At 41.6% G+C, this 143,369-nt stretch overlaps 1 protein-coding gene across 1 annotated transcript; it reads left to right on the plus strand.

The window, feature by feature from the left end:
• Positions 1-28,023: 28,023 nt before the first annotated feature.
• On the plus strand, positions 28,024-117,275 carry PRMT8 (protein arginine methyltransferase 8). Its single transcript, XM_086465086.1, has 10 exons — positions 28,024-28,098; positions 71,274-71,459; positions 78,769-78,924; positions 82,746-82,809; positions 87,464-87,606; positions 87,989-88,076; positions 91,525-91,640; positions 98,412-98,562; positions 115,260-115,381; positions 117,192-117,275. The coding sequence occupies exons 1-10, from the start codon at positions 28,024-28,026 to the stop codon at positions 117,273-117,275; spliced, it is 1,185 nt and encodes a 394-aa protein (XP_086321212.1).
• Positions 117,276-143,369: the final 26,094 nt, after the last annotated feature.

The raw sequence follows: 143,369 nt of genomic DNA on the forward strand, positions 1-143,369 counted from the left end.
CAAAAAGCAAGTTAGATGTGACATTCTGTAACTTTTTAAGATCATTAGTTATGCATGATTATGTAACTTTGTGTTAATTAATGAGTGTATAAGACCAAATGCCTAAGAATTTCAAAATAGAATTGTTTCATGAAAGATGTAGATAGTACATATTTTCTGAGTGGGATCATTGTCACAGCACTTGGATTAGGTGGTTTTACTTCTGGATATCAATAGGTTAACATCTTTCTAGCACTTCTTATTCCTAGATATTAAAGAGTGTCCTTAAAGCAGAAGATTCTTGACTCCTAAATCCAAAATTTTATTAACCATGGGCCAGAAATTTTGGTGCATCTCAAAAAGAAATTTTAAAAGATAATGGCTTCAGAATACCTAAATGCGTCAAAATTGAATCTGCAAAAAAGAAATAATAACAAAAAACAAAACCCCCAAATATGTGGAAGAGACTCTTCTAATGAAGATAACATCAGAGGCTTCTCAGTAGAAAGCGTTCTTCAGTTACACAGTTGCTTACTTCTTGATGATACTTTCACATTCCTAACAGAACTAGAGGAACCATAAAAAGAAAAAATTCAGTCCTTAGCCTCATTTTCTTTCCTGTCCTCATGCTCATATCAAACAAGCATATGAAAGTAATCCTGACACCTGATGCATTACAAAAGAAAAAATAACTGACAAACAAACTAGGAATTCTGAATGCCAAGATAAAATCTATAGCTCATATGTGTAATGCAGTGTACAAAAAGGACTGCCATACAAAGCCAATTATTATCCCAACACATTTATTGTAAGTACAGAGAATGGGAATGGAGAGGAACTGAAAAGAAGGCTATGTGCCTTTAATTAAAAAAAATACATTTTAGTGTGTTGCAAAGCAATACTGAATAACTGTTACAAAAGAAGCCACAATGAACAAAATTCTTCTGCTAGATTTTCCCTAGTGAGAGAAACTTTACAAAGCAGGTGTCAAAAAAGCATAGGAGGCTTTGTATATCCAATTAATTGTGCCCCCTAATTATTAGACTCCCTCAGAACTCTTGGCAAGTAAAGCAAAAGCATGCTTATATCAAAATCAGCTGGCTGTTTTAAGTGGATTTAGGACTTGGTCATTTAATGGCCTGTCAGCTCTGGAGGCTGAAATGATTCAACAGTAAAGAAGGATGCAGCTGTGCAGACTTTCCTACCTCCCTCAGGTCAGAGCTCTCTCAAGGTACTTCCATTTATTCTCTAAGCCTGTTTCATTCAAGGCCTTTCTAATAACTACTCAAGGTTTAGTCCTGCCACTGCATGGAGTCATGCTGCACTTTAGCAATGACTTAAGTAGTGAGTAGGGAGTGCTAAATTTGCTGCTGAGATAATCAATTGTGTTCTTGTAAATAAAGCAATATGCAATTTCTGAAAACACATAAATGGATTTTTATCTGCTTTTACCCTGTAAGTGATTACTCTTTGAAACTTAGATAAAAATCATGTCCTAAATTTAAATGTAGTCTGTGCTCCTGTGCAAATCCGGGATTCTAGCTTAGAGTTTGTGTCACCATAGTTCTATCAGAGGCCTGCACACAGAAGTTTATTGGCTTTTTTCCAGCTTCCCAAAGAAAGCTTGAAGCCATTCTTGATTTTAAACAGGTTCAATCAACTGTAATGTTTTTTCTATCTGGTGTTGCTGCTCATCCACAGCTACAAATGGTCAAATCTACTTCATGTAAGAATTGCAACATCAGCATAAATAGGGTCACATAAATCGCCTTTGGAAATAGCTTAGTGAGATCTGTAAGAGAAGATTGTTTCATCTCGTTTTGCACAGTAGAATCAATTAAATCCAGATAAATGAAACAACTCATTTTGAGTGTGTCTAAAATACCTGGAAGAAGGACACCTTGATTCACATGATCTTATAGTTAATTTTGTATTGTTTAGCTACTTCCTTCTATAAAGATGGTTTCTTCCTAAGTTTGTGTAATAGAGTCCTTTCTTTCACTAGCCAAGAAGACACATTGTCTCTGTAAATTTGCAGAAGCAACCATGCATTAAAACATGATTGTTAAAGCTCTCAGATCAGATTCTTGCTTTTGTCATTTTTACTGTCTTTAGAAATGGTAAATTTCCTATTTAGTAGATAAAAAACTTTCTTATTCATCATATACATTAAGCAGCATTTTGAAAAGAAATTGAATTCAACTCAAAATTCAAAGAAAGGTTTTTAGTTGATTTTATGTTTGAGTGAAGCTGCTGTAAAGATGTTGGCTAAATAAGAATAAAGTGGTTTATCAAATTACCTGCACTGAAAAAGAATCCTTTAATAAGAAAGATAATTATTAGCTATAGTTATGAATAGGAATATATTGATTTGGATCACCATGACTGATCTAATGGAAAAGAAAAACTACGTTTGTTTTGGGGTTGGTTTGTTTTAACATCATTTGTCAGTTTTTCCACCTTAAGGAACCCTAGATGAACCAAATCAAATGAAGTGAGTGTTATTTCTGTATCTAAAGGGTACAGAACTAGTTGCCAAAGGCAACTGATGGATTCATGGGAACAGGAGAAACCTGAACAGATGACAGTGAGACACATGAATAGTGCATCATCAGTTGATGTATTCTACACAGAATCTGATCATCACTGGCTCTGATGGATTTTTATGAGGTTGTGAGAAGCTCTATCTCATTTTAAAATGTTCATAACCAGAACATAACACTCATGAAGAATGACTTAATTTCAGTGTTTATTTTTAGGGGCAAATTATCGGAGTAAACCTGGAAAAATTATGATCAAAACTTAATTTGGCTAGTTACACCTGAAGAGAAAATATGTTTTCCAATGACATTGAAAGTCAAACACTATTTGGATTATGAAATCTCAACCTCTTTTTTTTCCTGATAGAATCCTAATATTTAACTTACAGCTTTTATGGTTTAGGTTTTTGCAATTAAAAGAATTACATTTTCAGAGAAGCACACACAGTTAATAGCAACAGTTCCTTTTGTCAAAAAGAGAGTCCATCCCAACATATTTTCCCAAGGAAAGTGATTTTTTCCAACCAAATCGATGACTTTGTTTTCTCAAGAAAAAAGATTTTTTTAATTCACATTAGTTAATGCTTGCACATTTGGAATCACAGTTACTAACAACAGTAGTTCGCCAGGTAACAAAATGTTTAGATTTATGACAGACAGTATATCCTGGGGCTAGACTTGTTAAAGCAAAGGAATACATGCATGTGAAAAGGCTACCCTTTTTGAAGATGTACTGAACTTGGCATTATATGAGATGAAAAATTCTGGAAAATAGTTTTTGTGGAGTCTGACAGAAGAATATGCTGACTAGTGCTTTGTCCATTCAAGAGATTCCTGTCTGTAACTCTCCCTCCTGCCCACTACCGTACTAGCATCTGCTGTGGAAGTAAGGGTGATGAAAGGGAACACGAGCCTTCGTATTAACTACTTCAGTGGAAAACCTTGTAGCTTAGCATAGTCTGCCATGAGAAGTCGTTTGGTCTAGAACATCATGCTGTGAACTGGATTTGAGAAATGGACTTGTGTTGTCTTCTTTTTATTCAGTGGTTTAATGAAAAGTTTCTAGCAGCAAGGACAGAAGGCGGCTGGGTCATGTTATATACTCCTTTAGAAAGGAAACACCAGAGCTTGCTTACGAAGACACAGGTTCCTAATTAAGTTGTCTCTGGACGTCTCTGCACAGTGAGGTTCTGCAGTAACTTGCAAAATTAAAGCAATCTATTATGGTTTGGTCTAGGTTCTCCTTTTCCTCAACTGATAATTTTTATGGCATGTAAATTAATTAATTTTATTATTTGCTGGGTGTTTAATACCGTAAATTGCACTTCTGTTCTTTAAACAGAACTCAGAGAAATAAAGCTGTGAACTATGCACTTGGAGTAGGAACAAGCAGAGTACTTTGAAATTTTTCTGAGATTCACTTATGTATTACAAAGTAAGGTGTGTCTAATTTGATTATCTCGTTTGCTGTGTTAATAAATTGCTGTTCCTTTGGGGTCATGTGCTTTCTCTTATGGAATGATCTGACGAAAAATTGTACTCTTGAAAAAGACCATAAGTTGCATGTGAAAAAGTAAGGCTGTGTTCAGTCATTGGCTATAGAAGTCATCTCATTGACAGAGATGCCCAAACAATATTTGTATTCACAATCCTCACACAGACTCCAAAAGTATGATTCTCTTCAGAAAAAAAACCACTTTATTTCAGATATTCTTTAGCATATCTGCTTACATTAAAAACTAAGTGGGTTTTGGTGGGTTGCCCTGTTTTTTCTTTCAGAACCAGGAATTTATATTTCATCTTGAAATCAAAGACGCAAATTTACAATAACACTGAAGTTATATTGGGATTTAGTTGAGTTTCAATTAACCCAAGGTGTTAGTGATTCTTTCTGATACAAAGACTTGAGGGGTCTCAGGAGTTAAAAATCTGATAGTGTCCTGTGTGCTTTATATTTTATATCTGTGCTTTATGTATCACAGTGCCATTCTTTCCTGCCACATCCTCAAGAATAATATGCTGTGTAACAGCCATTTTTAGATAGCCATTTCTAGAACAGAACTGCATATTAGTTTCTTCTTTAAAATTCCTGTTTGCTCTCTCACCTGCAGTGAATGATGATTTCTGACAGGTAAGTAAAATATCATTACTTCCTTTTCATTTTCTTTTTTTCCATGAAAAAAGGGAGGGGAGTGGGTTTTGTCCCAACCTAGAGCATTCCACGTGTGCTTGAAGTGAGACAACAGTGACACCCTTCTAAGTGCACTACAAAGCAGGTATTCAAACTGTGGGAAAAAAAAAACTTAACACCTAACAGAGAGCGATAGTATTGGGTAAACTTCCTCTGTTGAAATCATAAAGTCAGATACAAGTTACAAGGTTCAAAGACCTGGGAAGAGCAATGACCAATATGTTATTTCACTCCCATGAAAGCAGAGGCATTGAGAGAAATTTCATTTATAGCTTCCCAGCTCATTGGACTAGGTTTGGTTGTTGCCAAAACTCTATCATTAGCAGTACAGTGTAGAACCTTAGAGTCTAGAATTATTCTCAGCCATCTTTGTATTTTCCTTTTGGAGCAGATTTTTCTGCACTGTTCTTATTTAAGAGGCAAATCTCTGTTCAAATGGAGATTAAGATGCAGAAAGGAAGTACTGTAATGGTGAGGGAAGGAAACATAAGAGGCTCTGAAATGAAATGTGATAAAGTTAAGGATCACTAAGGAGTCTCAGAGTTGCTTAGTTTCCATTACTGTGGTTATATTCTTCATTATCCTTGATTATGTTTTTAGGAAAGGGATTAATGGAATTGGCCAAATTCAAAAGTAAGTCTATTTTATTAGGTGTTGTGAAATATTGATAAAACCAGAAGATATTAAAGGGAGCTAAAGGTGTTAGGAGTATGTTAAGGAATAGGTTTCAGAAAACATAACTTTAGAGGCTGATATGTGATTGGTAGGAACTATTCAGAAAGAAGTTCAACAGTATTAAAATGGAATATTCAAGTGAAGAATTAAAAATCAGACAAATATTTAAAGGAAATTGACAGCAAAAAAGGCCTGTGGTATTGAACTTTGACAACACACAACAGTAGTCTCTATCTCCCTGGAGCTGACAGAATTGTCCTGTGGGCAGTTCTAGACAAATACTTAAAGACAGATAATCCCATAAGGTAAGTGTTTAAAGAGAAAGCAGGGGCATCAGGGACATGGGATCCTTCCCAAAGATGTCCGCCTGCACATTGCAATCAACAAGTATTTATGTATTAAATTCCTACATATTCAGTCTATACAATGCATATTTAATTTCATCCTCTCGATGATTAGTTCTTCTTCTCTTGCTTCTGATGTAAATTAGTGAGCAGCCTCTGTTGTAGTCTTCTATTGTTCTCTTTTGAGTAGGTGGTATAATTTGGGTAGGTGGTCTATGAGTCAGAGGTCTCGACCACTCCTTGAATTGACCATGTTTGGTCAGGGAACATGTCCTTGACTCGTAGGCTCATGGCTTGTACCTACTTTTGTCATGATTCAAAGATTATACACAATGGGTACCATAATAAATCCTGTCTCGCAGACATCTTGGACTACAACATACTATCCTTGTTTCTAACCACTACCAGATTATTGGTTAATGAATACCTTAGGTCTGGAATTTTACAGGAGTATGCTAGCAGCATTGGCAATATGGATTTTATATTTGATAATTTATTCCATTTAAGACTTATTTTCCTAATATAATCATTAGTCTCTCCTACTAATATTCACTAATTAGAATTCTTGATATTCAAATCAAGATGGGAAAAGTAAGGGGATTTCTAAGCAGTATCCTAAAATCCTAAATCTGGTGATTGCTGCAACACCATGAAGAAGTTTGAACTTGTCTGTGGACCTAGGGATCAATGAGGCTGAACAAGAGGCCACCTCACCCTGAAATGTTCTTTATGTTCTGGCTAGTCTTTAATTCAGTGTTGATGATGTTGGTAATGGTTTTCAAGCACACAGAGTCCCTTGTCATGTGTCACTGTAATGATCTCATCGTTACTGGCAGTGGGAACACAGCACAATAATGAAGGAAAGTCTCCACCAGTTGGTGCTCTACAAGATCCATGTAGAGGTGGAGAGGTGATATCAACCACAAAGGGAAATTTCTTAGTGGCAACCCATGAACACACCCTGAAAATATACGCTAACTGCCCTAGTGTACAAAAAGCATAAGGATTTTCATGTCTTTTAAGCTTCAATTTCCTAAACCTGTGCATATCACTGGCAAGTCAACAGTTGAAATTCTGCTGCAGAGGTCAGTAAGACTGTTCATATACTCCTTCAACGTGGAGACGAATGGACTCTGCAAAGTATAGTGCCATATTTTAACCAGCAGACTTATTTCAAAGCACTTTCTTCACTGACGTTATTTCAGTGCTGTGGGTATTGTATTTCTGCCAGCCTCACTCACCTCTCAGTTGCTAGGAAATTCCAGGGTCTTAATCTGCTCTATGGTAAAGTTTGAGCTGATGTTTTGTGGAAAAGTCTTGATGTTAGTGTTGATGGGCAGTATGACATAAACTCTTTTGCCCCCACCTGAATCCAAAATACTAGTTATCATAAACTTGGGAGGCTTCTATCCATCTGTTACATTTTGGGCCACGCTACTTCACTTGTAGCTGTTTCTTTCAGAGATGGCAGAAAAGTTTTCTTATACATGGGGAATCTTAAAGAATCACCTAGAGCTAATACAAGTGCTTTTCTCTGTGCAGGAATAGCAAAATTTACTGGCTGATTGCAGCCTTGTAGTTTACATCGTTCAAAATAAAATAGAAAAATCATGTAAAAATTTCTCTAGGCTCTAATTTGGAATTCCTTTTTGGATGCAATGATCTAACATTGATCTCTTCTGTGCTTACATTATCTTCTCAGTGCTGGGTATGGCAAGTAAAAAAAAATGCATAATGTATTAATATAGCAAAAAATCTCAGCAAATGCTCCTAACATACTGATTGCTATCTGAAAACTAAGCAGATTGCTTACCCTGCTGCTCCTAGCAGCTGGCTGTTCCTGGCTTCCTGCTCGGAGGACTACTACTAATTTCTAACCTAAATTTAATCATGGCAACTTTATACCTTTTTGCTCTTGTATCAACTTTGTCCATTAGCTGACACACTGCTTCCCTGGTCTTCTGTTTATTCCTAGTGTATTGCTAGAATAATTGCTTTCCTTTGAGCCTCTGCTTTGATATTCTAAGCAAGCTGAACTCTTTCAGTCTCCTTTTGTGCAATAATGATCACTGATCTACATGATTTTGTGATAGCCACCATATCCTTGAAGATATCAACCTCTCTTTCACTCCCGTTTAATATCTCACATTCACTTCTCATCCTCAGGAGTATCTGTACTATTACTAGACACAATTTCATATTTGGCTTCCGAAAGCATATTATTTGTGGCCATAATTTTTCAGGTATAAGATGCAGAGTTAGGCATTCCAGAAAGTAGTTATCCCCTTCAGGATGAGGGGGGTGAGCAACTTCTGGATTTTTAATCTTTTGATTGGCAGACTGCTCTGAGGTTGTCTATGTTGGTTAGAGTAGCAAGTTGCCAGGCAAATATCCTTGAATAGTTAAGTTCTGTTATTTCTGGCAATTACGTTTGTTTTTGTAACACCTGCCTAATTGCACTTTAACTTGTAAAAGTTACACCCCTAACAACTCCATAGCAGTATATCAAAGGTTAAACTCTGTGCCTCCAACACTAATCTAATTATTCTAGTCATGTCATCTCAGTAGGTATTTACCTCTCTGTAAGGAAGTTTGCTTCTGAGCCAAATTTCTCATGCAGTCCCAATTTCTCATGCAGTTTTGGCCCCACGCATTTCTCCCTTTGTCGGTGAACACTGTAATGGTGTTGATATACATGAGAATGGGTGTTACATACACTCATAAAACAGACTGTTTGTTAAAAAATACTGATTTATTGGGATTTTTTGCTTAAGATAATGTTCCCATAGGAAATCAAATCTCTCAAACAGTCCAGACAGTGTAACTGTAAGTCTCTGTTGCAAGTGTCTTTGCAAAGGCATCTTCAGCTGAATCAGATGAGACCCTCTGAACTGCTGCTCTGCTGGATTCTTATAATACAGCTGGCACACAGCCTTAACATGTATAAACCTAGTCTAGATGTCTTAAGTGTTATGTGTGACGATTTCCATATCTGCAAGAACGGTTCTAATGACTAGTTAAAAGTATCTTATCTATGTACACTTTGGTCAGTTCTGCAGCAGCAACTACCTGGGGGCATCTCTGAGACAATACCATACTAAATAATGCTTTTCAATTGGCTTATAGACAGCAGGAACTACCTGGGGGAATCTCCAGGACTGTCCAAAATTCCCACTTGGAAAGCTTCTGCAATGTTTGTCAAATACTTTGTTGTGAAGTCAACTAGGAGTTCAGTCAACCACCTCATATCGTGTCAATCCATTGTCTCAAATTAGTTTTCTCAGCCAGCAGAAACTGTTTGTAGAGTTCCTCAGTGACCCAGAGAACTAATGATTGTGCTGAGTATGCACATTGGCACAGTCAAGATACACAGCTACACTGTGACTAACTTTTTGCAACTTAATATATCTGTATATTATATATATCAGTTTGGGAATTAGAGATTAGAGATTGCTGGAATGACACAGTTTAGCAAACTGAGAAATCAGATCAGTTGTAAACTGTAAAACTCATTTTTTTCTAAATTCATTCATCAGCAACACACTTCTTGGTAACAGTCAGTACTTATCATCATCACTACATATACAGAATTGTTAGTCTTTAACAATCATATTTTAAATTAGCTGTGAGTATACATGGAACTGACGGCTCAGAGGTCAGGATGGCCAGGCTTAAGAGCACACTGACAAGCCACGTTGGAATATCCTGATTAGTACCTTTATATTTTATAGTTTTCACAGGCTTCTGCAGTGGTCATAAATTATAGGATGAACTGGAATTGCAATCTTATATTACACTTAAAACTTAAAATTTCACAAATCTTGCCACAAGGGCCATTCTTGATTGCTCTCCTTTTAGGCTGTTTTCAGATGCGAGCATTTTTGTGTCTTTCACTCACAACTATAGTTTTGCTGAAGATAAAACAGCTTTTAGATATGGCAGAGTATCACTCAGAGAGGCAAAATAATTTTAAAATCTAATCTAAAACCATATAAAATACATTCATTCCTAGGGAGTAACCAAGATTAGGCTCCTGTATTTCACAATACTCTCCACTTGGCCATGCACTTGATCTCTTCTGTTCTATTCCTTTATTCCTTTTGCAACTACAGTTTGAGGACTTTTTGCTCTTTGGTACTGCAAATTGTAAGATTGTACTGGATGATGAAGCATGTTTGGTTTGCAGTGTATGGGATGATGAGTATAATATAAGTTCGCAGTGTGTGGGTGCTCACAATGATATTACAAATATCATTTAATACCTGATGATGTCCCATTACAATACCTGAAACGATAATGCAGGTGGTCTCTCCCATCCTTGTGTCACATATAAGAAGTGCTTTAAATAATACTTTACACTTAGGGATACTTTTGTATTGTCTTTAAACATGTACAACACAAAGCATTTACAGCCATCAACTAATTCTCCACACCCCAAAATGCAGGTTAACATTATAGATTAATATTGAATTAGATATTAATATTATAGTTTGCAAAACTGGATAAAATAATCTAGTAAATTGGGGCAGATGAAAAATGAAAATCTAATGCTTCTAGCCATGTCTGTATTTCACCCATAGGTGTTAGAAACCACAATAAGCTTTCCCATGAAAATTGTTCTTCAAAGTTTGACCATAATTTGCAGGGACCATTATAGGATTCATTGCGGCTTAAGGTGGTTTTTTTTTTTTATTTATTTATCCCAACAGCAAAAGACACAGAACAATGTATTATTTTTGAGACCAGTAGGTCTCAGATTCCTCCTGAGCTCATACCCTTAAAGAATGAACATGATCTTTCATATGCCACTTTAAAAACATGCCTTAAACTTACTTGTAACATGAATCCCTTGTGTTTTTATATTGCTGCACGTTTCCTTTCTTCTCCTCACCAAGCTAGTAGTTCTTTGGAAGCTAGTACACACATGGATTTACTACTTCTGAATCATCATTTTTCTGTACTTCCAGAACGTACTAGGTGCAAGGGACAGAATGTGCCACTTACTTAAACTTCTTTGTCATTAACAGATTATATATTTTGTCAAACCTCTTGCAGGTGCCAAGACTGCAATAAAGATATTTTCATTTGGAGTTGCAGTGGTCTACCCTTCTTGTTAAACCCTTCTTGTTAAACCTGTCCATTCTGTTCTTCTTGTTTCCACATTGTAGGAGGTACTGTTCCTAATGAAAAGCAATGGATCACACAAATGAGCTTTGTCACAAGAAGAGTTCTAATTCTGCATCACTTTTTTTTGAAGTCTATTTTTAATTATGTACTGTTTTGATGTAGCAGCTTGGATTTTGTTTCAAGTTTATTCCAGCATGCCAGTTGTTAGGTTTACGGACAGGAAGATCCTGTCAGCTGCTGAAATATAGCTGAAAACTGGATCTGGCCCAGGCCTCCTGGAATTTGTTGTATGTTGTATGTAATTCACTTGAGCTCTGTGGCACAAGTGTAAAGCAAGAATCAGGGAAATAATGCTTTGCCCTCATCTACTTAGCAGCAAACTACCAAAGCAGGATCTGAAATGCAATACCTAGAACAATAGGGTTCCAAGCTTGATGGGCTCCTCTAGGCCAAATATGTAACAAAAATAACGAGTATCAAAAGCTCTTTCCTTAAGAAAATTTTGCCTTGCCTTTAGTAGCATTAGCTATGTTCTCACTCTCCTTCCCTTTCCCTTCTCAGAAGCAAGATTTCGCTGTCAACCAAACTGTGAACAACTCTGCTGTACTGACTTCTCTAACTTCAACAAATGATATCCAATATGGCTGTATTTCCAGAGGTTTTTTAGTTATACCAAGCAAGTTTCTGAAGACTATAAGCAAAACCATCATGCACTGCTCATGAAATGTTTTTTCCCTGAAAGAAAATAGAAGTATACCACATATAAAGTTCATGTACTTCTCAATTTTGTCTCTTTTGCTTGTACCATCTTCTTTTTATTTTGTTTGAAGAAAGAGAGATGGGCATCATTAACACCTAGGTCATACAATTATACGTGTATTATGCAGTTTAGTGTAAATAAGTCATTCTCTCTGCCAGGGACCACAGATGAACTAGCAGAACCTCTAGATTCTTCTGAAGTCCACAACCACATCCATTGCCAAAGTCCACAACCCAGGAGGCTGAGATCTGTTTGCAGTCAGAAAAATCATCATCTTAGGCACCTCAGAGTGCTGACTCTACACTATAACCTGGCCAAAGTCTGATTGTATTTAATTTATTTGGGGCCATCATTAGGCAACATTGTAAAGAAGTATGATCTCACTTTCTAGACTGGTTCTGCAAAAAATAAGTACGTTGCTCTCAGATCATGAAATACATGCAGTACTGATGAGAGTTTCTTATTTTTCATGTTTTAGAGGGAGGCAGCAGCATTTTGGCAATTTTCCTTAACAGAAGAGGAAGGAAAATACTGAATTGGGAAGAAAAAAAATGCCAACCCATTATCATAATTACAGTTGGTTGCTTGTCAGCAGTGACAGTTGAACACTTGTGCATGTGTTTGAAGAAAGTTGTTCACAACAGGAAAAAGTGAGACACATAGCAGCGTGACTTACTGAATAAGACAGTTACAGAAGAGAAAGCAAGAAGACAGATGGCTATTTGCCAGACCTGACAGAGCCATTTAAGCGATTTTCATAGATCTCTCAGTTAAAATGCTTTACAAGAGTGCTCCAAAAGCATATCACTGAAGAAGGTAAAGAAATATTTCTAGCATTTTCCAAACTAGCAAGGAATCAATAGTCTATCCCTCAACAAAGGTGAGAGGAAAAAACAGAAAAGGAAAAGAAAGGAAGTTTGAGAATGGGTGAAAAACAGAAAGTGACAGAAACCAAGATGACAGAATGCCTGCCATTGGGCAAAGGAAGAAAAGAGAAGAGTAATCTCAGTTCTTGCAACTTCATCTGCGGTATAGTTAAATTCTTTTAACCCTATGTAGCAAAGCAATTTAAATGTTTAAGCACAGACTGTAGCCTAAGAAGAAAAGAAACAACTAGGATTTGATACTTACAAAGCAACAAAACAACTTGTTTGAATGAATAGGAACTTTTTTACTCATCTGGTCTTCACCTCAGACTTGCTAAGCATGCTATAATCCAGCAGGAGAGAAAAGCAGGGCAGATTGTCCTGGTTTGAGCTAAAACAGAACTAATTCTGTTCAGTGACTTTACTTTTCAGCTAAGTCTCTTCTAACTAACCGCACTTTCTGAAATCAACATCATTTTTCCAGACAGTATCTGCTTCTAGTAGTGATAACGTTTGATGTTTATCGTTAATACTAAGGAATGGTATGCAGAAAGGCTTTTGTTTATACTTGCTCCTATAGCAACCAAGGTCACTATTAAATCTTGTACTCCATAGTGGGGTCCCATAATGGAAAAGGGTTGCAAGCATGTAAAAAGTTCACACCTGCAGAGAGAAGCGAACTGGACAGGTGACCCAAAACTGACCAACTAAGTATTGTCATCCCATATACGCCATATTCCATAAGCTGAGGGATCGCAATGGTCAAGCTCATTTCTTCAATGGCCGACATGCGAGGAGGACTCTGTCCTTTCTTCTGTCTTCAATCCTGATCCGTGCATTCCTGAATCCAGTTCCTGAATCCAGCTCCTGCATCCATTTCCTGTCTGCTGCTGAGTCCAGACTGGGACTTCCCCAGTGCCAGCCCTGCAGCATCAGTGGTGGTTAGTGGCCCGCTCACCTTTGACTCTTGATAGCAGATGAAACAGAAATGGGTCTTTTATTTAAATATAGCAATTCCATCCCAGATTCCAGCAAACAATATAAGGCAGAAGGTAGAGTTTTTCTCAGAAACAAAAGTTTCTTAAAAGCTATCACAGAAGAGCAGACAGTGACATGATGGAAGCTGGTGATTTGCATTTCATTTCAGTAAAGATGGGTTCATGAGAGTATTACTTCACTTTCTTTCTAATAAGCCGTACCCGAATGCAATATTCTTTATCCATTAATAGTTTATGGAGGATGGCATTATAATGAGGTTTAGCTCTTCAAACAAAATCACACCACTTCTCTCTTCTGAGCACTCAAGAACAGAATGTAAGCAACAGACTTTCACTTCTCTCAGAGTATTTTTTCTGTGAAAGCATTGGGTGCACTTATAAAATCACCTTGGTATGAGAGTACACATATACAGTGTTCACTTTTCAAGGCTTCAGAAGTAATATGAAAGGGAGAGCAAGAAGACAGATGGCTATTTGCCAGACCTGACAGAGCCATCTAAGCGATTTTCTTAGATCTTCCAGAATCACACAGAATCACTGAAGCTGGAAAAGACTTCTGGAAATCATCTAATCCAACACCCCACTCAAACCACTGTTAAGTAGGGCAAGTTGGTTGGGGCCATTTATAGTCAGGTTTTTAATATGTCTAAAGAAGAGGACTCCAAAATGTATTTGGGCACCCTCAAAGTAAAAAAGGATTTTTTTCTTACGTTTTTATGCCCTGTATTTCAGTTTGTGCCCATTTCCTCTTGTCCTTTTGCTGGGTACCACTAAGAAGAGTTTGGCTCCATATTTTTTACCTCCTCCTCCATCAACCACTCTCAGCCTATCTTCATATGAGAGAGCTCTCCAGGTACTTAATAATTTTTGTGACACTTCATTGGACTCACTCGAGTATATCCATGTTTTTCTAATGTTATATGGGAAAATATTTTGCATAGTATTTCTTAGGCTCCTCATAACTTTAAGATGATTTACTATCAAACTTCAGACGTATTTTATTGTCTATTCTGAGTGCATGTGATTTGTAATGGTTCAAAAAAGTTAGGTGGGAATTGAACAAGGTTGTACGATCACTTACGCAGGTCAGCATCTAACATACCATGATATTATGCTCATTTATTTCTGCGATTGCAGTAATCGCAATTCTCAATAGCCTGCTTAGCCCCTCTAATCCATAGAGGATTGGAGACCCACTTTGGTGGCCTTAATAGAAGTTGTCAGAATAGGACCTTCTTCCAGCTGACCCAGTTACAACTCTTTAAGAGTTTAGCACTCACAATGGAAAAAAATGAAAGGAACATTTTGCTTAAATTTAGATTAGGTTTTCAGGTTTTTGACTGCAAAATAGAGTTTGATAACAAAAGGAAGTCTACAACCTTAGAAAAAAAAATAAATTCTGGTGATGAATCTGCAAAGGACAACATAGTTCTCTGGTGTTTCATTATCTGTAAGCATAGCTAAGGATTTAGTTCATGACAAGGTTTCTACAATTTAACACTGAATAATCTGAGCCCTGGATATATATTCTTGGCTTGTGGCAGTGGGTATCTCAGATCAGTTCAGTTTCTGATAGACTCTTCCTCACTCAAAACTAGCATCAACGGTTGAAAACTGCAGTGATTCCCAGGAGAAGGATGGAATGCATTAGTGTTCATGAAGAAGGATAAGATGATACCTGGGGAAAAAAAAAAAAGTTAAAGAGGAAAGCTAAAGGACCAGGAAGGAACAGCACAAATAAGATACTTAAATCCACAGTGTCTATTAGAACTCACTTCAGAATCTTCAGAATTAACATGGGTGAACTGCAGAAAATAAGAGAAATCTTTGAACTACTGGCATTTTTGAGAGACATAGTGGGGATAGAAGAAATTAAGAGATTGGAGAAATTGGCAAACATAATATATGTTTTGAGGCACTGTGACTTCCAAGCTCCAGTGGGTAGGAAATCAAGAAAGGCAGCCAGGAGACCCACATGGTTAAACAGAGAACTAATGGGCAAACTCAAGTGGAAAAAGAGAGTCTATAGATCTTGGAAGGAGGGGATGGCCACTTGGGAGGAATGTAAGACTGTTGTCAGAGGATGTAGGGAGGCAACTAGGAAAGCTAAGGCCTCCTTGGAGTTAAGCCTTGCAAGGGAGGTCAAGGACAACAGAAAGAGCATCTTCAAATGCATTGCAGACAAAACTAACACTAGAGGCATGTAGGCCCACTGTTGAATGAGGTGGGTGCCCTGGTGACAGAGGATACAATGAAGGCAGAGCTACTGAATGCCTTCTTTGCCTCTGTCGATACTGCTGGAGACTGTCCTCAGGAGTCCCAGACACCCGAGGCCCCAGAGGAAGTCAGGATAAAGGAGGAGTTTGACTTGGTTGATGAGGACTGGGTTAGGGATCACTTAAGCAAGCTGGACATACATAAATCCATGGGACCTGATGGAATACACCTGTGGGTGCTGAGGGAGCTGGTGGAAATCATTGCTAGACCACTCTCTATCATCTTTGGTAAGTCATGGGTAACAGGTGAGGTGCCTGAGGACTGGAGGAAAGCAAATGTCACTCCAGCCTTCAAAAAGGGCAAGAAGGAGGACCCAAGTAACTACAGACCAGTCAGCCTCACCTCCATCCCTGGAAAAACGATGGAACAACTTATCCTTGGTGCTGTCTCTAGGCATATCAAGGATAAGAGGGTCATTAGGAGCAGTCAGCATGGCTTCACCAAGCAGAAGTTGTGTTTGACCAACTCAATAGCCTTTTATGAAGACATAACCAGGTGGATAGATGATGGTAGTGCAGTGGATGTGATTTATCTTGATTTCAGTAAAGCATTTGACACCGTCTCCCACAGCACCCTCGCAGCTAAACTGAGGAAGTGTGGTCTGGATGATCGGGTAGTGAAGTGGATTGTGAATTGGTTGAAGGAAAGAAGTCAGGGAGTTGTGGTCACTGGGACAGAGTCTAGTTGGAGGCCTGTATCTAGTGGAGTCCCTCAGGGGTCGGTATTGGGACCAGTATTATTCAATATATTCATCAATGACCTGGACAAGGGAACAGAGTGCACTGTCAGCAAGTTTGCTGATGACATGAAACTGGGAGGAGTGGCTGACACACCAGAAGGCTGTGCTGCCATTCAGGGGGACCTGGACAGGCTGGAGAGCTGGGTGGGGAGAAATTTAATGAACTACAACAAGGGCAAGTGTAGAGTCTTGCATCTGGGAAAGAACAACCCCATGCACCAGTATAGGCTGGGGACTGAGCTGTTATAGAGTAGCATAGTGGAAAGGGACCTTGGGGTCCTGGTGGACAGCAGGATGACCATGAGCCAGCAACGTGCCCTCGTGACCAAGAAGGCCAATGGCATCCTGGGGTGTATTAGAATGGGTGTGGTCAGTAGGTCGAGAGAGGTTCTCCTCCCCCTCTACTCTGCCCTGGTGAGACCACATCTGGAATATTGTGTCCAGTTCTGGGCCCCTCAGTTCAAGAACGACAGGGAACTGCTTGAAAGAGTCCAGCGCAGAGCCACAAAGGTGATTAAGGGGGTGAAACGTCTCCCTTATGATGAAAGGCTGAGGGAGCTGGGCCTCTTTAGCTTGGAGAAGAGGAGACTGAGGGGTGACCTCATCAATGTTTATAAATACGTAAAGGGTGAGTGTCAGGAGGATGGAGACGGGCTTTTCTCGGTGATGTTCAATGATAGGACAAGGGGCAACAGGTGCAAGCTGGAGCGTAGGAGGTTCCACAATAACATAAGGAAAATCTTTTTCACTGTGAGGGTGACAGAGCACTGGAACAAGCTGCCCAGAGAGGTTGTGGGGTCTCCTTCTCTGGAGACATTCAAAACTGGCCTATATGTGTTCCTGTGTGATCTACTCTAGGTGGTCCTGCTCTGGCGGGGGGGTTGGATTAGATGATCTTTCGAAGTCCATTCCAACCCCTAACATTCTGTGATTCTGTGTGACTTTCTGACAAATATTACCTTCAAGAACAGGTAAAGAACTAACATCACTCGAACCCAGTAAATTTCTCAAGATTCTAGAAAAAAAAAAAGAAAAAGAAGAAAAAAATTATGAGAACAAGTTAGTGTTGGCCCATCAGTTATGGCAGTTCTTCACTGAAAGGGCAAAACTCACAGCTGTTATCAGTTTGTATAGTGCTATTACCTTGAAAGAACAATGCAAAGTGATGTTACGAAAGGATCCTGCCCCATGTCTTCCTTTGATCCAGTAACAAACAAAATTTCTTGGAGATTTTGGAGAAGGAAGAGGTTTTTGCTACAGTATTTTCTCATTCAACTAGGAAGTGGATTTATTGACCAATGATTGCTCCCAGTCTTTGTGTAAAGTCCTTCCCTACTTTTCTAAAAAAACAAGGAAGAAAGGCACCTGGTGCCCAGTTTTTCTGCTGAAGTCTGAGGTCAAACAGAAGGGGAGAATTCTTTTCCAGGCTGATTATGCACTGTCTTCTTCCTTTCATCAAGATGCAAGGTATTAAGAAAGGTGAAATTCCCTGGTTTAGTCTTCCTTATGACCTGTGAATTAGTATTGGGGAAGAGATGGCAAAACCTGCAAAAACGGAGGTGGCAGGAGGGCTTGGAAGATCCAGTGGAAGGACTCTGTTTTATATGACAGAACATTCCAGTGTAATAAATATAACAGTTTAACGTTGATCCAGGCCATGTGAATATTATCTGTGACAGAAAGTGCTGTTCTATTTTACCTTCTCCTGACTTCAGCCTTTTCGTCACTGATTTTCTTTGCCTACCATGGCTACTACGCAGAGATTTATGAGACATTTTTTCACCTTCTCTGCCAGTCCTGTTCTGCCAGTCCTCCACCTGACCTCCTTCCATACTCATATTTTCTGTTACTCTATTATTCATCCTTATATTCCCTGTCCATTTTTTGACTGGAGCACTATTGCCTCCTGCTTGAAATGATGCCAAATTTTTAACGTTTGAAGTGATTCTTACTTACTTCAATTGGAATCATCACACCAGCAACTTCATATGATCTTCTTCTCCAAAAAATCATTTTGAGGAGAAAGTTTTTATCAAAGGAAAAATAGGTCCTCCTGTTCATGCATGTCCTTAGCTTTATCTTTAGCGGATCCTGTATTTCACTGATATTATCCTCAGGCACAGACATGCAACTGAAAAAAAAAAAAAAAAAAGGCTTTTCTTGATGTATAAAGCACAAAGAAAGGCTAGGGGTTTTTCTGTAGAGGGACACTTCTTTTGCTAATATTGAATCTGAACTTCCCAAGCCACAACTTGCAGCTGTTGCCCTATTCATATCACCTGACTGTACCCAGAGGAGTTTGGCTCATCTTAAACCTTAAGGATCTTAAATCTAAGGATCTTACAATCCTTAAAGCTAGTCATAAGACACTACTGGATGCCCCTTGATCCCTTCTTCACCAAACCCAAAAAGCCAAATTCTCTCAGGCCCTAAGAGACCACTGTAGTCTTTCACTGAACTGTCTCAAATGTTTCCACCTTTGTGTGAGCTGACACAGGCAGGACGCAGGAAAAAACACAAAGCCATGGATGAAATGCAAAAAGTAAATTTATTCTCATTACCTCATGAACTTGGGGTTCTCCGAAGCAGCACCCAGGCAGAAGCAAGCAAGCAGGAATGCAGGCCCTGTGGATCTCGTTCCTTGCTAGAGAGCGAAAAAGATTTTGAACCTGCTGCTTCTGCCTGTATTTCAGGGATTTTTGCAGGTGTAGTTTTCCACTATGCTTGGATATTTCCCACAGGAGGGCAGGAATATTAGGCATGTTCAATAAGGTGCCTCTGAGTCTATCATAGGCCTATGTTATCTAGACATAGATATTCTACTTGGCAAGCACACAGAACTAAACAAGAAGTAGTACGATATTTGTGGTTTTTGACACCCCAGCTGCAAGTCACTTGAGCACGTTTACAATCCTCTCTAGTCTTCTGTTATTGTCCCACATTCCATGCCTCTCTTGAGAGACCACTTCCACTGGGCCTGACAAAGCTGGAGATGTCCATTTGGGCTTGCAGGCTGTAGCACATAGTAATTTACAGAGGCACGCAATAAACACATATGGAAAAAGGAATAAACATATCCCTAAAATAATTCTTTCAATCAAGTGTCCCATTCATCCTGTCAGGGAATTCAACCACTCAGCCAGCCAGGCACCACCAGTAGATTGTTACATTTGATGGATTAAGTCCTGGAGATGTTGAATGTCATCCTCTACGCTGGCCAATTCAGCAGTTATGTTGAGGTAGCACATGCATTCAAAATCAAAGCAGTGTGTATGGTGTCGAAGGAGGAAATAGTCCACCACCAAACAATTTTGTAATGTTCATTGATGTAAAGCTGTTACCTTCTCAGAAAAAATAGCAATGAGAAAGACTAATATCAAAATCACTGAGCATAGTATAATTCTGTCATCCAGCAATTGAGTCCAACATGCCAATGAAACGTCAAAAGTTCTGCAGCTGTAAATCTTCCCGTAATACAAAAGGCAGATGAGTTATTTACAGTAGAGACTAACCAAATCCAAGTATTTACATGTTAATCTCGCAGTGTCATGTTAAAAGCATAGATTAGGCATTTGCCTGTCAGAGCCTCTCAGAGACTTTCACTGAAACAGTTTCGCAAAGTTGCAAATATAGGTAATTTATTAAGGCAACAGATATAACAGATAGTGTTTTGGGCTGTCTGATCAGGAGACATTAAACTGGATACCGACCTGTATGGGATAATCTGGTAATCCAATAGTCCCAACCCACTCAATACACCAGTTGTTAGTGGTTTGCATGTAGTGTCAATCACCATGTTGTGGCATTCCCCACACCTTTGGTATATGTATTCCCAATGGTGCATTAGTGCATTGAGCCCCAGAAGGACAATATCTCATCTCCTCGTTTTTACCATTACCCTTAAATGTCAATGGTGGTTTAGTGATATTACAGTCTTTTATTGTCTCATTGCTATTGGTCCATTTCAGGACACATTTTCCTTCCTCATTGTGCCATGTTAGTGTGGTTTTTCCACATAGCCTCCCAGGTTTGGTTCAAACCTATGGTTAATATCCCCCAAGTTATTGGTGAATTGGCAGACTGGGGAAAGGGCAGACACGCTGTAATTTGGCTGACACTGTGAGTTCATCCAAAAGCTTGGACTGACTGCAATATGAGATTGGAAGTAATGCTTAAACCACCATTGAGTGACAGTAAAATAAACAAGTATTTTATCTACATTACTGAAATTTCAGCCTTTAAATTACCATTAACATGAAAACCACAACTCCTGCTATAAAGATTAACAATCCCAAGAGACACTCCAGCTCAGTGTACGATATTCTGTTGTACCAAGTTGTGGTGGTTTGGTGTCTGGCGGGGTTTTCATACAGTTTTGGTAGTGGGGGAGTGGGCTATGGAGGCAGCTCCTGTAAGAGCCTTCGAGAAGCTCCAATTTCGGACCTGCCTCTGGGCAAGGCCAGACCAATGGCGCCTCTGGGAATAACTATTTAAGAGTGAAAGAAGCCGTTGATTACATCTCTTTGTTCTGTTTCTGTTGGTAAGAGAAGGGGGATGGCAGAGGGACAGCCCTGCGGACACCCAGGCCAGTGAGGAAGCAAAGGGGGAGCTGTGCCGGAGCAGAGGTTCCCCTGCGGCCCGCGGGGGGGTGGCGGCTGAGCCCCTGCAGCCCCTGGAGCCCAGCGGCGGCCCAGAGGTCGCCCTGCAGCCCGCGGAGGGCCCCGGGCCGGAGGGGCAGGGACCGGGCCCGGAGCAGAGCGCGACTGCGGCCGGGCTGGAGCCGCCCGTCGGTGGGAGGGCGGCAGCCCCGGGCGGGACCCTCATTGGGGTGGTTTGTGGGGAGCTGGAGTCCCGCGGGAAAGGACTCCCATTGGAGCTGATAGTATTATGAGATTGTTTTTACAAAAATACAGTACCATTTACCCAGGCTGGTACAAGATACCACAGACCTAAACAGTGAATAGATAAGGAGAGTGTTTTTGCAAGTACATGGCACTGTTTATCCAAAGGAGCCATGTGTTTAGTAAGTAATAAGACTAAGACAAGTAGATTTTGACAGAGATATACACACTATTCACGAGGCCTCATAAAACCAAAGGTGCCATATATCTCAGCAATGAGAGAATCTCAGCAGGAACCAAGGACAAGACTATAAAGCTCTGTTAGATAAGACAACTTGCAAGAGACAATCAGGAGAACTCACTAGACTACAAAACTCTGTTAGATAAGGAGACAGAGGAGCAGCAGAGACATCTTGTGCTGGAATGACTGCAACCCCCATTCCCTCACACACACACACACACACACACACACCCCCGCTGCTGGGGGGGAAGTGGTAGCAGAGCTGAGCCGGGAAGACCGGAGGGGCGGGTTGGGGGTGTATTTAAGATATGGTTGTATCTCTCATTGTCCTTGATGGTGCTGGTTGTTTTGTATTTAATGTGTGTTGCTATCCCCAAGGTGAGCCTGAATTTTGCTCGTGACCTTAACTGGTGAGTGAGCCCTCCCTTTGCCTCGATCCTTAAGCCCTTTTGGATGCATTTTCTCCTCCTCATCCCTCAGGGGACGGAGTAGGGGTGAGCAAGCGGCTGCGTGGTGCTTTTGGAGCCAGCTGGGTAGGCTCAAACCACGACACAAGTGCAATTTTCTGGCATCTGGAATCCCTGTAATTATAAAAGAAAAAGGAACGTGCTCAGTCATTAGTGATCCGGATAGCCTTGAGTTAAAAAGAAGGTGCTATCCATCTAGTACTAATTTGGTAGAATTTCCCACAGCTACCTTTTGCCTCCCAGGCATAAAGATTCTTTGGAGTCACTAGGCCCACAAACACTGACCCAGTTTGAGGCATCTTAACTAGGATGGGCTGGCCTACGTAAAAGCCCATAGGATATTCTCCCAGTTTTACATCTGCCTTTGGCACCGAAATTGTGACAGAAGCACAAAAACTTTCATCGTTGGGGTGTCCTGCTCCCACATGGACTCATCCACAGGTCACCGTCCCTTTGACTTGAGTTTACACTGGAGTTCCAGCCTGTCCAGTACAGCAGCACAGAAACAGCAGCAATACCCTTGCCATCTGCTAGCCCAGGCGCATGGCCATTGCTGTTAACTAAATGTTCCCAGGCACAGCAGTCGGATGATAAGCAGTACAGCAGTACAGCAAGCAGCAAAAGCAAAAAGCAGCCACTAATGAGCACTAGACTCTAAGATACAGTAATGCAAGCAAGCCCCATGACAAGCACGGGAGCCTGCCAATTAATAGCTAAACAACAATAACAGCTATAAATTCAATCTAACACGCTCCAGTCAAGCTCAAACCCTTCAAGCCCCACACTGGGTGCCAAAAAGGACTGTCGTGACTTAATCCCAGCCAGCAACTAAGCCAAGAGTTGCCAAAGATCGTTACGTTCCTTATCAAACTTTAGTTTAGATTCCGGCTTGTTGGTGTGGACATGGCAAACCCGCCAAGGGGGGTTTGGGTGGCTTCCCTGTGGTTGATCTGACCCAGCCCACGCAGCGCCCATAACTCACTATTTCTCGTACAAACTCACTCCACGTGGTTACGTGGACCTGTCCCATGGAGGCTGTGGGACAGCTGCGGCAGCATTCATAGCACAGGTAGTTTGTATGCGGTCCTGAGCATTAGCTACATGTCTTTAGGCTATCCGAGAGGCCACGGATGAGGGGAATTAATATTGCCAGATCAGTAGGGGCTAGCATGTTCAATAAAGTGCCTTTGAGTCTATCACAGACTTATGTTATCTAGACACAGATGTCTTACTTGTCAAACATACAGAACTAAGCAACCATTTGTATGACATATATGTTTTTCAACGCCCCAGCCGCAAGTCACTTGAGTGTGTTTACAATCCTCCTTGCCAATCTTCTGTTATTTTCCCAAAACCTCCCTCTTGAACCAGGGGACCCAGCACTGGACACAGAATCAAAGATGCAGTCTCACCAGTGCCAAGTAGAGAGAGAATCATACTTCCCTCACTCTACTGGCCACTTTCCATTTAACGTAGATAATTATACAGTTTGCCTTTTATGCAGTGAGAAAGCATGAGTCATATTCAGCCCAGCTTCAGCCCCACCCCATAACCCCCAGATGCTTTCCATCAAGACTGCTATGCAATTTCTCAGTCTGTACCAATGCACAGGATTATCCCACCTCAAATGCAGACGCTTGGATTCCATCCAAGCTAATGACAAAGCTGGCAATAAGTCTGAATCTTCTCAGGGCCAGCACAGTATTATTGCCATACTCAGCAAGTAGCAAAGCAGCCTCAAGCACAGCTGCTATTACTGGAAATCTGAAGTAATAAATGCCTTTCTATTTTCTCTTCAGCACCACTCCACTCCATCTGTAACACTTTGTGACCTTCACATGTACTTATACATGATATATTTAAATTCAGAAGATGCTTTTGACATCTCCTGGCTTTGTTACAAATGCACTTCTACTTCCATTACATTTTCTTAATGACAGTACTCTTTTTCTTGAGATCTAACAAAATAGGGCATAAGAAATATGTTCCCAAGCTCAGTTCCAATCGCCAACTATCATCCTTAGGTAACCACAGATGTCAGCAGGATCTGTATTCACATGTCTGAGGGCAGAATTTGTCCCCTAAACAGTATGAAAGCTCATATTCCTAAATTTCAGTGTTCCTGTGAATTTCAGTATCAACAGGAGCTTACACTGAGGCCCATATTAAAACTGTAGGACCAACCAAGTTATCTGCGTGTGTGCACATAGATCTGTTCATGTCAACACACTGCTTTCAGCCTCTTAACTGACATTGCTAATTGATTCTTGCAAGGAATAACTTCCACCCATGACTGAGTAAAAGAAGTCCTGAAGGACAAATAATTTTCCCTTTGGAATAAAACAGATTACAGCAAATGGCGTGTGTTTTCAAAGCAGTTTCCTCAATCACATATAGAACACAAAAGGAGGAGTGAGGACACCAACTATCTGGCAGATTTCCAAAGGAGTTGAGGACCAAAACATTCATCCTTATGCTGGAAACCATAAGACTGGAAAGTTTTCCTCGTAGCTGTAAAGCATCAGCACCACATTCAAGGATGAACAATTTGATATCATCTGTGTTGAGAAGGTGGAGGAGGACAAGAATAGATGCCAGGTCAAGTCACGAAGTATTTGAAGTAGAAGAAGGAAGGATATATTAAATCTCTGCCTGCCAGTTTTGCTAGTTGCTGAGTACTTTTGAAAATCTGATGCCTCATTTAGCTGACTAAAGAGTGATTGAGCTGTACCAGAAATACAGACTCAGCTGTCAGAGAAAACTGGAAAATATGTCCTGGGGTAGTTTTGAAAAATCTAATTCTTTTTCTCTATATAGAGCACTGGTTTATTTTAAAATATTTAGTTAAGTTTAGCTGCGTTTATCACCTGAAAATAGACAAGACACATAAAAACTATGTAGGTTAGCCCAAATGCGTGCTGACTAAAACTTCATGCACTCACTAACCACCATAGCAGAAGAAAACACTGCGACAAAGATTGAAGAGATATTACATTTTTATTTGCAGATTATTTTTTCTCTTTATCCCTCCACCTATAAATCGAAGTATTCAATGAGAAAGAGTTCCATAGCCCAAGACTGTGAGGGTAGCTTTGGAATACTGTAAAACAGTTTCTATTGGCAATGGCTATAAGTGTTTTCATGTTTGAAGGGTTTAAGACCTTCAAGAGCTCTATGAATGTCCCAAAGAAAAGGGGGAATGGCCTGCTTCCACTTCTGTCCTTATTTGAGCCTCATGCCCAGAAGGTGTGAAAAAGGAGGTGTGGATGATTATTGAAAAAATTAGCAGTGGTGTGGAACTAATGAAAAACTTGAGAGATTAGAAGAAATGTGAGCTGAAAGGAGTAGTAGGAAATCAGAGGCTTGTGAAAAACTGAATGATCAAATGGCTCTGCAAAGTATCTCACAGAGGTCCAGTCTCAAGTCTCTCACATTCTGAAACTTTTTCATATGGTACCATTGTGCTCTACATGGCATACTCTTATTGTCACTTAACATTTCATCATACCACGCATCTTCCACTTCCCTGGGTTGCTTACTTCTATGTAATTTACTACAAATCTCTGAAATTTATTGGATACCTATTGATCTGTGTCTGAACAAGAATTTGTGAGGGTCATTCAAGTAAAAGGGAGAAATGTGCTTATTTAATTTTCTTGGCCCCACCTTCTCACCCCCATGGGGTAGGAGAACAATTTTGCTCTCTGCTTTTTAATTCACATTCTCTATCTCCATTCCCCCACCCTCAGGAATATTTCATCCTCCTGTGTGTCCAGGAACCTCCTGTTGTTTTGGCAACACTTTATGGTATGTCAGTATTCCAGAGGTCAGATGAGGATTAATACTCTAATTTAAAGACATTAAAATAGGCTGCAGAGGACAAAAATTCAAAACCCCAGATCTATCATAATCTGTTACTGATGTAGCATCTGAGCTGGCTATGTGCTTAAAATATGTATCGAAAGTAATCTTTCAAACCCCTTCTTCAGGTCTCTATTGGCATCCCCAGAGGAAATTATTTCAAACTATTCAGAGAGCAGCAATCCTGTTCTGGTCCTTGAAATCCTCTGAGCAACACACACCCACATACCAGCATTATTTTCTCACCTCCTCCGTATAAAAACAAAACAGAAACGTGAGAACAGTGGGCTGGAGATGGAGCTGCAGAAAGTGAAGTTGGAAGGATTAATTATGTAATACGCCCCCTCTCCCGCCCTTACCCACAGCAACACGAGTGAGGTAAACCTAATCCTCCCAGCTGACAACTCAGAACTAGAAAGTGCCTGGAGGAGTGAAAGCAAGATAAACGCGTGGGGAAGGTGGCAATGTACTCCCACAGAGGAAGATGTCATGACGAAAAAGGCTAAAAAGAAGTTCAAGACACCTTAAGCCCCTTCCCTCCCCAGCAAGACCTCTCCCTCCTCCCTGCCTGTTCAGCAAGAGCTGCAGCCGGATCGGGTCTATATTTCTACAGTTCACGGCTATCTGACAGAGTGTGGATCCTGCTGAAAAACTACTAGTAAAACAGAAGTTGTGAACACACACACAAGAAGATATAAGAAAGCAGGTTTGCTACTTAACTCGGAGGGAAGAAGCTGGAGCAGACTTCTTCAGTTGCTCTCTGAGAGCCTTGCCGAGAGACCTTGCAAAGTTAAGTGTTGCTGATTCAAAAGAGGAGGGGTGGGAAAGAAAAAAAAAATTGTGCCTCTCTATGTGAGAGGAACACAACGTGTGTATGTGCGTATGTGTGAATGCGTGCTCTGCGTGAGAGGGTGTAGGCGATGGGTGAGGGGAGCTTGATATAATGTTTTTTCCTACGAAAGACACGTAAATGCAATTCCCAGAGAAGGGCACCAACCTCTGCCCAAGAACGGAGGAGGAGGGGGAGGGGAGGGAGGAGGGGGGGGAGGAGGGGGGGGAGGGGGGGGGAGAGGAGGAGGACGAGGAAGAGGGGGGAGAAGGAGGAGGGGGGAGGAGGGGGGGGAGGAGGAGGAGAAGGAGGAAGGGGGAGGAGGGGGGGAGGAGGAGGAGGGGGAGGAGGGAGGGAGGAGGGAGGGAGGGAGGAGGAGGAGGAGGGAGGGAGGAGGAGGAGGAGGAGGGAGGAAGGAGGAGGGAGGGGGAGGGGGGAGGAGGGAGGGAGGAGGGAGGGGGAGGGGGGAGGAGGGAGGAGGGGGGGAGGAGGGAGGGGGGGAGGGGGGAGAAGGAGGAGGAGGAGGAGGGGGGAGGGGGGAGGAGGAGGAGGGGAGGAGGGGGGGAGGAAGGAAGGAAGGAAGGAAGGAAGGAAGGGAGGGAGGAAGGAAGGAAGGGAGGAAGGAAGGAAGGAAGGAAGGAGGAGAGAGGAGAGGAGAGAATTAGTTACGGGGAGGAAAGGAAAGGGAGAGTGGAGGAGGGTTTGCTATTTCAGAAGACCTTCATAGGAAGGGTGGCAAATTCTGTGACCATCTTTAAAGGGAGTTTCCTGGGACCTAGTAAGAAAGAAAGAAGCCCAAGAACGAAAATAAAGGGCTATGATTTCCTTGTCCTGTTGCTTTGTCTCTGGCTCCCTCTGCCTCTGGAAGAGTAGCCACAGGACACAAAGATGCCCAGCCGGTCACTGCACACCGAAGTTCAGTTTAGCTGGTGCTTCTCTCTTGTTTAGCCCGACTGCTTCTCTGAAGGGGAGGACTCACAGCCCAACAGCCTTTTATTAGTTTAACCTGAAGAGTGTGTGCCGCCTCTCTCTGCCTATCCCAAGAGCTCGCTGGAGGTGGAGGAGAGGGGAGAAAGAGGAGGACTTGAAAGTGCCTGAGGAGCTCTCGATGCTAAAAGGAGACAAACGTTCCTGTGGACGACGCAGAAAGGACAAAGCTGACTGATTTATTGCTGTTTTCCGTATTTTTTTTTTCTCCCTATCCTTTGGCACACACCAGTGTTTGCAGATCTTTAAAAACACAAAACAAAACACCAACCCCGAAGCCCCAACCCCTTGGCTAGCTCTTATGGGAATGAAACACTCCTCCCGCTGCCTGCTCCTGAAGAGGAAAATGGCGGAGAACACTGCCGACAGCACTGAGGTAAGGATGCGAGGCAGAGTCCGGCACCCGGGGTCCCCATCCCTGAGCACAGATCCCTTAGCAGAAGCAGGAATAAGTGCAGATAAACTTTCCTGGCTCCTTCGGCTAGCCCCTGCCTCCGTTGCTGCTATGATTCCCTGCCCGTTCCCCCTAGGCAGAGAACTTTGCACCCCGCTGAACCCTCCTGTCGCTCGGGCTGGTTCCTCAAGAAGTTGGGTGGCCTGGCGCAGGCCGGGCGGAGGTGAGGCTCCGTGCGGGGTACGAGGGACTGGGAGGAAAGGAGGGAGGGTGTGTGCAGCCTAAGGACGGGGGACGGTTATTTGTATATTTGAGGAGGCTGAAAAGGACAAAGAAGGTCTTTCCTTGGCCAGCTTTGAGTGCTTTTCGCCTGAAGAATGCCGTGGGGCCTTTGCTAGGATTGTTTGGGGGACTTTAGGAGTCTGCGTGTCTGCATCATCCTGGATATTACCAAGCGGATCTGCCCGAGGCGGGCAGGAGGAGCATTCCCCCTTGCGCCCGGCTGGCCTGAGCAGCGCCGAGAATAGGTTTGCATTGCCTTCGGGACGAGGGGGTACCCCCTCGAGCTCTCAGGTTTTCTGCAAGACTTCCCAGCCCACCCCACCCCCAGCCCTGTTACCTTCCGTTTCCTCAACATTGGCGTTGAGAAGATCTTGTTTACTTGTCTAGGGCTGTCTTGACCTCCCTGAGACTTCTCAAGGGATACAGCAGTGTGTGAAGTCTCAGAAGGAAAAGCAGAAGGATGCAGTCCTAGCTTCTCTGGGAGCATGTGCGAAGTGCGAGTGTGTGCCAAACTCCCCATTTCTATTAATAGACGCTGCCTAGCGCTCTGACTGAACGCTTAACACATGGCTGAGCGATATGCAGCGCAGCCATGTACAGACCCCTAAGGACATTGCGCCCCAAACAATTTCAACAGCTTTGTCCTTAGATGCACGAGCAGCACTGACCCTCCTCCCCAGCTACCCTGCTGAGGTAATAATAATAAAAAAGCACCACTTCAGTGTGGGTGAGCACATGACTATTTCCTCCTCTGTTCTTTCTATGTCCATGACACATGTATCCTCCTTTCAGATAGTCCTCCTAGTAGGTGTCCTGCTCCATCATGAATTCCACATTTCTCTTTCTAATAGTGCTTTCTCTGCTTGATCTTCAAATATATACCTCCTTTGCCATGCCAGGTGACGAGCAGAATTTTCTTAAATGAGTATGATGTAAGCACTGAATCAAAAACCATGCCTGCTACTGCATTACAACCCCATAGAGTACTGTTTGCAGAAGAGGCATCTATAAATAGCAAGTCTGGCTGCACATCTGTAAACTGTCATAGCACTGACAGTACATATTGCATTAAAGGTCTCAGGATCCTGGGCAGTATTGCAAGGAGAAATGTACAAGCACAGTCAGTTCCTTTCAAAGCTGTTTTTCAATGTCTGTCTTTAGACAGGGAAAATAGGTGAGAGGACTCTAACTATTCCACTTCTATTTCAGTTCTCTATTAGTACATTTTTGTGATTTTACCACCCTTGTCTTTCTGCTTGTGCAATGCTGCACACACTGCAATGTCATTTTATTGAGGTTTTCTTAACGACAGTTTCATTCCGATGCTGCCTGGAGGTTAGGAGAATATTAAAATGCTGTGCTTCTTTTCCTCAGAGTATCCGTCAGTGACAGAGTAGTGAAATGAGAGTGAAAATATTGCAGATTAGACATATGCTGCTGTGCTTCTACCTTAAGAAAATAAAAGGGATACATTCATAACACATGCGAAGATATTTTCTATTTTACTGATTTTTCGTATTTGTGATGTTAAGATCTGTTATTTACTAAGAGTACTATGTGCATACATGCAGGCTTAGAAGTGCACCAAGCAAAATATGCCAACCTTTGAAGCTCTTTCATTCCTCAAGCATCTATATTTAGCAAGGTCATATGATACCAATCTGACCTTCAAACTTGTATTTCTCTAACTTTCTCATGAAGTGAGCAAATGTTCTGTGACAGAAGGAATACAAGACAAAGCAGCTCACTTTTGGACTTAACACAGTGTCAGAGAAAATTAGGAATTTATATAAATTTGCTTCATTTGAAATCAGTTGGGTACTATTAATACACATGATTTGATATTCACTAAATTTCTGAAGTACTTTGATGCCATGGTGATAGGCATGATGTAAAAAATGTCAGCTATAAAGAGAGGTGAAGAGTTAAAACATTTAACCAAACGGTCAAAATGCCCCACTTTCAAATCATTCCAAAAACCTTCCGGTTCTTACTCAGATTGATTTGCTGCAATTTCTTATGTTACCGCTTCATACTATTTTTTTTTTTTTTTTAATCTGTCACAACTAAGAGAATTATTCAAACTTTTGGTCAAATATGGCAAGTATACTCTTTCAGTAGTAAGGCAGTTAAAAAAATATATTAAGACAAAGAACATGGACACTATGAGAAACTTTCTATTCCCTTAACTACCCTCCAATGACCATAGTGCTAGCTCATTTGATACAAAATTCAGAGATTCCAAACCCCCTTGCTTTCTAACGGTCCTCACCGAGGTGGGAGGCTAGGTGTAGCTGGGTAAGGATTCCGAGATGAACACTCAATAACAGCAGAGTGTTATTAAGCAGGCATTCTTTATTGCAGCGCTGGGCAGCACCGGGGATGTTCCACCATGAGTGCTCCAACGGGCTAGCAAAACACACCAGTTCATATACACAAAAATCATACATATTCATCAGATTTCCTGAGAAGGGCAGTCTTATGGTGATGCGTTCCCGGAATTCATTTGCATAGTCCAAGCATGCGCAGTAAATTTAGGGTTAGGGTCTTTTCATCCTCAGGTCCTCCGGTGGTCGCTCATAGTCTTCCTCACGCTAGTTGAATCATCCTTCAGCATAAGCCAGGGCCCCTTTTCTGATGCAACCTCCTCTTGTAACAAGCGGTCCTGTAGATGTTTGCTGGGCATCTCCTTAACGTCTGGCATGTGTAGATAGCTTTGTCTCCTTGATGTCTCCTTAACGTTTCCTTGATACCTGGGGCTTTGTCTCCTTGATGTCAGACAAGATGTTATCTATTTATCAACTTTGCTCAGCAAATATCTAAAACCATCCCTGTGAGGGAAGGAAAACTCAGGAAAACAAAGACTCAAGCGAAACTAAACAGATCACAGTGAGGCCTTAGTCAGGGATTGTCAGGTTTAAGTCTTTCACATTAGCCTAAAGAGCTTGAAGAAATGATGACAACAAATACAGATAAGGGAAAGCCAAAGCTACAGTAAGACAATACTCGCTGTTTCCTCAATACGAGACAGTAGAAAAGCAATAGCTCACTAGCATTACTTTCCAGGCAAGGAAGACACCTTGTGTTACCAGGAAACTTATAGAAGTGTGCTCTCATGGTACCAGATTGTAAAGACATTTACATTACCAGTATAGCCTTATATCTTGATACAAAACATAGTCAAGTGAGTGGAAGTGTTGCCACAGGTGCTCTTGGATCTTGGATCAGGCTCAGAATAGTTTTGTAATTTATTGTACTGATAACAGCCTGATACCAGTCTGCCTGTCAGACTTTAAGTGGAACCAGTGTTTTTTTTGCTGTTTATAACAGCCTGAAAGTACACAGTACTTTGTATAAAAATAGAAGTCAAGGGGGATAAAACCATAAGTCTTTTATTTAGAGCCTCACTGAAGGCCATAAGGGTCCCACTAATAGGAAGCTTGCTAGAATGGTTTTAAATCCTTGTTTGGAGTGCACAGGGAAAAAAAAAGGTTCAGAAAATCTTTGTTCCCTTTGGCTATCCCATGAACTTTAAGAGAAGTTCCGTGGGAATAAAAGCTGTAGAATCTCTCCTCAAGATATAAAAATGAACCTCTGTATCTTTAGTCATGGAAGAAGACTTGTCTAAATAAAACAGGAATGGTTGCATAAATAACAGATCCAGAATAGAGTTATCTGCAAATAATTAAAGGCACTCAGACAGAAAACAAAGAAAGAGAAACTGTTCTTTGTAGAACACATGCACAAAGATTCATGGTGCTGACCTGCTGTAGATTTCAGTTTCTGTGTCTTTTTATTTTAAATATATTAAATGGAAACCATATTAATAGTAGGCCTGATATCAGTCATGGGAAATAAATTGAAAGAAGTGAGATATCAGAAGTGTGCCTGAATGTATCTTGTGAACCTATGCCAGGTGAAGGGAATAGAATAATAGAATCATAGAATAGTTTGAGTTAGAAGGGACCTTTAAAGATCACCTAGTACCCACCTCCCCCCCACCCCACAATAAGCAGGGACATTTTCAACTAGATCAGGTTGCTCAGAGCTGTCCAACCTGAACTTGAATGTTTCCAGGGATGGGACATCTACCACCTCTTTGGGCAACCTGTTCCAGCATTTCACCACCCTCATTGTAAAAAATTCCTTCTTTAAATCTAGTCTAAATGTACCTTTTTTTTTAGTTTAGAACCATTACCCCTTATCCTGTCGGAACAGGCCCTACTAAAAAGTTCGTCCTCATCTTTCTTAAGAGCCCCCCTAAGTACTGAAAGGATGCAATAAGCACAGAGTGCTGCAATAACACAATGTGCCAGGATATATGTGCCCATCCAACAGATATATACATCTACATGTAACAGGTTAGTCACTGACTGAAACAATTCTAGAATCTGAAACTGAGCTGGTTGTGTACAGTGCAATTGCACAGTAATTCTGTAAAAGGCAATTCTTACGGTGAAGACTTCGCAGTGTCTGTAGTGAGAAAAGATACCTATTTCATTTCTAAGAATAGAGACATTAGGTAATTTTTAATGGTAGCAAAATAGAGTCCTCCCTGAATGTCCCATTATACGCAGCTTGGGGTTTGGTTAGAAAAATGAAAAATCTTTTGAAGATTTGGGGTATCAAGCATAATAGATTTGCTTCCCCATACAGATGAATATAACTGGCGCAGTATCATGAGATCCAGGTCTTTGACAGTAACTGCTCTGTTATCAGAAGTGGGGAGATTACAATGTCCTATCTGCATGAAATCCAGCCATACTACTACTGAGGAGAGTAGAGATTATAAAATCTGTTGAAATAATGAGCTTCTGTTTGTGATTCATGAGCAGGAAGAGGTGCAGAGCAAGAGTGTGTCTAACAGAGATCAGTGGACTGAATTCTTTTGTTCCTGACTATTACACTGGATGATCTTGGAGATGTAATTTAATCCCTTTGATCTTTCCCATTCATACTGTTGAATTTGGTGATTTATTGTGAAATGTGCTGTAGAAGATTATTATTTGGTGTTACTGAATTACTTAGAACACCATATATGAATGAACATTGAGTGAGTGACGTTTACTCAAAAAAGAAATAGCGCTGCTATGTGGCATACTTCTTAGGCTGGTGTCTAGCTAGCTGAAGAAGCAGCTTATGACACACCTTTCAACCTTACTGAGTGGTGTGCCATATGCCGACACCACATAACTTTGAATGGGAAAAGTTACTGTAGCTGGTGTGTGCAAGCAGTATGGATGAGCTATAGAGATCAGACCGGTGGCCTATGTTCTAGATGTCTGGCACTGCTGACAAGTGCATAGTATCAGTGAATAATCTTTCACTGTGGGTGTAGTCAAATCCCCAAGGGCTACAGAGGCAGCTGCATGAAGTTTAACTATAGGGAGTATTCCACTTCACCACATTTTGATCCTGTACAATGTTCCCACTAGGACTAAGTAGCCCATGCCACTGAGGCTAGTAACAAGGCAGGTCTAATATAGTCATGGGGGCATTTTTCGTTTCTAGCCAGTTCAGGAGTGGGGCAGCAGAAATATGGCTCTGAGCTGTCTTCTATCAACTTCAGCTGTGCAAAACATTAATTTAGCTCCGCTGAAGATCTCCGTATAGTTAAATGCATTCCATTCTTTTCTCAAATTTAATACTAAAATTCATGACATCGACCATAATATTTTGTCCCCATTGAAGAAATAACTTTTGGTTGGCATTAATCATATAAATAGGATCAAAAAATGTTTATGCTTAAATAAAGAATAACAGCAATCACTCAAAGCAGAGTTTCAAGATAAAGATATCTTAGCATGGATCATCCTCTGCCAACATAAGGTTGTTCAGGCGAACAGCATTTTAGTGTCAAGAAGACTGGTGTTTTTTAGAAAGGGTACGCTTCATACTGGTGACATCATGGGCCAGATCATATTGTGTCATTGTGACAATGCTAAAAGACAAGTTCCCTGCTAGTGAGCGCTTTGCACGAAAGTTGCTTAATAACTTTTTTCCAACCTCAGTCTGTGAAAAGCATCATGTTCTTCAGAGCAGAGTGCAAGAAATGCTGTAGATGACCACCTTTGTGATTGTTCTGCCTCCATGCTGAAAGTGAGCTTAGCAAGACTGATTCACATGCCTTCCAGAGCTTCACCCTCAGCCTGATTATGAAAGATGAAGGCTTTTGCCCTTACTGGTACAGGCAGAACAAAGAAGTACATAAAGGTAAAAAACCATTGACTAATATTTTCATAAGATTTTCCCTCAGCCTTTCTGAGTTTGTATTGACAGGTGAGGTGATGAACGGCTAAAGGGGGTGAATGATGAAACTGCTCCTCCTCTCTATTCCATAGAGAATCCTACTGCCTGCTGTCCTGCTCATTAGCTTTAATGCCAGCTTTATTTTGATCTAGAGTTTAGGGTAAAATGCGATTGTCCTTTCCATAATTTTCTTTCTTCTTTGTGAATAACCTCTAAACAACAGAAACAAGAAGCACTCATCTCAAGGAAGCAGAGAGGAGATTGCCTGCTAAGTGGCTGAGTTTATGGCCACAAGAGTGTCTTCACCATGCCAGAATGGAGCAATTGATTGCTGACTAATCACTGCCTACTTGGCTCTTTCCTGTATTCTGGAACAGGTACTGACTGGCTCTGTGGCATTTTTTAGCATGCTGTTGTCTTCAAGCTGTTGCATGGCAGCTGAGACAACTTTCTCACTTCACAGTGACTGTGAGAGGATGGGCACTATTTCACTCTTAGTATTTCAGTTTTTAACTGAGATTTAAGAGGTGTAGAAAGATGAAGGATGATGGCTTTACTTATTTCTTATAAGCTAGGTTTTTCAGGTCCCAGTTGTGAAAAATCTATCTCAAAAATACATATTTTAAAAGGTATTTAGAATGTTGTCTTTTCCGTAATCTGCATATTTCTAAAAATAGAAACTCGGTTTGAAAATCTGGAATAGAAAATCTATTTATCTTCATTTTGTTGCATCAACAGTTTGGAGATTTAGAGACCAGAATTGGAAATAAGGCAGACTCACTTGAAGAAGCACTCACTGTCAAGTTTGCTTTTCTGAAAGCTGTTATGTGCAGAAATTAAAGATAATTTTGCTTTGTATTTTGAGTGTAAACTGTTAGGATCATAAATAAAAGCTCAATGTCTTCACTTTCCAAAATGAAAAGAATATTTAGTAACAAAGCATTTGCAAGGAAATTACGGTAGGAATAAAATGTTTAGCTAAAGTTTTAGACAGAGACATAATAAGGTGAGGAGAACACTGTTCTCCCTCACTTTAAAATATCCTGTCCTGCAGTTAAGACATGCTCTTGGAAGTCTGTGTGTATTGAAGACTGCGTTGTAGCTGAGTCTTTTCCTCCCAGAGTGAATTACTGTTTTAAAAGGGCCATTACCACCTTTTCTAGCCATTATTCACAGAAAAGGAGTTTCTTCAGCTTTTCTGAGAAAGGATGGGGGAAAAAAAAATCCAACTTTGAAATGGGGGACATAGAAGGGTGTATTTTCTAAGACATTCTTTTATACCACTGTCTTCCTCGGCTTTTCCTAGTGGCAAACTCTTCATCACAGTGCAGTTGGCAGTCTTCACATTCAGCATACTGTTTGGTCTGGACCATACACTTAAGTTCCTAGTGCTCTTCTTATACTTGAATCCTTGGACAGGATATCTGAACCATTCTGTAACAAACCCCCCTCCCCTTTTTAAAAGAAAAAGTAGTATATCCATCTCTTGTAACAGTACGATGAATGTAAACATATACTGGTTGGGAAGCAGTGGTATATACTGGTCTCCAAGGATTCGTGTTGAAGTGTTCCTTCAGTGCTGACAATGCACACTTGGGGTCACAGGTGGCCTAGCAGTTCTTCTATCCTTCTTGTCATTTTCTGGCCATACAACCAGAAAGCTCAAACCCAGTCTCAGAGCCCAGAATAATGTGTGACCGAGCCAGGACCTTCCAAGAACCATCTACCAGTCCAAAATTATTTCTGTTATGGACCTTAATTTCTCACTTAGGAGGATATGAGACCTTGCCATCTGTTTTAGTTTGTAGTTTCATTCTTGTACTATCCATCAATCCATTGCCCTGAAGCTTGACCCCAGCTTGGGATAAAGACCAGCTACTGATTTTCTTTTCCTTAGTCACAAATAGGGAGGTAATTAACCCTTCCCATAACTCCTGAACTACTTCTGTTTGAAGACCATGTCTCATGATTGTGCCCTATGTTAGACATTACCCTATCTGAAGTACAGGTCACATACTTTATTTTTTTACTCTAATCTCAGTTACATTGGGATGTATCAGAGGTGATACCACTGAGTCCTTTATAAACAGGGATCATGCTTGGTGGCATTGTAGAAACACACACGTGTTGGTTAGAAAGGACTTTTATAGAACATCTCATGCAACCTCACACTCAGTGTAGAACAGTCACCAGCATTCGATCATGTTGGCCATTGCTCTCTCTAGCCAAGACTTGAAAATCTCCAAGCGCAGAGAATCCACTACCTCTCTAGGCAACCTCTTCTACAGACCTCTCAGTGAAAAAGTTCTTCTTATTGCCCTATCCGAATCTCCTGTCGCGGTTGGAGTGATGCACTTCACTCATAAGAGAGAAGTAGCAATAGGTTTATTGATATAATAAAACAGTGATTTAACGAAGTTTTATAGTAAATGCAACAGTGGTTTAACAAGATTCAGTGGTAAGGTACACTTGATTATTTACTGCATAGAGGACAGGGTCAGACAAAACTGTAAGGGAGACCCTCCTGTTGAGTCACGAGGTTCAGAAGGGACCACCTTGCTTTCTAAACTCCTTCTCAGAGAGCAGTCTAGATGCAGTTAGATCCAGCCCTAGTCCCAGGCTTGGTCAACGGTTTATGTCTAAAGGACTATATATGTGCAATCAATCCTTTATATCACTTAGCTAATATTTCAAAGTTTAGCATGCTGTTAATCACTTACTGAGAATCTGTGGCGGCAAGGAATCTCTCAACCTCGAGGAGTAGCCTTGAGAGGTGTCCCTACTCAAGGGGAGATCCTGGTGTGCAGCCTGTTGCCTTGCAGGAGAGCTCAATGGACCCTGGACTGTCCGCTATTTGTGGAGTAAGATAATTGACTTATAGTTATATTTACATACCAACTACAGAAGTTAGTTTCTTCCAAATTTGGCTTGCGTAGGACATGGCCAGCACCGTGGTTAGGTGGGAGCATTTTTCAGAATAGCCCTTGGCTATTGTATTGTTATCTGTGTCTGTCCCGTGTCGTCGTCGTCCCGTGTTGTTCCCCCCCGCCACCGTCCGTTGTCGTCGTCGTGTTCCCCCCCCCCAATCCACTTTGAGCAGCCATCACAACCAGAAGCATCCATTACGACCACTACAGGGGGACACCAGTACACCTTCTGCCACACAGCAAGTTGTGACCTTGTTGCTATTGAGAAGAGATGGCCTCCATTTTCTTTTTAACAATCTTTGAAGTACTTGCAGGCTGCTGTTAGATTGTCCCTTAGCCTCATTTTCCACAAATAAAACAGGTTAAGTACACTGTAATCTCTTTTTACAGGTCATCTTCTCAGACCCATGACCATAGTATTATATAGCATCTTGCTTACCAGCTTTTAACTAAAAGCTCTGCAGAAATGTTATGAGAACGGAAAGAAATAATATTTTCTTAACTGAAAGAACTTTATAGCAGAAGTCTAACTGATTAAATGCACGTGACCAGGTAGTGGCAATAAAGTGTATTGTGGAGAAATCCCATGTGACTGACCCCAGCTGTGTATCTGGAATGTTTTTCTGTGATATTTTGCGTTAGTTGTTTCTTACTTATTTCCCCTAGAAAGAGAGAAGTCAAATCTGAAAAGCAGCACTGCTTCTTAATCACAGCTTGCGTTTTGTGTAGCTGTACATCTGGAACAGCTGGTTCAGAAGGAAATCCAATGAGATGGTGTTAGCAACGACATAATATAGTTGCCTCCTTAGGAGTCACAGTGTTTTAAGCTTAATTAGGTGTAGCTGAATTTACAGGCAGCAGGGGGTGTTCAACAATTGTTAGGGATGCTCTGCCTATTGTGTTGTTGAGCCTTAAAAAAGGTAAGGGACATCTGGTTCTGTTGGCTTTGATATAACCCACTAGATCCTCTGCAAACCTGAAGCAGACCAAGGATGTGAAATAATAAAACTGAGTGACAAAACCAGTTATTGGGCAGAGAAGACAAAAAAGGGAACATACTTTATTGTGCAAGAAGGTATGTTGCAGAACAAAATTTCAGCTAAATCCTTTTCAGCTCTGTGTGTGTTTGATCTCTTCGATTTCTGGGATTAGAAGTGGCAAATGTGAAGTTGTCCTCAAATAAAAGCCCTGTTGTGGAAAATACTGTATTTAGTCACGAATCACAATGTGCTTTGTAAATTTACTGGAAGTCAAAGGTCATAATGAAGTTATTTTGTGAAGGTGGAAAAGGAAGGAGGGAAGAAAGGCAGGAGGAAAGTGGGTGGGCAGATGGACAGGGAAGGAAGAAGGGAGGGAGGGAGGGTGAGACAGAAGGGAAGAAAGGAGGGAAGGAAAAGGAGAGAGGAAGGCAGGAAGGAAATATAGGGAATCACAGTCAACATCCAAGGAAGCTGCTCATTTCCATAAAAGCAGGAACAGCAGAAATGAATACTTAAATTTACTGTCAAAAAGTCACAGAATCACCCTGTGATTCCTTAAGGCTGATCTTACCAGTGAAGACCAAGGCAAAGAACACACTGAGTACCTTAGCCTTTTCCACATCCTTTGTCACCAGGGCTCCTGCCCCATTTAGTGATGGGCCCGCATTTTCCCTCATTTCCCTTTTGGTGCCTATGTACTTGCAGAATATTTTCTTCCGTGCTTCGTTGTCCCCTTGTTGGATTCAACAAATGCAGGGAATCAAGGAGCTGTAGGTGGAAGTAGCAGGATGATCTGCAAAAGAACTCTGCAATCAAAGTTGATTGTGAAGCAGGTATGTTTATTACAGCTCTGCAGCACTGGGTGCAGCAAGGGTCAGGTACCGTAAGGATGCTGGCACCCCGAGCCGCGGTAATTGGGTCTTATTTAAAGTAACAAAACTTACGTATTTACATATTTATCGCTCTGTCCCGCTTCGGATGTAAATTAGATCTCCTCCCCCTTGCGCAGGCGCAGTCTTCCCCTTCGGGGGTCTTTTGGTGGTCTTGGGGAGGAAGTAAGAGTTCCTCGATAGTCTTCATCATGATTGTCCTTTTGAACCCATCCTCCAGAGTGCGCAGTTCAGCCACAGCTGGGCCGTGACTTCTCCCGAGACCACAGCTCAAGGCAACATACCCCTCCGTGGTCACGGTCTGTTGCACAAATACAATTCCTCCCCCATCACCATCTTACCTAAAACAATGAAGCAGGCCTTCGAGTAATCAAGACCCTACTTGAGCACAGTGAAGCAGGCCTTCAAGTGATAAAGACCCTACTTAAGCCTTGCCAAGGGCAGGGGGTTACACGCTTGTTTACCAAAGACAAGGCCAGCTAGCTAATATTGCACAGACTAAAGCATATCACATATGTCAAAAAGAATATTTTCAGATATTTTCTACTTTCCCATATCAAGGAGGCCATCAGGGCAGTGATTCAATTCACCCTTTTACAGCTCATAAATAAGGAAATAATAGGGGATTTTGCAACAGCTCGTAAAGTCTAATGCAAATTTCTTATTTCTGCATCAGAAAGCGAGAATAAAAACAATGTTGACTGGTTTTTGACTACCATAGTCAGTGATAGAATAAGAAGAGATAGTATGTAGTTCTAGCCCTGTGATTCACCCCAATCAACCGTGAATGAGGAAAGAACATAACACAGAAAAACACAGGACTGTTTTTATTTAGTTGTCAAGGTGTGTGTATTAAGGCTTCCTTGAAATTTGCTTTTGCTAGCATTGTCTCACAAATCACTGGTTAATTTTACAAATAACTGATTTACCATACCGTGAGAGAGAGAGAGTGTAAGTGAAAGCTTTTCACTCACTCTTATACCCACATGGCCACATATACTGTTTTCTGAGACCCACACCAATCACCACTCCAATGAGTAGAGCCAGGAGAAGATGCAACACTCCTCACTAGTCTCTGTGTCAGGATCTTGAGCAGCAGCTCAGCTCCAACTCCTCACAGTTCTGCCTCAGGCAGACACATTGGCTCTCACTTTACCTTATGTTTGATCACAGTCACGTTGTCATTGCTGAATGTGGCATGTTACTGAGAAGACAATTTTCCTAGCTTGCTGTTTTAACTTCATTACCCTTCTATTAATATCTGATCTGCTGAACCTTTATTAAATCAAAAAGCTGATTGTCATTTTCAAGGCCGTTCAAAGCATGAGGGAGCTGGGTCTCTTTAGGTTGGAGGAGATTGAGGGGTGACCTCATCAATGTTTATAAATGTGTAAAGGGCAAGTGTCAGGAGGATGGATCCAGGCTCTTCTCAGTGATGTCCAAAGACAGGACAAGGGGCAACGGGTGCAAGCTGGAGCATAGGAGGTTCCACATTAACATAAGAAAAAACTTTTTCACTGTGAGGGTGACAGAGCACCGGAACAGGCTGCCCAGAGAGGTTGTGGGATCTCCTTCTCTGGAGACATTCAAAACCAGCCTGGATGTGTTCCTGTGTGATCTACTCTAGGTGGTCCTGCTCTGGCAGGGAGGTTGGACTAGATCATCTTTCAAGGTCCCTTCCAACCCCTAACATTCTGTGATTCTGTGATACGTATCTTTTCTCATTCAGTACTGAGAGGTTAATTCAAGCCTTTGGTGACAGACTTCATCTCACATTTCTTAGATTTTTCAAACATACTTTAATGAACTATAATACTAGTACTGTGACTGTGTATACAGTTTTAATGAAGGTTAGCGTAGAACTTGTAAAACTAGGCCAATTCAAAACTGGGTTTATGTTTCTGTTTTCTCTGTATTTGACATTCAATTTCTGTCCTGCTTTTCTACGAGAATTTTTTTTTAAGCAGATAAACTTAGTGGGAGATAAAGATAGATAAGGATTTTAAGCAAAGAAGGTGCTTTCATTTGTTACAGTGAGATTTTCATGAAAATGTGAAACAACTTCTAGGATTTTTAATAGAAGACATGGTTTCATGTAGCCTCAATACAATTATTTTATTGAAGAAAAAAGTCTCTGTACCATGTTTCTATCTGATGGGTCTGTTCCTTTCTCAACATAAAAGCCGTATCAAAAGCTCATAAAATATGTCTTCATCACTTTGTAAAGTGGAAGACAAAAGTGTTTATGCTTGCAAGATCTATTTCGACCAGGTAAAACTGAGTATTCTAACCATGCCTACTGGAAACCAAGGTGTTCTGATCTCAAGACAGGTTTACCCTGATGTGAATGCACCAGTTTCAGCAGAATTATTTGTGATTTATATACATTCAGCACCAGCTCACATCTGTGTATAAAATCATATAGAAAAGCATGAATCACCAGTGGTTTTGCTCAAGAACAGAGTTTTCATCATTCTGTTTCATGATTCCATAAAAATGTTAGGAGTATTCTTTCTCGTATCACTTTAACTGTGTCTGAAATAGCAAAATCTTCTGTTGTTAACACAAAGCTATATAAGCCTGATTTATATCAACACAACTGTCAACAACTGCTTTTGAAATACACTATATAGATATCTTTTTAACAGGTGTAGTTCAGAATCTATTGGAGTTAACATAAATTGCTGAAGATCTTTGAATGCTTCAGTAAATGTTCTATTAATAATGCAAGAAATGCTGAACACACTGGTTTGCTCATGTGTGTCAGTAGCACTCAGCATGATTATTTATTGTAGAGTCAAGTTCCATACTGGCATATTTAAAACCACTCCTCATCCACCTTGTATAATATGGAACAAAAGTAATTCCACTGGATCTAGTGGGACTACTTGTGTTCTGAAAGTTAAATACATAGCCAAGTTTCTTAAATAACTGCTGAAAAAACATTGAAGTCAATTTTGGTATTTGCAGCCCTCTTGAGAGCAAATATGCTATCCAAGCCTGAAGCTGATGGGTTGTTAATCTCAAGTCTTTTACAATGGAATTTCTCAGACTAGGTAAACCAAAACCAAATAATGTTTAATGACCAAATATGAGCAAGTGTACTTCATTAGGCTAAATTTACAGAGTGCTTAAGGACATACATGTTGTCCTTGCTATAAATGAGGACTAGGCAGTCTCAGAAGTACACATGATTGCCTTTACATTCTGAAGAAAGATTAGTATTTCTTTGTCCATTACTAAGTAGACTTATGAGAATCTTTCCTTTACTGGGGTTTTTTAGACTTGAGTTTTAAGTTTAATAAGCTCCTTCAATGCAGTTACAAAATACCATCACTGTTAAAAAAGCATTCATAACCAGTGTAGTTCCAGAGTCTGATAATTAATGAATTACCAACAAGATATTCAGTCACACTGACACCACAGTTTCTACTCTATTTCAAATCAACACAGTTACTCTACTCCCCATCTTGGAACTAAAATGCAAATACACTAGTTCTGAATGAGCAAGGCTATGCTATTTAATAATTCAATAACTGGCTTAACATTGTGATCATTTCTCATTTCAGCCACACAGGGAAGTATGGAGTTCCTTAAACACACATTAATATGCTTACTTTAAAAATTGCTCATCATGGGTATGTGACTTTATACATATACACACAATGTTTTATATGTACATAAATTCAAGCTGCACGTTACACTGTGACTTTCATTTATTTGTGCACGCAGGTTGTCAGTGTTATTAAAACTATGTCAGAGAAGACACTACTGTGCTAATGTGGGCTCATATGCTGTAACATGATAAAATCGTGGTTAAAGTTATACACCACATCAAATGTTTGTGTATATATATATATTTATCTGTTGACAGAGACACTACATTTAAAAAGGCAGTTTCACAGAAAAGTCCTACCTTTTAATTCAATAACATGCTTTATATTCAACTGTCTTCCTCTATGTGAGTGTTATGACAAAATTCAGTTTAGTTGTGTAGAATTACAGGAAGATACAGTCTTCCATTTCAAGTTGAAATAACAAGCTTGTATTTCAGATATAGTGCTAACAAAGCTCTAGAGTAACTTTAAATTCAACTAACATGGTGTGTTGTTAGGAATACAAACTACCAATTCATAAATAAAGCATTTAAAAATATTTGTCTGTTTCAGTTTAGATCACTTCCAAGCATTCACACCTTTAATTCTGCAATTAAATGTAACTGGTCTTGTTTTCTTAAATTGTGTAACACCTACACGTCAGGTTAGAGAATAAGAGTACACTTGCAAGTCAGACCAACTCAATTAAAATGCATAAAATGCGGTTTAGTTACTGTCACAGAGGTCATTGATTTGAACATTTTTGTCAGTAAGAATACACTGAGAAATATATACAACCCTGGTTCTCAAAAATATTTTTTCTTCAAAACCTCTTCAGAAATTTAGGCACTATCATTCCCTCTCAGACGCTCTATTCAAGTACCTTTCACCATGCCCAGAGAATCTCTTCTAGGCAGAATATATTCAACTCAAAAGAACAAAGCAATTATTTGTTGTCTAACATATCAAAGGCGGTTAGGATTAACAAGTTATTAGACAAAGTATTAATATGCTTATCATTCCCAATGTAAGACACATAAAGAGACTTTACTGACCAAGTAATCATGGAGCAGGTGGTGAAGGGTCAGATTCTGCTGCTGCTGGCAGTGTTCATGTTGTTTCATGTTGCTTCATGTTCATGCTTCATGTTGCTGTTCTCATCTCTAGACTCCTTTAGCATGTTAAATGTCTTCACGTTATTGGTTTTCTTCCTGAATCCTTCAGCTTTAAATTTCTGTTTCACCTTATTTTGTCGTCCACGGCTTTGTTGAAGTGCTCTCCTACAATTTAAGATTTTTCTCAGGAATCTGAGCCAGAGTTACACATCTGGGCAGCTGCTCATTGCTAGGCCTTGAATCACACTGCTGAACCCTTAGGAGGAGGGGTTGAAGGCTACAGAGAGTGAGATGCAGCAACTAGGAAAACACTGAGCTGAATGGGTACTTCTGAAAACCATAGGTGTAAATTTCTGAATACTTCTCTGCCTACATACTGTTAAGTGGTGTAAGAAGCTCAGCCCACCTCCTCCAGCTACTCCAGCCCAGGATCTCGCCTGCTCAGCCACTGGAGCCCAGCCTGGTACCCTGGGGACTCAGAGACTGGCCAGGCTGAGGGACGTGGCTGATGCTTTCCTGTTTGCAGGTTCAACCAGTGGCAAGGCTGCACAGACACACACGCACAGACACACACAGAGGACACTGACATGGCCAGTCACACAGACTGCTGCAGACAAGGTGCGGCCTTCAACAGCACCTACATACAGGACTCACATAAAAGGCAATCCAAAGATAGCCCAGCCCCAACCTTCTTCTCAGTTGGCAGAGACAGAAGGTTATTAGTGCAGGCCCACACCACTCTCCAGGTTCACAAACACACAGGTTTGCTATGGATTCTCCCATATGAGTTGGCTGGGCTCATAGAGAAGGCTTTAAACTAGGTTCGAGGGGGGTGGAGGACAAAACAAGGCCGACCAGTGGTGGACCTAAGGGTGGCATGCCGATGTTGGGGGTGAAATCGATAGCCCAGCTCAAGTGCACCCACACCAATGCACGCAGCATGGGCAACAAACAGGAGGAGCTGGACACCATTGTGCATCAGGATAGCTATGACTTGGTCGCCATCACAGAAACATGGTGGGATGATTCTCATGACTGGAGTGCTGCAATGGATGGCTATAAGAACAAAAGGGATAGGCAAGGAAAGAGACATGGTGGGGTGGCTTTGTATGTTAAAGAGTGTTTTGACTGTTTAGAGATTAATGATTACGAGGACAAGGCCGATGCTTATGGGTAAGGATGAGGAGGAAGGCCAACGAGGCAGATATCCTGCTGGGAGTCTGTTACAGACCACCCAAACAGGAGTGTCACGGGTTGAGGCTGGGCCGGCCATTAACGAATGACAGATGCTCTCTATTAACCCCTCTCCCCTCCCAAAAGGGAAAAGGAGAGAGAGAACAAAGGAGAGAGACTTTATGGTTTGGAAAAGAAAATTAAAACAATGTTGTTAATGAAACAATAACAATAAAAGAAAGATAATAATAAAAATAAGGAAATAATAAAATATATACAATATGTACAAATATATAAACATAGATACAAAACCAATACCAAACCCAGCTTCCCACTACCTGATGACAGTACGTCACCACTGATGCTGCAGGGCTGGCACTGGGGCAGTCCCAGACTGGACTCAGCAGCAGACAGGAACTGGATGCAGGAGCTGGACTCAAGCAGTGGATTCAGGGATGCACGGATCAGGATCGACAACAGAAGAACAGACAGAGTCCTCCTCAGATGTCGGCCATCAAAGAAGAGAGATTGACCCTCGTGATCTCTCAGCTTTGTACTGAATATGATACATGTCTGTACAGCTCTGTCCATTCCCACACCCCTCGCAGTCTGGGGTCCCACGGTATGCAATATTATGAGTTACAAAGTCCAGGCTGATCTTCCTGGAAGTGGGACCTGTGGTTTCTTGATAGCACATCAATCAATGTGTGTGGTGAGGCCTGTTTCTTGCCATTGTCTCTGTGTTGTTTTGTCAGGTTTGTGTCTCAGTGTATTTTGTTTCTGGTTTCCCCCCTTTCTGCTTAGTTTCCCAACTGACATGTCCCCAGTCAGATAACCTCACTGGAGTGAACTGCCATACACTTACATGCCCTTATCAATTGATGTGACTGACCAGGTTGGGTTCTCATCACTGCCTTCCTTATCATGTCAGTCAGGTTTGTGTCACTGTATGTTCTTGTTCATGGCTTCCTCCTTTTCTTATTGTCCCTGTTACATTGGAAGAGGTCCTTGACCAGTTATCCTTAAAGGAGCGACACTCTCCTTCCACATAACATACCCTTCCATGTACCTTTGAAATCCTGGCCCTCATCTTCTGAGCTATACTGTGTTCCTATACTTGCTTAGTTGAGTACAGATATTTTGTATAGGTTAAGTTTAAGGATTTTGAAAGGTTTACCTGGGATTGTACTACAATTGGAACAGTCAAGTGAATCCTGTAGTTTTGAGTGATGATTGTTCTGCACACCACACACATTTGTGTAATCTAAACCAAGTCTGGGACTTGTAGTATAATTTAAGATAGGTCTATATTTTATTTAAATGAAGTCTGGGACTTATTGTGCATATGGTACAGTAAGTTTGATGACTCACAAATGCACGGGATTATCACATACAAACCACAATTGTCTGTGAGCAGTCTTACATTTCCTGAAACAGACACTATTTCTGTCCAACCATAGGCAAATATGATAACCCTATGCTAAGTGGCTTAAGACTCCAAACCATACTGAAACACTTCAGATAACTATAGATCCACTAAGAGAATGAATGGAAAAATCAGTTGTACCTTGTAGATTAACTGTGCCCTTATGGATAATGTATTAAGTCATTAAAATCTTAAAAAATATCTGTTTTGCTTCATTTAGAATCTCAGTGTAATAGTAATCATGAAGTCACTGTTATGCTCTTCATCTTGTATGGTCAAGACCGATCTTTCTTGGATGCCAAAGTTATATCCCTACATAAATCTATGACCAGTACAATCTTACAAGGACAGAAATGAATGCTACAATTATCTACTTATGACAATTATGTCAATTACGTTGACAATTTTCAACAGGATTTAGCAATCTTGAATGTACTGTGTGCACATTTGTATAAAGAATGAGAAAGTTCTCTAGCAGCTAGTTTCTCGTAAGTCATTAGCAATACATTTTCCTATAAGATATTTCATGATAATGAACATCAATATGTATTATATTCTATAAACCAGCATTTTTATTTTCCATGCTGTATGTTATATTTGGGGCCTTTTGACTACATCTGACATTTTTCATTACTTGCAGACTTTTCAGAGGTGTGAAAGTCTAATCCCTTTTAAAAACACAGAGGCTACTGAGCATCATATTTTCTCTAAAAAGCCACTATAACTTAAGGCTCCACTAAAGGGATTGTGAGTTATAAATGTATAGGAAGAATGAAATAACAACAGAGAATTAATATTTTTGCCAAAAAGAGGAAATTTGGTATGTGATTCCTGTTTCTACCCATTTTCTTGTTTGGTGATCTCAAGTCATGAGGAAAAGTAAAACCAGAAAATAGCTCAAACAGTGATTTTACATTCAAATAAATTTGAATAAGCAAATCAAGGCTGGAGAAATGGGCTGACAGGAACCTCATGAAGTTCAGCAAGGAGAAGGAAGTGCAAAATCCTACACCTGGGGAGGAATCACCCCATGCACCAATATATGCTGGGGGCCACCCAGCTGGAAAGCAGCTTGGCAGGAAAGGACCTGGGTATCCTGGCGGACACTAGGTAGAACAGCACCCAGCAATGTGCCCTTGCTGCAAAGAAGGCTAATGGTATCCTGGGCTAGATTAGACAGAGTATTGGCAGCAGGTTGAGGAAAATGACCCTTCCCCTTTATTCAGCACTGGTGAGGCCACACTTGGAGTACTGCATCCAGTTCTGGGCTCCTCAGTACAAGAGAGACATGGACATACTGGAGAGAGTCCAACAAAGGGCCATAAAGATGATTAAGGTTCTGGAGTATCTCTTGTATGAGGAAAGGCTGAGAGAGCTGGGAGTGTTTAGCCTAGAGAAGAGTCAGGGGGATCTTATTGATATATATAAATATTGAAGGGAGATTGCAAAGAGGATGGAGCCAGGCTGTTCTCAGTGGTGCCCAGTGACAGGGCAAGAGGCGATGAGCACAAACCAAAACACAGGAGGTTCCATCTGAACATCAGGAAATACTTCTCTACTGTGAGGGTAACCAAGCACTGGCACAGGTTGCCAAGGGAGGTTATGGAGTCTTCCTCCTTGGAGATATTCAAAAGCCATCTGGATGTAGCCCTGCGCAACTGGCCTGAGGTGGCCCTGCTTGAACAAGGGTGTTAGACCAGATGACCTCCAGAGGTCCCTCCCAGCCATAACCATTCTGTGATTCTGTAATTCCATGAAAGCAAACAGAAGATATAAATAAAATTTGAAATCTTAAGAGAGTTGTATATATTTTATGCATTGCATTCTTTTTCTTTCCTTGATTAATATTTTTAAAATGCAGTAAATTTAGGAAACTGTTACAAAGGAACACAGTCCCTGGGTTTCCTCAAACATTCAGTCCTGAGAAGTGCTGAGTATGTTCACAACTCTATTGACTATGTTTTCTTTTACACCTGATGAACTGAGGTCCCAAGAAAATTAAAAGGACCGATGATTTGTTACAGTTGCTGGATTGTACAGTCTGCATAATCCAGAACAAAGGAAATCAAGACAATTAATTACTTAACGTACTTGCCAACAATTCTGTATTTAGGTTTTATACCTTTGCATTAGTTTAAGTCTTAACTGCTGGATATGACTTCACTATCTCTGACACCAATTTAAGATCAAAATCCTACCTAATCATCTGGTTTTAGTGAGAAATCCTAGGTCAAATAAAGCTAGTAAATAATGCAATTATTTATTTGGACCTTTTAAAGGAGGTATGGGAGATGATTTTGTTAGTTTCCTTTGTTCTTCCATTGTCTTTTAATCATTTGGTTCTTTCTTGATGGTATGGCCTTCAAAAGAAACCTTATTGCTTGTGATACGTAATTTGTGTCAGTCATGGTGCTGGTGACAGAACAGTGCATTCCTCTGACTTGCATCATGCTTCAGAATTCTGCTGAAAATTACTATGTTGTCAGCAAAAGGAGAAAAAGAAGCACTGTTTTTTATTTGGTGCTGAATGGTTTTACCTCCAGTAATTCAGTGTCTCAAAAACCCCCATTTTTACAAGCCTTTTGCGATGCTTAAATCGCTGAAAAGGTTCAAGAGTTACTTAAGTCACTCTTTTGGGATCTTCTTGGTGACAGTAATTTGTTTTGCATGCTATTTTAACAAATGTGCACATCTCATTGGTTAGGGTCCTGATGTTCTCTATCATTGGATCAACAAATCTTTATTATTTTCTATTGTTATTATTTTAGTTTAAGTGGGTGAACTAGGATCTGGATTCTGCTCACATAAATTCAAATGCTTTAACAAGGTGTCTGAGTTGGTGGCTACTTGTCCTGTCTAATCAACAAACACCTCTGAATGGCAACTCTGCACGTCTCAAACCTGAATCATACTTTAAAGAAGCCTCTTTCTCTCTATTGATCCTAGACAGAGCCTAGGGTGGCTTGGCTGCCAAACTTCAGTAATGTTAACAGGTAAAACACAGTGTTTTTCATGTATGACAGTCCTGAAAACATATTCCCCTGATTCATAGTCCTATGGTAAATCTCACTTTTTCCTGTGTTTTTCACATTTTCAGAGTGCTTTTCCTGTCAGAAAGCTCTCTGTCCCCATTAATTCTGAAAGTGCAGCCAGTTCAGAAGTGAGACCTGATTCTTCTCTTCTGTCCCACTCAGCTGCCAGTCATTCCATGAACAGGACAAATATTTAAAGAAACAGGATCCCAAGAAGCTTGGCATGTCCCAAAAAGGAAAAAAAAAAAAAAAAAAGCAGCACTCTTCTGTGTTAATAAAACCTTGAATCTTCTCCCACTCTCCATGTTAATTTATTGTAGCTTCCAAAAATCACCACTAGACAAACTGGGGAAAAGGTTTCTTTCTTGGGAATGTGGTATGAGTAGTAGTACTGGAGTAAGCCAAATGCTGGTCTTGTGGTCCTGAGATTCATTAAAAAGATAAATCAGCTGGCAGATCTGAGTTGAGTGACATGGCCAGCAGCAGGCTATAGAGAAACACTATTTTTGCTTCTACTATTTTTCTCTCTCTTTTTTTCCCCCTGTTTATTAAATCATGTTAATGTTCAGAAGACTAGCAAGCGAAACTTTCAGTCCTCACAGTTATCTTAAGCAATGTACGATGCATCTTGAATGTGGAAAGGTGGTAAGACTGGCTTAAAAAAAAAAAAAAGACACTGAATTTGCATCAATGCATTCTTTTTATAGTAGCCTTGAGTGCCTTATAGTGCCTTTGAGTACCTGGAAACTTTTACTCAGTGTTTTCAAGGTTTCTTCACAACTGTGAATAAAACTGAGATTCACTCTCTAAGCTTTTTGGGTTAAGAAAAGTCACATGAATCAGTTCAAATCACAGGTCAGAAGCACTTTTAATCAGAGAACATCAGTCTTCACACTAATCAACCTGTTACACAGCATAATTTGAAAGGAAGCCCAGTTATACATCTTTCTACTGTCAAGTTACAATTTCTGCTCTTGTTTCTAGTAATTTCCTTTTTTCTTCTGAGTGAAGACATTTCTTCAGTCTGTAGTGATTCTACAGCAACCATTTGAATTACTTATATTACTGCATAAGTGTAGGGAAAGATGAACTACTCATGCACAAACGTGCAAATCTTGCTGCCTGTGTGCTCTTGTGAATGCACTAGACAGAGCCAAAGCTTTTCACAACAAAAAGGAAGAATCAAGACCCACACAGGTTGTCAACAAAAAAGCATGAAAGAGTATGTGGTGGTGTCGAGGGTTGAGGCTGAGTGGGTCACTAACAAATGACAGACGCTTTCTATTAACCCCTCTCCTCTCCCAGAAGGGGAAGAGAGAGAGAATAAGGGAGAGAGACTTACAGGTTGAAAAAGAAAATTAAAACAACTTTAATGAAACAATAGCAATAAAAGAAAAGATAATAAAAATAGTGAAATTATACAAATACAACCAAACAACCAAAACCAAACAACCAAACAGTACAAAACCAACAACGAACCCGACTCCCTCCCTGCCCCCAATGTCAATATGTCACCACTGATGCTGCAGGGCTGGCACTAGGGAAGTCCCAGTCTGGACTCAGCAGCAGACAGGAAATGGATGCAGGAGCTGGATTCAGGAACTGGATTCAGGAATTCACAGATCAGGATTGAAGACAGAAGAAAGGACAGAGTCCTCCTCGCATGTCGGCCTTTGAAGAAGCGAGCTTGACCCTCGTGATCCCTAAGCTTACAAAGTATGACATGTATGGGATGGAATACTTAGTTGGTCAGTTTTGGGTCACCTGTCCGCTCTGCAGGTGCCACCTCTTTATGTGCTTGCAACCCTTTTCACTTCCGGGACCACGTCATGGGTTACAAAATTTAGTACTGACCTCGGTTGCTCTAGGAGCAAGTATAAGCAAGAGCCTTTCTGCATACCATTCCTTGGTATTAACTATAAACATCAAGCATTATCACTACTAGAAGCAGACACTGTCTGGAAAAATATGCTGTTGATTTCAGAAAGTGCAGTTAGTTAGAAGAGACTTAGCTGAAAAGTAAAGTCACTGAACAGAATTAGTTCTGTTTTAGCTCAAACCAGGACAAGCAGCTGCAGAAATGGGGTAGCAGAATGCAGTCTGCCCTTGCATGCCTGAGACCTGCAGGAAGGATTCAGCTTCAGCTGACACTGTGTGGTGCAAGTAGCAGTTGCTTGTTGCAAAGAGGCGCTGACAACTGTCAGGACAGTCAGAGGTTTGATTTTGTGGACAAAGCATTGTGTCCATAAATCAGTCAAGGCTTTCCTTTCAGTCTTAGCCAAGCGTGTGCCTGCTCTCAGCACACAGTAATATATGCTGCCTTATGAATCAGCATCAATAAAAGGGCTGAGACAGAGCACCCAACCCCTTATTGATATGGCAACAGCAAGAAATGAAGGCAAATGGTAACACCAAAAGCCAGGATGGAGACAGCCCCTTAGTGAATTGCAATGGAGGTAGTTCAAGGTAGACTGATAAAAATTTTAACTAACCTGAAACCATTCAGTATAAAATTCATACATCCTCACTCCAAGGTAAGCCTACACTTATTGTAAAACTTGAGGGGAATTGTCTTCCTGAACTTCCAGGTGCCCAAGAGAGAACAGATTCAGAACCTTCCTCCCACCATACACTTAACCATGCTTCTGAGATGGAAAAGCTACTATTTTTGTTTTAGCAGCTGGGGCTCCTGAGCACAAGTTAAAGGCTTTCTGCCAGTTTGCTTCCAGTGAATTGTTTACAGTTGGGACCTTTACATCTGATAAAAATAAAACTTTGAATGTCCTCACAAGAACTTTATTCCAATGATTACAAATGAAAATAGTAGTTGCAGATAGGTGTTAGAGTTCAATACTCTCTTGACCTGTTTCTTTTAGATATTCCATGCGTGGAGGGTATAACATTAAATGTCAAATGTGTTATTAACGTCTTATTTGAAGACAGTTAATGATACATGGGATTTCTGATTTAGTAGAGTGATACAAATACACTGAAAACACAATACAAATATAAGTTACACTTAGCAAAATGTAAGAAGTGCAATTTGTCACACATTGAAGCTGGGCTGGCCTCTAATGAGTGACACAACTGAGACATAACTACAGTTCAATGATAATACCAGGGTGTAACCCTTCATTTTACTATACGATTGCATGACAGTACAGTCTTTAATGGTCCCACCAGGATGGCTTTCCACTCATCTTCAGGTCCTGGTGGAGGGGCTGGTTTGGCCTGCGTGTAGTCGATCCAAAAGCTAATTCCTTCTACCTTCACAGCAGTATAGGTGGTCAGCAGAACAATGCAGGGTCCCTTCCATTTTTCTCTCAGTGGCTCGGCTTTCCAGGTATGCAGATAAACCAAATCTCGAGGTTGAAAGTTGTGCATTGGTTAATCCAGGGGCAGAGGAGCTCACTGGTCAAGATACCTGTGTAAGGATGATAAAATGCACAAGAGAGCCATAATTTCTGCCTTCTGCGCTGAAATAGGGGTAGGGGCTTAGCTTCTATTTCGTCCCAAAGAGTTACCACTGTGTGTCCTCTTTTCTTTCCCTATTCTGCACAGAACTGCAACTATCTGTATGCAGTTCCAAGTCTGCGTTTTTCAACGGTTTGTCCTTTAAATCCGGTCTGCTGGCATAAACTTGTTCAGTAGTATCCAAACAGTCATGTTGTAAGTTCTTGTTCAGCTACAGGCAGCAGAGCAGCTGGATTCAAGTTGGATACCATGCTTAGAGTCACATCCTCTTGATCTATTAAAATTGCCTGGTACTTTACCTGGTACTATCAGCTTGGAGAAATCCGCTGATGTCCCTTGTTGTTCAGAACAGCCATCACAGCGTATAGGACCAACACTGCTATAGGCTGTCTCAAAGTGAGCTTCCAGGCTTCCTGGATTAACAAGGCATTGACTGCCACAGCTCAGAGACAAGCAGGCCATCCTTTCCTCACTTCATCAAGCTGCTTTGAAAAGTAGGCCACTGGTCTTCTTCAGCTTCCAAGTGTTTGGGTCATTACCCCAGAGGCCACATGCTCTCTATTAATCCTTCTCCCTCCCCAGAAAATAGAAAGGGTTTAGTCATATCGGGGAGGCCTAAGGCTGTGGCTTCCATTAATTTTTTCTTTTTCATTTCATCGGAACAGCTTTGGCATTCCACGGTCCATTCCAACAGTTCTCTTGGACCTTTGATTGTGCTATATAGAGGTTTGGCTATCAATCCAATATTAGGAATCCATATGCAATAAAATCCTGTTGTTCCCAGGGATCCTTTTAACTGTCTTAGTATTTGGCACTGCAATCTGACATATAGCCTCTTTCCTTTCTTCTCCCAGTGCCCGTTGTCCCTTAGATACACTGAAGCCAAGATACTGGACTTCTTTCTTTGCAATTTGGACTTTCTTCTTCGAGACTCAGTATCCAGCTAATGCCAGAAAGTTCAACAAGCTTATTGTTGCTCCCATACAGATCTATTCTGTATCAGCTCTAATGTCATCCACATACTGTAAAAGCTGCTGTTACCATTTCACCATTTTCTAATTCTTTAGCCAAAGCCTCACCAAACAGAGTAGGGGTGTTTTTAAATCCTTGAGGAAAAACAGTCTAACATAGCTGCTTTTTTCTTCCTGTAGTCAGGCTCACCCATTGAAAAGGAAAGATTATCTGGCTCTGCTCATCCACTGGAACACAAAAGAAAGCATCTTTCAAGTCTAGCACAGTAACATAAGCATTTATCTCAGGTACCAAGGCCAGCAAGGTATAAGGGTTTGGAACAGTGGGATCTATATCCTTAGTTATTTGGCTTATTGCTGTCAACTTCTGCACTAGTTGATACTCTTGAGAATGAGGTTTCTTTACAGACATGACTGGCGTATTGAATGCAGAGTGACATTATCTAAGCAGTCCATACTGTACAAAAGTATTTATCAGGGGCTCCAGTCCTTTGCATGCTTCCAATCTAATAGGGTGTTGATTTACCCTTACTGGTCCTACCCCTTGTTTCAGTTCTGTTTTAATCAAGGTTACATTCTTGGCTTTACCTGTTCCTTTGAAACCCATACCAGAGGAACTACCACATCCAATGCTACATCCAGGACATTGTCTTCAAACTCCTCTGAGGTTTTATCTGTCAGTAAGCCAATTTGTGCTTTTCAGGCTGTTTTGGGTGGGATGTGAAGCTGTACAGAGTTCTCGGAAAAGATTACTTGATCATTTTCATAATAAATCTCATCCTAATAATGGAAGGGGGCATTCTGGTGTATATAGAAGCTCATGAGTCAGTTTTGTACCTCCAATTGTACTCTCCATGGGTTGTAAAAATTGCCTTAATGTTCTTTTTCCCGTTGCTCCAACAATTGGTATAGTGACCTTACTTAAAGTTCCTTTACAGCTAGTCACTACTGAATGTGTGGCCCCACTATCAATTAAAAAGTCTATGATTTCATTCCTCAGCTTTACTGGAACCAGGGGATCTGCTGAGGATGCTTTGATAGTCTCACCCAGTCCCCCTCACTTGTTATCTGAATCTTCCAACATGATGAGGTCAGTGTTTTTTTATTGATTTTGTTCTCCCTTCTCTTCCCTGCAAGGACATTCATTTTCCAGTAGCCCTCCTGTCTGCAAATAGCACACTTGTTCCAGCCCAGAGGAGGGCTCCCCTTCGTGCCAGTCTTGCTCCGGGGCTCCCTCATCCCCCTCAACCTCCTCTCCCCCTCCCTCTCATCCCACCTTGTCTGTCTGCAGACACTGCAGCTAAGAGAGAAGCCTGCAATTTCACTTTTTGCTTCTGCTGTTGTTCCTTCTTTACTTCTCTGTTACTGTGTACCTTATAAGCATTTTCAATCAACCGAGAAATAGACATTCCCCCTGCTCGATCCTCTTTCTGTAACTTCTTTGTTAGTATTAGGGTCCTTACACAGTCATAAAGGCATCAGCATAAGGCACTTCATCCGATTTTTCAGATCAGCTACAAAACAACGTGAAATTTAATACAGCATTAAATTGTAAAGACCCCTTTTCCAGCCACCATTCACCATCATTTAGTTTGTAATTTGGCCACCATTGATTACAGTATCTTTTAATTTTCTTGCAAGTCATTGCATTTCCCCCAAACTGGTTCCAATTCATTAAAATATGTCCCAGAGGGTTACAGGGAAGAATTGTGGATTGGTTTGATCCCATTAAAACTTATACCTTGTTCTCACGCTTGGCTCTGATTCCAAATTTGTCAGCAAAATACCCAGTACGAAGAGTCTACATGTATCTTTTAACCGTTATGCATGCTCAACTCTGACCCCACTGATCAATTTAAGGCACCCTTGTCTGTGTGCAACTTATTTTCCTTAAGTACATTCGGCTCTGGCTCCCCCTGGTCAATTTAAGGGACCCTTTGCCAAGCATATATGTGCGACTCAGTAATTCTGCGTGGAAGTAAAATAGCATACTCACCAATCCAGGGATTTGCCCCCCTTTTGCCCTTGTACAAATCTCTTGGCGTTGCACCTTTGAGTCGCTCACCGCCCTGATGCCAGAGGGGATCCGTAGGAGTCCCTGATCAAGAGGTTGATGCATGCTGGAGTCGTGTCCGGTCCAATTCTCCACTGCCGGGGACAGCAAGATGATCCAGGCAAGGCCTTATGTCTTCCCATCTGGGTCACTGAAATACTGTCCCAAAAATCAAGGTTCTTTTACCCAGTGTGCAAAGAGCCAAAAACCACACAGAGTTGAGGTACTTGTTTAATTCCAGTTCTGCGTGGAAAAGGGTACTTAGTGGTAATTCCAGAAAGCTAGCACACCTCTTGAAATATACAAAACTGCAGTAAAGTAAATTATGTCACTCCTAACTTCACATATGAAAGCAGACATTTAACATTCTCTTATCTGGAGACTCCTATTGTCTTTGCTTGAGATTAGTTTGGGGCCACCAAGGTCTGATGCCCCCACCTCACCACTCATCAACTACACAAGCCAGTCTGATTTCAAAACCCGGAATTTTTGTGACTGTTAACCCTTTTCTTTCAACAACAGTGGGACTTCTAGTCAATGTTGGTGGCTGTTTGCTGATAGTTCTGAAGTGGCACTGAACTGGGTAAATCAGTGTGCTGATTTTCTTTGGCACTTCAGCTCAGGAACAGTTATTTCTCAGTCTTATTCTCCTTTCCATCCTTTTATCCTGCAGAGGTTGAAAAGTAATAATGGATAAACCTGGTTACTTCTTAGGCAGAGACCTGCTCTAGAGCTGAACATCTAAAACTACACTGAAGTGTAGATCAAAAGCTTGGCTAGGACATGGAGTAGGTGATCAACTGGGTATTTTTTACCCTCACCCATCCTAAAGCTCAGCAAAGCCTACAGAATATGTATTCCTAGAACTGTTGTGAAACATCTGAAGCTCAGTGAGAGGGGAAAAGAATGAATGGGACATCAGATATATCAGATAGAAAGTGACTTTCAGGGATCAGTGCATTAGAAATTTGCTAAGCAGGGGAGGGCTTTTGTACATATTTGTACATATAGAATACTCTGGTTATTTCTGTTATACTTAGCCTCTAGAAATAGCAGAGCTCTACTTTTTCCTGTGAATTTCAGCTTACTGCATGATACGGAGAAAGGGCCTAAAAATAACTGGATTTATAGTTGATTAGCACTTTCCGGTTCTTGTTGCCTGTCGCTAGAGAGTCATTCAAGGTGATGATGGAGCGGGGAAGTGGCTGTCCAGCAGTACAGCTACTTCGCCTACAAGAAACACATGAGCATTGATGATAGGGGGCTGTAGCCACCTCCCTTTTCTCAACAGATTTTCATGCACTTGCCAGCGTAAAGTAGCTTTAAAATACATGCTATTTTTTTTCCTTTCCATTTGTATCCATTTTGAGAAGTTTCTCATAAGGGAGTATATTGCTTGTTATTTATTTGTACATTGCTAGAAGCATGATCCTGTTCAGCAAGGCAGGCCTTTATGCAGCAGCAATGATAGTAGCAGCCAATGAGGAAATCACAATGGAAAGTTCATACTTCTCTGGCTTTGTAGCTTCATAACTCTTTATGCAATGATCTGCAACAAACTCTTCCTCTTCACTGTGTTCAACTTTGGTATTTTCAGTACAGGTTTCTATAACTTCTGTTGCTATTTCTACAACAAGCTGTGCCTTGTGATGTGAGGCATTTTAAAGTAATCTGGCACATGAATATCTCTCTTCACTTGGAGATGAATAAAAACCATCAGTCACGTTTACTTTCTGCTCGCTGCTTCAAGATAACAGTAGCATGTCTTCCCTGACATAGTTGATCACAAAATGGAAACAACTACTAACAAAGCTAGAGTTTTATGCCTCAGAAAATGACCTTGTCCTTAAAAATTTTTTTTTTCTTTTTCACAAGAAGAGCTGAATTGCCTAGTCATCAATAAAATACAACTACCATCTGTTAACAGGCCCCCAACATTCTGACTATAGATCCCTATGCAACATTTATGGCTTCATACCCATGATGATAAATGGGGTGTAATTCAGAGTGTGGAGTTACATCAGCTCACCTGGGTGACCCACCACACATTATGGAGGCTTCTTTTATAGGGCCTTCCACACTGAATGTTGGACTCTGCAGAGAAGTGAAAGGGCAGTCTTTTTGTTTTCCAGTGTAGTCTTATCTACATTGTGAGCTATACTTTAGAAAAGAAGTGACATTGATGAGTCCCCTCTGATGCACGTAGAAGGGAAGGGGCTAACAAGGGCAGAACAGTGAGAAACTTAGATCCTCCTCCCAGCTAGTCCAACAAGTTTGTGCAAAGGCAGTTCCAGAAAACTGCCTCATTACTTACTGAGCGCCACATTACAGGAGGAAAAGGAACTGAATCATGACTTGCTAAGTAACAGTATAGGCTTTGAGCTACTCCCAGGGAAGCATAGTGTGAAAAAAATTTTTCATCCTATTTGATCGCAAAGTGCCAAATCCTCCCAAGCAGCAGAGAACATTACTCACCAGGAACCTTGAACTATCAGTATTCATGTGCACACAGAAAGAACTATTACCCTTCTTCCAGCTACTGCCTCACAGTACCCAGGTGTCCTAGAACTAGTGCTGGATTGACAGGACTTGGAGACTCCACTCAGACAGCCACATGTACATCTGAGGGTTTCCATCCTGTCTCAAAAAATGAGGCAAGACTTGTGCTGTTTAACTATTTATATTGCAAAATGCAAGGCGAAGGGAAAGACTAACACCATAGTTTAAGCCAGTGCTGTTCCAGCGATATGACACCTTTGCAACCATCTCTCTGCCTTGCCAAACCTGAATGGGAGTTGGAAGCAGTAGTGTGAGTTTGGCCCCTGAACAGCACACCATAGCTGAGTGTTACTTGTTGGTATAGAAGCACTTGCCTGATCAGGCCAGATGGGATGTTAAAATATAAGTATCAGTGCAAGTAGTAAACATTTAATGTTAACGAATGTCACTACCAAATATGGAGGTGGCTCTGCAATGAATGCCCAGAAATGAAACTGATACTCGAGATTCTGTGAGTTTGTGACCAATATTTCAAAATCAGCTGGAAGACCATCTACAGGAAGGACTGGAAGAAGGATCTGGAGAACTGCAGGCCTGTCAGCCTGACGTCAGTGCTGGGCAAGATTACAGAGCGGTTCATCTTGGGTGCACTCACATGGCAAGTGCAGGACATCCAGGGAATCAGGCCCAGCCAGCATGGGTTCACAAAAGGCAGGTCCTTTGATTTGACGAACTTGATCTCCTTCTATGATCAGGTGACCTGCCTAGCGGATGAGGGGAAGGCTGTGGATGTTGTCTACCTGGGCTTCAGTAAGGCATTTGACACAGTCTGGCACAGCATCCTATTGGACAAGCTGATGGCTCATGGACTAGACAGGTGTACTCTTCGCTGGGTTAGAAACTGGCTGGATGGCCGAGCCCCAAGAGTCGTGGTAAATGGAGTTAAATCCAGTGGGTGACCCATCACAAGTGGTGTTCCCCAGGGCCCAGTATTGGGGATTGGTCTTGTTTAGTATCTTTATCAATGACCTGGATGAGGGGATTGAGAGCACCCTCAGCAAGTTTGCAGATGACCCAAAATTAAGAAGGAGTGTTGATCTACTTGAGGGTAGACAGGCTCTGCAGAGGGATCTGGACAGGCTGGATTGATGGGCAGAGATCAATTGAATAAAGTTTAACAAGTCCAAGTGCCAGGTCCTGCACTTTGGTCTCAGCAACCTCATGCAATGCTACAGGTTTGGGGATGAGTGGCTGGAAAGCTGCCTGGCAGAAAAGGACCTGGGAGTGCTAGTTGACAGCTCGCTGAACATGAGACAGCAGTGTGCCCAGGTGGCCCAGAAGGCCAACAGCATCCTGGCTTGCATCATAAATAGCATGGTCAGCAGGAGTAGGAGGTGATTGTGCCCCTGTACTCAGCACTGGTGAGACAGCACCTTGACTACTGTGTCCAGTTTTCGGCGCCACAGTATAGGAAAGACGTAGAGGTCCTGGAGCAGGTTCAGAGAAGGGCAATGAAGCTGGTGAGAGGTCTGGAAAACAGGTCTTATGACAAGCGCCTGAGGGAACTGGGATTGTTTAGCCTAGTGAAGAGGAGGCTGAGAGGAGACCTTATTGCTCTCTACGACTACCTAAAAGGAAGTTGTAGTGAGGCTGGTGTTGGTCTCTTCTTCCAAGTAACTAATGACAGGACAAGAATTAATGGGCTTAAGCTGTGTCAGGGGAGATTTAGATTGGATATTAGGAAAAATTCCTTTACTGAAAGAGTGGTCAAGCTTTGGAACAGGCTCCCCGGGAAAGTGGTGGAGTCACCATCCCTGGAGGTGTTCAAAAGACTTATAGATGCGGTGCTTAGGGATACGGTTTAGTGGTGGGCTTGGTAGTGTTAGGATATTAGTTGGACCTGATGATCTTAAAGGTCTTTTCCAACCAAAATGATTCTATGATATTTTCTTTCCTTGTGCAACTCCCTGAAGGGCAAATCGGAAATAAAATGACACTAAACTTGGAAAAGCTCTTTATTTCCCAGAGACTATAGCCTAATTCAAATGGAAAATTCTGCTTTCAGCTTTTCCTCTTTAATCACTTTCAACAATAGACAGGCAATAGACATACCTCAAAACTTCCCTCTGAACTACCACAAAAGCTAAACCTCTAATAGCCCTATCACAACAACAGGCTGTTTCCACTTCTTACATCTGTGCATCTCGATTTCTTTTGTTCTAGAGAGTTGGATGTAGTGCTGTAAAGAGAAGAGATCTGTCAAAACTCCTGAAAACCAGAGATCTCAGAAGGAAAATCTGTTTTAGCAGAACCTACAACTTGGTTTATACCTACTGCTTTTTTTCTGGATAATTGAATGGAAGAGAACAAAAAGTATTCCATAGTGATCAGTCAATTTAAGTGCTCCCTGACCTTTAATGGCTATTTTAGGTATTAGGTGCACTTCAAATTTTGATAGAAGTAGTATCAATTACGTAACATATGGCTGTCAATAACATTCTTAGCTCACACAGTTGACCTCGGTGTTTAATCTTAAATTCCCATGGTGATATCACAGTTTCACCCAGTCAGCACTGATAGGCTGAGGACCACTTGTTAAGGTGCCTTCCTTTTTTTCAATGATATAATGTCTCAGCTTCTACTAAATGAATGAAGAATTATGAAATTAAATTAAATTCCCACCTTCTTTAGTCAGAAGAGGAGAGGCTTTAAACAACAGGAAGGTCGGAAGGGTTTTTTTTTCATAATTTAGTTTTATTTGCCTTTCATGAATCCTTAAAAGAGATGGTATGCTCCAGTGGAAAGCAGACATTTGCCGTCTTACCATGTCAGCCATAGCTGTAAAACTGTACAAGACCAGAAGCTGCAGCCTGCGAAAGCAGCTGTCCTTCTGAGGCTGCTGATTGCAGTTTGTGATGCTCTGTGATCTGCACACCAGAATCAACTTTTCAGACTGGATTCTGGAACAGGAGAAAGGCTGCTGTAACATACAACAACCAAAAAGCCCATACTTCTTATCAAGGCACCAAATTCAGAAGAGCTCTATTAGAAAGTATGCTGTTCCTAACTGAGGCTAAGAGATCTGGAATGTCTCACATAGATACCATAGCCCTCTGATGGTCTAGCCTTTATTTCTCAGCCTGCCAGATTTACTTATAGGAGGTTGTGTCAAAATAACCAGTGTGCTTGAGTATCTCTGTCTCTTCCATTCCTGATTACACTGAAGAATGGAAACAAAACCACAGAACATCTCGCCACAGAACATCACAGCTTGTCTCCTTCATGATTTTTATAATTTTCCTATATTTAACTCTCCACCTTTCAGATTCTTGACTCATGTGACAGAGACCATTGCACTGTAAGAAATCCATATGCTGTATATTTGGAGGGAACAGCATGGTTATATGTGGAGATTCGTTTCCAGATTATTGATTGCAGTAAGTTAGTCTCTACCCCATTGTGGTGGGCTGACCCTGGCCAAAATGCCAGGTGCCCACCAAAGCCGCTCTATCACTCCCCCTCCTTAACTGGACAGGAGAGAGGAGAGAAAAAAAATAACAACAGGCTTGTGGGGTTGAGATAAGGACAGGGAAATCACTCAGCATTTACCGTCACGGGCAAAACAGACTCAACTGAAAGGAAATGTGATTTATTACCAATTAACTGAGAGAGGAGTAATGACAAATAAAACCAAATCTTAAAACACCTTCCCCCCACCCCTCCCTCCTTTCCCAGGCGTAACTTTGATCCCGATTTTCCTCCCTCCTCCCCCCAGCAGCACAGGGGGAAAACAGGGAATGGGGGTTGGGGTCAGTTCATCACACTGTTGTTTTCTGCTGCTTCTTCCTCCTCAGGGGGAGGACTCCTCACACGTTTCCCCTGCTCCAATGTGGGGTCCTCCTCACGGGAGAAAGTCCTCCATGACTTCTCCAACGTGAGTCTTCCCACAGGTTCAGTCCTTCATGAACTGCTCCAGCGTGGGTCTCCTCCATGGTGTGCAGTCCTTCAGGAACTGACTGCTCCAGCGTGAGCCCCCCTCATGGCATCTCTGGCAGCAAACCTGCTCCAGCATGGGCTTCTCTCTCTCCACGGGCCACAGGTCCTGCCAGGAGCCTGCTCCGGTGCAGGCTTCCCACGGGGTCACAGCTTCCTTCAGGTATCCACCTACTCCGGCGTGGGGGTCCTCCATGGGGTGTAGACAGTCATCTGCTCCACCGCCCATGGGCTGCAGGGGGACAGCCTGCTTCACCATGGTCTTCACAACAGGCCGCAGGAGAATCGCTGTTCCGGTGCCTGGAGAATCTCCTTCCCCTCCTTCTTCACTGACCTTGGTGTCTGCAGGATGTTTCTCTCACATATTCTCACTCCTCTCACTCGCTGCAATTACTGCTGTGCAACAGCTTTTTCACTCTCTTAAATACATTATCACAGAGGTGAAAAACGCTGTCGCTGTTTGGCTCGGCCTTGGCCAGCAGCGGGTCCGTCTTAAAGCTGGCTGGCATTGGCTATATCTGACACAGGGGAAACTTCTAGGAGCTTCGTACAGAAGCCACCCCTGTAACCCCCCCGCTACCAAAACCTTGCCATGCAGACCTGTTACACCCATGAAGTGAAGAATGAATTTAGCCATCTGCCAGCTGAACTTCACTTCTAATATTATCCACCAGAGGGCAACGGTTCTAAAACATGATTGCCCACTGACTGAAAGCTACGAAACTCTGATTTCAATAGAAGCAGGTTTGAGACTTTAGCCAGCACTTGAGAAACTCTTCATCGTGTAACTTAGCTCACTCCTCATGAGGCTTAAGGGATTTCAAACAAACAGATGGGCAACAGAGTCTAATGGTAGACCATCTACTCTACACAACAGAGTATAGGTGAAAGCACAAGGCATTTCTCCAGCTGTTCCTTGTAACAGAGATCTTGTAAACAAAGGTGTTGCAGTTAAGTCTGTGGCTTTAAATCTAAAACAATAATAGACATTAGGTCTATCACATGCCACAGATAATCAAAATGCAACCTTGTCCTAAAGAAAGGTACCTCAGCACTTTTCAATAATGCTTTGCTATCCTTTCATGAAATTTACTCTTTGCAAAGAGTACATTTCAGTTAATAGTAACACATTTGTCTCATATTTCCTTCTGTTTGTGCTGAACTAGGACTGTTCATGCCCTGCACTGGACCTTCTGCTCTACAGGGATTGCAAAATCTCCATCTTTATAGAAAGGAACACAACTTCAATTAAACATCAACATCCAAAACTACAATTTGTCACCTGTTTTTTGCTGCTGTACCCAAGCTGCACTGTAATGTGAAGTAAGCAGTCAAGAGGGCAGGTTGGATGAAGAGCATTTTTACTACCTGCACTGGCACACAGAATGGTCTAGAACTGCTCAGACTTTTATCACTCCCATCCTTACATTCTGTCATCTCATTTCCTATCATTTCAGTCCAATTCTGTTACACGTGGCTTCAAAAGCTTTTTGTTCCAGAGTGTCGTGTCCTCGTGTTCTTCTCATAGTCTGCATTCTTTAATCTCATGAAAATGGGTTCTGTTCCTATTGTGTGTACAAATCCATAAACCCAAATTTATAAGCCACCCCATAATCTACACTAGGCTCAGGTTTATAAATTTATTCTGCCATTGCCACCTGCATCTCCTGCACAATACAAATATAACTGTCTGTGTCTTACTATCATAGAATAATATGGGTGGAAGGAACCTCTGGAGGTCATCTAGTCCAGCATCTTGCTCAGATAAAAGATAACTTTGAAGCTAGATCAGGCTGCTAAGGACCTTCTCCAGCTGAGTTTTGCAGTCTACAAGGTTGGAGACCCCACAGACCCTCTAATCATTTGTTTCAGTGCTTAGTCTTTGTTAGAGGGAAGAGTTATTCCCTTATACTCAACTGGAAATTTTCTTGTTTAATTTGTGACCTGTCATTAAGAAGATCTTTCCCCCAATAGATAGTCCCCATTAAGAATCTTGACAGTGTATAGTACCCTGGGTCAGAGCCACAAAGTTATCACAGTTCCTATCTCATATTTACATTTAGATATCTAAATTCCTTTTTAACTTTCAAACAAGTAACAGATTTGCAAACCTTTGTGGTCTTTGCATTCCTTCTTGCTACTCAGTGTTATTTCTGCTGCAGCCTCAATATGCCAACCATGCCTTTATCATGCTGAAGACCTGCTTGTGTCTTCGACTTTTTCAGGATTTGCACACTTTGTGTATTATCAAGTTCCTTGTATGACTGCTCAGTCTCAGTTGTTCTGGACAGAGGCTTTATTCTAAAGCAATAGAGCCTTGGATTTCAGAACATGCCGCAGTGTTTTCACAATATTTTTACTATCACCATTGCCTTAGGGATAACATGTAGCAATTGTAATGTACTCTAAGCTATACTTCTCTGTAAAGGACAATGAATTTCCTGCTGATAATAAATGGACAGGTTTGTCTATGACAGGTTGATCTGGCATTTCAGACACTCCATGTAGAAAGTTCAGATCAGCGCTTGACTTTGAAGTGGCTGAAAAAGAGGTAGCTTCAAAGCAAGCAGTTTTAAGAATCAGTTCTCTCTCCCAATTTTCTTAGTCTGTCTTACTACGTTTGCAGTTTTAGAGTTTAGAGAGATTTGCAGTTGCATTGAACTCAGTTATGTGCAATTTAAAATAAACTGAGCCTAATTTTTATCAAGTACAAAGTAGAATTATAGCTGCTGAGGAACTAGCTATTAATCCTGATTTTGAGGAATATCACAACATAAAGCCTCCACTAAGAAGAACAAAATCCACAACAAAAGGCAAACATTCTTTACTGGTCTTTGAACGCCCTACTTCCTGAAAGTATATACCTAATGCAGATATGTATACCATCCTTGTTTCCAAGCAGTAATGTCTTTCTGCAGTTGAATGTTTGTTTCATCTGGTCTCTGTTGGAACTCCTTGCTTTCTGGCCATTTTACACTCCTTGTGAACTTCACGTCCTTAGCATGAGTAGAGAAGCTAATGAAACCTTGTTTCCTGCAAGTACATCGTCTTTATCCCATTATCTTACAACTTAGTTCTGAGCTCTGACTAGACTTCTTCCTACATTTTCACAGCTGATCATACAGTATGGTTAGTCTGGAGACTACATATTACACATGTAAGACAAGCCAGTTAGCTTAATAAACATAGAGCAAGTAGAAAGAATGACAACTGAAATCTGTCTACTTCAATTTCAGTGGATCATCAAATTGGCTATCCTTCTACCTAATTTCTGATTTTTTAGAAATGTATAGGGATATGAGTGTGTTTGATACTCCCATTCTTCTTTCAAATTAGACTGGCTTGGACAAGCTCAAAAGTTATCAATGGGACACACAGACAAGATCCTGTGGCAGCTTAATTTCCTCAGAAAATCAGATTAAAACTTCTCAGATGATGGGCCAGATTCTTTGTTCAGTTCAAAGATCACTTAAGATATGCTCCCACACACCTGGGACAAAGACTTATTTCAAAATGATCCAAGATAAAGAAGTCGAGAGGTTTTAGCCTGTACAATTGTGTAGTGACTTCCAAGAAGCTGTTCTAGAAGAAACCCTAAATTTTGGCAGGAGGATTCTAAATACCTCTTATATTTGGCTATGCCTTTATATCTACAGCAGGAAGAAGCTATATTGTTGAAACTGCTATGGTGACTGCATATCAGGTGATAATCTCTTGCATGCTAAAGGTGTAGATTATTAAATTCAGACTAATTAAAATGGTGCTAGGCATATTCTGTTCTAGTAGTTCTGACACAGAAAGCTATCTGGACCAAGAAATAGGTATAATCAGTGCTTAGATAAAACCATTTGTTTAAAAAGAAGATAATACTGAAATTGAATCATATTAAACCATAATTCCATTCTTAACGAGTGTAGTTTCTTAATGAAAGTGTAGGCATTTCCAGACAGAAGATAACTGTTAACCTTTTCAATGCCATAAAAATGTCATCAATAGCTAAGCATTTGTCAAGGAGAAGACACTGCTGCTTGGACAACAGTTTTACAAGGACTGATATTTTAACCTCCAGCCCTGTGTCTCCTTAGTGATATCAAGAAAGAAACATTGAAATTCAAGTTTATTTTTATTCTACACACCTCAGCTTTTGTCACAAACCTAAAAATGAGTTGTGCATATTTCACCATTTTGACTGTCTGTAGGCAGGTGGATATATCTAAAAGGCTCAAGTAGCAAATGGGAGATGGAAAAATAGAAGGCTGCATGTTTAGCTTGGTGATGAATGGATTCTGAGGCAGCTGCTTGCATTCCTTCAAACTTCATCTGCATTAGCAGTGGACAGTGTTCTGGAACTGTGTGCAGCTGGCTGGAATTCATGTTTGTAATAAACATGGTTTATTTGGATAGAATTTTTTAGATTCTTTTCATTGATGTGAGGTTTATCCACAGCCCAGATGCTTTCCCTTTTCAGGAGTTATTCAAAAGATGAGTTGTTTCTGACAGGTAGAGTGTATGTGTGCTAAGCTTGTAAATCATATCAAGGATTCTTTTCACTTGAAAGAATGGAAAGAATACAGGAAGCTGTCTTTTTTTTGGAGTTATGTTTTCTTCTAAAACAGTTATACCGTATCCCTAAAAGCTTAATTGTTTCTGGTTTAGTAAGCACAGAGCTGTATACTTAAAGACTTTATTGTTTCTGATACAAATAATAGCTTTCATTACCTTTCGTGTACAATTTTGTGATTGTCCCCTGTGTTTATATTTTTTCCCCCAAGTATTTTTTGTCACAGGACATGAGTTACTTTTGACTGAAATTGTTCACAGTGTCTATAGCAAATCTGTGACAAGAGGGATTTCCTGAGCCCTGCTCACAACATTATTCTTGTAGTTGTGACCTTGCCTTGGAGTTTCAGTATTGCAGTGCTACCCACAGAAATTGTAGCAGTGGGTATTACAGATGCTGCAAAAACTTACATCAGTTTAATTTGAAAAGTCTCTGTGTTAATATGCCTAAACCGGAAATGAAGCAGCTGATTTATGGTCCTGTGACAGAGTGCTGCTGGCTGAGATCACTACCCCTATCCAGTTTTCTGCATGAGGCTATCGTACCCACAGCACAGGATGGACAGTGCATGACCTGATGATATTCGCAGCCTAACATTGTCACATAACAACCATCAACACATTTTACCACGAGCCGCTTGGCTACAAACTAAGACAGTTGAGAAGCAGATCTAATAGGCTTCTACTTCTTCCACCACATGGAATATGTACTCTCTAGCAAAGATCTAGATGGACAGTTGAAAGCAGTGAGCCTTCAGGTGCTTTAGATAAACCTAAAAAGTCCTGTGAGTCAAAGGTAGTACTGCCTCAGTAGCTTAATAAAAGTTATCTCGCCACTCCTTGGCTGTAGCAGAATTCAACTGTCTTGCAGTCTATGAGATAACAATGCTAATTCCTTTACAGCAAACAAAATAATTCAGACAACTTTCCTAGCTTGACTTCCTGAATTTAGTTTTGTTCTGTATCTTTAGTGAGAATAAGCCTTGTTCTCATAACCCTGTCTAGACAAGTTCCATGCAGCCAAGAGCAGAACTGATACTGCCTGAGACCCAGACAGAAGATTCACCTTCAAGACTAGTCTCTTTTCCTGTAGAAAATGCTTTCTATTATATAGCAATTAACATCTGAGTTTGTAGTTTGACAGCAATACAAATGCTAATACCCCTTTGGTTTCATCTACAAAAATTGACAGATCATCTCTTCTCTACCTACCTAGAGTAGGTAGCTTTTGAGCAATTGCCTGTGATGTACTATGTTGTGTCTGAAGACCTTCTTACCTAGGACAGAAACAGAATGAAGAGTTCAGTGACTGTTATATTTATATATTTTGTTTGTAAAATGATGTGGAGGACAAGATTTAGGAGAAAAGTGTAAGACCTTACAGAGTTCATATTAAATTAAAACAAAATTCTGAACAGCTACAGTTTAAGTCTTTGTAATCCAGCAGAAAAATACAGAAAGGACTACAGGGCAAGGTAACTGCAAAAATTTGATAGTGTGTACACCAATGGAGAAAAATGTTAGAATATAACTTCAAGTATGTAATTAAAAGTATCAGGACTAAATTTGGAACGGGTGAATATGACAAGCAACACCTTGACAGAATGAGCTGTCAAGGTGTTGCTTGCAATGAACTGGCAATGAAATAGTCTTTTAAGGTAAGTGACTGCAGGTGGACATTTTAAAACTAGACAGGACAGAAATACAAATATCAATTGGATACAATTTTATTCTGCCATGTCAAGGATTGAGGCTGGGCCTGCCATTAACGAATGACAGACGCTCTCTATTAACCCCTCTCCCCTCCCAGAAGGAGAAATGAGAGAGAACAAGGGAGAGAGACTTATGGGTTGGAAAAGAAAACTAAAACAGCTTTAATGAAACAATAGCAATAAAAGAAAAGATAATAGTAAGAATAAGAAAATAATGAAATATATACAAATATATACAAAACCAATACTGAACGCAACTTCTCCCACCCTGATGATGTTATGTCACCGCTGATGCTGCAGAGCTGGCACTGGGGCAGTCCCAGGCTGGACTCGGCAGCAGACAGGAACTGGATGCAGGAGCTGGACTCAGGCACTGGATTCAAGGATGCATGGATCAGGATCGAAGGTAGAAGAACAGAGTCCTCCTCAGATGTCGCCCATCGAAGAAGAGAGATTGACCCGCACAACCCCTCAGCTTTATACTGAATATGATATATATGGGATGGAATACTCTGTTGGCCAGTTTTGGGTCACCTATCCAGGTCACTCCTCCCTGCAGATGTGACTTTTTACATGCTTGTGACCCTTTTCACTCACACGGAGTACAAGATTTAGCAGTGACCTTGATTGTTATAAGAACAAGTATAAGCAAGGGCCTGTCTGCATGCCATTCCTTGGTATTAACTATAAACATCGAGTGTTATCACTGCTACAAGCAGTCACTGTCTGGAAAAACTTGCTGTTGATTTCTCAGAAAGTGCAGTTACTTAGAAGAGACTTAACTGAAAAGTAAAAACACTAAACCAGAATTAGTTCTGGTTTAACCCAAACCAGGACAGGAGGTGAACTGGGTGAGGTGTTAAAGTCAAAAAAATAAGAAATAGAGAAGACGTATAAATAAAGCACGTGTGGATCTTTGGGGATGAAAGGTGTTACAGGAACATAAACCACTAGTATTCATTTTTCACAGATGGATCAAAGAAACTATCATAAGATGACACATTTAAATCTTCAAATGAACCAGGAAAAAAAATGTGGTGTGAGGTTTTTTTATATTGAAGTAAACTGAACTAGGCTAATTGATGCTATTCAGAGAGAGTACAAGGGATTGATGTCTCATAGTATCAAGCTATAGAAGATACAGTGAACTTTACAAAGGTGTCTAGGAGAGGCTCAGTCAAATCTGGTCTCCACTGGGAAATTACTAAATCTGAAAATAAATTTTTAAAAAGTACAAGAGGATGTGACATATTTTAAGTAGGATTGACCTTCTTAATATATGAAGTTGTTGACCCATAATTTGCAGATGACTTAGTACATAAGTGAAGCTGTAGCATCTTGCTCAGTATTTCTGTTTTCTGCATTTTCCTTCATATTAAAAATGAAAGATGTAGATGTACTTGTGGGCCAGACCATGGTCTGTGTCTCATGTTTGTGAAACATTCTGTCTTCTGTTTTAGATTGTATAGGTGTCAAATCTGAGTCAAGGGGGTGTGAGCGTTCTGGCTCTATGGAAATTTTGTGTTGGAGATGCAATACAGAAGGAAAAATAAAGTGCAGTGGGCCAGGAGGTGTTGGGAACACATAACTCCTGCATCTCCCAAAACCAGGAAACTGAATTAAGGGATCACATATCCCACACAGCTCACTTACAGTGCTTTCTGGACGTACTGAGAGACTTTTAGATAGTGTCAGAGACTTTGAGATATTGTGAGCATTCTCAGACCTCCCTCATCAATACAGCCAGATACATTACCTGACAATTAAGAATTGACTGAATCCTGTCCTTGTTGGCAACACTGTGTTCAAAAACCTTTGCTTATGACCTCTTCTTTGCAGGGGAACTATTTATTACAACTTACCTATCACAAAACTGTGGCACTACAACAGAAAAAGACACTAAAGGAGAAAACTTAGCTGTTAACTGCCTTGTGTCAATGTTTGGAGTCATCCACTTCAGCCAACACCAATAATTTGCCATTATTTTGCACTGATGTAGGTATCTGCAGAGGAACATCATGGAAAAAAAATAAGAAAATTTTCCAAGACAGAGAAAATAAGTTAAAGAGCCAGGAACGGAAGGCAGCCTGAATTTCACTTATGATACCCCAGGTGTCTTTGGTCTTCCTATCTCCTAGCTACTTACAATAATATCACTATGCTAGACAGAGAGAGAAATGTTTTCTTTTAATGATGCCTCTTAACAATATTCCATGTTGTCCTAGGTTTGCCCCATCCCATCCCAGCCTCCTCAGCCTACTGTTGTTCCAAAGCCAGTTCAATCTGTCATACATGTCCCATTGCAACCAAGCTGCCCAGGCCGAGGCAAGATGGCGAAGCTCATCAATCCAGAAGAGATGACATCCAGGGATTATTACTTTGATTCGTATGCTCACTTTGGTATTCATGAGGTAATATTTATTTGTACTTCAGCAATTATTACATCATCATCATCATCGTGTTTTCTTTGATTTATTAGTTATTTATCCCCCTCTCACTTGCTCTTGGTTATATTCTTCTGCCTTTCCTCAGAAAATTGTATAATCTGGTTAGGTGCCAAAGATACTACCCACTTTTCTAGAGACCTGTACTCAAAAACCTCTGTCCCACTTAGATCCTTATGTATGAGTTCTCCACAGAGCTTATTTTAGCTATCTGTGCAGTGGTGATCTTCATGAGTGCATCAATTTAGTGCATTTATGAGGGCTGCAAACTAACCTAACCATACATGGAAACTACCTTATTGCTAAGTTAGGTCTTTTGTTCTCTTGTGTATTTGAGCACAGATACCAGCAGAACAGCTACTCAACTGACATGAGAAGCCAATTTCTTGACTACCGGCATGTTACTTCAGTGCACAGGCTGCATTTATGGGAACATATAGCCCAATAGCCTCCAGTAAATACATTCCTGGAAAGAATTCAAAATACACAGCGGACCATATTTACCATCAAAAAGTTGACCATAGACCAATTCTAAAGAAGACACTAATATCTTGTATTTACATCACCCAGGAGGATGGGATCTTAAAGACTAGGATGCAAAAAGGCCAATAATATGAAATGGGTGGCACTTTACCACATAACAAACAGTATCTATTTCCATTACTCTGGTAACTGTTTGTGTGGCATACACATAAACAGAAGATTTGTATCTGCCAATTCCATCTTGCCAGTGTAGAAATTCAATCCAAGAACGGAAGAGGATAAAGGAACAGTTGAGTGGGAAGGACACCTAAAAGAAATATTGAAGACACATCAGAGACCTCAAATCAGATTGAGCCCCTGATAGAAGGATGCAGCTCTGTAGGTCTCAGGGAGTGCAGGGAGTACCTGGGGCCTCATGCTGAGGCTGGGAAGTGGGAGATTGCCTCCTTGCCTGCAAGAGGTAGAGGATCTGTGTCAACAAGTAAAGGAGCTGCTAGAGGAGGCTGGCAGACTTTGCAGCATCGGGGACATGAGGAAGAGACTGACTGGATCTTCTCCAAGATCCTGAAGGTACAAGAGCCTACATCCCCAACTGTACTGAAAGGAGGGGCAGTCAGAGTCTGTACTTACCCAATTTGGAAGTGGAGACTCCTCTAATGGTGAAGGCTGGAAGAAGATGACAAAGACTTGTGACTTCTTGCAACGGGAGGAAGGCTCCTGATCCACCTGCAGATCATTTGCTCCAGAATAGGTTCAGTGCCTTCATTGTCAGAGGCAGGAAGTTATGTCCAATGAAGCATCAGAATCAGTTGGCCCTGAGCCACGCAGAAGCTCTGGGAGGAAGCGACAAGTGATAGTAGTGAAAGGCTCTCTCCTGCAGGGGACAGAGGCCCCCATCTGCTGACCTGACTTGCTGTCCAGGTATTTGGATCTGTGACATTGTGGAGAGGCTGCTGACATTTGTCCAGCCCTTAGACCAGTTCTCGGTTACTACTGCTGCTCTTCCACATGAGTACCAATGAGACCTGGAGCATGTCAAATGTGACTACACAGATCTTAGAATCAATAGCAAGGTGTGCCAGGTGGTTTTTTGCCTCAATTCTAACAGTGCAAATAAAGACTTGAGGGGAAGTGCTCCTACAGGTCCACAACTGGTTGTGCAGCAGGTGTCAATGATGTTTCCAGCTTTTATGTTGACAGGACCCTCTTTGAGGATTGAGGTCTGCTAGGAAGAGATGGAATCCACCTGACAAACTGGGCCAAAAGCATCCTTGCCAACAGGTTGGCCAACCCGGAGGAGACCTTTAAGCTAAAAATGTTAGAGAAAGGAGATGATGAACAACAGTCACATGGGGAGGTGGTAGACTGAGTTGGTAAGCAAAACATGCAGGGCAGGGTAATGTGGACAAGACCTTATAGTTGGTCAATAAAACAGATCACCCCTAGTGTAAGCACACAAAAAAGGAAGTACCAAGAGGCAGCATTATGGGGGAAGGTCTCATACCTTTTCTGAAAAATCAGTATGATGGAGAGCCTCTCTGAAGTGCCTGTACACTAATATATGCAGCCTGGTAAATGAACAAGAGGAAGTAAAAGTCAGTGTGCAGTTGCATGGCTACAGTCTCACAGGATCAAAAAGATGATCTCCAGAGGTCACTTTCCAACTCCTACCATTCTGTGATTCTGTGACATGCTTTGAGATTGCAGACAGGACTGGAATGCCACAACATCTGGATACAGGCTCTTCAAGAGGGACAAACCTGGAAGTTGAGAAGGGAGATGAATCGGCTGAATGCATGGAATCACGTCCACTATGGACAGATGATATTCCAACTGAGAGCTTATGGGTCAGGATTAAACAGCAGACCAACATGGTTGACATTGTTGTGGGTGTCTGCTACAGACCACCTAATCAGCAAGAAGGAATTAGATGAGGTCTTCTTCAGACAACTGAAAGAAGTCTCATGTCTGCACGAGACTTGAGTCTGATTTCTGGTCCATGAGAGACTTTAATCACCCCAACATCTGCTGAAATGTAATGGAACAGGACATAAGCAATCCAGGACATTTTTGGAGTGCATGATGTAAATTCCTGGCACAGATGACCTGAATCAATGGTGGGGATGGGGAGGGTAGGCAAGTGGTGCTCTGCTGGTCCTGATACTCACTAAAAATAATGAACCAGCTGGGGATGTGATAGTCAAGACACACTTGGCTGCAGTGACCATGAGCTGGTGAAGGTCAGGATCCTGAGGTCATGGATGTTCTCTCAGGATTCATGCTGTTTGTCTTGTTGACAGCCCTGTGTTTCAGGAGAGCAGTCTTCATCCTTTTCAGGGATCTGCTTGGAAAAATTTCATGGGAGATGGTCCTGCAGAGAAGAGGGGTCCAGGAAAACTGGTTGATTTTAAAGGCTCACCTCCTCCAAGAACAGTGCATCCTGACATGTGGAAAGTCAAGCAATGGTGGCAGGAGGCCTGAGTGAATGAACAAGAAGCTCCTGACAAAATTCAAACCAAAAAAGAAGCATACAAGAGGTAGAAGAAGGGTTGGGTGACCCTGAAGTAATTTCAGGGCCAGGGTTAGGAAAGCTAAGTTCTATCTGGACATGAATCTGGCAAGGGATGGGAAGGGTAACAAAGCAGGGCTTCTCTAGGTATAGTAACAGCAAAATGAAAACTAGGGAAAAGGTCGGACTCTTGCTGAATGAGACAGGGTATCTGGTGAGAAAGGACATGGAAAATTACTTCTTCAGTTCTGGTTTTACTAGTAAGACTTGCCTTCAGGAATCCCAGGTCCCTAAAATGAGTCTAGAGTGAGCAAAGTCTAGAGTGAGGAAGACTTACCATGAACAGAGAAGGATCACTTAAACAAACAGGACATACATAAGTTTATGGGACCTGATGGGCTGTCTCCACCAGGGTTGAAGGAGCTGGTTGATGTCATGGCCACAAACTTGACTGGAAAAAAAAAATTCTTTACTGGGAGGCTGGTAAAATGCTGGCTATGGAGCCTCCATCCTTGGACATATATAAAACCTGATTGGAAAAGGCTCTGAAAAACCTGTTCATGTTATTTGTGCCTGTTGTTCTTTAATTAGTTACAACTGAGAAGAGTCTGTCTCTGCCTTCTTTCCCTCCCCACTCAACACACATTGATAGGATCCCCCTGAACCTTCACTTCTCCAGGCTGAACAATCCTAGCGCTCTCAGTCTGTCCTCATGTCAGATGCTTCAGTCCCTTAATCATCTTCATGGGCCTTCACTGGATCTGCGCCAACATCTCTTGTTCTGGGGAAGCCAGAGCTGGGCACGGGACCCCAGACGTGGTCTCACCAGTGTTGAACCACCTCCCTTGACCTGCTTTTTTTTAGTGCAACCCAAAACGCTGCAAGGGCACATTGCTGGGTCATGTTCAGACTGATGTCCACCAGGTTCCTAAGGTGCTTTTTGGCAAACACTGCTTTCCAGACAGCCAGTCCTCAGCCTATATTAGTGCATGAGGTTATTCCTCCTCATGTACAGGACTTTGCATTTCCCTTTGTGGACTTCTTGAGATTCCTGTCAATTTCTTCAGCTTGTTGAGATCCTTCTGATTTGCAGCACAACCATCTGGTGAATCAAACACTCTTCCCAGTTTTCTATCAACTGCAAACTTTCTGAGACTGCACTCTGTTCCATCATCCAGGTTATTACTGAAGGTATGTAACAGTATTGGTGCCAGTATTGACTCACACTAGTGACTGGCCTCCAGGTAGACTTCATGCTGCTGATCACAACATTTTGAGAGTCAGTTCAGTCAGTCCACTTCACTGTCCATTTATGTAGTCAATATTTCATCAGTTTTTCAATGAGGATGTTACGGGATACAGCGTTGAAAGTCATGCTAAAATCATGATAAATAAGCATCCACTCCTCTTACCTCATCCACAGAGCCTATTTCTATTTCACCATAGAAAGCTATCAGGTGGTCAATCATCTGCAGTTCCATACTGAACACTCCCAATCACCTTCTTTTCTGTAATATGTTTGGGAAGAGTTTCCATGAGGGTGTGCTCCATCACCTTTCCAGTGTTGTTGGACAGTTCCTCTGCCTTTCTTTGCCTGATAGCAAACCATGCTTTATGATGCTAAAAGTAGCCTTTTATTCGTCTACAGTTACTGAGTACATACAGTTTCCTGCCCAGACAGGTAAGTGAGCAACTGATATATGTAACAATCCAGTGCACTAGTGTCACCAAAATCAGGAATAAACCTCCTAACACCAGTGTAGTATTAAGAAGCAGGCATTCTTTTATTGTGGCACCGGATGCATGGATCGCTCTGCCCAATGTGCATGCCATATGTTGCATCAGCCAAAGCTTGTATTTTCCTCTTACATACATATGCATTAGATTTCCCAGAAAGTATATACATATTCATTCTATTTTCTGCAACTAATGATCATATTTACATAGTTATTAGGCATGTGGCCTGGGTCTCTGAGGGGCTTCCATGGGGATCTTTGGTGGGCAGTGAACTGATTCTTTTTATCCTGAAAGGCAAAAACTCATTTGCCCACTTAAACTATGAAATGATGGCTGTAGTATAAGCAAAAGTTCAGCCTTCTGGACGTAAGAGAAGTATTTTGAGAAAATTAAAGTGTGTATTGAATGGTCTTAAAAATGGCACTTGCATCTTGACCTCAGTGCTCTTTATTGATATAGTTTGAAAGATATATGCACAGTTGAGAGCAAGGTGTCAAGGAAATGAAATGCATGTACTGCTGCTATCAATGAAGCAAAAATCAGCACCTAACAATGACAGCATAGTGAGATAGTGGTCTAGCTTAGACATTAATATCTTCTGGAAATTGGTCACATAAATGAGCGAACAGAAGAGCAGTAGGGAGTACCCTAGTACAGCACATTATCTCTAAGCTCTGTTATGGACTTCCTGCATCACTTTGGGCAAGGCTATCAAGACTGTTGTCTTACAAAGGTTTATGGAACGATTTCTTTTGTGTTCACTCCAATCTTCAAAAAGGGCAAGAAGGAGGATCCAGGAAACTACAGGCCAGACAGCCTCACCTCCATCCCTGGAAAGGTGATGGAACAGCTTATTCTGGCTGTTATCTCTAAGCATGTGGAGGAAAAGAAGATTATCAGGAGTAGCCAGCAAGGATTCACCAAGGGGAAATCATGTCTGACCAACCTGATAGCCTTCTATGATGGCATGACTGGCTGGGTGGATATGGGGAAAGCAGTGGGTGTTGTCTACCTTGACTTCAGCAAGGCTTTTGACACTGTCTCCATCACATCCTCATAGGTAAGCTTAGGAAGTGTGGGATAGATGAGTGGACAGTGAGGTGGATTGAGAACTGGCTGAAGGACAGAGCTCAGAGAGTTGAGATCAATGGCGTTGAGTCTAGTTGGAGGCCTGTAACTCCAGGTGTTCCCCAGGGGTCAGTACTAGGTCCAGTCTTATTCAATATATTCATCAATGACCTGGATGAAGGGATAGGGTGTACCCTCAGCAAGTTTGCTGACGATACAAAGCTGGGAGGAGTGGCTGATATGCCAGAAGGCTGTGCTGCCATTCAGTAAGACCTGGACAGGCTGGAGAGCTGGGCAGAGAGGAACCTAATGAAGTTCAATAAGGGCTAGTGTAGAGTCCTGCGCTTGGGGAGGAATAACCCCGTGCACCAGTACAGATTGGGGACTTGCTGGAGAGCAGCTCTGCAGAGGACTGGGGAGTTCTGTTAGACAATGAGTTGACCATGAGTCAGCAATGCATCTTTGTGGCCAAGAAGACGAATGGTATCCTGGGGATTAAGAAGAGTGTGGCCAGCAGGTCAAGGGAAGTCATCCTCCCCCTCTACTGCCCTCCTGGGACCACATCTGGAGTACTGTGTCCAGCTGTAGGCTCCCCAGTTTGAGAGGGACAAGGAGCGACTGGAGAAAGTCCAGTGGAGGGCTACAAAGATGATTAGGGGACTGGAGGATCTCTCTTATGAAGAAAGGCTGAGAGACCTGGAGCTCTATAGCCTGGAGAAGAGAAGACTGAGAAGGCACCTTATCAGCACTTTCAAATAGCTAAAGGGCAGATGTCAAGAGGATGGGGCCAGGCTCTTTTCCGTGGTGCCCAGTGACAGGACAAGAGGCAATGGGTGTAAACTGGAGCACAGGAAGTTCCACCTGAACATGAGGAAAAACTTCTTGACTTTGAGGTTGACAGAGCACTGGAACAGGCTGCCCAGGGAGGTTGTAGAGTCTCCTGAATATCTCTGGAGATATTCAAAACCCACCTGGATGCAATCCTGTGCAACCTGCTCTAGATGAACCTCCTTTAGCAGTGGGGTTGGACTAGATGATCTCCAGAGGTCCCTTACAACTCCTACCATTCTGTGATGTTGTGACTCTGTGATACAAAGAGGAACCTCAGAAAGTCCTGCTGCTGAGGCTCTAGGTTGTGCGTGATTTAGGAGAAAAGGAAGACTTAGATTGCTGCATGGCTTCTGTCTATATCCAAAGCAGTGCTGTGGTTAGGTTACATTCTGGTTGTCAATTGTAACAATGAAGTAGTTTTTAGAGAAGTAAAATTGTACAAAGGACATCATGCTTCTTAATAATTCAATTATAAGTAGCTAGCATTTCACAGTTGCTTTGATGTGTGCACTCCAAAACACTTGAAAAACTCTTCAGGATGTGGGTTAATAATGCTTAAATTACAATAAGCGAATCCATTCAGCAGCAGTGTTGAATGCATATAAGCACTTCAAATAATAATGCAATGCGCTTTTTTTCTCATCACAGGAAATGTTAAAGGATGAAGTGCGCACATTGACCTATAGAAATTCAATGTATCACAATAAACATGTTTTTAAAGATAAGATTGTCCTTGATGTTGGAAGTGGCACGGGAATCCTCTCCATGTTTGCTGCAAAGGCAGGAGCCAAGAAGGTATATGGGGTAAGAAGACTTTCTCTCGTATTTTGAGTTTGGTTGTGCATTTTGCCCAGAATTTAGCTTGGTGTTTTACCTTTTCTTACTTGTCTTGGTTTGAAATTCTTCTTTCCAAGCTCTGTGTGGCTTAATTTACAGTGATTCAGTGGAGTTCTGTTGCTTTCTATGACTTGCAGTAGTGTGCCTTTTCCAAATTGAGATATAATGCCTTTTCTTGTGTTGAATCTTTGGTGGTCTGGTACATATCCCCATTTCTTCCTGGCTGCAAAATAAAAAAGTTAAAGGGACTCACTCCTACTCAGAGCGGTCAAAGGAATTATCTTGCTTTTTTTAATTCTTAAGTCCTGCAACTTTGTAGTCTTGGAAACAAATTTATTTAATACACTTTTCTCTGTACATTACAACTCAGCAAATCATGCGAGAAAGCACGTGCATGTTTTCTGTGCCAATAGTAACACTTTCCAGAGGCAGAAGGGAAAGATTACCTTAAATACCTTGCATTTTAGGAGCATGACTGTACAATTCTCTGCAGAGAAGTCATTAGAGAGAGCATATATTTACTTCCTAAGTATATTCAGAGTTACTTGTACTGACTCTAAAATGACAAATAGAATTTCTTTTTCCTCTGGACTTCTGCTTACCGTGCAGGCACAGCACAGCACAGAAAAGGGGAAGTAGATTCTATTTCTCTGTGTACTTCTTTGACAAAATTGTTTACTAAAACTTACTTGGCTACACCTGTGCATTTGAAGACACTGATGTCACTGAGTATCTAAACTGTGCATCTTTATTACTAGTAATGATACATGAGATACAAGGACTCCTATTCAATTCTCAAAATCCAATGTTAATTCCAAGTGCCTCATCTGAATATCAGACTAGAGCATGGAAGTATAGTTAGCTGAAATCAGAAGGTGCTGGCAAAAGTTTTGGAGTTTAGGCATGAGACAATATACAAAATTGGCAGCTAGAATGTATTTCCTGTAAACCAAGTACACAATTTATTATCTCAAAGCCTCAGGGAGAATAAGCCTGTAGCTTTCTCTGATGCAGGTCTCACGCAGTGCTGTAAAAGTATAAGCATATACAAAATGAGGATGCTGTGCTCCTACCTTCCTATCTCCCAGATCCCCGGCCATATGGTCTTCCTTCATCCCTTGTGCTGGCACTGGTGCTTATCTGATTCTACAGTGAGCCTACTCACTGGCATAAAATTCCCCCAGTAAAAAAAAAGTAAATACTTTTTCACAGGTTTATTGTTGGTTTTTGTCTTTACTTTGGACTTCTTTACAGTTCAGGCTGTACCTCAGGCATTTATAAAGTTCAGTGGCACACCAGTGTCAGCTCATCCGTGGACTGTTCAGCACTGAAGCTGGGGGCTGTGCTATCCAGGAAACTTAGCTCTCAAAGGAATTCACTTAGGTGTGAAACTCCTCTGCTATGGCCTAAGAGTTTCAGTCCTCTGGTCACATGAGCTACCTCACCATGAACCCCGTCACACAGCAAGCTGCAGAGTTGTATTGTGTTGGAAAAGCTGATATTTCAGAGATCTGGCAGTGGCAATCTTACAGGCAAGTTCAGACTTTATGGTCTTTAAGGTCTCTTCCAATTCGAACCATTCTATGATTCTGTGACTGTAAACTGAGGTACAGACATATTTTATTGGAACACATACTTTTTGTAAAATCCAGATGCTTTGTAACACTGGACAGATTTGAGATCACTGACTTGAAAGAGAACCAAGGAAAAAACCTTACAACACTGGATTTTTTTCCTATTTCTTCACCTAAAGAAATCAGTATTTTCTTTTTCTGAAATGAGTTGCTTTTTAAAATAAAAGTGTACCACAGTATAGAGTCCAATTCAAAACAGAGACGAACAGTTTTAGCCACCCTAAAGCAAGTTTGTTTTCTTAAATATATATTCCTTCCTGGAACATTTGAGTGTTAGGGTTTTTTAATTATTTTTCTTCTTTGAGAATGAAGCTCATTTTGGGAAACTCATAGTCATTCATGAAACAGAACTATTTCTTCACATCTTTTTCTTTAGAAAGGCTGGAAAGCCACCTCCAAACACCTACATACCCATGCTTTATTTAAAAATCATCCAAAACAAGCAGAAAGAATGGGCAATGAAATTGAAAGTGCCAGAGACGTGAATATGGACAGGAAAACTGAGTATGTTATAATAGCTGTAAGCATACAGTTTACAGTAAGGGAAGAAGCAGCTGGATGGAGAAAAAGGATGGAATTCTCCCCAGGGGATGTATTGCTTGGACTCTCTGGACTGGCACTCTGGTGTTCCTTTCTAACATGCCAGTTTTGGTTTATGTTCAGGCCATTGAGTCAGACATCTTAAAGCACAGTTTATATCCACAGGCAAGTTAAGTAGAATTAAGGCTCATGTTCCCTTGGGGACAGGGATTGGTGTTATGGTTGCTAATACATCTAGCTGTTTCAAGGGCTATATAAAAGAATAAGGGTTTTGTGTGTCCTTCCATCTGCTGAGTGCCAGCAGAGAGGTCAAGAGGAGCTTGGCTTTTAGAGGTTAAATGGAATTCTCTGGACATATGAAACACCTCACTGGACATAACATAATTCTATTTACACAATCATAGAATGGTAGGGGTTGGAAGGGACCTCTGGAGATCATCTAGTCCAACCCCTCTGCTAAAGCAGGTTCACCTAGAGCGGATTGCACAGGACTGCGTGCAGGCGGGTTTTGAGTATCTCCAGGGAAGGAGACTCCACAACCTCCCTGGTCAGCGTTTAGAGATAATGTAATTCTATTTGACATTCCCATAGGGAAAATAGATAGACAAGGATTATGCAAAGTATTATTGGCAGTTTAATGTCAAATTTGGAAGAGTTAAATTAGGAACTGATTTGGTAACTACCAGGAACTTTGGCCTTCATCATTTTAAAAGGGCACAAAACCCAGAGAGACTCATGGAATGCAATATTTCTTTGAAAGATATCAAAGGTCATTGCAAACAAGGCCTTTTATGCTAGAACTCAGATTTTAACAAATTTAAGGAGGAATCTAAAACTAGAAGGTACTCTGTAATTCCTTTGCTAGTAAAAGCACATAAATGGTCATAGGAAAAGACATGCAGAATCACAGAATGGTAGGAGTTGGAAGGGTCCGCTAGGGATCATCTAGTCCAACCTCCTCAGCAAAGCAGGTTAGCCTAAAGCAGGTCACACAGAAACATGCCCAGATGGGTTTTGAATATGTGGATGTTTTTATAAATACTATAATTTCAGTCATCTCTTATGTGTAAAATGTCTGTATTCTTTTTTGATAGCATGCATTGCAAAAGATGATAGATTTTTCACAGAGAAAAACAATTGCTTCTTGACACAGACCAGTATTGGCATAGTTTACATTTTAACATTATTCACAAAGTTTAAATGTATTTTGTTTTAAAATATGTGAGGAAACGTAGCACCATGCTAATTCATTTCCTTCAGCAGATTTTTTAGGGGAGGAGGCAATATTCTGAAGTAGCAGGAATAAATTAAATAATATTATTAATAAATTATGTAATTTTGTAGTTAGGACCTCTTTTTTCCACATTTCAACAGTTTTAAAAATTATCTTTTCTATATGAGCCAGTTTAACTCAAACACAGATTGCAGTTTAAATATTAAGATATTATTGATCATGGTCCTGCCCACACAGGTTTTATTTACTCTTTATCAGGGGTTACATGCTGTGTAGAGTCTTTGCTGTCTTCAGTAGATTGTGTTTTTTATGCATATAGCTGAGATCTCTAACACATAATTACACTTCCTCTTGGTTTTATTTTTTTCTTTTTTTTCTAGATTGAATGCTCAAGTATATCTGACTACTCAGAAAAAATTATCAAGGCCAACCACTTGGACAACAGTAAGGCATATATAAAAATATTTTCTGCAGGAGAAAGAGAAGATGACTGTTTCACTTTTTCTGATTAATTTATGTTGTATGGTTTATATGTAAATAGTAGTTTAGCATAACTTACTTATGTAAATACAAAACTAAACACCTCTTTCTAGGCACTACAACAGTTCCTCATGGGAGAAGTTACTTCTACATTGATTTCTAAGCTCACGGACAACAGAAGCAAATAGGACTCATCCACAGGCAGTTTAATTTAGCAAAGCAGACAGAAGGCCCCATTTTAGAGCTGAACTTTTCAAATTAATTCTGCCATTTGAATTCCACCTTGTCTCTTAAATAGAATTTAACACGCACACACACATTTACAGTCAAATTGAAATAAGGTTTAACGCATTCCATATCAATGTTGAGAATCCATACCCATACAGATTTTTCACTAAGAGTTTCTTATGGTTTCCAACTTAAAAAAATATATTTTTTAAAAGAACCACATTGAAACACACACACTCACACAAATGAAGATGTTCAATTCTCAGAATAACAGTATCATAGAAAAGTGGGGGGTTTTTTTGGAAAGGGAAGTGTCGAAATTTCCAGGGATGTGGAACCACTTCAGTTTTAAAAAGTACTAAAAGTACCCTCAACCTAGTGAAAACTCTTAACAAAAAATGATCTCCAGCAAGCTCTATTTCATGTCTTCAGCCCTCCTGCAAATCACTGCATAGAAGGTATCTTTGGAGCAACCTAAAAAATGAGGCTTTTTTTAACTGAGGCTGTGAGACAGTTCTTGTTTAAAAGTGCTCTTTGTGAAGAGCTTGTCTTTGTTGCAGAGCAGTGCAGGTCATGGCCGTATTGTTTGCCCCACTTTTAGCTGTGTTTGTGCTGGTGCTATGCTAACACATGCATAGGAATAGATTTCTGTTCTGGTTTAGATCTGGTCTAATTTTTATTGCTGTCACTGGCAGCTTGTGACTAACACGGAGCTGTTTGGGAGGAGAATTTATCATACAGCATGCGTATTCAAGTGATGTGGTGTGAAAGAAACAGCAGTGATGTGGGATATGAGGCCAGCCAGTGTATGCAACTTTTGGTTCAGAAAAAAAAAGGAAGCAAAGGACCAGAAAATACTCTCCTCCATAGCAGGGTTAAGGCACTAAAACACCAACGTGTTGACATCAGCTTGATTATCCTGCACCTTTGGTGCAGAGCCCCTATATTCCCAGAATGGCCTTTCATCACATAGCTACACAAACAGCACACCACAAATCAATTCACATTTGGATTTCCAACAACAGGAATATTGTGTGAAGAAACCATTGTCAGAATAAATAAGAAGGATCCAGTGTGCTCCAGAAGCTGCAGAAGGTATTTATCTCTGCTTCTGCCTCCTGTTTCTCCAAGGAGCAAGTCCTTGGAAACACTGTGAAGGAAGAAGCAGAGACCCCCTTCTGTTTGGCAGGAGACTTGCCTGGACAGTTACAGCAGTCTGTCCGACTGCAGTTTGGTCTCAAATATAAACAAATTACAGAACTGAACTAAAATTTACACTTACACAATTTATACTGACACACTTTTATTTTAATGCGACCAGGTATTGAGACAAAGGATCTTGTTGCTCATGGAAATTTTTCTTCTTTTCCCTGTTTAGAGAAATGCAGAGTCAGCTGTCGTGGTTTGAGCCTAGCCAGCTGGCTCCAAAAGCACCACAAAGCTGCTCACTCACCCCCCTACCCTGTTCTCCTGAGGGGTGGGGAGAAGAAAATGCAGGCTTGAGGGTCGAGACAAAGGACAGGGAGGGCTCACTCAGCAATTATGGTCACAAGCAAAAGACAGACTCAACTTGGGATGCAACATACATTTAATACAAAACAACCACCATCATCAAGGAGAATGAGAGATACAACCAGGTGTTAAAACCAACACACCTTCCCCTTCCCACCCCTGCAGTCTTCCCGGGCTCAGCTCTGCTACCTCTTCCGCCCCAGCAGGGAATAAGGGTTACAGTCAGTCTGGCACAAAATGTCTCCGCTGCTCCTCTGTCCTCAGGCAGAGGGGCCCTCGCAGCCCTCCCCTGCCCCACCGCGGGGTCCCTCTCCCGGCAGACATTCCTCCTCCCGCTGCCCCAACGCGAGTCCTTCCCGCGGGGCCGCAGCTCCCCAGAACCCCCCAGCGCGGGTCCCTCCCGGGGCTGCCGCCCTCCCACCCACGGGCGGCTCCAGCGCGGCCGCAGTCGCGCTCTGCTCCGGGCCCGGTCCCTGCCCCTCCGGCCCGGGGCCCTCCGCGGGCTGCAGGGCGACCTCTGGGCCGCCGCTGGGCTCCAGGGGCTGCAGGGGCTCAGCCGCCACCCCCCCGCGGGCCGCAGGGGAACCCCTGCTCCGGCACAGCTCCCCCTCTGCTTCCTCACTGCTCCTAGGTGTCCGCAGGGCTGTCCCTCTGCCATCCCCCTTCTCTCGCCAACACAAACAGAACAAAGAAACGTAATCAACCGCTTCTTTCACTCTTAAATAGTTATTGGTCTGGCCTTGCCCAGAGGCTGGTCTGAAATTGGAGCCGGGGGAGCTTCTCGAAGCCTCTTACAGGAGCCACCTCTGTAGCCCCCTCCCCCACTACCAAAACCCCGCCAAAACCCCACCAGACTCCAAACACCAAACCACCACATCAGCAAAAGGCGCTGAACGAAGAGAAAACCCACTGTTTCCAGAACAGTGGAAGAGCTGGGGATAGCACAATCTGTTCCCATATGATGCCTTATGAAGGTGTGTCATCAAAGTAAAGGGAGGTGGGAGGAACTTGTGCTGCTGCTGCTTATACTGTGACTGTTCTAGGTATAAACAGAGGGCTTAAAGTCTGCAAGTGTGTCACTCTGGCAGCTGTCAACAGTGCTAAAATTCACTCCAAAAGAATTGTGGCAGTGAAAGTTCTCGGGAGAAAAGAGAACTAAAGAGAACTCATGGCTGGAGCTTACAGGCATGAAGAGTCTTCAGTATAACAGCAGATGAACTATGGAGCTACTAACTGTGAAAGGAAGGAGTTAAAAGAATGGGAAGGAAAAGAGAACTCTATTCTTTTCCAATCAGACTGCTCTTACCAGCTGATACTTTGTGTTACCAGTCTGAATCAGAGTGTTCATAACTTTGAGGGCCAGTCTGGATTAAAAGTTTGCTATGCAAATAAAGTGGCCACTTCTGGTTAGAGTAATGTTAGTACTGCATGCATTTCAGAAGCATGAAACCTTGTTTTTTGTGGGCTGCATTTTAAAAATCACTCAGCCCTCACTTCCACTCTTAAACAGCTAACCTAGTTCCAGCTAAATGAAAGTACCTTCACCTTCCTCAAACTGAATGTTGACGGCTTTCATCAATAAAAATTGCCATCATTAAAAATTGTCATTTAATAAGAGTAATACAGTAATCTTGCCAATTAGTAATGGAAAGTAAAATATTCCCTACTCGTCTTATTCCTGCATTTCAAGTGCATCAGTTACCTTGTCAAGGAAGAATCCAGAACCATGAGACTTTACCCACTGCAACAAACAATATAAATAGCAGACAAACCCAAGCTGAAAATTATTTGTCTAAAGACTTAGGAATACATTTGTAAACAGGAAATATATTTCTTAAAAATGCAAGAATGATTGGTGAATTGTGTAGTGATCCTAAACCAAAATTATTTGTTACAACTGGATTAAATATGGACCGGCATTTAATTTTCCTTTAAGCAAAATAACTGTTCTAGTATCAGCCAGTTCTATTAATTGCGTGCTGATTTGCTTTTGCAGTGCATACCCAGTCTTCTGTAAGTAGTATACAGTATTGCCAGTAATTTAATGTGCTGTCTTGTAATAGTGTCTCTGAGGATCTGGTGTTCTACTACATCAAACTTCTAGCAACCTTTTTAATTTCCTTGAAACTAATTTGGTGACAAAATACCTGACAGCAATGTTTTCCAGCAATCGCTTTAGGTAGCTGTGGAAAGTTACACAGGTCTAAAACAGATAGAAGAGTCAGAGTGAGAATGCCAGTATGTTATAGAAGATTCAATCATGAAGTGGAAGGGAATAAAAAATTAATTTTCGTGAGGGAATGATATTTGTACAAACTTCCTTGTTTGTGTACTGTCAGGCTAGATCTGACTTTCTCAGTTGAGTCAGCTCCCCAGAACTCCTGGAAGAAATAAGCCCTAGTTTCCTCATTGTGAAGCCAGCACAATATGTTTGAAAAGCAGATGAGAATTAGATCCTAGTTCCTTAAATCTGTGATATCTCAGTGATGAGATCATGTGTGTGTAACCCTACAGGGATGGATTTTAGGTCGATTCTTTGCATTATTTGGTCAATGATCTAGCAATCTTCCAAATTCCAAAGGGCATGTAAAATGAGATCATGCAGGTAACCAGGTAAGGCCTGTTTTTCTATATATGGGTTTTACTTGGTTTGGGTTTGGATTTTTTTTTCCTTTTATACTGATGCTAAAACTTCTGGTTATCATATTTACCCAAGTAGTTTTAAACTAGTGTAAAATCCCTGGAGTCACATGGAGTCAACGCTTATCTAGAGGCATTCAGGAAGTGAATTGTATTGAAAAGGTCAGCCTGACATTCACCAGTAAGGAACTTCAGTGTTTTATTATGTGAAACATATTTCTTTGGATTCTTTTTTCAGTAATCACAATATTTAAAGGTAAAGTGGAAGAAGTTGAATTACCTGTGGATAAAGTAGACATCATCATCAGCGAGTGGATGGGTTACTGTCTGTTCTATGAGTCAATGTTAAACACAGTCATCTTCGCACGAGACAAGTGGCTGGTAGGTGCTCTGCATGTCTTACTGTTTGCTGGAGCAATCATCTTTTATTTTCTGACTACAAGCCTTCCCTCTCCTGCTGTCACCATAACAAGACACAGTTACATCTCCAAGTGCCATTTCTTAGACTTTAACAAAAAGATTAAAAAAGGGAATTTCAGTGAAAGAACTTTGCTTTTGATTAACTTCTGGTGAAATTCATATAGACACTGTCTAACAACATTGCTACAGGCTGCAAGAGTTGCTGAGATGAAAGCTGATGTGACAATCTGAAGGAAAACAATGCAAGGGGTGCTTGTCTGGTTTTTGTATGTGCAGTTCAAAATGTGATGTCTTTGTCAGGTGAATAGATTACGAGATCCATTTCCCCACAATTCATCAACAGAAACCTGGAGGGCTAATGTTTCCAGACCGAGCTGCTTTGTACGTGGTAGCAATTGAAGACAGACAGTACAAGGACTTCAAAATTCACTGTGAGTAAATGCCTAACAGTAATATATTTCTATGGTTATTTCCCTAAAACTTTTGATTTGTAGTGGCCTACTGTAACCTCTTCGCTGGCAAAGTTTTGCAAAGGCCGAGAAATCACACTTGACCGGGCCCGAATTCCAATATAAACATGAACACTGAGAAAATTCTAGTCTGGTGATAAATTCAGGAAACTTGCAGTAATTTGAAGTGCACGAAGGAAAGATGCATGAATAAATTGATGTAGACCTTGCTTAGGGGTATATTGATACCTCTGTTTTAAATGTTGATTTTAGGACATTTAGGAACAGAAAAATTAATAAGAAGCAAATGAATTGTAAATGTTAAGAAATAAGCTTAGGAAAAATTATAATCTCACTAATAAGCATGTTAAGAAGAAAGAAAAATGTAATGCTTTTCTAACTTTTAAAAATGTTTTATGTGAGAATTTTTAAATAAATAAGGATCAGAAATTTCCATTTTACTTTGATGTGAAAAAAAGTTCTAAACTTTTTTGGTTTACTGCACAGATGCATAAAATTGACTTTTCCTTTACGTTTGAAATGTTTTGGGTTTTTTATTCCTTGAGGTTTCATTGAATAACTGGTGCTGTTAGTGACTTCTACAGGTCACCTAGTCCAGCCTCCTGCTCAAATCAGGCCAGATTTCACAGTTAAAGCAGGTCACTCAGGGCCCTGCCCTGTGGTCAGGAGATGGGCATTCCTTAGCTTCTCTGGGCGCTCCCTTAAGAGTAAATATCTTTCTGAATATCCAGTCAGAATTTCCCTTGCTGAAACTTGTCTTCATTGTCCCTTGTCACCTGAAGAGAATCTGACTTTTTCTTTGTTTCTGCAGCAGCAGATAGCAATTAGTTCCCACCATTAGCCTTTGCTGTCCCAGGCTAAGCAAACCCAGTTTTCTTGGACACTCCTCATATCTTAGCATGCAGGTCTGGTTCACGTTCAACTTGTTGTCCCCCAGGTCACCCAAGTTTGGACTTATTTGGTCATAATAGTTTTGATGAAATTAGTAAGTTCTAAGTTATTTCACTCTTCTTTTGTTCTTTTTTTTCTTTTTTGGCTTTTATTTATTTTTCAGAGCTGGTCAATTAAAGGCATTTTCCATTAGGGGAAATAAAAAAGTCACAAAATTCCTGAGCAGTTTTATTAATTAAGGATACATGCAAAAGCTTGGGTAAAATTAGTGGGTTCAATCAACCTTTAAATGAAAATGCCTAATTCCTTATTCCTGGCCTGTCAGATCCTCTCAGGAAAGAAAGTTTGGCGTTTCTATAATCAAATTCAGTGCCAATACACAGAACAGCTAATGGGTCAAAACTGCTGTTTGGTCAAAAGTAGGCCCAGTGCAGTGGGGTAATGACAAGAAGTCTATATAGGTTGCAGGGCAAATTATACCTACTTGTCAAGTACAGCCTAGATTTTTCTCCTCAGTTATGTGGTGACCTTGGCAGCTAAATTCCTTACAAAATGTACAGATTCAAAGAGATGTATGAGGCATCCATTCTGTAAAGCAATCAAAGCCTTTTTGGCTTAAAAAAAATCCCTTATGCCTTCTTTCACCATGCTTTTGAACCTCCTGCTTTCTATGCCTTGAGCCTTTTTCTTTTCTCACAGAATACACCTGTCTTCATTTAGTTTTTCATCATTTACAAAAAAAGTTTCATGTTCTTTTTCTCTTCTAAAATGTTGTTTTCCTTTAAGACACTTTCTTTTCTGATTTCACCTCTGATTTCCCTTCCCCCCTCACTTTTTATACCTCTGTGTCTTCTTCAGTTATTTCCATCTCACTACCTATCTGCACCAACATCTTGTCTCTCTTTTCAGTTTATAAATCCTTGACGGTGTCTCCTTACATTTCAATTTTTCATCTTTCTTTTTTTTTGCTTAAGGTGGATAGAGTCTTGCCTTCATATGAGATGCAGGGCTGAGCATTTCAAAGGGCACTCAAGAATCATCATATAGAAAGGATGAAGAAAGAAACGATGCAATATGAGGTTTCTAAAAAAATCTGACTTCTGGTTTCTCAGACTTTATTAATGCCACAGAGTACTGCTACAGTCAATTACTCTGATTTACTGCACAATATAAAACAGATAATTTTATCTTCTAAGTCCTGTGACAGGTCTCTGTCTAATACAGATTGTTGCATATATTTCAAAGGCATTGCGTGTAGGCTGAAGTACATCAAGTGATGGAGGCCCCAACAACTCTGTCAAATTGTTCTTTCAGGGTCTCCTAGTTAATCTTTTCTGAGTAACCACGTAAAAACCATATGGCTTCTATAAATATAATCTGAAGTTCCCACATGCTCATGATGCTGAAACAAAAGTTTGAACACCAGCTTCCCTGAAATACTGAGAAACTCACAGCCCAATAAAGAGATAACACATCAAAGAAATGTTCATGTCCAGATTTGTTCCTGTTTAGAAATATGCAGATTTTTTTGCTCATACTACATTTTAAATCATAGTCCTCTGGGAACACCAGTAGCTCAAATGCTATGCTCTGAAAAAAAAAAAAAAAAAAAAGACAAAAATGCTCACTGTTGCTGTTTATCAGTTCACTTTGCTTGTGTTCAAACAAATTTTTTAAAAAGTTCACAGTATTCAGTTTAGACTTTCAGATGGAGCACTGACTCACATGATTCATAAGGTGTAAGATTTCACTTTTTTGGAGGTTTTTGGTTTCATTTTGTTAAGCAATCATAAAAGCAAAGCCAGTGTACTTTTCCATGTTTCAATGTTTCAGTGTATTAATTTTATTCAAGAAAAAAAAAAAGAAAAAAAAAACCTCAGCAAGATGAGAAGCATTTATCAAAACAATCAGAAGAACAGTTCAAATAAAGAAGATCAGTGTGGCTTTTAAATATTTTTAGAAAGTAGACATTTGCTTTTTTGTCATGACGTACATACAGATTAAAACTTGGATGCCCCAAATACTGAAACACACTTATAGATCGACTCCTGTCAGTAATTTACATGCTGAAACTAAGATTACTTAAATAATTGAAAGAGCATGAAAACTGCTGGTTGAGTAGCAATCTATTAAAAAAATATATATATTAACCAGAATGGATAGGAAAGGGTAGAATAACCTTAGCAGCTATTCCCAAGTCAACCTGATTTGGGCAACACTCTCAAATGTTGAAAGCCATGAAAATCATCAATAAATCTCATATAACACAGTTATGGGGACACCAAAAAACAAAGGTCACTTGTTCGAAGTTATATATTGAGGAGTTATTTTGCCACAACTATGTTTCCTGTAAAATAGCAGTGATGACATAGACAACTGGGACAGGGAGCAAAGAGCTAAAGAGGAGAGCTGAAAGTTAGAGGATGGTAGAAATTCTTTCAAATGAAAGATGCTTTGAGAAACAAAAAATATTTTTATTATTGCTGCTAATCTTTGACACATCCATTTGCATTGACAGGGTGGGAGAATGTGTACGGCTTTGACATGACCTGTATTAGGGATGTTGCCATGAAGGAGCCTTTGGTGGACATAGTAGATCCAAAGCAAGTGGTGACCAATGCCTGTTTAATAAAGGTTTGGTAATTCCAAATATACCTAATTATGATTGTTTACACCTGATTGTAGGATTCTTTGGAGACCTGCTGCCTATGTTTTACTACTATCTTTGTATGCCTCTAACTAGCTGCAAAGCCAACATGTGCAGTTTTAAATTAGTCAGTACTAGTATGTTGCACATGCCCAGTACTCTCGCCTGAGCTAAGCATGAACATTGATACCTTGATCACTTATGGAATACCCAAAAGCAAGATGCTGCTTGTAACTCTGTACTCATCTGGCTACTGCTAATTGTAACTTAAGACTCACAAATTATACATGTGCAAATACTGGATAAATAGACATGGTGTCTTTACATATGAATTTTACTTGCCCTCCCTTCTTGTAAATAGATGATGGAAACTGATGGCATGCTGCTGACAAGAAGTGGTAAATTAATTCTGTTTGCAGAAAAAAGTCAGAAGCATCAGTTTCTGAATTGGTCAGCTCTGATGAAATAACTCAAATTTACAGCAGAGTGTGAGATCAGAACTGGAACCTAATTTGTTCATATAACTTTCTAATTCTTAGCCTTAGCCAGAATGTTACTGTGCTCTCCCAGCCCTAGCATCTGCAGCCAGAGGTTAGCTTGTACCCTGTTCTACATATGAGACAGAATGGTCATTACTCCCTGTTCGCAAGACCGGGTTAAGTATCCGTAGGCTGCAAGAACACATGAAAGAACTAAAATTCCTTCCATGTGAAGGAATCCTCCTCATGTGGGACAACACTCATGAATAAAGCTGTCCGCATCAATAGCAGTGGTAGGATCAGGTCCATGAGTCCAAGAGTGTACTCATTTATCCTAAAGACTGAGTTCTGATTTTTCACTTTTTTGCCAGTAACAAACGCAGCATTAAGTATTCCCATATGCAAAAAGGAAAGACGTACCTTTAGTCTGCAGAACCTTTACTGAAAGCAGCAAAAAGGAACAGAAGTAGAAGCTGTGTGAGTACATATGCATGCACGGTCCATCTGCAGTGAGGGGAAAACAAGATGGTTGTGCTTGAAAACAGTCTGAGCCAAAGCAATTTAAAACTGCAATACATGCAAATAAACAGCTATTTAGACTGCATAAAATACATCTGAAGAGTGAGAGATCAGGTGGCAAAATGGGTTGGCTTCTCTGGAATAAAAAGTTATAAAAGCTGCATGCCCTTAAATGAAGTGCAAATCTAACTCTTTCTTTAGAAGGTTGAAAGAAATTGAGTTTAAGAAGACAGATAAAATTTTTCAAACTGTTCCTATTCAGGTTTCATATTTCTTTCTACACAGCCAGACATCTTTTGTCCATACACTGAATGGTGCTTTACCACATAATGGCACCTTGGGAGCAAAGCAGGTAATAACTACACAAGCAGAAACCACTCTCTGTTACAAAATCTGTCCCTAATCTCACAGACTGATCGCTACAAAAAGAGAAAATTGTCAATGAAAGGCAGGAAGGAGGGAGGCTTTTGTTCAAGCTAGCAATATGGAAGCAGGAAAAACTAAGGCTGCGTTTCTTTTTTTAATTTAATTTACTTTTGCACGTGGCTTATTTACGTAAAATGGATTTATTTGATATGAAAATATTTGTGAATTTAGAGAATAATATTAACCTAAGAAAACATTTGAGAATAAACAAAGCAATAGTGTTTAATTATTCAAATATTTTGTTTTAGCATTTCAAGATGGCACAGCTTATTCATATTAGATTCACAAAGGGATTTTCTAGAGGTGTATTCAACCCAAAGCCAGCTAACTTAGGGTGCCTACCAGATGAGTCTGGGTTCCCTGTAGATTAGTCAGTAGTTGTAGTAGTTACTAGATGCATTCCTAACAGACCAGTCAGAGCCCTGTGCTTCTTCAGTTATTTCAATTCCCAATTTAGATGCTCTGAATTTTTCTACAAAAATTAGCAAAATAAGACATCAACCCTTGCATTCTATGTAACGATGACACTTATCTAGGATGCTGGAGACTTAAGTAAAAGTTCCCCATTTGTACTCTTCTGGAACTGGATGTAACCCACGTCTTGAATCCCTTGGGGAACTCTAGCCACTAAGCCACAGATGCACTGGGGGTGGTGCATGCAGGGAATACAGCATCATCTCTGTTGTGGAAGCAATTCCCCTTTGAACAATCGCTTAAATATATCCCAGGGGCATAGGAGTTTTCCTGGCAAGTAGGAGTCCTCTGTTTAAATTCCAAACCAAATCAGCCAGGGAGGGTAGTGGAATAAAAGCATCTTCAAACCACCAGAGTCAATAACTGATCTCAGGGAAAGTGTACAAGTGTCTTTCTGAGGGCCTACTGCTTTGAGTAACATTGCCTGAACAAATGGGAAAGATTATTTCAAACTCAGTAAAACAGTTGTGTTTTCTTCTCTGATCCCCTTGCACATTAGAGAAGTACAAATGGGTTTGGGCTGACCCAAAACTTTTCCTCCATTTAATTTTGATTTGGTCTTAGCGCCAGAGACTACAATAACAATAAATCAATTGTTCACACAGCTGTAGAAAAACTTGCATTGAGAGAGTGGCAAAAACTCATGAAGCCAAGCAAGAATGAAGAACATGCCACATACAGTTTATAATAAAAAATACTGTTGGAGTTTCCTGAATATCCTTCCCTACATAGCCACAGAGAAAGAACAAAAAAAAAATTAAAAAATCTACTTTTATGCTCCCATTTGCCCTGCACTTTCCAGGAACAGTTTAAAGCTCCTGCAGGTCACATAACGCTTTAAGATTACACAGTGTAATGATACTTAAAGCACAAACTGCCTTCCATGCACACACACACACAAAAAAAGCAACATTCTTGTTTGTTAGAGGACATAGCGTAATAGCAAAAAAACATTGACTTGTATGCTCAAATATCCAGTTCTTTGAGAAATTTCCACTGTTTTGGAAATACCATGATTCACCAGTATGAAGCCTTATTTCAAAGGACCTGCAGTACTTTCTGCAAAATGTGCTGTTGCTCAGAGAGACACAGCCACACAGCTGAGGTGCTTTGTGAGCTCCAATGAATCCCATGTTCTTCTCCCATAGTAGTCTTCACCCATGAGGTTTAGGACAAGGCTTTCCTTGTGAGACTTTTCTCTTGTTCCACTGCAACTTCAGTGGAACTCCCTAATCACTCTCAGCTTCTCCTAAAGTAAATCAAGAGGCAGCTATGCCACTCATTTTCCATCTTTCTTCAAACACTGCTCTTTTTTTCTCATTTTTCTTCTCTACTCTTTTCTTCACATGAAAATGTCCTTTCCCTTTCCAAAGTGACTTTCCCTCTCACTCTTTGCTTTCCAACAGTTCTCCTCACAGTGTTTCCTTTCAGTATCCTCAGATTTAACTCTGCCTACTCCCCCCACCAAAAAAAAACCACACACAAAAAACCTACTTGAACAACAACAAAAAAACCCAAACAGCAACTTAGTAATTTTCAGATATTTCCTTCTGTGCATACAGAAGAAGCTGGCAGAAGAGGGACCCTGTCAGGAGGCTGAAGTCTCCGTTATCTAGAAGCCATAGCTACACCGGCTTCCCTGTTATTTCATCTAATAAAAAAACAACATATGCTGCAATATCTAGTCAAAACAATCTCAGATACTTCATTCTTTCTTTCAGTGCTTCCCTAAACCACCCAGAATTTAATGCTTCTTCTCTCCCCACATTAATACTGTTAGTTCTCTGCACTCTTAAAAAAAAAAAAAAAAAAAAAAAACAGAAAAAAGAAAAATAATTTTCTTTTGGAAAAGTGAATGTGTTTTGGCACTGATGCTGATTATTGCATTCAGTGCTCCCCTCACATCTGTAGTCATGTGTGCAACTGCCAATATAGGTAATTTTCTCAATGCCTGTCAGAAAAGAGAGTTTGGCTCTTTCTCCTTTCCCTAGCAATTTATTTTACTTCTCAGCTGACAGATTAATCCTTTTCCTCAAGCTGGCAATATTGCTTCTATCAATGCCACCTGTCTTCCAGCTTCTTCATCAGTTCAGCACCTTCAACTGCTATGACTAGCACTGCCTTCACCATCACATCCTATGCCAAAAACAAACAAACAAAACCGCCCACCAAAACTAGATATGGAGTGAGATTTGCTTCTTTAACTTATCTCCACGCTTATACAATCATAGCTGAGTAAGATGAGTGCCTGGGAAGGGGATCAGAAAAGAGATGCGGTGGCACTCTAGAAGCATCCTTAATTGTGATTCGCATGAAGAAATGGGTCAAGCAGCAAGCATTTTTCCCATCATTAAACGTAATTCAGGGCTGTTTCATTAGTTAGGTTGCCTTCAGCTAAGGTGATACCATTCAAATAAGAAACACAGCAGCTGGCAACACCCCATCTCAGCCTCGCTGTTATCATCCCTGTGATTCTAAATGATTATACATAATTTTCTCAGTCCTAAAGCAGTTTGTGCCACTGGACAGCCAAAGAACCATCCTTTATGCGGTGAATTTAAAAACTGGACCTCTGTCTCTCTGCAACAGGGACATGTAGCACAGGATGTCTCATGGTCTTTCATGCAGTGTCAACCACAGTCTGGACCTCCTTATTTAGCTGATAAGTCTGACACTTCTATTGTTGCTCAGCTTAATAAGTTTTATTTTTTTTAGCATAATTAAGAGCTGTATTTTGATCGTATCCCTGCTTGACTATGCCCATTTTCTTGTTTTTGAAATCTGAATGAAATCTGGGAATTCATCAGTTTTCCACTTATTTTATGCAAAGATAACATTTCTCCCCTGTGCTGTTAGCTGTAACTAACATTAAATGAGCAGTGACATTTAATATAAGAATATATAGTAACCAGAGTACAATTCAAAGAGATCACCGAAACAGGATAAGGCCAGTTTCGAAACGATGTTAATTAACAAAAAAGCCCACAAGTCTCATATCTTACATAGTAAAAAAAGCCTGTTGCTGTCCTTAAAAAAATGACTACAAAAGTGACCCCCATTTTATCCAGCACATCTGTTCAATACTTCTGAGACTTTTCCACTAATTTCTCTAATAAAAATATCTCCTACTGCTTTTGATACCACTTTACCCTGCAGAGCCAAAACAGCTCAGCAAGAGGGAGCTACGTTTCTTTTATGTGCCTCATCATTGGACTTAATTCACGATTTCCGCACAGTGATACCACCGAAAAGCCACCAAAAATTATACAAATCTGTAGCTGTCACACACCAGTCCAGTCTAGCTTGTCAAAGCAAATTTTGCAAGCTGCTATGGAAATCTGCCAGGAGACTTTAGAAATTCTTATTCTTAGTATGCTTTTTTCTTTTTATCTTCTTTTCAGAAAAAGCAAACAAACAAAGAAAGAAACAACAAAACGTTTTAAGCTATCCCAGTTTTAAATGACCACTTACAAGCATGGGTCACTTATGAACATTAGTGACTCAGTGTGCCATTGCAATGTAATAGAATAATTTTTATTGTGGTAAAGTTACTTTTGAACAATACTGCTAATCAGACAGGCCAAAACCATAGCTCACTTAAATCATCTCACTATAAGCTTTCTAAGTCTCAGAAACACATGACATGTAGTCCATGCAAAGACCTCTAACTGAAATATAACTGCATCTTTTGATGTCTATTTTTGCAGACTTCTCTTGGATTATAGAATGCAAATGCTAAAAGAGCCCTCTATTGTGCCCTAAAAGAGGCTAAGAGAGCCCTCTATTCGATATTCTAGACTCCGCTCTCGATTTTTGCAGTGTGAGTCTGAAGTAATGCGAGCGAGGTCAGTGATGTGCTTCCTGGCTTATGTGGTAGAGTAGAGGAAATTTTGATTTCTACCTATAAAGCTTCTATTTATCTGTATGCGTGAGCAGTTTTGTTAATAACTAATTTCTGAATAATAGAAAGAAAAATACTTTTGGAGTATCTGACTCTTGCCAAATATGCCCTGACAAGGACAATAAGGCCAGTGAAGCCAGATACACTTAGAAGGATATCAGAAAGTGCACTGATAGGAAACATTTTCCATTGCATTAGAATACAATTAATGGTATTTCAGACTTAGCATCCTCCCTGTCATGACTACGACTTTTGGAAACAACCCAGATAAAAGCAATACCTACCTGGGAAAATCAATCAAATAAGCAATCTTGGAGACTACATCATCACTCCCAGCCACTGCAGTCAAGCCATAGTATGATTTACATGATTTGCTTCTGTCTAGTTCAAGAGTATGATCCCTGTGCTTACTATTTGGAATTGATTATCTGACACAGGACTAGAAAGCATTACCAGCAAAAAGCAGATCCCTGTTGTGCCTCTAATGTTTTGACTGCTTGACACAGTCGAAGCACATTCCCTTCCAGAGATGCTCAAACAAATAGAAGTTTATTTTTATTAAAAACCCAGCTCTGCCATCTTTCCTCATGCTGACAGTCCCTGATGATGAAAGTTCTTAGAACTGGGACCTGTATGTCCGTTTCAACATCCATTGTGCCTGTATTTGTCAAAGCACGTTTTTACCTTGGTTTCCTCCAGCTACCACAGCCCCTCCCTGCCATTCCCAAGGACACAGACTTTTCTGTGTGTGGCTTCTCTTATCACACCCTGCCAGCCTAGTCAGACAACTGGATCATTTGCTGATGATTTGATATATTCAAAGGTACCATTGATTTCTTACAGTGTTAAAGGGCTGCCAGTTGTCTTTGTTGCTGATCATTAAACAAAATGCTTATGTACATCACTTACCTTAGAGTCACAGACATCTGCATGTAAATGTCTTTTTCTTCTAAAAACAGGAAGTAGATATTTATACAGTGAAGACTGAAGAATTGGCATTTACTTCTGCATTCTGCCTCCAAATTCAGCGTAATGATTACATTCATGCCTTGGTCACCTATTTTAATATCGAATTTACGAAGTGCCACAAGAAGATGGGATTTTCTACAGGTAATCTTTTAATATCATTTCTATTGCTATCAGTATGTAAGTGCTACTGGTCAGATTTTACAGGAAGGTTTATTGTACCACCATGTTTGAATTTCAGTGATAAAAATTATTGTCACTTTGGGGGAGGTGAGCAGGATGGGGAAAGGACAACTGCTTGTAGGAATTGTGCAAAATCAGAGGCAGGATTTCACAACAGCTAGTGAGCTTAGAGCTCAGCGGGAATTATGACCCAAAAGTTTGTGCTCATCACCAGTTATATCTAAATCCTGTGTCAAGTTTCTGAGATTAGACAGGGAATTGTTGTCTCAGCGCGAGATAGCAGCTCTGCATCCTAGTTTCCCCCAAATCCAAAACTCAGCAAATGCTCTTGCTTGTGTCAGTGTCTAGATCAAAACCATTGCTTTTTTCCAAGATATAACCACACATATACTGATTAGATAAATTTGCTCTAATAACCCAAATGCAAAACTCTAACTTACCTTGGTGAACAGGCATTTAAAGGAATAACTCCATTCCTGTAAGGCATCATTTACCAGAGTGAATAAACCAGCCAGTGTTGCAAGAAATGTAAAAACCTCATGACTGGTTTAATGACGAGAACAACAAATTACGATTGATGCTGGCTGCAGTTAGCACCATTACACAACTCAAACAGGTGTAAATGGGACCTGATGTAAGTTCAGTATGATTAGAAAACTTTTTTTTTCTCCCTTCACAGGAGCTCTCAACCCTTTACAAGAGATTCAAAGCTCAAAAGTACTTTGTTAAAATACTTATTTATATTTTATTCTAGAAGTGTAGCCATATGGATGGTGTTATTTATTTATGTTCCTCATATTCTTATGTTTTTCAGTAACCATGTTTCCCTGGTAGTTCTACAAATGTGTTACACTGTAGTATTTCCCACACCATGATCGGCATTAGTATATGCTGGGAAACAAAGTGTAGCTAGCAAGACATGAACAATCTGTGAGGCACTGCAATGGTGTGCTGAAGTGCTGATATTTCTGAGTTCGTGCTGAACAAAATTATGTAAGGTGGAAAACTCTTTAGGTTTTAGGCATTTGTTTTTTCCATAGAAGCCTCATATTTTTCAGCCAAAGGCAACCCATTAATCTTTTCTGAAAGGTAATATAGTCAAACCTCCAGTTTTCTGTAAAAAATAGCTTTGAACAAAGGGTGTAGTTACTGTGTTGTGATCTTAACTGAAACCTACCTTGGTAAAGGAGGTCTACTTATATTGCCAAAATAACATGGATGGTTTTTTATATCATTGAGAATGTGACTTGCTCTGCAAAGGAAAAATGGAATGTGTTTCTGCGTTGTGTGTGCATATGAACATATAAGTTTAAGAAACATTTGTTGAATAGGTTAGGATATTTAATTAATGTTTTCCAGTCAGATGTGCCCATCACCAAATCTGGCCCTCAAACCCAGCCATTCCTTACTTGACTCTTAGACATCCCAGTGAACAGGCATCAAAAGTGGCAAAGAAAAGGACCCATTATGTTATTGCAAGGAATGGCTTGTCTGCATAGTAAACATAGAATTGCTCCAGTATCAGTATAACAAAAGGTGGCAGGGATAAGGATGTTCTTGACTCTTCTTGTCTATTGGGTATATGGAATAAAGAGGACTTACACAGGCACTTAGAAAATATTCTGCAAGACTACCACATGTAGGCTTAGCTTCCCTTAGCTCATAGGAAGTGAGAACCTGAAGAAGGATAGAGGCTAAATAGTATAAGGGAGAAGAGGCTATATTTGGACAAAAGCCTAGGGCAAATATCAAGTTTGGCTTAGTGTTTTTCTTAGCATTTTTGCAGACTCACCTCAATTTGCAAATGTATGTATAAGGTATTTTTTGCCTACCTGTCATAAAAAAGAGGGGACAAGAGTCACAGTCTCAAATATTTCTGAACCTCTATCAAGAACAGAGTTCTTCAGCAGTGCCGGAAAACCTAGCTTCTCTAAACTAGCTGTAGCTCCCACAGGCTGCTACTTCAGAGGTTCTGAATGCTTAGTCATAAAATCATATAATCAAAGAATGGTTTGGGTTGGAAGGTACCTTAAAGATCATCTAGTTCCAGCCCCCTGCCATGGGCAGGAACACCTTCCACTAGAACAGGTTGCTCAAAGCCTCATCCAACCTGGCCTTGAATACTTCCAGGGAGGGGGCATCCACAATTTCTCTGGGCAACCTGTTCCAGTGTCTCACCACCCTCACAGTAAAGAACTTCTTCCTAATATCTAATCTAAATCTACCCTCTTTCAGTTTGAAACTGTTTATCCTCATCCTGTCACTACACTCCCTGGTAAAGAGTCCCTCCCCATCTTTCCAGTTAAATAGCACTGATCCCAATACTGTCCCTTGAGGAATGCCACTTGTCACTGGTCTTCACTGGGACATCAAGCTGTTGGCTGTGACTCTTTGAGTGCAACCACCTAGCCAATTCCTTATCCATCAAGTGGTTCTCCATCAAACCCATATCTCTCCAGTTTAGGGACAAGGATGTCATGTGGGACAGCGTCGAACGCCTTAGACAAGTCCAGGTAGATGATGTCAGTTACTTTTCCCTTAACCACTGTCACTGTAACCCCATCGTAGAAGACCACCAAATCAGGCACAATTTGCCCTCAGTGAAGCCCTGTTGGCTGTCACCAATCACCTCCTTATTTTCCATGGGCCCTAGCATAGTTTCCAGGAGGATCCGCTCTGTGATCATGCTGGGCACAGAGGTGAGACTGACTGGCCTGTAATTTTCTGAGTCTTCCTTTTTTCCCTTTTTAAATATCGGGGTTATGTTTTCCCGTCAGTGGGAACTTTGCCAGGCTGCCATGACTTCTCAAATGTGATGGATAGTGGCTTAGCCACTTCATCCACCAGTTCCCTCAGGACCTGCGGATGGATCTCATCAGGTGCCATGGACTCGTGCACCTTCAGATTCCTTAGATGGTCTCAGATCTGATCTTCTCCTACAGTGGGCAGTTGTTTATTCTCCCAGTCCCTGCCTCTGCCTACTGTCACTTGGGCTTCACCACTTGCTGGTGAAGACTGAGGCAAAAAAGTCATTGTGTACCTCAGCCTTCTCCATATCCCACGTAACCAGGTCCTCTGTTTCCTTCTGGAGAAGGCCTACCTTTTCCCTGGTCTTCCTTTTATCACTTATGTACCTATACAAGCTTTTCTTATTGCCCTTGATGTCCCTGGCCAGATTCAGTTCTGTCAGGGCTTTGGCTTTCCTAACCTGATCCGTGGCTTCTCAGGCACTTTCTCTGTATTCATCTCAAGATACCTGTCCTTGTTTTCACCCTCTGTAGACTTCCTTTTTTTTTTGTTGGAGTTTGTCCAGGACCTCCTCATTCTTCCACAAAGGCCTCCTGGCGTTTTTGCCTGACTTACTCTTTCTCTGACGCCTGATGCATCACTCCTGAGCTTGGAGGACGTGATCCTTGAATATTGACCAGCTATCTTGGGCCCCACTTCCCTCCAGGGCTGTATCCCATGGTACTCTGCCAAGGAGATCCCTGAAGAGGCCAAAGTCTGCTCTCTTGAAGTCCAGGCTAGTGAGCTTGCTGTGTGCCATCCTCACTGCCCTAAGGATCTTAAACTCCACATCTCATGGGCACTGCAGCCCTTGAGATGAATGCCATTGAATGCCCCTGCCATTCTCCACCAGCCCCTCCTTGTTGGTGATAACAAGGTGCAGCAAAGCACCTCACCTCATTGGCTGCTCTGCCTCTTGGAGAAGGAATTTATCATCAATGCATTTAGTGAACCTCCTGGATTGCTTCTGCCCCACTCTGTTGTCCCTCCAACAGATAGCAGGGTGGTTGAAGTCCCCCATGAGGACCAGGGCTTGTGAACATGAGGCTGCTCCTGTCTATCTACAGAGGGCCTCATCTGCTTGTTTTTCCTGGTTGGATGGCCTGCAGCAGACCCCCACTATAATGTCACCTGCCCCTCTGCTTCCTTTAATTCTGACCCATAAGCTCTCAGTCAGCTCCTCATCCAGCCCCAGGCAGTGCTCCATGCACTCCAGCTGGTTATTGACATAAAGGGCAACATCCCCTCCTCCTCTGCTCTGCCTGTCTTCTAATCTATCTTACTAAAAATCCTGTACCCTTCTATTCCAACACTCCAGTCATAGGAGCTGTCCCACCATGTCTCCATGATGCCAATATGATCATAGCCCTGTGTCAAGGGTTGAGGCTGGGCCGGCCACTAACGAATGACAGATGCTCTCTCTTAAGCCCTCTCCCCTCCCAAAAGGGAAACGGAGAAAGAACAAGGGAGAGAGACTTTATGGTTTGGAAAAGAAAACTAAAACAGCTTTAATGAAACAATAACAAGATAATAAGAATAAGGAAATAATCAAATATGTACAAATATATACAAAACTAATACCAAACCCAACTCCCCACCACCACCACTCTGATGATGATACGTCACCACCGACACTGCAGGGCTGACACTGGGGCAGTCCCAGGCTGGACTCAGCAGCAGACGGGAACCGGATGCAGGAGCTGGACTCAGGCACTGAATTCAGGGATGCACAGATCAGGATCAAAGTTATAAGAACATACAGAGTCCTCCTCAGATGTCAGCCGTCGAAGAAGAGAGCTTGACTCTCGTGATCTCTCAGCTTTATACTCAATATGTCATATATGGGATGGAATACTCTGTTGGTCAGTTTTGGGTCACCTGTCCAGTTCGCCCCTCCCTGCAGGTGCGGCCTTTTGCATGCTTGCCACCCTTTTCACTTACAGCACCCCAACACAGAGTACAAAATCTAGCAGTGACCGTGGTCGCTATAAGAACAAGTATAGGCAAGGGCCTGTCTGCGTACCGTTCCTTGGTACTAACTATAAACATCAGGCCTTGTCACTGCTACAAGCAGTCACTGTCTGGAAATATGTGCTGCTGTTTCAGAAAGTGCAACTACTTAGAAGAGGCTTAACTGAAAAGTAAAAGCACTGAAACAGAATTAATTTTGGTTTAGCCCAAACCAAGACACCCTGCAGGCATGCACATGTCTCTTAATATCTCTTGTTTGTTTCCCATGCGACTATGTGCATTTGCATATAGGCTTTTAAGTTGGGCTCCCAATGAAGCTGACTTACTGGCTGGAATTCCTTTGTGCTGCCCTTCATGTGCTCTCCTGCTGACCTGAGATGCCTCTTCAGGCTCTGGGCATCTGTTGCTGGCATTGGCATCAGACTGGAGTAGGATGGGTTGAGGTTCCTCTCCCCAGCGTCTTTAGTTTAAAGCCTTCTTCTGCCCCCAGCTTGGCAAGCCTATGACCAAAGATACTCTTCCCTTTCTCTGACAGATGGACCTGATCAGCCCCAGCAGACCAGGTTTCTCAAAGTGAGTGCCAGGGTCTAAGTAGCCAAAACCCTGGCTATAGCACCAGTCCCATAACCAACTGTTGACCTGCCAGATTCGACTGTCTCTTTCAAACCCTTTCCTTTTGACCAGGAGAATTGATGAAAAAACTACCTGCACTCCAGAGTCCTTTACCATTGCTCCCAGGGCTCTGAAACCCTTCTTGATACTCCGCAGACTCCTCCTGGCTGTATCACTGGTGCCCACATTAAAACAGCAGCAGTGGACAGTCACAGAATCACAGAATCACAGAATGGTAGGGGTCGGAAGGGACCTCTGGAGATCATCTAGTCCAACCGCCCTGCTAAAGCAGGTTCACCTAGAGCAGGTTGCACAGGACTGCATCCATGCAGGGTTTGAATACTCCAGGGAAGGAAACTCCACAACCTCCCTGGGCAGTCTGTTACAATGCTCTGTCACCCTCAATGTGAAGAAGTTTTTCCTCATGTTGAGGTGGAACTTCCTGTGCTCCAGTTTGTGCCCATTGCCTCTTGTCCTGCCACTGGGCACCACCAAAAAAAGCCTGGCCCCATGCTTTTGATTCCCACCCTTTAGACCATACAGTCCCATTATAGGATCCTTTCAGCTTTTATGACTTACCCTTTCTCATCATTCTTTCTGCAACTAGAACGTGTAGCTGCTGGTGGCTCAGTGTCTTTGGAGTCTTGCCTGGAGAGGCTTCTTATGTCTCCAAATTCTGTCTGCTGTCACCTGGCAAATGCTACATGTCTCCTATTGAATGCTTTGCTTTGCTTTACTGCCAATTCTTTGAACATGTTACTTCAGTAACTAACTTCTCCAGCAGGATGTATGGCCCACCAAATAAAAAAGTTTGGATGTCATTGAATGCAAATGAGGAAGAGCTGCTAGCCAGATGTCCATGCAAAGTCAAATTCTTAAAATTTTCAAGTTCATGCTCAAGTTGTTTGTGTGTTTTTGACAAGAACTTTTTCTAAAATGAAAGTTCACTCTGGTCTTCTTTGATGCAAATGAGGCTGCAGCCATATCAGCAATTATAGTGGATCTAGGAACCACTCTGAAGTCTGGGGGAACCAATTGGTTGTGACTCCTTCACACAGTACTTGGTCCAGGATTTCCTCTGGGTCCCATGTGGTGCCCTTCTAAATGCACTAAGACAAGTCTATGTGGAGGAGTTAATTGTTATTCAGTGTATCTGAAATAATGGGAGAGGTGCCTTGCAGCCATTGGAGAAGGTTTTTTTACACTATGAAACTGATAGTACGTGAATTGTGCCTCAAGGCATGCCATCAGGACTACAGAACCTTAAACAAGTACATAGGACCAGACAGGAGGCATCGAAGCAGGCTGAGGGTGATGGTCAATGTCATTGTAAGGCTACCCTCTAACATCTTTAAAAGGTCATGATGATGGGGGAAGGTTCTTGATGATTAGAAAAAGGCAGCTATCGCATCCATCTTCAAGAGGTGCAGTAAGCAGGATCCATAGAACTGTAGGCCAGTCAACCTCACCTCAGTTCCTGGGAAAGTTATGACACAAATCCGCCTGGAAATTATTTCCAGCTATATGAAGGACAAGAAGGTGATTGAGAACAGCTAGCGTGGATTTACTAAAGCTAATTATACATGATAAACCTGGTTACCTTCTAGATGACTAGCTGTGTGGATGAGGGAAGATCAGTGCCTGTTGTATACCTTGAGTTTAGCAAGGCTGTTTATATGACCTTGCATAGCAGCTGTACAGCTATATTGGTGAGATACAGACTGGATAAGTGAACAGTAACATGGGTGAAAAATTGACTCAAAGTGTGTCAATCAGGAAAGTCAAACCAGAGGCCAGTTATTAGTAGCATCCCACAGGTGACCAACAGTGAAGTTGTTCTATTCTATTGTTCCACATAGAATCATAGAATAGATTGGGTTGGAAGGGACCTCTAAAGGTCATCTAGTCCAACCCCCCTACAATAAGCAGAGACATCTCTAGCTAGGTCAGGTTTCTCAGAGACCCATCAAACCTCACCTTGAATGTCTTCAGGGATGGGGCTTCCACTACCTCTCTGGGCAACCTGTTCCAGTGATTCACCACCCTCATATTAAATAACTGTTTCCTAATGTCCAACCTAAATCTACCCTTTTCTTTCCCTTTAAAAACCATTACCCCTCATCCTATTGCTACAAACTGTTATGAACAGTTCTTCCCCTACCTTTTTATAGGCCCCTTTCAGGTATTTGAAGGTTGCTATAAGGTCCCCCTGGAGCCTTCTCTTCTCCAGGCTGAACAACCCCAACTCTCTCAGCCTGTCTTCATAGGAGAGCTGCTTCAGCCCTCTGATCATTTTTACAGCCCTCCTCTGGACATGCTCCAAGAGGTCCACGTCCTTCTTGGGTTGGGGGCTCCAGACCTGGACACGGTACTCCAGGTGGGGTCTCACCAGGGCAGGGTAGAGGGGCAGAATCACCTCTCTCCATCTGCTGGCCACACTTCTGATGCAGCCCAGGATGCAATTGGCCTTCTGGGCTGCAGTTGCGCATTGGTGGCTCATGTCCAGCTTTTCATCCACCAGTACCCCCAAGTCTTTTCCCACAGGGCTGCTCTCTAGCATGTCTTCTCCCAACCTGTATTGATACCAGCAGTTGCCCTGGCCCAGGTGCAGGACCCTGTACCTGACCTTGTTTAACCTCATGAGGTTCACCTGGGCTCACCTCTCCAGCTTGTCCAGGTCCTTCTGGATGGCATCCCATCCCTTTGGCATATCAACTTCACCACCCAGCTTGGAGTCATCAGCAAACTTGCTGAGGGTGCACTCAGTGCTACTGTCAATATCGTTAATGAAGGTATTAAACAACACTGGTTCCAGTATGGACCCGTGAGGGACACCACTTGTCATCGTTTTCCATCTGGACATGGAGCCATTGACCACTACTCTCTGGATGTGACCATCCAGCTAGTTCCTTATCCACTGAACAGTCCACCTATCCAACCCGTATCTCTCCAACTTAGAGAGAAGGATGTTGGGAGAGGACCGTGTCAAAGGCCTTGCAGAAGTCCAGATAGATGACATCTGTAGCTCTTCCTTTGTCCACTGATGCAGTCACTCCATTGTAGAATGCCACTAGGTTGGTCAGGCAGGACTTGCCCCTAGTAAAGCCATGCTGACTGTCTTGAATCACCTCCCTGTCCTCCATGTGCCTTAGCATTAGATTTTAACTACCCAGATATTTGCTGGAAGGCCTACACAGCTAGCCATTCACAGTCCAGGAGGTTCCTCCAGTGCATCAATGATAACTTGCATTGATGCAAATGGTGAATGAGACAACTAGGAGAGGAGCACTGCTAGATCTTAGACTCACTAACAAGCAGGGTCTGGTTGAAGCTGTGAAGTTTGAGGGCAGGCTTGGCTGCAGTGATGGTAGAGTTCAGGATCTTGTGCAGTAGGAACAGGATACCAAGCAGGATTACAACCTTGGACTTTAGCATGGCCAACTTAGGCCTTTTCAAGCAATTGCTAGGGGAAATCCCGTGGGACAGGGTACTAGAAGGTAAAGGGGCCCAAGCTGGTTTATATTCAAGGACCACTTCTTCCAAGCTCAAGATCAGAGCATCCCAGTGGGTAGGAAATCAAGAAAGGGAGCCAGGAGACCCACATGGGTAAACAGAGAACTAATGGGCAAACTCAAGTGGAAAAAGAGAGTCTATAGATCTTGGAAGGAGGGGATGGCCACTTGGGATGAATGTAAGACTGTTGTCAGAGGATGTAGGGAGGCAACTAGGAAAACTAAGGCCTCGTTGGAATTAAGCCTTGCAAGGGAGATCAAGGACAACAGAAAGGGCTTCTTCAAATACTTTGCAGACAAAACTAACACTAGAGGCAACTTAGGCCCACTGTTGAATGAGGCGGGTGTCCTGGTGACAGAGGATACAACGAAGGCGGAGCTACTGAATGCCTTCTTTGTCTCTGTCTATACTGCTGGAGGCTGTCCTCAGGAGCCCCAGACCCCTGAGGCCCCAGAGGAAGTCAGGATAAAGGAGGAGTTTGACTTGGTTGATGAGGACTGGGTTAGGGATCACTTAAGTAAGCTGGACATACATAAATCCATGGGCCCTGATGGGCTGCACCTGCAGGTGCTGAGGGAGCTGGCGGAAATCTATCATCTTTGGTAAGTCATGGGTAACAGGTGAGGTGCCTGAGGACTGGAGGAAAGCAAATGTCACTCCAGCCTTCAAAAAGGGCAAGAAGGAGGACCCAAGTAACTACAGACCAGTCAGCCTCACCTCCATCCCTGGAAAAACGATGGAACAACTTATCCTTGGTGCTATCTCTAGGCATATCAAGGATAAGAGGGGTCATTAGGAGCAGCCAGCATGGCTTCACCAAGGGGAAGTCATGTTTGACCAACCTGATAGCCTTTTATGAAGACATAACCAGGTGGATAGATGATGGTAGTGCAGTGGATGTGGTTTATCTTGATTTCAGTAAAGCATTTGACACCGTCTCCCACAGCACCCTCGCAGCTAAACTGAGGAAGTGTGGTCTGGATGATCGGGTAGTGAGGTGGATTGTGAATTGGTTGAAGGAAAGAAGTCAGGGAGTTGTGGTCACTGGGACAGAGTCTAGTTGGAGGCCTGTATCTAGTGGAGTCCCTCAGGGGTCAGTACTGGGACCAGTACTATTCAATATATTCATCAATGACTTGGACGAGGGAATAGAGTGCACTGTCAGCAAGTTTGCTGATGACACAAAACTGGGAGGAGTGGCTGACACACCAGAAGGTTGTGCTGCCATTCAGGGGGACCTGGACAGGCTGGAGAGTTGGGTGGGGAGAAGTTTAATGAAATACAGCAAGGGCAAGTGTAGAGTCTTGCATCTGGGAAAGAACAACCCCAGGTACCAGTATAGGCTGGGGACTGAGCTGTTAGAGAGTAGTGTAGGGGAAAGTGACCTGGGGGTCCTGGTGGGCAGCAGGATGACCATGAGCCAGCAACGTGCCCTCGTGGCCGAGAAGGCCAATGGCATCCTGGGGTGTGTTAGAAGGGGTGTGGTCAGTAGGTCGAGAGAGGTTCTCCTCCCCCTCTACTCTGCCCTGGTGAGACCGCATCTGGAATATTGTGTCCAGTTCTGAGCCCCTCAGAACGACAGGGAACTGCTTGAAAGAGTCCAGTGCAGAGCCACAATGGTGATTAAGGGGGTGGAACATCTCCCTTCTGATGAAAGGCTGAGGGAGCTGGGTCTCTTTAGTTTGGAGAAGAGGAGACTGAGAGGTGACCTCATCAATGTTTATAAATATGTAAAGGGTGAGTGTCAGGAGGATGGAGCTGGGCTCTTCTCAGTGGTGGCCAATGATAGGACAAGGGGCAACAGGTGCAAACTGGAGTGTAGGAGGTTCCACTTTAACGTAAGAAAACACTTTTTCACTGTGAGGGTGACAGAGCACCAGATCAGGCTGCCCAGAGAGGTTGTGGAGTCTCCTTCTCTGTCCATAGACATTCAAAACCGGCCTGGATGTGTTCCTGTGTGATCTACTCTAGGTGGTCCTGCTCTGGCAGGGTGATTGGACTAGATGATCTTTCAAGGTCCCTTCCAACCCCTAACATTCTGTGATTCTGTGATCTTCCCAGGCACAGAGGTGATGCTGACAGGTCGGTAGTTCCCAGAGTCCTCCTCTCTGCCCTTTCTAAAAATGGGTGTCATGTTTCCTTTCTTCCAGTCACTAGGGACTTCACCTGACTGCCATGACTTTTCAAATATCATGGAGAGTGGTTTGGCAACTGCATCAGCCAATTCTCTCAGGACTCTTGGATGCATCTCATCATGTCCCATGGACTTGTGTATGTTCAGGTTCCTCAGATGGTCACAAATCTTCTCTTCACTTACAGTGGGAGGGACTTTGTCTCCCTGGTCCTGGTCTTGTGGGCCACTAACTTGAGAGCTGTGAGGAGAAAGGTTGCCAGTGAAAACTGAGGCAAAAAAGTTGTTGAGAACCTCAGCCTTCTCGTATGTTGTTACTGGTTCAGCATTGCTGTTGATCAAGGGTTTGACCTTCCTTTTCTGGTTTATATACCTGTAAAAGCCCTTCTTGTTTTCCTTTGCATCCCTTGCCAAGTTCAGCTCCAGCCACACCTTGCCCTTCCTGACCTTGTCCTTACACAATCAGGCAATGTCTCTGTACTCTTCCCAGGATACCTGTCCCTGCTTTCACTGCCTATGCCATTCCATCTTGCCTTTTGGCTTGACCAGCAGGTCTCGAGTCAGCCATGGTGGTCTCTTGCCCTCCTTGCCCGATTTCTTAACCTGGGGATTGAGAGCTCTTGTGCTCTATGGAAAGTGTCCTTAAAGATCTGCCAGCTCTGCTTTGCTCCCTTGCCACTGAGGGCCATTTCCCAGTGGGTCCTATTGACTAACTCCTTGAAGAGCTGGAATTGCTTTCCTAAAATTTAAGGTCCTGACTATTCTTTTCATCTGCCTCGTACCCCTTAGGACAGTGAACTGCACTAGTGCATGGTCACTGCAGCTGAGGCTGCTTCCAGTCTTGACATCCCTGATGAGTTTACTTGCATTCGTGACCATCAGGTCCAATATTGCATCCCCTCGGGTAGGGCTGTCTGTTGCCTTAAGAAGTTGTCATCTAGGCACTCCAGGAGTCTTCTGGATTGCCTACAGCTTACTGTGCCACATTTCCAACAGACGTCAGGGTGGTTGAAATCCCCCATCAGGATGAGCGCCTGTGTGCGTGATGTCTCCTGCAGCTGGAGTAAGAAGGCTTCATCAATAGGTTCCCCTTTCGGGTGGCCTGTAGCAGACACCAATCACAAGGCTGCCTTTGTTGTTTCGATCCCTAATTCTTACCCATAAGCTTTCGACATTCTCATGGCTATACTTTAGGGACAACTCTTCATGCTCTATCCATTTCTTAACATAGAAGGCGACACCTCCACCCCTCCTTCCACTCCTGTCCCTTCTGGACAGCTTGTAGCCATCAATAGCTACACTCCAGTCATGGGATTCATCCCACCAAGTTTCAGTAACGGCCACTACATCATAGCATTCCTGTAGCACGGTAGCTTCCAATTCCTCCTGTTTGTTGCCCATGCTGCGTGCATTGGTGTAGAGGCACTTCAGCTGGGATGCTGGTCATGTCACCTTCTTAGAGGGACACCCGTTTATTCCCCCAAGGTGTTTTATAGATGCTACCCTGTTGGCTTCTATTTCCTCAGGAGCACGCTGGCTCATCTCTGTAAGACTTTGCCTGTGCTGCAGTGTTCACAGCATGCCTCTGGGCAGCAGGCTGAAGGCTGCTGAAGACCCCGTTCCCTCCCAACCCAGGTGTGTCACCCTGCCGCTTATCACTAATAGTCTTGATGTGATTATCCCCCTCCCCCTTCGCATCTAGTTTATAGCCCTGTCAATCAGCCCTGCAATCTCTTGGGCAAAGACCCCCATTTGAGAAAGGTGTCTCCCATTTGATGTCAGCATTCCTGGTGCTGTGTAGGCCATCCCATTATCAAAAAACCCGAAACTGTGGTGGTGACACCAGCCACAGAGCCACATGTTGATAGATTGGATCCTCCTGTTCCTTCCAATGTCACTGCTTTCAACTGGAAGGAGAGAAGAAAAAATAACCTGCGCCTCAGATTCTCTGACTAACCATTCCAATGCCCTGCTGCTTCCTCTCCACCCACATGGAAAATCAGTAGTGGATAGCAATCTGTGGCCCTCACTAAGCTAGGAAGTTTCCTAGTGATGTCCTTAACCCAGGCTCCAGGAGACAGCAGACCTCCCTGTGAGGAGGGTCTACATGGCATATTGGACCCTCTGATCCCCCCAGAACAGTCTCACCTACAACTATAACCCTTCTTTTCTTCCTTTTGTGTGTGGTGGTGATATGGGCAGTAGGCCTATCTGACTGTGTAGACAACTTTTATTAACAACCTGGATGATGGGATAGAGTGCACTCTTAGCAAATTTTTTGATGATCCCAAATTGGGAGGACCATAGGCTGGAGAGAAAGTGCTACTATTTTAGAGAGGCCTACACAGGTTCAAAATAGGCTGATGAGAACCTTATAAAGTTCAGCAAAGCCAAATGCAAAGTCCTGCAGCTGGGACCGACTGAGCAACAAATGGAACGTGAGTCAGAAGTATTCCTTTGCAGCAAATCTGGCCAGTCATCCTAACCTGTAATAGCATGAGTGTAGACAGGGGGTTGAGGAAGTGGTTCTCTGCCTCTAATCAGCACATCATGATAAGGTAGGTGCGGAACAAGTTACTCCATAAAAAGGTCATTTGGCCTTTTATAACTGAAGGAATAGACATCACTGTCTGGAAGACTGGCTTGGATTCTCAGCTAGTGTCTGTTGGCAAAGCTCTACTGAATACAGTAAAATATACAAATTTGTAGGACATAAGGAAGTGCCACTTCCTTGATATCCAAATTTGTAGGACATAAGGAAGTGCCACTTCATTGATATGTCATTTCTTTAATTATGAAAAAAAATAGGTGTATGATTTGGCATGGACTTAAAGACCTTTGCCTACATTCCACACACACACCCTGTTCATGGAGCACAAGTTTCCAGATATGTCAGGCTTTTCTAAGGAAGATAGCTCTGCATAATGGCATGTGCACCTGTATATGTGTGTGTACAAGATAGCAGTTATGATTTAAAATGTAAGTTCAGTTTAGAGTTGGTTTACCATGTTTTCAGTTAGAAATTTTACAGAGGCATGTCCAAATGGAAAACAAATTCTGGATCTGAACTCCTGCAAGAAGACCTCTCCATTTAGCAATTGAGATTAACAGTCATTAAAACTATCTAGACACATAGCCAGAAATTACCTGGTGAAATACTTTTCCTTTGGAAGATATCAGTTTGCCAACAAAGTTTCTGACAAAATTTTGTTTATATCAGTCTTCTGATTCTAGAATTTTGGAAAAAAAGATCTGTTAAAAATTCCTATCCTGACAGTTTTTAGAAAAATCTTCCCCAATCACATTCAATTTCTAAAGCCAAGTATTTTTTTGAAACATTGATGTTGAAATTAAATGAGATCATTTTTTTATTAAACAGCGTTAAGGTGTTATTAGCATGATTCAATACAGTGGGCCCATGTCTGCATCAAAAGAGTGACTGGGGAAACAAATGGAAGAAAAATAAATTTATCAGAGGCTTTTTTGCCAGGTCAGGAAGTCTCTGAACTTGTACAGCTGTTCTTAGGTTCCTAGATGCTCTTAATTGCAAGGAACAAGAAGTAACCAATGCAAGCCCATTAGGTACTGCTCAAAGATTTGAATCTACATCAGAAATAAAAACAAATACGTAAAATAAAAACCTGAAATAGAAGAAGGCCATCAAAGTGGTTCCACTAAGCAAGACTATAAATTAATTTAGGTCAGTATTCCTCTCTGGCAAATTCCCATAGCATATGCCTTTAAAAAGTCCAAAACCAGGTCAAGATGCAAGAGCCCTTTCCCCAGCTGTATCCTCCTGGAAACTATAAACTCTGCTCTTCTGGGATCATGAATCAAAGGTTTCACCTGTGTCGTTGTGATTAATAGTTTTTGATAAACCTTTCTTTTGTGGTTTTGTGTAAATTTTTTTGGAACTAATTAGACTTCTGACTTTCAAAGCACTTAGTGGTAAAGATTTCACTAATTTGCATGTGTGGGGGTTGAAAGGAAAGCATCAAAAAAGTGCCTATCATGCCCAGTAACCCCCTTTGTGGAATCCTTCTTGCTGGATGTGATTTGTATGTGACATATCTACAAGAAGGGCAGGAAGGAGGATCCAGGAAACTATAAGCCTGTCAGCCTGACCTTGGTGCTGGGAAAGGTTATGGAGCAGATCATCTTGAGTGCCATCATGTGGCACGTACAGGACAACCAGGTGATCAGGCCCAGACAGCATGGGTTTATGAAAGGCAGGTCCTGCTTGACTAACCTGACCTCCTTCTATGACAGGGTGACCTGCTTAGTAGATGAGGGAAAAGCTGTGGATATTGACTACCTAGACTTTAGTAAAGCCTTTGATACTGTTTCCCACAGCATTCTCCTGGAGAAACTGGCTGGTTATGGCTTGCACAGGCATACTCTACTGGTAAAAAACTGGCTGGATGGTCAGGCCCAAAGAGTGGTGGTGAATGGAGTTCAATCCATTTGGCGACCAGTCACAAGTGGTGTTCCCCAGGGCTCAGTATTGAGGCCAGTTCTGGTTAATACCTGTTTAGTATGATCTGGATGAGGGGATCAAGTGTACCCTCAGTAAATTTGCAGATGGCACCAAGTTAGGCAGGAGTGTTGATCTGCTTGGGGGTAGAAAGGCTTTTCAGAAGGATCTGGACAGGCTGGACTGATGGGCCAAGAGATTCAACAAGGCCAAGTGCCAGGTCCTGCACTTGGGTCACAACAACCAATACAACACTACAGGCTTGGGGAAGAGTGTCTGGAAAGCTGCCCAGTGGAAAAGGACCTGGGGGTATTCATCAACAGCCGGCTAAGTATAAACCAGCAGTGTGCCCAGGTGGACAAGCTGGCCAATAGCATCCTGGCCTGTATCAAATAGTGTGGACAGCAAGACTAGGGAAGTGATTGTCCCCCTGTACTCAGCACTGGCGAGGCCGCACCTCAAATACTGTGTGCAGTTTTGGGCCCCTAACTACAAGACAGACATTGAGGTGCTGGAGCGTGTCCAAAGAAGGGCAATGAAGCTGGTGAAGGGTCTAGAGCACAAGGCTTATGAGAAGCAGCTGAGGGAACTGGAGTTGTTTAGTCTGGAGAAGAGGAGGCTGAGGGAAGACCTTATTCTCTACGACTACCTGAAAGGAGGTTGTAGTGAGGTGGATGTTGGTCTCTTCTCCCAGGTAATGAGTCATAGGACAAGAAGAAATGGCATCAAGTTGTGCCATGGGAGGTTTAGCTTGGACATAAGGAAAAATTTCTTTGGTGAAAGAGTGGTCAAGCTTTGGAACAGGCTGCCGACGAAGTGGTGGAGTCATCAACCCTGGAGGTGCTAAAAAAAAATTGGTAGATATGGTGCTTAGGGACATGGTTTAGTGGTGGACCTGGCAGTGCTAGGTTAACAGTTGGACTCAATGATCTTAAAGGTCTTTTCCAACCTAAATGATATGATTCTATGATTCTATATTACAGTAAAAGTCAGAAGACAACCCACTGACAGTCAATAGAATTGTGTTGTTGTAAAGTGTGTTTCCTAATATAGTATAAAAGTTAAATCATTCTATGAGAAGAAAGGCTTTTTCAGTTGTTCCCAAGTCTTAATTTGATTTGTAAGACAAAGGTGAAATTTCTATAAATAATACCCATCTATATTTTTTAGCACCTGATGCTCCCTATACTCACTGGAAGCAAACTGTTTTCTACTTAGAGGACTATTTAACTGTGAGACGAGGAGAAGAAATCTATGGGACTATATCCATGAAACCAAATGCAAAAAATGTGGTGAGTCAGAATCACTGATTCTAATTCCAACTCTATTGATCACAAGCTATAATCAACAGTAAATAAAATGTATGTAACAGAAACAATGAGCATGCTAAAGGCTCTAAATTCATGTTTATTTGTAAGATATCTAGTCACAGCTTCACCAAAGCTGGTGACAGCAATGATGATGCAGTGCTAATGTTACAGAACTCAGCCTGCAAACAAGCTAGCATGTGAAGGGAGAAATTATTCAAGTACATCACTAAGTCAGCTGCCCTCTGCAATCAGCTTCACTCACATTTTGTGACAAGTAGGCAAGGGTCTCTTCATACTGTCACTAAAATCAGTGATAAGATCCCTTCTGCCAACACAGGGTGATCAAGAGTGAGTACTACAGTTCCACATCCAGAGGAAGATTTCCCATGCAGTGCCCAAGAACTCTCCTTTAGGAAATTAAGTATCAGATTTCAGCTGAACATCTGTATGAACTCACTGATCAAATGTACTTGAACTGACTAATCAAGTGATATGTTTGTTTAAAAATTGTGGCTTTCCACAGAAAATACAGATGTTTTATTTAAGACTAAAGCTAAAACATGATGGACATCATCTGTCATGACTGGTGAAAACTTCCTCAGTTTCTCTGCTATGGGCTGAATCCTTCACCAAGTATGTCAGTTATTCAGTGCTTCTTTTAGCTTGTAATTAGATGGACAACCCATGTCTGTATAGAAGAGCAAGACATGAAACGTATGGCTTCTAGGAGAAACAATGGCACCATTTTCCAAAAACTTGAGCATAATCTCTTAATTTTCTATTGAAACATACATTAAAATAACCTGGTTCTAATCCATACATGCAGTTGTAATTGTTGAAATATTGCATTTGTTGACTGCAGCAAATCTTAACATTTCATTGCCTTCCTTTTTTACATTACTTTTCCTTTTTTGTACCAAATACAGATTGGATATTTTTTTCATAGTAGTGTTGATATAGGGAAAGAAATAAACACAGAATAAACTTGGCATTAAAACAAACACTTTCACTCCTGAAGCTACTCTTTGCTGTAAAACAGAGGAAAATAGTCTGTTTCCCACCTTTATGTTGTCCTTGGAGGAATGGAACATTTTCTTTTGGGTTGAATGTATCAATTTTCTTTTGAGGGAAAGATGATGCAAATATTTCAAATCTGTTTGCACAGCAGGAAGCACCTGAATGCAGATTTAAGTGATAAATTAATGTATTCTTTATAGTTATCATAAGACACAGAGACCACGTTGGTTCAAAAGGATTTGTTAGTGCTTTGTTCTTCTGAAACTTTCAAAAGCTTGTAGAGAGACAGCTTCATTTTGTAGGGCTATGTAGTGCCTCTTTCCAAAAACCATGTCATTGTAAGACAAAGAATGACTGAGGGCTTCTCTACAATGGGAAGTTTACTAGATCTGTTATGGAATAATTCCTAGTATGAAAACCCTTTACCCTAGATTAAGAGCATCTCAATGAGGGACACCTTTTAAAAATGGTTACGGAATATATATGACAGCACAGCATTTCAGAAGATTCCTAGTTGTAACCAGGGCACTAAATCTGTTTTAAGAGAAGAATAAAAAAAAGTGCAATATACCCTAGTCATAGATTGTATGGTGAATGCTATTACACACCCTATATCGTACTTTTTCAGTGCTAGCAACATTTAAAATGAAAGAAGTTAGAAACCACAGTAAGTGTCTCTTGAATCTGAAGATCTTTTCAACAAGAGCAATGATAACTGAATTTGTACACTAAACTTATGGTCTTACTTATATGTTACACTTAAATCTTTTTACAGCGTGACCTGGATTTCACAGTAGACTTGGACTTTAAAGGACAGCTATGTGAAATGTCAGTATCTAATGACTACAAAATGCGCTAGCAAGAAACCTCTGAGAGAGATGAAAAGGAGAATTTTGTCAAGTCTGAACTGCTGAACTTCAAGCTAGGAACAACTGTTCACATGATTATTATATTAAATACTAGAATGTTTACTCTGATGGAAAGTGGTAACCTGATCCTTCTTGCAGATAGTAGAGGGGGCTGGGATCCCACTGTGAATGTATAGTATACAGAACTGTAGCTTTTGTCAACATATAGGAAAAATAAGCAACAGTCTTGAGTGTCCTGGTTAACTTTAGGATGGCAGAAGATGCATATACAAATTGTACTACTTACTGTGAATTTCTGGTTCTTCCAAGCTTTGCATGTTAAAGATCATTAGGGCAGTTTTCTCACTATGAAAGACCACTACAGCACATTACTGCGATAGTATTACTAGACTTATATTCAATATAAATGAATACATATATTGTACATGAGAAAAAATTGTCATTTCATAATAGGAATTTTTGTGATTATTTAATTCTCATTATGCAGTTATGGAAAGATAATAATGTTACCTCTGGCACTACTCTAGGCAGTCATATAGTTCATTAACTGTCCAAAGTTATAGCTTTGGTAAATATTCCATGCAAAGTGTAGATAAGAGCTGGGCATTTACAGAAAGTTCAACAACTATCTTTTTGATTGTCCTCTGGAAAATGTGGGTCATTAGTTTTAAAATTCACCTTCACAACTGGATGTCTGTCAGAGCTTTGAAAAACATCAGCTTTTTATCCTTTAAAATATTTTCTGTGGTGAGTTTTTATAGCTGGATTTTGCATGAGACCTTCTGAAATCAGACACCTAGTATTTAAATGTGATGAATGCAAAGTCTCTGAAATGGTGGATAGCTCATGCTTCTTGACCATGCCATATTTCAGTTCTTTGAAAGAGTCGTAATACAAGATATTTTTTTAAAAAAATAAGAATTAGCGTTTCCTTTTGGTGATGTTTTAGGTAAGTTTTACATTGCAAATACTATCCTCAAGAGTGCAGTGATTTGCAGGAACAAGCTAATGTCTTTAAAAAAATGTCTATGGCTTCTGTTGCTGCTGTCTGTAGCTTCTCCATCCCTTTAGACCCCTTGTTTTTCTTACAATATCTCCTGCTTATAGTTAAAATATTAACTGCTTATAATTCTTCCTAGGTCTGTATCAAGTCTTTTTACTATATGAATGTTTATCATTTAATCACATGTAGTTTATCAAAAACTGCATTATCAGTCCTATCTAACCATTTTCCAGTCTGTCTGGTGTTAGGCACCAAATCATGTTCCATCATGTATTGGATAAGATTGACTAGTTTTTTGCCTAAACCTCTTTTTAATCACCTGCAAATAAAGCATTGAATACTTGAAGATGTATTTTGCCAGTACTTGTCAACTTTTCACTTTTTAGAAACCTATTTCTATTGGTTTTCTCTTCACAAAAACTGTACAGTGCCTCCATTTTCTTATGGTCTAAAGATTATGTTCTAGGGATTGTATCACATGGTATCTATGTAGAATGAAATTAAACTGTAACTTGGCAGTAAAAGATGCTGTTTGCAGTGTAGTTCATCACTGTTGTTTTAAAGGACTTTTTTCATTTTCTTGGAACGAGGATGAACAACTTTTCTCTCAAAATAACGAGGATTTTATCTGTCAAATATTGCTGTCATTTTCAAGGGATCAGTTCAGCTACTCTTTCAGTAACAGCTTGGACCAGAAAAACTTATAGAAGTCCCTTTCTACTAACACTTCTGTGATTCTAGGAGTTTAAGGTAAGGAATTGTACCAGAGTTTTTCTCAGCCCCCTCCATTTATATAAAGATACTCAAACAATGTTTTCATCTTCTCCTTTGCCAGCAATCAGTGAGCCGACTATAACTGAAAGAGGAAAGACTCTTTGTTTGTCTAACTTACACTTTGACAGAACTTCAAACCATCCACTTCTCTTGCCCACTGCATGAATCTTTAATATCTTTACTATTAAAAGAATAATAAAATAGGGGGAAAAAAACCCTCCACCTTGTTTAAAAAAAGACAACTCACAAAAAAAAAAAAAAAAAAAAAAAAAAGGACAATTCACAGGAGTCTGCCTACCTTTACTGAGAATGTGTCATTTTTTCCTGACAGAAAGCATTGGACAAGAAGCAGCAAAGAAAACTTGATGAGATGAGAACAGCTCATTAAACAGTTTGAGAGGTATTTTAAGCACTGCCATGTACTACCTTTTTTGCTCATCTTTCACCTAATGACAGTGAAATGTAGGTCTCTCTTCAACAGTGGCTACCTTGCCTTCTTACAACAAGTGCCCATTCACTTCAGTGTTGCAAGATTACATCCTTGCTGATATTCTTAATGTCACAGTTCTGGAGTAATGACCAGACTGCAGTCACGATGAGCCCTGGGAAACTGGCTTGTGCTTTTCTTCCCATCAAAAGCGTATCACATATTTCTCCATCACATAAAGAACTGAGAGTGCCTACTGCAGTGCTGAATATCTTCAAATCACAGTGATCAGAAAGAAAATTTAGGCTTCCAAGGCCATTTTAGGTGTTACCTACCATAAGGTTTTGAAAGCACCAATGAGTTTGGCATACATACAATCTGTTAGGTCAGCATTAATGAAACAGATATGCAAAGAGCTTGCAGGCCAGGTGCAATTGGCTGATAGACTTTCCTCAGCAATCCAACAAGTCTGGATAACTACCACAGAGTCTGAGCCTAATCTTCATCAAGGCTTGAATATCATGGACTCCAGGGCTAAACCCAAGCCACTGATCTTCAAAGCTGTTGGTGTCTGAGACAGACATACTTTTAAAGGTTTTGTTTTCCTTCCCACTGGTGGGAAAAGAAGATCATGAGCATGAGAAAGAAATTGAAATACAGTATTCACACAAAAGACTAATGAGTAACAAATACAGCACTGGAGAAAAGAGAAGGCAGGTTGCTTCTGCCTTGATTCTAATCTTAAGCTAAAAGTATTAAAACTCTTCTCAGGGATTGTCCTGTCACTTGAAACAAAAAGGAACATCGAAAAAAGCTAGATACTGAGCATGCCTCTAAAAGACATAGTATGCAATTCACACTCGCAGTGCTTGTAGGATTAGGGAGGTAATCCCTAATGTTAAGAGGGCCACTCTATTCCCAAGGTTCTCTACAGAACAGTATAGTATGACTCTATTTTCATGTGGACTTCTTATTCCCAGCATCAACTAGCCCTTGCCAGATGTTATTAATGTTGCACAGTTTTGGTTTGGTCTGGTTTTTGCAGGGCTTATGGGGACCTTCCTATACGCAGGATTAGGAGTTTTAGAGTTTTTTTACAGTGTCTTAGACTTTTAATAGGGATTGAAAAGGACCAGAATAGACAAGAATATTGCCCAAACCAGCATGTTTTTACTACAGGACTAGTTTGAAGAACCTTCTCAGGGATAATTTCTTACAGGTTTTTGTCTTAATATTAATTAATAAATTAATTTGCCATATATAGATGTGATTGTAAATCAAAGAGAAACTTCCTTCACTTAGAAGGTAATTTTATAAAGGGTACGTGGTATACTATGTGTATAATCACAGAATCACAGAATCACAGAATCACAGAATGGTAGGGGTTGGAAGGGACCTCTGGAGATCTAGTCCAACCCTCCAGCTCAAGCAGGTTCACCTTAAGCAGGTTGCACAGGATCGTGTCCAGGTGGGTTTTGAATATCTTCAGTGAAGGAGAATCCACAACCTCACTGGGCAGCCTGTTCCAGTGCTCTGTCAACCTCAAAGTCAAGAAGTTTTTCCTCATGTTCAGATGGAACCTCCGGTGCTCCCGTTTGTGCCTGTTGCCTCTTGTCCTGTCCCTGGGCACCACTGAAAAGAGCCTGGCCCCATCCTCTTGACACCCACCTTTTAGATATTTGTAAGCATTGGTAAGACCCCCTCTCAGCCTTCTTCAGACCAAAGAGCCCCAGGTCTCTCAGCCTTTCCTCATAAGAGAGATGCTCCAGTCCCCTAATCATCTTTGCAGCCCTAGTAATGAAGAATAAATCCCTGTTTTAAGAAGATAATGTAACTGTCACTCTCCTTTACCTATAAAATACATCCCACACATGCTGCTTACATAAAAAATACATGTAAATACTGTCATTTCAACATCTTGTCAATAACATTGTAAGTGGCCCCATTCATATGGATTGAACTCAGTGTAACAGAGGACAATTACACTACTGTGTAATCAGTAACTTCTAGTACTGTGCATATTGATAGATGTAACATGTTCTCTGTGATCAGAATATGCTACAAGCCATTAAAAAAAAAGTAAATAACACTTAAGAATGTCACTGGTATAATAGACAAAACAACACAATTATAATTACTTTCAAATTTCAAAGCCCCATGAGTGTTATAAAAATGGCAAATTAGCTTTTAGAAGCTTGCTGTCATTGGTGAGCATGATTTTCTTTTGCATACAGGAGTAGTACGAGCGGGGTGGGGTGGGCGGTGGAGCAGGAAGGCACTGGAGCAATTCCCTTGTTCATGTGGAGTCAGGGGCTCAGAACTTTCTCAGCTGAATAAGAGTAGATTAGTTTAACTACAGGCAATGACTCCTGCTATATATGGAGATGACAGGCGAGGGAGCAAAAAGAAGGTATTGAAAATGCAAAGGAGACAGCTAAACAGAGTAGCTGGAGTTATTTTGCTATAGAACCTCATAGAATCTAGAATAATTTGTAATGGAAAAAGACTTCTGGAATTCTTTAGTCTAACTGCCTGCTCAAAGTAGGGCTAACTTCAGAGCTAACTCACGATGCTCCAGGCCTTGTAAAGACAAGTCCTGAACATTGCCGAGAATGCAGATTCCCCAGCATATCTGGGCAGCCGTTCCAGTGCTGTGCTGATCTCACAAGGAAGCATTTTGTGTTCAACGGGAATTTCTCCTGTTATAGCTTGAAACTGTTGGCTCTTATTCCTTTAATATTTGCTCCTGAGAAGAGCCTGGCTCTGTTTTCCCCATTAGATACTGGAAGATATAATTAGTTCCCACCTTAGCCCTCTTGTGGTAGCTCCTCTCTTCCCTACACAACACTTGATTGCATTCTAGCCTTTCATATGAAATACACCACTTATCCACCTGTAATCCCTCCCCGCTTTTTTGCTTCTAACAGAGGCTAGGTATATATTGCTGCTGTTACACGCTGCTTAACATGTAATTCCAAGGGTCACTAATTAAAGAGAACTTCAGATTCTCTTACTGTGTGGTGTTGGTGGCACGTTGGACACCTTTTATGACTGATTTTCAGGTTGGCATATGAGGTGTGAGTTTATGGCAGTGTGTGCAATTGCCTAGTTTAAACATGTAACAAAGCCAGGTGATTTCTTTTTCAATAGGCACTAAGCATTCACTAGTTCCAACTGGAAAAGTGGGAGGGTTTTAGTCTTTTTTGAAGCTTTTCCTTTCAATGTTTCTCAGAGATCATCTCAGATGTTAATCGCCAAAGCACACAGGCAGGTGGGAGGAAGACAAACCTTTTAGATCATAGCTAAACTTCCTAAAATTAAGTGTGAATTTACAGTACTTGCAAATGGTTTTTAAAAGCAACTAAAGAAACAAACCTGATGTTTCAGATCTGATATAACGTTTGTTTTCTAATAGCCTCATTGTAAAAGAAAAAAAAACCACATAACTTTAAATTCATTTTTCATATATTGTTTTAGAGTAAAGAGGATATGAATCATCAGCTGGACATTCCCCAGAATACTGGTATTTCTGCACAGTATGTTGAGTGAGGTGAGCCAGGGCAGTATTATGCCTACAGGGAACAAAATGTTCCCTGAAAATAGCTGCTGCTTCTGGGGATAGACACAAAAAGGGTAAAAAAGACATGTACTATACACAGCTGAGACAGAGAAAGAGGCAAATCACTGCTTACAGATGACTGCTAAAGCAGAGCACCCATCCTTTAGACAAAGAATTGTTCCAGGGTCCAGATACTGCTGAATGGAAAAGTAAAAGGGTTTTTATGATCTCAAAATTGTAACAATGTCTGCTGTTCTCTTTATCTTCTTTCCAGTCTCTGCAGATACTGATACAATTTCCCTGACTCCCTTCCCTTTCTCTTTTCTTCATATGATTGATAGTTTTCCATTTTTAGTGGAAACAAACATTGGAGATAAGTGATGATAAAAACAACATGAAGACAGCATTTTTTGATAAGAGAATTACAGTGTGATTATGAATCAGAAAGAAATTTCGTTAGCTTTGAGATAACAACTACAACCAAAAACCAGTCTTACTTCCTCAGAGAATATACAGGTTTGGGCTACAATCCAAGCCATTACTTTGAATCATCAAACATGGTCTTTTAGAAGTACAGCAGTCAGCAAAATCAAATCTGAGCTGACCTCTGAATGGTCATATGGAAAACAGACCATCCTCTTTTGCAGTTCAATTTTGTGCTTTCATCTCTAGCCATTTCCATTTACTCAAACAAACCATCAGCATTTCCAGTTCAACACAGCCCTAGAACCAGAAGTGGACCCCTTTGCTAAGGTCACAACAGAATTTAGTTACAAACCATACATGCCTTACCATTTTGATGCAGAAATATGAAATGGCAGTTCAAAAATGCATATGTAGCTCATTATATTAACAGTAACTTCTAATGCTGATCAGTCAGCAGAAGTACTTTATCATGACAGTGGCACATTTTTCACATTTATTGGCATGACAAATCAACGTCATTAACTAATGAGACCCAATTAAAGCCAAACCTATTTACTTCCATAATTGCCTGATTATCCTATAATTGCTATTAACACTACTGACAGAGCCTCTCAGAAAAAATAGCTCTCTATTTTGCTTTCTTTCCTATAGGATAAGTGTAGGCAGGCAAGCAACATAAGTGTTGTGTGAAGCTGAAACAGCAGCATGTGATGGACAGCATTTGTGTATCAAGTAGACAATGACAAAACACCTGATGTCAAGAAATATTGAGCTATGAATTGAGGACATGGAAGCAGCAGAATTCAAAACCTGAAGGTATCCTTTACCAGTAAACATGTGGATATAACTGAGAAAAGAACTTAAAATATTCAGAAAATATATAGAAGACCAGGTGAATTGGTCTGAGACCTCCCACTAACAAGTGTAGCTGAGGCATTAAAAGATAACATTTTCTGGTAGAACTTTCCGTATGAGTTCTATTACTAAATGATACCATTAAGCAGGAGTTCTGTTAAGCAGAGGGGCATCTAGTCTCAATCTGGGCAAATGCCTAGACCCTTCCAACGTAATGTCCATGTGTCCAAATGCAAAATGCACTTCTGCTTGACAGAACATTGACACTGTATTACGTTCTTCCCATCCTTGTTTTTTCAATGGTACTGATACAATATGCTGTTTCTTTTCCTTCATCTCAAGAAGTTTCTAGCTTGTACTTCAGTGATATACAGAAAAAGGGAATTCGCTTATAAATCAAACCAAAACTTTTCTTCTAAGCTGTCTCATCTCTTATTTGCCTGTGGTAATGAGGATAAATCTAGTCAGCCTGGAGATCCTGTTAGTCCCATGGAGCTTCGAATTTTATATAGAGCCAGAATTTCAGAAGCCAGAAAGTAGCACTGTGATCTACCAATCTCTTGAGAACATCTTGTCCAATCCAACTGCTGAAGCAGGACAAGATGAAGCTGGTTGCCCAGGACTGTTTACAGTTGGGTTTTGATTATCTCCAAGGATGGACACTCCACAAACTCTCTGGGTAAATTATTCCAGTGTTTGACCATCTTCACAGTGTTCAGATGGAATTTCATGTGTTTCAATTTGCACGTGTAGCCTCTCATCCTGTCACCAGACACTCCTGAGAAGAGTTTGACTCCCTCCTCTTCATTACGCACCTCCATCACATATTTACACACACAGATAAGATCCCTCTTGAGTTTTCTCTTCTTTAGACTCGCTGGGACCAACGATTCAGCCAGTTTTCAAAACACTTTCCTGTCTGATTATCTAACCTGTACTTTGTCATCTTGTCAATGAGGATGTTATGGGAGACAGTGTCAAAAGCCTTACTAAAGTTGAGGTAAACAACATCCACAACTCTTCCCTCATCCACCAAGCTAGCCATCTCATTGTAGAAACTACCATGTTGGTTAAGCACAATTTCCCCTTTGTAATTCCATGCTGACTATTCCTGGTCACCATCTTGTCCTTCATGTGTCTACCTTGGAGGTAGAATCTTAGCTCTGGCACACCTCCCTCTCTCCTTCCTCACTGACCTGGTGTCCACATGGTTGCTTCTCTCATATCCCCCACCTCTCCTCCATTCACAAACGAAAACTCACAAAGAAAGAAATTGCCCAACAGGTTTTTCCACTCTTAAACAGGGTTATTCGTAGAGATGCTGATTGGCCTGGCAGGTCCAACTTTGAGCTGGGGGAGCTTCTAGAAGTCTTTTACAGGAACCATCTATGTAGCCCCCTCCCCCACCAGACACAAACCCAACACAATTCCCCAAAGCTATGTCAAATCACTGTGGCTTTTTGTAAAAATTGTCCTGAAAACTTCCAAGGATGGAGATTTTATAAGCTGTCAGCAGACCTGATAAAACACATTCCCCTTCATGATAGACCATGCCTTGCATATTTAGCATTACAGTTTGAGACCTGCCAGGAGATAATTTTTAACCATTTGATAGATGTCTGTAATGTTGATTTTTGCATGACTCCACTTTCTTGATCAATAGCACCCTACTGTGCTACACAGTCTTAAGTATACTACGTTTGCACAGCTACATTGTCTCCATAGCAATGACAAAAAGATACTTTAGCTACTGTTATACACAACCCTAATAATCATGTCAATGAGGAACAAACATTAAACAAAGTTTCTACTACTTAATCATCTGTACGTATGTGCATCTCCATTTGCCTTGATGTGAGTAGCACTCAACTTCCATACAGTATACCCTACATGAGGCATGGATATGACAAAAGCAAGAGCTTCAGACATCCTGTCTGAGTTTAGTAACTCCTTGCACAACCTCCCCTGGGGCTTTTAATGACACCAATGCATTTCAATGTAGAAGGTGATTTTGCAGTTAGTTACAAATAAAGATGTCTATAGCATTCATGTAGGAAGTGTCATTCTTATAATTTGTTTGTCTTTCTCTGCTGACAGACATGTCATTTAATGCAAATCAGTATCTCTGTTTGTTAGACCAGTATTTAAAGAAGTCCTGTCACTGAGAAGCTGCATTAGTGATTTTTGGCTTATTTCAAAGGGATGAGCAACAGTCTTATTACAGCTTCATAATATAAATCCATATGATGCAGGGTTGCTATGGCAATTGATGAGCCTCAATAGTCTAGATTCAAAGGGCCTTGATCAGAACTGTCATGTAATGCAGTACAACATAGCTGTCATTTGCACCTGTAACGACTGGGAGCAAGGCCATGCAGAAACAGAACAGTGCACTCACACTCATAGGGGAACCACATTGAACTTTGCAGCTGAATGCTGTATCTCCGAGCTATGCAGTGGTAGTCTTGAGGCTTTTCAGCCCCTAGCAGAGGCATCCAAACTGGTGTTTGGCTGCAGCAAAACTGAGCTCAGCACTGGCCACTGGCCCTCAAAGGCACATGAGAAGCATGGTTCTCATCCACTTCCATTTATCTGTAATTGAAGATGAAGTTACAAACAGATGAGACAATTAAACACTTTGCTGCTACTGAAGATGGGCTGCTCACCCCTCTAGAGTTCTTTTCTCGCAAGTGTGATCTTAGCATCTTAGCTGTTTTTCCACCCATATCCTCCTGCTAGCTCAAATATTTGTCAGATTTTGCTGGGCTAGTTCAGCTCAGTAATGCAGTAGAGAACTCTTTTTTTTTTTTTCTTCTTTTTTTTTTTTCTTTTTTCTTGAGGTTTTGCCAAGGCAGTAATTTAAACTGGTTTATTGTAGACTTCTAATAACTTGTAAAAGGTAAAATGGAGGCGTAATGACTGGCAGGGACGGGGAGTCACACAGTGCCTGAAAAAGATGGCACCCAAGGTTTAATAACAGCTATACAGGTACAGCAACATTCACATTCCTGATTTATATACCTGATTTGTTCTGCAAAGGCAAGATTTAAGTTTAGTGCTACAGGACTGAATCCTGCAAATAGGTAGACTGTGATTTTCCCAAGCTGCTAATGTTCACTTTGCAATGTGGTCACTGAGAAGACAGCAAAAAAAAAAAAAAAAATGAGGGTGGATACAATGGCAAAAGACTTTGAAAAGACCTCCATTATGTATGCTCAGAGCATAAGAACACAAAGCTCACAACACATGAGATAAAGATGGCACGAGATAAAGATGGCACAACATAAAATGTGGAAACGCAGGGCACAACATAGGATGTCACAGTGCGGTGATAGCTGTGACTGCTGCTGTTCTGTTTTGCAAGGCCAGCCGAAACCCAAGCTGAGTACATATTGCAAAGATGCAGATAGACACACAACAGTAATGTCATCCGCCACACAGACAACACAGACATCAGAGTCTTCACTGCTTGTCACCAACATACACAAAAACAGCAAGCTCAAGTCATACAAGTACTTGAGTAATACTCAGAGCCACATAATACTCTACCTGAATGTCTCAGTTCCACTGGCTTCCCAACTCCCTTCCTGTTCAGATGAAAATCAGTCATTTCCAGTGAGAAAGCCCATCTGAATCTGGGATTTTCTGGGAATGGGAAAAGACTTGCAATGATTGCTGTGCTGAGGAGAAGCAAGCTGCAGAAAAGGCACCAGAAGGAGACTGATGTCTGCAGAAGATAACCACAGTTTTCCAGCATAGCTGAACTTGTTTGAAATACTTTCCTCTTCAGTGTTTGAAAGGAAAGAAGCAATGCTTATCTGACCAATCAGATGACCTTTAACTTCCAGTGTATTTGAAAGGAATCAGTATCACTAGATACAGTATTTCAGGCTATTTGGTACGTACTTCCCCATATTAACTCAGTATTAAAATAATAGGAATGAACTTTTATTCCTGACCTGTAAACTTAACCCACTTTTTTTTCCTTGAGATGTCTATTTTCATCATACAAAAATCAGATGTCTTTCACCAGTTTCATAAGAACTTCAGTTGTTTGAAGTGTAAACAGGTCAAAGTGCCCATCTCTCTGTTTTTTTCGGGAATGTATGTGAGTGCTATTGCAAGTCCTGTCATTTCAATAACCAAAAAGACCCATTACTTCAACAGCTGTGGATGAATTCAGGAAGTTGCTACTGATGAGTTTTAGGGGCATGTTCCTGCTTTCTGAACCAAGCTTCCACTTGTGCAGATAATGAAATGGATTTATTCAATAATGATCTCATATGGTACAAAATTCTGCCAATATAAAGATGTTGCAAACAAAAACAGTCTGAAGTTGGTGTATTTTGCCTGTGTTAATTTGCTACCAACCAACATAAATCTTTTATCACTGATTCAGGTACTGGGGAAAGAAAAAGAATGCAAACAATTAGACAAACATATCAATGTACTTTTTTTTCCTCCCCTCTGCCTTTGAGTCTCAGCTTCCTTTATTTTCACTGTGATGTACGCTCTGTCTGTCAGAATTCATCCAGTGAGCCAACAAGCAGCACAGAAAATTGAGGCAGTTTGTATAATGCTTTCTGCCATCCCAAGTAGTACAGTTTCCAGAGCTGTATGTGCCAAATGCTTTCAGCTGTCCTGGGCATAGGGATTCCAGTTGCCCTGTTCCTTAGTTGTCCCTCCTCCAGCGTGGGGAATGGCCACTGGCTGCAGTCCTTTCAGGAGCAAACTCTTCAACATAGTCTGTTCCTTATACATTCCTTGTACTTGGAGTGCCCTCACCTTAACAGCTGCAGATTACTCCTTAAATATGTTATGAGGGGAGGTGCTGTACACTTCTTTGAGTAAGGTTATAGTGTGCAAATGTTTTTTGCTACTGATGCTTGGCTTGCATCTAGGCAGGCTGGAACCAGTTCATGATCTCCCCCATGCAGGTCACAACTGCAGCCCACTGCTACTTACAGCCTGTAACATATGCCCATTCTAAAGGGCTAGGAGCATTGTGTTATATCCATGCAAATGGGCTTTGCTTTACATGATACCCAAAGATCTGTCAGTATTGGGTACCTGACCACATTGAGAAGATTAATTTCTCCCACTTTCTCTTACCAACTGATCATCCTCTCAAAGAGTTTACATGTGTACACACCACTTGGGAGCTGATTTACTGCATACAGGGTGGCATCAGAAGAAACATTACTGAGTTAAAGGGGAGTTAAATGATAACATCATGACTAACTTCACTGATAACTGGAAGTGAATAGTAGGCACTTTTTGGGGAGTGGAAATTTGCAAGTCTGGTACCACCTAAGTAACTATATCAATAATACCATGTAAAGCCAAGGGAACCTAGGTAATGATAGAAGAAATATAAAGTGTGCATGGGTACAGAAGTAGCAAAACTGGGACTAATGGGGAAAAAGCAAATAGGGGCAAGTTGTTTCTTTGGGATATGAAGGTGTGGAATAATTGCTAGAGGTGGCTTGGAAATTAAACTTATATTAAAGGTAAAGTATTTTTCGCACATTAAGGAAAGGTACAAAAGTAGAGTACAGCAGGTATGCAAGGAATCCATTCCACAGAAGTTCCCTAGGCAGCCTGGTGTGTTGGAAACATCAGGGGAGCTTGATGTGCTGACTAAGAGAAAACAGGACAGAGGGTGGATCAGAATGAAGATACCCCGGCCAGTGTGTGATACCACCACCTGCATGGGAACTTGATGGTACTACAGAACTGATAAGCTGCATATTTGCTACCCTGGGCCAACACTGCCATTTTTTGACAAAATACCATCCTTTGGGTGAACATTGCTCATTATAATCTCATGATAATACCAAAACCATCTCCATCCCAAAAGCTACCCGTCTTCAAGGTGCAACCACCCCTCACTGAGCCTGCACTCTGAATTTCTCTAGTCTATACCTTTAAGAGAGAAATGAGAGAATTTTACACCAATCATAATAAAGGTATGTATGACTAGAGTCACTCAAGTTCCACCTGAAAAGTAAAACATAGTATAAAAATAGCTTAAGAAAGAAGGATGTTAGGGAAGACACCATCGATGACAAGTCATGGACCATCTTAGACTTTTGGGATCAGTTGACGGGCTGAGCCTCTCTTCCTCCCCCCCATAGGAATGCCTTTGCGTAAGACTCAAACACAGTTACACCAAGTGCTCCCCAGCAAACTTAGAAATCTCTATAGTGTATTTTATAGCCAAGCTCTGTTATTCTTATCTGAAACTTGCACGTGCTTTGCAGACAGTGAATTTATCACCAGCAATACAAGGAACTTGTGTATCTGTTGCTGCTCCAATAAACTGCACTATCATTAATCTAGCCATGTGAGCTCTTTTGAATGTGTGCACACTCCTACATGTAACCGTGACAGTTCGTCGAGTGCCACTGATGGTGCAGGGACTGATGGTGCAGTGACTGTAATCATGATAGTTCAATTATTTATCCAGCCTTGTGAGCTGTTAAGCACTGCTAGACTGATATTGGATGTGATCGGGCTCCTAGAGCTGAATTTGGCATCACTCAGAATATAAGCCCAGCTGCCCGCAGCACCTCTGATATCTGAGGACAAGCTGGAAATGAAGCAGATTTATTTTCTGTCAAAGTTCTTTGCCCCTTTAACACGACAGAAGGGGAGAGACAGAAGGGGAGAGAAAAGGAGGGGTCAAGGTGGATGGGGGATGAACAAGCATGTGAAAAAATCAAAAGAAGGTGGAATAAAGGGGACAAGTTGTATGCAAGCCAGCTACTGCATACAAATTTATCTGATTGAGCCCTGCACCCCATAACCACAGGTTATCCAGTTCTTTTATTAAATCTTTTTTCTACCAAATTTCTGTGTGATCTTGGGGAGGAAGGGAGGGCAGAAGGGGTGAGAGAGCACTGCAAGTCATAGGAGTTGTGTATGTTTTCATCAGCAAACTTCAATCTTGATCAGCTGGAAAGCAAGAGAAGGATTGGGCTATCTGTGTTCACATTTATGGGAATGCTGTTTGCATGTATGTGGGTGACAAGCAGTGAAGATGCTGCTCTCTGTGTTGATGTGTGGCTGATGACGTTAGTGTTGTGTGTGTATCTCCATCTTTGCAATATGTGATCAGCTTGGGTTTTGGCTGGACTTGCAAAGCAGAACAGCAGCAGTAACAGCTATGTCTAAGATAGGAGACACCTCCTGGGTCTTAGACTGCACCAGATTTGTCTCTAATAGATGAAGAAAAAATATCTCTTTCTGGGATGAATGAGCAATGCTGCTCCTTAGCATTGTCTACCCTCAAGATGTGTATATCCTGCTAGCAGGGTCTCAGAGCACACTAAAAGATGTTCAAATAAAAATGATCCTGTAAAAGTCACATAAAGAAGATACACTTCACGTGCCACTTCCCTCCAAAATCAAGATGAACTTCAGAGAACAAAAAATTAAGAATCTCAATTTGGAGTTTTGTGGGGCTAAAGTCAGCCACAGTAAAGCTGAAATTAAGCCTTCAAACTGTCTTCCTGAGGCTGACAGATGTTGGAAGAAATATTGCCAGTTCTGATACTGATGGCGTAGGAAACATCCTACTGCAGGGGAAGAGACCATTCAAAGACAATTAGCAAAGCCAATATTTAAAATTATGACACTTCTTCCCTAATTGAAATTGGGATAAACAGTTATTTTTGTTGAGGTTTAAATTAAGGGTTTGCATTTGTTCAACTCCAGCCAGGACTGAACATGGGTGATTCGATTCTGATAAGATTTCCATCATGGATAACATGTGACTCATTCCTCCAAAACCAGTAATGGACTTCAAGAAGCAACACTGGGAAGTGAACAGAAAGCCTACTGATTTTCACTAATGGATGCTCTTTTCTCTTCTTTTGGGTTTTAAGCACCTCACTGGAAGCAAGGGGAGGTATTTTTCATTTGGACAAGCAAACTCTAAGGAATTAACAAGGGAAAACCTCCTAAGCATCAGCTCATCTTGGGCTACTTGGTCCATCCTTCATTCCTGATAGAAGGAAAATCCTGGCTGTTCTACTTGATAGGGAAAGGGTTCATGTTTGGGTCCCAACTCATAGGAAAGTGCATTTGAGTGCTGGTATGGATATAGGAATTGCTGTAAGGGAAAGTTTGCAAACCTCTATCATATAGTTCTTGGCACTAGATAAATACCTTTGATTAGACCAAAATCCCAAGACTACAACCAATTACTATTGTTTATCTCAAAATAAGTTATTTATTGAGTTAGTGTTTAATTTTCATCTTCAGTTTGAAATTGATTGATTATTCAAATGAAAAATAACTTTTTGGAAACATTTAGAAAATGGATTGAAAACATGTCTATAACAGTCCCACAGAATAAAATCTACAGTTTTGCTTGATATTTTAACAGAATTAATTATGCCATGGGTTCCACTTTCCCAACAAGCTCACCATCATGAACAATCATTCTTGAATGCTTACCACAATAGCTGGATACAGTGAAGACAAATACCAACAGGAATAATTGTTGATCATGTGCTGGCTGGGTAACCCGCTCACTCTCAAGTTTCTTATTTTCATTCATATTCTACAAAGGCTTCAAAAATTATGACATTTGGGTTTCTTATTATGCAGGGTGGGACACGATTTTCTAAAATATGTCCCTATGGGTTTGATTTCTCAAACACTATATCTCAGTGCTATCAGGCCCTGGTTAAAACAAAGGGAACTGCTGTGTGGCAGATGCATTTGAAAAATCAGTCACATATTTAGGTACATGAGGAGGAATTTTTTCTTAATATTGCTAAAGAGAGCAATATCTCACTGGGTTTTGGTGAGATTTTTCACTCCTTAAATGCTGGAAAGTTTGTTAAAATCTTACTCAAAAAAGAACTACTATTTCTGAAAATTCTGCCTCCAACATCTGGCACGAAATCTTCTGCAACATACTTTTGGAGAGAAAGACCTGTTCAGTCAGCCACAATATGCTTCGTACTAAAACCAACTACACCAGTGAAATGAGCTTCCTATGCAGGTATACGTTTTTCACCAGCACTAATGACAGTGACTTGATTTGAATGTTCAAGTTGGCCACAGACTGCTTTGGGACTTCTATAGGACACCATAGCCAAACACAGGTTCAGAGCAAGCTCTGCAACACAAAGCAATACAGCCATGTCAAATATGATGAAGAGCGCAGCCTGATTTGCTCTGACTGCAAGGCTAACTAGCCAGAGTAAAGCACTGCACTACCATGAGTTTACTGTTTATGGAAACTAAGCTAGATATTTGCATAGCACCACCTCACATACCAGCTTATTTGGCAACAGCTCAGGCAAGCCTCTATAGTATCTCAGTGACCTGTTTTAATGGGTCTTTGGTAGCGGAGGGGGGAGGTTTACAGGGGTGGCTTCTGTACGAAGCTCCTAGAAGTTTCCCCTGTGTCAGATATAGCCAGTGACAGCTGGCTTTAAGACAGACCCGCCGCTGGCCAAGGCCGAGCCAACCAGCGACAGTGTGATAGGTAGAGACACAGACAATTTAAAGTGTCAAAATCTAATGTGAATTTTATTATTTTAGCAAGCGAACAAGAGCAAAGGCAGCGCTGGGCGGCCGGGGAGTCTGCGCTCCGCCAACGGCTCGCAACTTCCTGCCTCGTGTAAGCACATTATATACAATCTCATTTCCTGTATTTGAAACATCACGACCAGTGTGATGTTGTAATCAGGGCGATACTCTGCGCATGCTTCTTTTGTTGCTGGGGGTCTTCTTCTGCCTCCTGGTGGTCGTAAGGATGAAGGCCGAAGGTCTTCCTCGTTGCCCTGTGGGTGAACTCATGCAAGAATGTGATTGCTTAACCCCCTCAGCTGCGGGTCTTGTTTACTTTGTCGGATGTCCTTCGGTTGAGCTATCAAGCCTTGCGAGCACATAAGTCTTTCATCCATACCCTCCCCTACAGTTTTAATGAACAAAGCACAATATGTTACCTATTACAATCCCCCCTTTTTCTTTTATCCATTGTTTTGTTCATTAAATCGTTGTAGCTCTTGAGCACTTAAAGCAAGGGTTTCTGCTAAATCAGACTCATCAGGTACCAATTCGTATTTCGCTCAAATGAGCATCAGATGAGCGGCTTCTAAACGGTTCTTAACTACTGCAATAACTTTATTAAAAATACAAGGTCCAAACGCAAGCACTAGAGTGAGCAGTATTAATGGTCCCGCCAATGTTGACAATAAAGTAGTAAGCCAATGAGAATGGTTAAACCATGATTCGTACCAACTTTGTTGGGATTCTCGTTCTTTCCTTCGTTGTTCCAACCCCTTTTTTAGCTCTGCCATTGTATCCCGTACTATTCCGGTATGATCTGCATACACACAGCACTCTTCCTTTAAAGCTACACACAATCCCCCTTGCTGCAAGAATAACAAATCCAAACCACGTCTATTCTGAAGCACCACTTCTGATAGTGATCTTAGTGATTTTTCCAATGCGTCTATCGATTTTTTTATTCTGCTTAAATCCTCATCCACTGCAATTCTAAGTGACTTAAATTTAGCTTGTTGATTGATCAGAGAGGTTATCCCTGTGGCCGCTCCGGTCCCTCCAATTGTAAGGAGGGCGGCTATGGTCAGAGCTGTAAACGGTTCTCTCCTAGCAAGATGGTGCTCAGGGGTGGTTTGATAATTGTAGATAAACTCATTTGAATGATATACAATTTTTGGAATTATTGCTACTTGTATGCAATAGTCTTTGCTTTTATTAAAATTTCGTAGGCTCAAGCAGGGCGTTATTCCGATACTTGAGCACACCCATTTTGTGTTTGGCGCTGGTATTAACCAATCCGCGGGGGCTTCCTTGGTGAGTGAAATACTTACATTACACAAATGTTGTTTTATGGGTGGAATTGTCCCTACGCACCGTCCTTTTCCTGTTACTTGTTCCAACGTGAGACCTTGAACCTGATCTTTTCCTTTTTTCCATAAACATTGTGCAGGGTTCGTCCCATTTACACGCTTGGCCTTAGATGTAATTCCCACAGCCTCGTAAAAGGGTGGTCTAATGCCATAACACAGCCAACAGGAGCTGGTCATTTGTGGGTTAGTTTTATTTAGTATTTGGAAGCTAGTTTGCATTACTTTCCATAGGGTATTTCCTTCTAAATTTGCTTCCGGGATACTTATATTGGGGTGGGTATTGTTACTGGTAAATTGGGTATTATCACCAGTTTCAGTGGTATCATTAGCGGGTCTCGGAATTTGCTTATGCGTAAGCACGGGATTCGGTCCAATCGGTTCAGGATCGTTTGGAACAGCTTCTTTTTTAATAAGTATTAGTCCCCCTCTGTCCGTTCCTGATTCCCAATAACGAACTCCCCAAGTTTTTCCAGTCATCCACCCTGGGTCATTGGGCTGTGTGATATTTATAAAAATGAACTTACAATTTCCTCCAGATGCAGAGGGGGATCCTCGGTATCCTAGTTGCACAGAGTCTTCCCCTCTTGGGGGCTTGCACCCTGTAGGCCCCCATCCCGTGGTAAGGTATCTATCCCGATTATGGGGATCCCAATCGGACGCAATTGTTTCACAGCCCCAATATGAGCAATAGTAATGTCCAGGCGAATTACAGTATCCTCGCCCTGGATTCGAGCTAGGGCACATATAATAACTCAGGTTCAAACAAGGTCGAATCGGTACTAGTTGACACAATGTGGGGGTAAAACTGGGGGATTCAGAGACTGTTTTTATTTGCACTGTAGTTTGGTCTTCCCATCTAGACAAGGTCCATTTAAAAGGTTGATGTGCATACGGCTCACAAACAGGGACGCATGATCCTACCCAGATTACCCCTATAAGTATGTATCGGGAAAAGTGGTGGTTGCAATATACCAATTGCTTATTTTCACCCCAATTTAATACCCGTACCCGATTCTTGTCGTTTGCACTCCGGGGCTTCGCCTTTTTGCTACCATCCTTGAGGCAGGATCTCAAGTACTGCTTTGCGGTCCCAATCATGGGGTTCGTTCCTCCACAGTTTTTTATTCCTCTGCCTTGCTCGTCGACTCGGTTGCTTCGAGCCACGAGGGGTACCATCTTCTCAGCAGCAGGGGTATTCTTCAGGAGGGCTAGTGCTTACTTTAGCAGCTTGCCTTAGGATGTACGAATTTCAGTTGGTATCTTTAACTTGGGGTGCATTACACTTCACCCCTTTCAGGAACTTCCAGCACTGCCCTCTTACTATCTCAACGACAAAAGGAATCGGTTCGTTCGAATGGTAACAATAATTTTCGGGTCGGATTCCCTTAGCAAATATTTCCCACCATTCTCTTGATTCGGGAATAATCTCTTCCTGCGATTCTTTTAATTTTAGTGCCAATTCTGTAAATTCTCTTTCCTGCTCCCAGCAAATTCGACAGATGCCCCTTGGGGGTTTTCCGTCTCGGCAATGGGCCCACCACCGTTCCCGACACACCTTACACACAAAACACACGAATGGGTAACAGTTACAACTTAATATACCACACTTGATTCGGACGTTCTCAGTCTCTATATGTCCATCTTCAGTCAGAGTTGGATTTTCAATATATTTGATTTCAAAAGTATTCATTTAGGTCCTTTGAATTTTTATTTTTAGGTCCCCGGGTACACTAGTCACTTGCCACTGTGGATTCTTTATGGGTCCTTTGATTCGGCTGGCGTGAGTCCACCCTCTTTCGTCTGTCCGTATGGAAGTTTCTGTAGTAAGTAAAACAAGATAAGGCCCTTCCCACTGTGGAATTAATGAGGTCTCTTTCCATGATTTAACCAACACCCAGTCCCCGGGTTTCACTTTATGGATTGCCATGTTTAATGGGGGTCGTTGGACAAGCAATCCTTTTTTCTTCAACTGTTCCCTACGACTCATTATTTGAGTGATGTACCACAGTACATGTGATTCTTTTAATTGAGGGTGGTTATGTGGAACTTCTAGGTCATAGGGCATTCCATATAACATCTCGAATGGGGAAATCCCTACATCTGCATGGGGTTGGGTCCTTATATTTAAAAGTGCGAGGGGCAGACACTTGACCCATGATAGCTTGGTCTCAATCATCAATTTGGTAAGCTGTTTCTTTATCTCCCCATTCATTCTTTCTACTCTTCCTGAACTTTGGGGATGCCAAGGGGTATGATATTCCTAATTTGTTCCCAAAGCCGCCAAGGTATCCTTAACTATTTTAGATACAAAATGAGGTCCCCTGTCGGAATCAATGGCTTCTATTACCCCATATCTTGGAATAACTTCTTCTAACAGCACCTTTACCACGGTTTGGGCCGTTGTTCGCGCAGTCGGATATGCTTCCACAAAATGCGTAAGGTGATCCACGATTACCAGTAAATATTTGTACCTACCCACCTTTGGGAGTTCAGTAAAATCTATTTGAACCCTCGCAAAAGGCCTATGTGCCAGCTGTCTTCCCCCTAAAGGTCTTTCTCTTACTTGACTCCTGTTGACCTTTTGACACACTAAGCAACTGTTCGTTATTTGCTTAGCCAGACTATAAATACCCATACACATGTATTTATTAGCGAATTGGTCTATCAAAGCTTGGGTTCCCCAATGTGTGGTATCGTGGATTCTTTGTAATACCCTCATAGCCAAGGATTTTGGAAGTACCTGTCTCCCATCGGGTAACACACATTTTCCCATTTCATCCTTTTTTACTCCCATTTTATGTAATTTCTCCTCTTCTTGAGTGGTGAAACTGAGGAGGTGGACCACCTTTCCGTGATGCAAACAATGCTTTGCTCCCAGATTCTCACAGGCACATGCTATCCCATCCATGCCCCAATCCTCCCAGCAAGCATAACAAGATTCCTTATAGAGATTACCTCCACAGTTGATACATTCTTTTCTCTGTTTGAAGGGATCCTGAGCCCTTAGAACCATTAGAGCAGCTTTTCTAGCCTCCTGATCCGCAGCATTATTACCCCGCTGTCGAAAATCTAGGCTTTTCTGGTGGCCTCTCACGTGTACCACTGCTATTCGGTTCGGACCTCTTAGGGCGTGAAGAACTTGGGTTATTAAGCCCTGGTGTATTAAATCCCTTCCCTGGGAATTTATGAGGCCCCGCTCTTCCCAAATTTTTCCAAAGGTATGGACTACCCCATATGCATACTTTGAATCTGTATATATTGTTCCTGTCTTTCCCTTTAATAAACATAATGCTCGGAGTACTGCATAAAGTTCGCACGCTTGAGCTGACCATGCTGCGTTCAAGGGTCCTGATTCTATCACATTAAGATTTCTTCCCCCGATTATCACATATCCTGATCTTCTCTTCCCTTCCACCACTCGGGAGGACCCATCCACAAACAGTCTTTCTCCACCTTCCAGTTCCTCTTCCTCCAAGTCTGGCCTTATCTTTGTTTGTTCCTCAATGGTATGTAGACAATTATGTGTCAACCTTTTCCCTTCAGGTTCCCCATACAAAAACTGGGCCAGATTTTGTAAAGTAGTGCTCACTAAAATTAATTTTGGTGAGGAGATTAAAATCCCTTCGTATTTTAACAACCTAGAATCAGTGATCCATTTTTCAGCTTTCTGTTGTAAAATTCCCCGGATGTTGTGAGGTGATAGAACTTTCAATTCACTTCCGAAGGTTATTTTGTGTGCCTCTTCCACGAGCAGAGCTGCTGCCACTATTGCTTGTAGGCAGGTTGGCCACCCGCGGCTCACTGGATCCAAGAGTTTGGACAGGTATCCTATAGGTTTCTTTTTCCCAGCCCACTCCTGTGCCAATACTCCAAATGCCGTACCCCCATTTGTATTTACAAACAAGTAAAATGGTCTCTTTAAGTCTGGTAAACTTAATACCGGTGCATTAATTAAATCCTCTTTTAAATTTTCTAATTGCTTTTCATCCTTCTTAGACCACTTTAACAATCCCTCTTGGTTTAATTTAGCATATAGAAACTTGACTTTGTTACTATAGTCTTCAATCCATTGTCTGCAGTACCCCATTAGTCCCAACAGCTGACGAACCTGTCTTTTGTTTGCCGGAGGGGGCATTGATAGTATCCCATTTACTCGCTCGGGATCTACCTTCTTTTTCCCTTCGCTCAGCCAATGTCCCAAATATTTGACCTCTGGTTCTACAAACTGTAATTTTGATCGGGAAACCTTCAATCCCTTTAGGCTCAGAAAATTTAACAATTTGATTGTCTCCACGCGGACTTTTTCCTCTTCTTGTCCAGCTATCAGGAGGTCATCTACATACTGAATCAGCTGTATTCCTTTTCCCTGCTCGTACTCTTGGAGAATGTGCTCCAGGGCTTGTCCGAACAGATTGGGAGATTCCGTGAACCCTTGAGGCAACACTGTCCATCTTAGCTGCTGTTTTCTGTGGGTTTCAGGATCCTCCCATTCAAAGGCAAAATAATCCCTACTACCTTTATCTAGTGGGCAAGCCCAAAATGCGTCCTTGAGATCAATCACACTGTACCATCGACTTTCAGGCCCCAGCTGACTCAGTAAAGTATATGGATTTGCCACAACTGGGAACCTTGCAAGTGTTCTTTTGTTAATTTCCCGTAGATCATGGACCAATCTGTAAGACCCATCAGTTTTCTTTACGGGTAAGATGGGTGTATTGAAGGGAGACATGCATGGTTCCAGTAGCCCTTGTTTAATTAATCTTTCAATTTCTGGTTTCAACCCCATCCTGCCTTCCCGTGAGATTGGGTATTGTTTTATTTTTACTGGAATTTCCGGATCCCTGATAGTTACAGTGAAAGGTGGGATATTCAATTTGCCCACTGTCTCCGGAGTGTACCAAACCTCGGGGTTAATTTTTACTTCATCCTCACTCCTAAGGGGACATAATTTTACTTGTAACTCATTATTTTTAACTTCCAAATTAATGCCTAGTGTAATAATCATATCTCGTCCCAGTAGGTTATAATCTGCTTCTGGGACCAACAATAGGGATCCCACCCCAAATCTAGACTCCGTTTCAAAAAGAACGTCTTTTATTACTGGAACTTTGAAAGGCTCTCCTTTTGCTCCAATTACTTGCATTGTCTCCGGGGACAAGTGACATGCCTGGGTAACTCTTGTACTGTGGACCTCTCAGCCCCTGAGTCCACAAGGAACTCAATTTCCTGTTGCTGGGGACCTATTTTAACTTTTATCAAGGGCTCGGTTTTATGTCTAGCCCCCAGCAAATAGAGCCCCTGACACCCCTAATCCTCCTTGAATATTTTCTCATCCTGCAGCCGTTTTCTGCATTCCCTTCTTATATGACCCTTCCTCCCACAATAATAACACTCCACGTCCTTTCTCCTTGCTCCTTCCACCCCAGGCCTTGGGTCCGTCTTGTGAGTCAATCTAATTCCCCCCCCACGCTGTCCTTCCCGAGCCACTGCCACCATCAATCTTGCCTGCTTCTTAAACCTCTCGTCCTCCCTTCTGACAAACACCTTCTGTGCCTCCCTCAATAACTCATCCAAGCCTCTGTTTTGCCAGTCATCTATTTTCTCAATTTTTCTTCTAATATCCTCCCATGAGTTTGCTACAAATTGCATTTTCAGCAGAGCCTGCCCCTCCTGAGTGTCTACATTCAGACTGGAATACATTTGGAGACTCTTTCGTAGTCTTTCTAACCATTTAGTGGGCGACTCATCTGCTTCTTGGTGTTCTTTGAAAGCTTTATTAATGTTCTGCCCTCTAGGGACTGCCTCCCTGATACCCTGGATGATGATATTTCTGAGGTCTTGCATGTGGCCCCTATGTACCAGGTCCTGGTGATCCCAATTGGGCCTCTGTAGGGGCCATTTCACATCTGCCGCTGGCCCCTGGACATGCTGTGCATCCCAAATTCACATCCCTGCCCTCCTGATCATGTTTTTCTCCTCTGTGGTGAATAAAATCCCTAAAATAGCCTGAATCTCATCCCATGTATAAGTATTGGGTCCCAAAAATTGATCCACTCTTTCCACTACTCCCAGCGGGTCGTCCAGGAGATCCCCCATTTTATCTTTAAATTGTCTTACATCCCCTGAATTAATAGGGATGGATACAAACCCCATTCCTGGCTGTGGACTCCCCATTGGCACTTCCCTCAAGGGGTACAAACCGCCACTCTCATGTGTATGTCGTGTTTGGCTTCTGGTTCTACGTCTGTAAGTTTCAGGGGAACTGGGGGGCGAATCAGGGTTCGAGCGGTGAGGGGCCGAGGGCAAGGGTTGAAACGGTGCAGGTAGTGGTGAAATGGGAGGGGGGGGCGGTGGAGGGTGAATGTATGGTGGTGGTATTACAGGGACCGCGTCTTCCTCTCTATCCTTCCTCCCTCGGTAATCACCCCTCTTTTCTTTTAAAGGGTATAAATTTACCCTAGTGTTGGCTACCATCCACAGACTGGCATACTCACTTTCCTCCAAATTAAATGGTTCCTTTGAGTTAACATAAATGTTTAGCGCCTGACATATCCAGTCCTCAAATGATCCAAAAACAGGCCAATACAGATGGTCTCCTCGAATCTGTTTTCCGCCCCAGACTTCCATGCAATAATGGATCATTTTCACCTTATACTTTCCCTGCCTAGAGGGAAAGCTATCCCAGTGTTTCAACATCAACCCTAGGGGACTATCGGGCGGTATTTGGGGCAATTTCACATGGGGCCCCTCTCCCATGGGCTCAAAGGGCTTGCTTTTCCTTTGTCCCATCTTCTGAGGCACACACACACACCCCAACTGCTCCCCTCATTTGTGGCTCGCTCCCTCGCGGGCTATGAGAAACGCACTACTAGAGGGTCCACACTCACTTCGCCCTGGCAGGACGTCTCATACACCGTGCCCCAGGATACCCAACCCAAACCGAACGGATTCCCAGCCTATACTCACGCGTCCTGCGTCTTCGTTCGGAGCTTCGTGCACAAAGATTACAGGGTTACCGGTTCTCCTTTGCTCAGTGTTCAATTTAGGTTCGTCGGTCGAGACAGAAGCGACCTGAGGGCTGCAGGGGCCGCCAGATGGCGGGGCACCTCCCCAATGCAGCTGCAGGCCACAATCTAGTCACGATCCGAGTCACGGCACCAAATTGTGATAGGTAGAGACACGGACAATTTAAAGTGTCAAAATCCAATGTGAATTTTATTATTTTAGCAAGCGAACAAGAGCAAAGGCGGCGCTGGGCGGCCGGGGAGTCTGCGCTCCGCCAACGGCTCGCAACTTCCTGCCTCGTGTAAGCACATTATATACAATCTCATTTCCTGTATTCGCAACATCACGACCAGTGTGATGTTGTAATCAGGGAGATACTCTGCGCATGCTTCTTTTGTTGCTGGGGGTCTTCTTCTGCCTCCTGGTGGTCGTAAGGATGAAGGCCGAAGGTCTTCCTCGTTGCCCTGTGGGTGAACCCATGCAAGAATGTGATTGCTTAACCCCCTCAGCTGCGGGTCTTGTTTACTTTGCCGGAAGTCCTTCGGTTGAGCTATCAAGCCTTGCGAGCACATAAGTCTTTCATCCATACCCTCCCCTACAGTTTTAATGAACAAAGCACAATATGTTACCTATTACAACAGCGTTTTTTGCCTCTGTGATAACGTATTTCAGAAAGGCAAAAAAGTTATTGCACAGCAGTAATTGCAGCGAGTGAGTGAGAATATGTGAGAGAAACATCCCGCAGACACCAAAGTGAAGAAGGAGGGGGAGGAGATGCTGCAGGCACCAGAGCAGTGATTCCCCTGCGGCCTGTGGTGAAGACCATGGTGAAGCAGGCTGTCCCCCTACCGCCCATGGGCGGTGGAGCAGATGACTGCCTACACCCCGTGGAGGGCCCCCACGCCGGAGTAGGTGGATACCTGAAGGAAGATGTGACCCCGTGGGAAGCCTGCACTGGAGTAGGCTCCTGGAAAGACATATGGCCTGTGGAGAGAGAGAAGTCCACGCTCGAGCAGGTTTGCTGCTGGTGACCCCATGAGAGTCGGTTCCTGAAGGACTGCACACCATGAAGGAGACACACGTTGGAGCAGTTCATGAAGAACTGAACGTGTGGGAAGACTCATGCTGGAGAAATCA

This window comes from Leptosomus discolor, chromosome 1 (genome assembly GCF_034619465.1).
Source record: "Leptosomus discolor isolate bLepDis1 chromosome 1, bLepDis1.hap2, whole genome shotgun sequence".
NCBI classification, from domain to species: Eukaryota; Metazoa; Chordata; class Aves; order Leptosomiformes; family Leptosomidae; genus Leptosomus; species Leptosomus discolor.

Coding starts and splice junctions, on each gene's coding strand:
- PRMT8 (XM_086465086.1), top strand. CDS start 28,024: ATGGGAATGAAACACTCCTCCCGCTGCCTGCTCCTGAAGAGGAAAATG. Junction 78,925..82,745: donor GAGCCAAGAAGGTATATGGG/GTAAGAAGACTT, acceptor TTTTTTTTCTAG/ATTGAATGCTCAAGTATATC. Junction 88,077..91,524: donor CAAGGACTTCAAAATTCACT/GTGAGTAAATGC, acceptor TTGCATTGACAG/GGTGGGAGAATGTGTACGGC.